General features: G+C 32.2%; 5 protein-coding genes and 1 pseudogene across 6 annotated transcripts; 2 read left to right on the forward strand and 4 right to left on the reverse strand.

Annotated features, from left to right (window-relative positions):
• The first annotated feature begins 8,396 nt into the window (after positions 1 to 8,396).
• LOC132743428 (uncharacterized) lies at positions 8,397 to 27,421 on the forward strand. Of its 2 annotated transcripts, none has more exons than XM_060731948.1 (2): positions 8,397 to 8,692; positions 22,816 to 27,421. In XM_060731948.1, the coding sequence occupies exon 2, from the start codon at positions 22,834 to 22,836 to the stop codon at positions 26,062 to 26,064; it is 3,231 nt and encodes a 1,076-aa protein (XP_060587931.1). In that variant the 5' UTR covers positions 8,397 to 8,692; positions 22,816 to 22,833; the 3' UTR covers positions 26,065 to 27,421. The 2 variants fall into 2 exon arrangements, with proteins under 2 accessions (XP_060587931.1, XP_060587932.1); XM_060731949.1 differs by having other exon boundaries at positions 22,826 to 27,421.
• A 7,586-nt stretch (positions 27,422 to 35,007) lies between these two features.
• On the forward strand, positions 35,008 to 38,507 carry LOC132743431 (uncharacterized). Its single transcript, XM_060731952.1, has 2 exons — positions 35,008 to 35,138; positions 37,303 to 38,507. Exon 2 carries the CDS (start codon positions 37,785 to 37,787, stop codon positions 38,505 to 38,507), a length of 723 nt encoding a protein of 240 aa, XP_060587935.1. The 5' UTR covers positions 35,008 to 35,138; positions 37,303 to 37,784.
• A 7,441-nt stretch (positions 38,508 to 45,948) lies between these two features.
• Positions 45,949 to 48,114, reverse strand: LOC132743429 (glutaminase kidney isoform, mitochondrial-like). The gene is made up of 4 exons (XM_060731950.1): positions 48,100 to 48,114; positions 47,541 to 47,695; positions 46,866 to 47,006; positions 45,949 to 46,434 (listed from the first exon to the last, which is right to left on the reverse strand). The coding sequence occupies exons 2-4, from the start codon at positions 47,546 to 47,548 to the stop codon at positions 46,278 to 46,280; spliced, it is 306 nt and encodes a 101-aa protein (XP_060587933.1). The 5' UTR covers positions 47,549 to 47,695; positions 48,100 to 48,114; the 3' UTR covers positions 45,949 to 46,277.
• A 26-nt stretch (positions 48,115 to 48,140) lies between these two features.
• LOC132743432 (glutaminase kidney isoform, mitochondrial-like) lies at positions 48,141 to 67,541 on the reverse strand. The gene is made up of 8 exons (XM_060731953.1): positions 67,072 to 67,541; positions 66,553 to 66,649; positions 59,283 to 59,419; positions 56,538 to 56,667; positions 56,042 to 56,121; positions 55,181 to 55,251; positions 54,900 to 54,997; positions 48,141 to 48,245 (listed from the first exon to the last, which is right to left on the reverse strand). Exons 1-8 carry the CDS (start codon positions 67,137 to 67,139, stop codon positions 48,141 to 48,143), a joined length of 786 nt encoding a protein of 261 aa, XP_060587936.1. The 5' UTR covers positions 67,140 to 67,541.
• A 6,198-nt stretch (positions 67,542 to 73,739) lies between these two features.
• On the reverse strand, positions 73,740 to 83,761 carry LOC132743433 (glutaminase kidney isoform, mitochondrial-like; annotated as a pseudogene).
• A 7,230-nt stretch (positions 83,762 to 90,991) lies between these two features.
• On the reverse strand, positions 90,992 to 102,243 carry LOC132743430 (glutaminase kidney isoform, mitochondrial-like). Its single transcript, XM_060731951.1, has 15 exons — positions 102,046 to 102,243; positions 99,729 to 99,825; positions 98,576 to 98,712; positions 98,030 to 98,159; positions 97,288 to 97,367; positions 96,551 to 96,714; positions 95,687 to 95,778; positions 94,443 to 94,501; positions 93,783 to 93,849; positions 93,471 to 93,521; positions 93,101 to 93,277; positions 92,645 to 92,776; positions 92,133 to 92,287; positions 91,774 to 91,914; positions 90,992 to 91,342 (listed from the first exon to the last, which is right to left on the reverse strand). The coding sequence occupies exons 1-15, from the start codon at positions 102,111 to 102,113 to the stop codon at positions 91,180 to 91,182; spliced, it is 1,713 nt and encodes a 570-aa protein (XP_060587934.1). The 5' UTR covers positions 102,114 to 102,243; the 3' UTR covers positions 90,992 to 91,179.
• Positions 102,244 to 117,887: the final 15,644 nt, after the last annotated feature.

Raw genomic sequence — 117,887 nt, forward strand, 5'->3', positions numbered from 1 at the left:
CGCCTTTTCGTCTGATTGCTAGTCGCGAAGCCGCGATGTCGTCTTGTTATCCTGTCTCTAGCGAAGCAAGCCAAACGGCGCATTGTCGTGCGGCGCGTTGTTGCGATGTCGCCCTGTCGCTTAGCTTATAAGCCAATCCTTCGATTTGAACCGAGCGAGAATGTGACTTCGCGATAACACGCCGCACGACAACGCGCCGTTTGGCGTATATCGTTAGCGGCAGGACGACAAGACGAAAGTCCGACGACGTTGTTCTGTTGTTGCTAGCGCCAACACGGCGCACAAAAGCGTTCCAAATCAGCCACCATAATAAACACAATCACTATCATTGAATAGATACTCAGAAGTTTATGTCCGCTCTAAAAGACAATTCAACGGTACAATGGTATTTTGTTGTACTTGGGATATGATTGGGTTTTCAAAATAAGATCTTGCGATGGAATGCGCAGACCGAAGAGACGGAGATTTAGTCTCGTATTTTAACTATGCTGCACAAAACACCAACCTTTTACGCTTAAAACACCTATCATATTTCTCAATAGATTTTTAAGTTAAACCTGTACAGAATATTCGAGCAGCAGTACAATGTCATCTATGAAATAGATTATCTGAGCATACTTACGCAACTATCTACCTCGTGGCAGCAAAATGTATGTGATACTTTAAAATTGAAAGTTTACGTACTTTCATTGTATCCCATTTTGTCATTTTTGTCTTTTTTGGTATATCACTCTTTTTAATAGTATCTGTGTCACATGTGCGCATTTAGATAGCTAAACATGTGTTTGAGTTATCCGAAACAAAGGAAACTGAGCGGAACGCTATCAATTTTTGGGGAAATTATTGTATAACAGGAAGTATAAGAACTCGACATATATATATAAACGGAATTTAGCCTTCCTTGATTACCTCACATCTGTGACGAAGTACTTATTTTCTTGACCCTTACCCTACATTATTACGTAATAAATTAATGACTTGCCTTTAATATTTTAAAAGAAATTTTACGGCATTTCCATCAAAGTCTTCATAACTTTTCCATAAGGAAATTGTTGAATAATCAAGCCAATGTTTAATTTTTTATCATTAATCATTACAGTCATGTGAATAAAAATTATTAAATGTCGAAGTAATAATAAAAAAAGCATACTTTAAGATATGCGTAGTTAGCCGATTTAAAAAGTAATATATGTGGAAAAAAAACCCACATAAAACACAATAAACCATACCAGCTGGTGTCGTTGTATTATATTTCATAAGGTCTGGATGCGCAACTAATTTCTTTATTTAAAGTACGCAAGTACTTATATAAGGAACAATAAAAAAATTCAAAAACTGTTAAATGTATTAAAGAGAAACCCGAAGAATTTCATTTGTGATAAGATGTATTAGTAAAAATTATAATCCTAAAATTAAGACAATTTATTTCGTGGGTCAATATATTTATATACTAATAAAGTCAAGGGCCGACCGAAGTTTCTTATTATCTTTAGTAAAGATTCTTTACCCATATGGTTATGTTTGAAGCCTTAAGGAGACATTTAAGATCATACAACGACTTTCTAGCTCTACTGGAAGTGTGCTCCTCTGTCCATTATTTCAGACAAGATTCTGCTTATCAATTAGTACCATTGAACTTCTGAAAACTAGCAAGATAGCTTCCTCACATGACAGAATTTATAGACCCTATCGGGTTTCAAACCCCGTGGCGGTACCGGTCATGTTACCTAAGGTCACTCTGTGCAGACTATCAGCATATGATACACACCTAGCTGCACCTGTTAACAAAAATCATGAATAACTAAGTATACGTGTTTAACTAGGCCAAGGTATTTATGTATAAAATATCTGGATACGGACCAGGAATTTAATGTCTTTAGTCTTTACCCAGAAGCATTAAAGAAAAAACAAGTCCGGCCAATTTTTTTCTCCGCTTTAAGGCACATTATGCCTCTGAAATCAATAATTTTATAATTCTTAAGAAAAGAGAAATATACGTTTAATAATGAATTTCGAGGGCTAAATGGGACTTTTAAATTTTCCAAGGTATTGCATGTCGATGTATTTAATTTTCATTGTATAAATGTACAAATTTGGCTATATTTTCTTAGCTTAAATGCTTATATCAGTACACTGTAATTAATAAACATTTCATGTAAGAATTTAAGCCAAGATCAAATATACATGTAATTCTGACTTCTTTAGCTTTCATAATTAAAACGTTTTCTTAAGAATTAAAGAGAAAGTCAAATTTGTACATTTAAACATGTTGTTTAAACATATGTGTGAGTTACGGCGCACAGGGATGATTGCCTTTGGAGGCAGTACACAGTTTCGACCGTTTAGTTTCGAATTGGCTATGGTCAAATTTACAGATAAGAGACAGTTTTGAAATTGAAGTGGCTATTTGAGGTTCTAAATATTTATAGTTACTATATTTCAAGTTTCATTGACTAGTATTGTGTTTAAGTTATTTATTAAAATGGAATTTAGTGGCGTTGACACTTGTATTTTGAGAGAGTACCTGTCGGATGCGAAAGGTCAGACACTCATATTGATATTCCCATAAACTTACAGTATAAGAAATGGTCCCTAATCCTACCTTAAAAATGAGTTTTCATGCTAAAGAGGTATTTTTTCTAGCAGAATAAAATGCCTGACACATACAAATGTTCCTGTTATATAGGGGTAGCCAACCAAATTATTTGCAAAATGACTTCAAAGAGGATTACCCCCATTTCATTTACAACTACCTAATTATTTAATACTGTTAATTCCTGGGTACCCCTTTTCAGATTTTTATCTTCAAATTTAGCAGGTGTCAAGTGCTGTGTGGCAGCTGTAAAACGTTTCCCCGTTCTTTCATCACGGAATTGCTTTATTCATTCATTCATTCATTTATTTATTTATTTATTTATTTATTTATTTATTTTTCTTTTTTTTCTATTTTTTTTTTTGTTTATCTATATATGTATTTATTTATTTATTTGTCTTTTGGATGGACAGTACACATGTATTTGATTTAAGAAGATCTATAAGAAAATATGATATTTTGAAGATTGAATTCTTTTCAAATTTGGTATATTTACCGCAAACTAGTGTATTTCGGTAGTCCGCCAAACACACCAATTCTTCCGGTCTCTCCCGTTCTATTGTTCGGGATTTACTAAAGACCGGCGAATAGTATCACACATTTATTGTCCGGTTTCTCCCGTTATTAGTCCCCTACCGGTTTACCGGAGGGGACTTAAGGTTTACCCTCCGTCCGTCTGTCTGTCCGTCCGTCAGTCCGTCCGTCCGTCCACAAAACTGGATCCCGCGATAACGCAAAAAGTACTGAAAATATTTTTATGAAACTTGATATATGGATAGATGGCAGTATGGAGATTATGCACGTCTTTTTCTTTTTCTTCCTATGTTGAAAATTCTGGTTGCTATGGCAACAAATAGACTGAAAATATGGCAAATTTTACACATAACCAAGATCCCGCGATAACGCAAAAAGTACAGAAATTTTTTTATGAAACTTGATATATGGATAGATGGCAGTATGGAGATTATGCACGTCTTTTTCTCTTTTTTCCTATGCTAAAAATTCTGGTTGCTATGGCAACAAATAGACTGAAAATATGGCAAATTTTACACATAACCTGGATCCAGTGATAACGCAAAAAGTACTGAAAATACTTTTATGAAACTTGACATATGGGTAGAGGGCAGTCTGGAAATTATGCACATCCTTTTGTTATCTTCCTTTGTTGAAAATTCTGGTTGCTATGGCAACAAATAGACTGAATTTCAAGATTTCTGATTTTAGTTTTTAAGTTTTTTTCACTATAAGTTCTTTATTTCGTAAGGTATTTTCTTCAAACTTTAAATATAAGTTGCTAGTCATCAACCACATCATATGTGACAAGGTTTACAACTCTAGCACAAAATGTATCAGAATTACCTCCCTTGAACTTAAAATTTTCATGAAAAAAAATATTTTTTTTTTAATAACTTCTTTTTTTCTGAATGTATCTACTTCTAACTTCATACATATGTTTCTTCTTATCACTCAACATTTGTGAGAAAGGTCAATACTCTAGCAAGAATTTTTCCAGAATTATGCCCCTTTTGAACTTTTTTTCGAGAAATTGGTAATTTTTACTCCAAATTCTTCAATCATTATAGGATTTTCTTCAGCTCCTTCAGTGTCCTTTAGTCCGTCTGTCTGTTTGTACATAAAAACTGTTTCCTGTGATCACTTTTTAAGAACTTTTTCAACAAATTTACTTAAAAAAGAAACATAAGTGAATGGCCAATGGCCCTTCAGAATGTTGCTGGGGTTCTAACCGGTAGGGGACTTATGGATTGCTTGCAATACTATGATAATTGCTTGTTTAAGTAGATATTGTATTTATTTGATATCGTAACAAATATTCTGTTTCCAAAAATGAATGTTTGCCACTTATTTTGGTTACAATAATTAATTATTATTATTATACATAAACATACAATTCTAAAAAAAAAAAAATAAAAACAAACAAACGAACAAAAAATTAACAGCATGTTTCATTTTATTTATATGAGATAAAAAGAATAAATATGTATAATAATTGAATAAACAGATACATTTTATGGTATTAATATGATATCAACTTTGATACATTTAATTTAATTCGTTATTCGTGTTAAGTAAAGATTCTGAGTAATTATTCTTAGTCACAAATTAGATTTTATGAATTATTCAATTGATTGATAATTTAAAAAATAATAAAGTAAAATACACATGTAAATGGTTTAAGAATAATCAATATATTATATTGAAAGATAATTTACTTTTTCCGGTTAATTTGTTACTTATAATCGTCAATATGACAATTGATTTTTTTTAAACTTACAATTTTAATTTAAAAAAGTAGCACACGTAATAACTCAGTATTAAAATAACACATAAAACACAAAAAAGAAAACATTATTCATAAAAGATGTAGAAAAAAAATTAACATACATGATTATTATTACAATTATTGTATAATAAAACAATTATGCTCAACATGATCAACATGATAATATAATCAGTGTCATATGAACAGATATTTTAAAAGGGGGTCTTCGCTAATAGCGATTATATAATAAGGGACAATACACAAGTGTGGTGTTGATCATGCGTTGCATAAATGGATTATAAATGATTGTATATATCCGTTGCAATTAATAATCTCGATATATTATATATTTTTGTATATTTTTAGAAAGCAGAAATGCTTTTTGTAAGGTGAAAAGGATAAGTAAATATAAATATAATAATTCAGAAAAATTTAGAATTAATGAAATGAGCAGAAAAAACCCAAGAAATTTTTGGAAGTTCATAAATAAATACAAGAAAAATAAATCATCAGAAAATAACTTATCTGCAGATAATTTTTTGCGTCATTTTTCAAACCTATCTTGTAATTCTGAAAGTGAGTCCGAGCATATCACTGATAATGGTTCAAGTATTAATATACATGAACTTGATAAACCCTTTGATGAAAATGAAATTCTGAAAACTATTTCAAGTTTGACAAGAAATAAGAGCAGTGGCATAGATAATGTGGTACCAGATTTTTTCATCGATGCTAAGCATTTTATTTCACCCTTTCTTGTTAAATTGTTTAATAAGATTTTTGAAAGTGGAATTTATCCTGAATCTTGGACTAAAGGCACCATAGTTCCAATATATAAGAAAGGAGATCCTACGAACCCCAGTAATTATAGGGGAATTACCTTGATAAACTCGATGGCTAAATTGTTTTCACTATGTTTGAGAAATAGACTGAATAAATGGTGTGAAAATGAAAATGTTTTTAAATGATATACAATTTGGTTTTAGAGATAAGCGTAGTACTGTAGATTGTGTTTTTTATTCTTCATAGTATTATTCAAAAGGTTTTTTGTAACAAAAATAAACTTTACTGTGCTTTTATAGATTACGAAGAAATGTTTTTGACACTATTACCCGTGATTCATTGTGGACGAAGTTAGTAGAAATTGGTGTAAGTTGTAAATTTGTAAATATTGTTAAATCACTATATGAGAGAGTCACGTCATGTGTTAAAATATCATCTACATCTAAATTGTCTGATTTTTTTGAAATGTCACTGGGTTTAAAGCAAGGGGAACCACTCTCACCGTTGCTTTTTATACTGTTTGTTAATGATGTTAGTGATGCACTAGATTTTAATAATTTGTCAGATAGTGACTTACAGCAACTTTCAGTATATCTTTTGCTTTTTGCCGATGATATAGCGGTTTTTACAACGGACAAACACAGTTTACAATCCCAGTTAGATAATATATACATGTATTCAGTCAGATGGAAATTAAAAATTAATGTGAGTAAGACAAAAATATGTGTATTTGAAAAAAGAAAACAAAGACATGATTTTGAATGGTTTATTAATAATGAAAAAATTGAAGAAGTTGACAGTTTTTGTTATTTAGGCATTAAACTTGTTAAAACAGGAAATCTTCGTTTTGCTGTTAAGGCCCTATGTGACCAGGCGCTTAAAGCCATGAATAGTTTATTATCTCTTTTTAAAAAGATTAGCATTGATTTAAAGACCAAACTAGTATTATTTGATAGACTTATTGTTCCCATTTTATTGTATGGTTCAGAACTTTGGGGAATATACAATTATAAAGAGATTGACAAGTTACATATTAGGTTTTTGTAAAATTATCCTGGGTGTTAGAAAACAAACTACAAATGCTGCTGTACTAGGAGAACTCGGGAGATTCCCGTTATCTATTATAAGTATTGAACGTTCCTTTAAATATTGGATTAAACTTAAGAACAATAATAATAATTCTGTTTTGTGTGACATTTTTTATACAACAATGTACACTATCACAATTAAATGTTAATAATTGGGTGTTTAGAATTAAAAAACTCTTGACAATCTAGGTCTTTCACATATATTTGATATATTTAATCCTAATTTGAATTATTTTTTTCTATTATACAAAGACGATTGCGTGACCAAGTATATTCAAGAATGGAGTTCAAGTTTAAAATACCTCGCGCAAATTAGAATATTATGCAAAATTTAAAAATGTGTTAGAATTTGAACCTTATCTTAATAATATTGTCAACGATATTTCTAGAATCCAGTTAACTAGATTCCGTTTGTCTTCGCATAATCTTGCAATTGAAACTGGGAGATTTAATAATATAGAGAGAAATGAAAGATTGTGTTTATTTTGTAATCAGAAACAGATTGAATCTGAATATCATTTTTTATTGATTTGTCCAAAATATAATAATATCAGAAAAGATTTACTTCCAAAATATTATACATCTTGGCCTTCGCTTAATAAATTTGTTGCATTAATGAATAATAATAATAAAACTATTCAAGTAAAATTAGCAACTTATATTAAAGAGGCGTTTAAAGTAAGAACATTGGCTATTGAGCTAAATGAATTTTTACAGACAAACAGTGCTTAATTGTAAATTTATTTTCATTGTATTGTAATGTTTATATGTTATGTGTTTGATTAATCATATGCATTTGAATTATTATTGTACATTTATATGTTATTTTGTCTTGGCCATATTCTATAATTATTTACTTGTAAATGGCCAAAGGCATATTTATGCCAATTGCTAAATAAAGATTGATTGATTGATTGATTGATTGACATTACATTTATGACCATAAAAATAACAATTATGATATAACATTAATATTATACATTGTTTTTATTATTTCCAAAATGTAAAAAAAAAAATCGCCACGTACGTATTGACATACAAATGGTAATTTATTATTCATATAACGGAATAGATAATTTCAAAACAATACAATGCATTACAACGACCCCCCCCCCCCCAAAAAAAAAAATAAATAAATAAATAAATTAATTACATGTAATTAATAAAAAATATCACAATACATACACATTTCAAATTATGTATTTACGCAGGGGCACCATTCTATTTGAGAGACCCTGATTTACATAAAAATGTTAAAAATCATAATAATTGAAAATGGTAGGGTGATTAAGCACTATTATTATAGAATACAATTTAATATCATGTAAGTTTTTTATTAAGTACTATTCATTTACATTTATATCTTTGATCTGGGACATATCTTATGTCCCAGCTTTGATTAGAATAATTAATTAAAAATAACCAAAAATTACGTAAAAACAATTAATTGGAAACAAAATACATTATATACGAAAAATTATTTATCTTATATTAACAGCCTTTTTCATTTAGAAAGATCGGCCCATTTTTACAAATTATTATTATACTATTCGCCGGTCCCTAGTAAATACCGGTCAACATAGACCGGGTGAGACTGGAAACCGGAAGCGACCGGACCGGAGAATAGTATATCCTTGATAATTGCCGAAGAGTTCCGATTGCTGGGTTTTTCCAACAGTCCAAAGTTTACAAAACGAGACATAATTTGTTTGTTTCTCGCGGTTTAAGACAGCATTGTATTATTTTCATAAATATTTGTATTTCATAAAACGTATAAATCGTTTCATCTACCAAACCGTTCATGAAAGATGTGACAGCGCCGTAAATAGAATGAGCCTACTGTATAGGCTGTAAGAAGGAACAGGGAAAGAAACAAACAGTCTAAAACACTGTAAAACTAAAAGAGACAAACACCATGGGCTTACTGGAAACGATTCGCGGGGAATAGTAAGTAACAGACTTGCTGTATATTATTTGAACGAAAGTCAAGTTGTATAATCTAGATTTTCTGTGTATTTTAAGTACGATGATTCGCCCTACTTATGATTCGTGTAATGAAAGATTCGCCCCCATTTATCACGATTTACCAAAATTTATAGTTAAATCTTTATTAATTATGTTATACTTTACAATAATGAATTATTTTATTTAAAACATTCATCTAATAGAAAGGAGGATTATTGTCTCATTTTATTTCAGTATATTTAGTATTTTCTCACTAACCAGATAAAAATCCTTAAATGTTACTAAAAAATAGCGGTGTTGGAAAATCTTATCTCACATGGGCTTATCTCACACTCGACGTGCAGCACTTCTAAATAATAAGCGATTCACTCCTATTTTAACAAAAATGAAACGTCAAAAGGTCAAAATGTATTAAAAATTTGTGAGCTAACCTATTAAATTGTCTACGGAATCAAAATAGATTGATATTAACTTTCACACTGCAATGAGTCCTACTCTACCTAGATCCGCCCTTCTCAATAACGATCTGTTACTAAAAATAGCACACTTTAAAATATCGAAACATTCTTCGTAAAATCGGATATTATGACACTTTGCCTGAAAACATTCATGTTTTTTGTTATGATAACGATGCTTCTAGATGACAAATGTCATTTTTTATATATTTTAATTGAATATTCGGCCAAAATAATCGAAAAAGTAGAAAAATCTTTGCAAACGGTAAACGCTTTTGTGTCAACCATTGGGGTATGGACTCAAATTCCTTATCTAAACACTTATACTATGGCACTTTCCGATTTTAATATTGATGTGTTTTATCATGATTACCTTGCTTTTTGATGAGGGATCTCATATGAATTTATTTTCATTAAATTTTTCACACATAAACATGGTCAGTAGAATTTTTTGCGGACGTACTTCATAGAAAGTCAGGCGCCTAAGCCCCGTCCCCTTTTCAAAACTAGGTACGCGCATAGCAAGTAGATTCACTGATGTTTGTGTGTCCAGGTGAGTGAGAAAAATAATCAACCATTGGGTTAGATAGAGGATAGGGAAATCCCAACCCTCAGGCAATCGGTTCCATCGGGAACTCGCCAAGGCTCGTTCCCGATGGAACCGATCACCCTCGGGTTGGGATTTCCCTATCCTCTATCAAACCCAATGATAGATTCTATTAATCTATAAACAATGAAAATTTTTACAACTGATTTACAAATATTTGATATAAAAAGTACTATTTGTAGTTATTTTGTACCTTTATTCTAACCCCCTTTGTGCTTATACATGATAAATATAACAATTAAAACTAACAATGAATTATGAGAATAGTCATTTGGTACAATAACTAAGATGTTCCAGAAGGTATGACCTTGTCCTTCCTATTGGTCATTATAAGGAACTTTAAATTGACAACAAATATCAGTTATACCTTAAAGGACACTTGTATGCAAAATTATTAAGATTGTTTACTAGGTATGGACACTTTTTTTTAGGAACCCAAACTTTTATAATATAAGTGAGGAAACTCTAAATAATGTGTTTACTTATATTATCCTTATGAAAACTGTTTTTTCTATTGATTATTGTTAAGAAACAAATAATACAGATTCAGCTATCAAATTACAAAAGCAAACTGATTGTTTCTGCTGAAATATTTAAAATTAACAAACAAGTCACACAAACACAAACATTCAGTAGTGATTTATTGCAGACATTTGCCTTCATCATTTTCAATCAAATATTTGATTTTGAAATATGTATACAAATGAAACCATACTTAAGCTATTTTAAACACTTGCTTGACAGTTTTCTTATTTTGAAAGCCATATTCAACCTATCCCTAAAATTTACCAAAATGAGGATGTGTTTTTTTAAAGAGTGACACAAGTTTTTTGAAGATTATATTGATAGATTCTGTCAAATATTGAATACTTGAACAGTTCAACTGTGTAGTTTTTAGCTCACCTGAGCACAGAGTGACTTTTATAGCAATAACTGACTGTCCAAAACAACAAGTGACTTCTACAGTAACCATTGACTTACCTAAGTAACCAATAACTTTCTAAGAAACCAGTTGCTTCCCATGACAACCAGTGGCTTCCGTAGTAACTATTTACTTTTCATATCAACCAGTTTTTTCCATAGCAACCATGACTTTTCATAGCATATTGTGACTTTATTTAGCAACCAGTGATATCCATACCATATATCCCCCCTCTCCATAGCCCCTTAGGAAAAGGAAAGGCATTTAACTTGCAGTTATTTAGCATTGTTTTTCTGACCAGTTTTAACCATTTATTAAGCAGTTTTCCTTGACAAATGTGATTATGTAGAAAGCATTTAAAATGCAGTTAAAATGCATTTAAAATGCAGTTATTTAGCATTGAAAAAGCATTGAAATCAGCCGAAATATGTAAATGAGATGACATCATAAAACTGCCTCCAAATATGGAGATAGCATTTCCAACCATTTATATGACCTCATAAATAACTGCCAAAAAATTGTGTTTGCATTTTCAACCATTTATATGACATCATTAAAAAACTTTCAAAAAACTACTGAAGCCTTTATATGACCTCATAAATAACTGCAAAAAAACTTTCAAAAAACTGTTGCATTTATTTGAGCTAATATAATACTGTTAACAACTGTTCACATCTGAAAATAAATGTACATGTACATGGAATTTCTATTACATTGACACATATGTATGTACATAGATTTCTTACAAATCACCAAATCCCCTAACTTTTCATGAACTCAAAAGCATTGCCCTTTTAGTTTCATTAGGCAACCAGTTTGATTTAGATTACTGTGTGGACTTAAAGTTTTGGACACTTTTTAATGTATTTAACATTAGAAATTGCTAAGACGAACAACAGACATATTGAACTGTCAAAAATCTCACAATAAGCCTCTGGATCTTTTGAACTTTGAGATTAAAGGCCATATATGCGTTTGTAATGAGCAAAAATGTTAAGTACAAAAATCTTATCCAATGACATTGTTATGAACAAAAACGAAAAAGAAATCATAGTATTTCTCTTCTAAAATGGTCAAAATGTTGAAAAACACCACATAATTCTTGTAACGCCTACAAGACGTTACACCAAATATAGTGCTTACATTTTAAAAGCATTAAAAGATTGGATAACACCCTTGCAGAAATTACTGGTAATTTACCAGGATTTTACTAGGATTTTAGTGGGAAATCCCAGGAATATTTACAGGGATAATTCCTAGGAAATGCAAGGAAATCTGAGGAATTTCCAGTTACTGGCTGGCGGTAATTGGAACGACTGAAAACTACTGGTAATAACTAGAAAAAAAATTTGAAACCAGGAATGCCTTAGATCGACTTGTACTGGAAAATCCTAATTACTGAGAATGACCTGCCCACGGTATTTGGAACATTTTTCTAGTCAATCCCAGGCATTTCAAGGCATTTCAAAGACCTATGATAATACCAGTAACTCCTGGTATTTTTACAATCTTAGGAATGACTGAGAATGACCTGCCCACGGTATTTGGAACATTTTTTCTAGTAATTCCTTGGCATTTCAAAGAACTTGGATATCCCAGACGTTCCTGGTATTTCCATGATCTAAGGAATGGCTGGAATAGCCTAGGATTGCATTGTACTGAAATTTCTAGCAACTGGGTATGACTGGACCACAGCTGAATTACTGTTACTAGGGCCCCCAAAGGATCATTACGATTAAAATCAAATAATCAGTTTTGTAGAAGATATCATTACAAGAAATTGCTGACAATACAAGATGCCATTGGACACAGGGCAATCACATTACTTCACATAAGCACATTGTACTGATGTGAACTAAAATGTGCACTTTTAAATCCAGTTAAATGACAAGCAGTTCAACATCAGTCATAAGCAAACTATTAAATTTAATAAAAAGCATGATTGCATATGAAACAAAGTATTTTCCTTACAGTTTAATTGTTTTTGTATTGTTAAGACACACTTCTTTAGATATATATCATTGTAGTTAATTACTGGAATGCAAATGAGCTTTGGCAATAACACTTGACTTAAGATTCCTTTTTTTAAAACAGTGTAACATGTGACACCTCTTTGAATTTAGCACTAAAAGTTAAAACATTATAATACTTGACTAGGTCACTCCTAGATTTTAATTTGCTTTCATCATTTTCTTAACTGATTGAATGAGGGACATCACTTAAACAGTCTAAGAAACGTCACTTAAACAGTACAAAACATGACGAAAGAAACCTCCAGTATTACATGCAACTCCTACATTTTCTATTGCTGTCTTCTGAAATGAGTAAATCCTTGCTGTAAGATCCAATTTTTGCCGGTTTAATAATTTTCTTGTCATCAAATCTTTCATACTGAGAATCGCAGTAATCCACTGAATTGATGATCTCTGGTAATCAAATGAAATGTTGATCTTTGGTAATCCAACGACTTCTTTGCATTTTCACAGATATATATATATATACAACAGATAGGAAGCTCTAAAAATAGATAATAGTCAGATTTAGACCCACAATCCTTTGCAGGCTTTGGTGATAATTGGGTTTTCTCGATAGTCTCCAATTTTCGCACTCTCGTTAAACTTGGACGATATCCATGAATTATTGTTTACATACCCCGACATAGATTTTCATCAGAGAAATATTTGTATAGAAAGTGTGTATAGTACCTTTTACAATAAATAACTATTGCTTTCTATTTAAGCAAAAAAATGTTTCATCTTCCTCCGGGAATCCAATATGACGGTGTTTTGGCTATTTTTACCCAGGATGCATCAAATCTCTGAAAATCCCGCAACATATGATAACTTATAAGAACACAATTCTGCCAATACTGAATTTAACTGTGTGACATCACAGTTTCTTCTCCATGTTTATTTAGCTCCATGGCATTTTGTACAACTTGCCCTCTTTCAATTACGGTAATACCTGAAGAATTTATGACAGTTTCTTTATCAAACGTTTTTGACCCGTTTTATAGATTTAAGCTCTCACTCTCCTCAGCTTTGAACATCATCCACAAATTAGTTGAACTCCTCCCTTTGTGGCCTTGTGGTACCAATTCTTATCTGAAATCAAACAAATACATTTCTCTACATATGGAAATATACCAAGATATTTGAAAACGAAATAAATACAAATCACTTGGCAGGAACGTGAAGTGGATGCACACTTGGTTCAAGCAAGTAAAATCATTGCAAACTTGACAAAATGGTTTCTGTGTCTTAAATATTTACAAAACTCTCACATATTTTTTCAGGTAAGTGGGTTTGTATGTTATTTGATTTCTTTTTAAATGGCCATTCATGAAGGACGTGTTTATGACACACTCTGTTCTGGGCCTCAGATTTGTAGCTTTTGGTTAAACAAAGCTATTGAAGTTATAAACTGGTCATGTACATATTTTGAAATTTGATAAGTGAAAATCCAGGGCGGTTTTTATGCTCATTTATTCACATAGGTAAGTTTTGAAGTTTCACCAAAAAAAGCAAACTAATGAAAATATACTGTGCATTTTTTTTATTATTATTTATTATCATTGTTATTCCTGTAATTTAGTGATGTTGATCATTATTTCTGTAAAGTTGGTTGATTCTAACTCAAGCACTGACAGGAACAAATAACATAACATAATGAAACGGTTTTTACGAAGTCAAGGGAAATAACTCTACAAATACGGGATAAATCCACAAGCGGAGCCCAAGTTGCACAACTACATATGCTGACCGACCTTCCCTTAAGGTTTAATGACTCTATGTCAAATCCTTTTTGATTTACATGCAACAAGTTGAAAATTGCAAAAATTTTCTAAGTCAAAGGTCAATAACTCTAAAAAAATAAAATAAATCCACACGAAAATATCCAGTGCACAACTTCACATGCTGATCAACATTCCTGCAAAGTTTCATGACTCTATGTCAAACCCATTTTGAGTTACATGCGACACAAGTTGAAAATTGCAAAATTTTACTAAGTCAAGGGCAATAACTCTAAAAATACTATATAAATCCAGACAAAAATACCAAGGTGCACATGCAACTACACATGCTGATCAACATTCCTGTAAAGTTTCATGACTCTAGGTCAAATACTTTTTGAGTTACATCCGACACAAAAGAGAACGGACGGACAAGGGTAAATCTAAATGCCCGCCACTAAAGTGGGGCCACAAAAATATCTTGTTCAAGCGTGTTCAACCACTTCATGTCCTGCCCCCTAATACAATAACAGATTACAGTCATCGAATTTAGCACTGGGGCCACATTTAAAAAAGTCTTTGTTTGCTGTCTCCCGACCCTACTTTTTAGAGTTGGGTAGGTAGGTAGGGATTTTTTTTTTTTTTTTTTTTTTTTTTTTGGAAATACATACATGTTTTTGGTTTGATTCTGTTTGTTGGAAAAACGGTTTAATAAAAATGCGAATAAAATTTTTTAAAATTGATATATCTTATTTCAGTTTGTATATCTTTCAATTAGTCAATAAAAGAAGTATAGTTCTTTTAATAAAAATACATGTAACAAAGGCAAAATTTCAAACATTCACCCAACATGTGAGAGGATGACTAAAACACACAAATATACTCAAATATATTATGCAAAATAACTACTGAACAACAAAAGGCATCATTATACATCAACAGTTTAAAGTCTGCTTACATTTTTTTTTTCACTGAAATGAATAGTTAGTGACACAACCAGAAAAACAATTTCAAACACTAAGCAACTTCAGACAAGTAAACAGTTAAGTCACAGTATACCAACAAAATTTAGGTTCACAGTATTCATTTTTTATAGGACATCTATGGGGAATGTCTTTCTTGTGGACATTGATGCATTGCTCATAAACTGGAAGTACAATCCTAAAGGCTAAACTTTGTTAACAATTCTGGATTTCTCTGTGCTTCTGGCTCATCACAATGGGCACAAATATCTGGTCGTCCAATGTTGGAGGCACAGTAAGGGAACTCCACGTGAGATTGGCATGACATCTGCAGTCATACAAACACTCTCCCTTGCAGAGCATCTCCTAAGAAAACAGACAGAAGGCTAGACTTTATGCAATACAGATTTTGCAAAAAATGCAATTATTTTAACTTTTTTAATTATACAAACATGGGAAATATGTAAGAAAGAATAAAATCAGGTTTCTACTTTCAGTTGATTATGTAAAAACATTTTGACATCACTATTTTAAGAAAATAAGCACAACAATGTGCAATACTAATACTAACCATCAACTGTAATGACTGAATCACAGTTGTAATCAAAATTCTCAAGGTTTGTGTTTTAGAGATCATGTTTCCCTGTCAATTTATTCTTGGAGTAAATACACCTTGGTTTATCCGCATTCAGTGCCTTGCATTTTAACCCACTAGAAGACTATTCTTAAGCCCTGCAATAATGAGAAAATGTGATAAACGAGTGCTGAAATGGTTCAAATACTAAGACAGGTGGTACTGAAAACAATAAGATAAGTGCATTTGCTGGTTGAAGAAAATGATTATTTAATAAATACTGGTACTTATAAATGAGTGAGTACATACAAGAAACTTTATTTATTTACAAAAACATTATTTTAAGTCGATTACATGAGCACTCAGTAAGTTTTTAACACAAACCAGTATTTAAGCATACCGTAAGAACGTCCGATTTTTTTCGGGTAAAAATCCTCGACGTCATTCAACAGATCGACCCATGCCCAGACAAATTCATTCTCGTGGAGGTTATTTTTCAACAAAGTTGAATAAACGTAATAATAAATGTTGACGAGATGATAAAATACTCGTCTTCTTGAAGATCTTCTAACTTTCGTTTTGCAAAATTGTAACGGATGTGTACACAATCGACTTTTACCCGGCGGTACTTGATAGTCGATACACGTGACGAATAATACGCGGGAACCAGAATACTACACACCGTTATTGAACGGATATCGGTAAAAATATGCGGCACCAAAAAAAAAAAAAAAAAAAAAAAAATGGTCGGCGAGAGCAAATAAAATTTTTCGGAGCGCAGCGTTTTTTTAGGGTCGGTCGGGAGACAGCAAACAAAGCTATTTTTAATTTAGGCCTGGCCCGGTGGCCCATGACCAGTGTAAATTTTAAGAGCTAAATATATAGTAGAATAAATTCAAAACTGGAATTCGGACGAGTATATTCAAAAATCTTAAATTCAATGACTGAGAGGCAATGTATTCAGGTTAGTGCTTAAAGTATGACACTGTTTGTGCTATTTTTGTTCTTTGCAAATCATCATGTGGGATTTATTTTAATGGACCAGTATTCAGATTCTCTAGTATAGGCTTAGACAGTGTCAAAGACAAACCATTTTAGCTAGGCTGTCACTTGGACCACTGAATGACCGATACATTTTGGTGGCCTAGACAACTTTTTTTAGTGGTCCAATAATTCCTATACATGCACAGAAATCTAGAGATTAAATCACACACACAAACACACACATAAATCAAAAACAAACAGAAAACATGATTTCTGTTTCAAATAAATTTTTGGAGGTATCTTATTGTGATTTAAAATTACAGTCTGTCAGTAATGTGTTATTTTAAAATACAGACATGATGTAGGCTTATTGAACATCATCTTTTCTTGTTGATCTTGTTCTAAATATATAACTAGATCTACATAAATTAATGGTCATATAAAAATATTGTTTCTTTATGAAAAACTTTTTTTTCTAATACAAGTTCAAAATTGCTAAGGTAGTGAACTGTCTGCATACTAGGGTATTGCACTGTCTGGGTGTAAAAAAAACTTTCTAGCCATGCATTTTTCAAAACAATATTTTAAATTTCAATATTTTTTAAAGGGCATAAGCAAATAATTTCCTGCAGGGAAGCACAGCCATATTTAACGATGCTTTGTTTTTTATTTATTATTATTATATCTTTCCTGTTCAACAAAGAAATAAATGAAAAACAGGTCGCGAAAATATGTGACAAATGTCCGTTTACGCATTTTTTCCAGTAAGGTTTAAGTATCTTAACTGTAACTAGGAATAAGCTGGAAATACAATTATTATTTCTATTGTTACAGTCGGCAAATTGTTACAAAATAATGCTTTTAGACGTGAAGAAAGGTCATTAAAATAATCTCTAGACTCTTCATTTTTTCTAGAGGTCATAAACACGCCGTCTCTGTTTGGGAAAAAAAACAGTGCATTTATGATAATACTCACAGTGAATTTCACCGATTGCAGCTTTGAAGGTCTTCTTCTGATAATTTGCTTGGGCTATTTCACCTTCCTCGTTGTATGTCTTTATTGGGGAGACGATATCAGTTCACTGTCGATATGAGACGAAGTGTCTGCCGTCTTTGAATATTGCACGCACAATAAACCTGTGTTCTACGTAATAAACCTGTGTACTACGTCAGTAACATGTGCTTGATTCGCAAAAGTTCGTGTAGTTCCGTTGTTTTTGCCGTCAATACAATGACTGAATAATTTCAATTATATCGTTGAATTTTATTTCACAAATCTATTATTTAGCCCAACAAGCGCTTGAATTTCATACAAAGCTACAGTAGTTTCCAAAACAATTGTGTTGCTACGTCATCAGTATACGTATTAAATACGTCATGAAATTATGCTCGTCTCGGTTAGCGTAAAAATATACGGAAATTGCTCGAGTATAATCGTAAAGGTTCGCTGGTTAAGTAAAGACTAAGTTATCATCGTTAATTTCCGTCAGCATTGCGGAGATTCGGGTTTTGACTCGTGAAAATTTGGAAATGCACAAATTTGACACGTGAAAAAATCTGCACAAGAGTCTATTTGCCACATGGGATTTTCAACTATGCAATAATAATCACCTTAAATCCACCCCTAATTAGATCTACATATGTTCAAATCACAATCAATAAAAATGTCAACAGGCAGTATATATATAAGCCGTGCATAAAGTGGTTTATACACACAGCCTGTGCACTGAAGCATGACATCAGTGGATGCAATTTGACAGCGCTAAAAATAGCTCTACACAACTGATAAAAATTACATACTTCAGATGTCAATTATTGATTATTTTCTTAAGGTTTATAATACGTCTTTGATTTACTTGGAGTGCCTGAACATTTGTTATTTCTTTTTGGGTTATATATTCCTATTTAATATCTATTAATTAAATGGCCAATGATAAAATTGTCATAATGCAGGTTGACCATTAAGGTCAATTGATTATTAAATTTCGATTAAATAATAATAATAAAAGTAATCCTAGAAAAATATTATTAAATAGATCTAGATCAGTATGTTGTTTTATTTAAAAAAAGAAAGAAAACATTTTTATTTTCAATTTTATTATAATTATTATTGACATAATCATTAATTATTATGGACATTATTATTTTTGAACAATTGCCATAAATAAGATATCTATTCTCAATCTGATCCTCCAAATATCAGAAATTTTATATTAATACATGCTGATGTCTAATGCTGACTAGATTTAACTATAGAGCAACAGATAAATTTTAGAGCTAGTGTCTTTACTCCCTATTGTTTTTTATGCCCCCGCCATGTAATGGCCGGGGCATATAGTGTTACCCTGTTCCGTCCTTCCGTCCTTCCGTCATTCCGTCCTTCCGTCATTCCGTCATTCCGTCATTCTGTCATTCCGTCATCATCAGTTTCCGTTCATTATCTTAGTAACGGTTGCACACATTCAACTCAAATTTGACATATGGATATGTCATGAGAAAATACAGGTCAAGTTCGAATTTGGTCATGGTTCGATGATTTTTGGCAGAGTTATGCCCCTTTTACTTTAAAATAATATGAAATTTTCAGTTTCCGTTCATTATCTCGCCAATGGTACAACACATTCAACTCAAACTTGACATATGGATATGTCATGAGAAAATACAGGTCAAGTTCGAATTTGGTCATGGTTCGATGATTTTTGGCAGAGTTATGCCCCTTTTACTTTGAAAATTATATGAAATTTTCAGTTTCCGTTCATTATCTCGCCAATGGTACAACACATTCAACTCAAACTTGACATATGGATATGTCATGAGAAAATACAGGTCAAGTTCGAATTTGGTCATGGTTTGATGATTTTTGGCAGAGTTATGCCCCTTTTACTTTGAAAATAATATGAAATTTTCAGTTTCCGTTCATTATCTCGCCAATGGTACAACACATTCAACTCAAACTTGACATATGCATATGTCATGAGAAAATACAGGTCAAGTTCGAATTTGGTCATGGTTCAATGATTTTTGTCAGAGTTATGCCCCTTTTACTTTGAAAATAATATGAAATTTCAGTTTCCGGTCATTATCTCCCCAATGGTACAACACTTTTAACTCAAACTTGATATATGGATAAGTCACAGGAATGCGCAGGTCAAGTTCAAAGTTGGTCATGGTTCAATGATTTTTGGCAGAGTTATGCCCCTTTCACTTTGAAAATAATATGAAATTTCAGTTTCCGGTCATTATCTCCCCAATGGTACAACACTTTTAACTCAAACTTGATATATGGATAAGTCACAGGAATGCGCAGGTCAAGTTCAAAGTTGGTCATGGTTCAATGATTTTTGGCAGAGTTATGCCCCTTTCACTTTGAAAATAATATGAAATTTTCAGTTTCTGTTTATTATCTCCCCAACGGTACAACACATTCAACTCAAATTTGACATATGGATATATTTTTGGAATGCCCAGGCCAAGTTGGAATTTGGTCATGGTTCAATGATTTTTGGCAGAGTAATGCCCCTTTTACTTTGAAAATAATATGAAATTTACAGTTTCTGTTCATTATCTACCCAACTACTCAAATTTGACATATGGATATGTCAAAGGAATGGGCAGGTCAAGTTTAAATTTGGTCATGGTTCGATGATTTTTGGCAGAGTTATGTCCCTTTCACTTTGAAAATAATATAGATACATCTTAGGAATAAGCAGTTTAAGTTTGAATTTGGTCGTGGTTCAATGATTTTGGACAAACTTTTCTTTCTTGAATGTTGGAAAAATTTTGAACTTTCAGTTTCAGCACTGAAATGAATGTAGCCATTATTTTGGCTACAAATATGAAATATGCAATTTTCAAAAGGTTTAGACTGAATAATTTCAGTGCCTTGAACATTGTATGAAAATGGTTTGTGTTAACATTGAAAAGTTTTAAGGGCTTTGAACTTAAAATGAAAAAAATAATTTGTGCAAACAAATTTGGAACTAAATATTATAACATCTGAAATTTTGGCTGCATGCGGGGGCATCCGTGGCATGATGACACATTTCTAGTTTGGAAAGAGTGAGTCACTCTCAAGACACAAAAAAAAAAAAAATTTTGTTTTACAATAATAATAATAATATGTAGGACTTCATAATGTCTTTTCATACCATTTAACTTGTCTGTCAAACATGCTTTCTTTCATTTATGTACAGTGAAAGTTCCTATTTTCGCGGTACTATATAAAACAGCTAACAGTAATTTTGAAATCAAAGTTATATACTATTGTATAGTATTTTGCAAAGCTTCCTTTTGAAAGAAAATTGAAGAAAAGAATGCTGTAGAAATTTTGTTTTGGTTTGAAATTACGTTACCGCAAGCAGTATAATTTATAAAATACAACAGCTAGTGTCTGAGTTTCAACTCTGTCGCAGGCATTGTAAACTACAACCTTCACATTGTACAGACAAACTATCTGGCTCATGAGTTTTAAAAAAAAAAAAAGAGAAGACACCAGGGTTTGTTCATGTGATTTCTTTTGCTGCCTCTGGACAGCATGACTCAGTTTGAAAGTAAATTTACACCCCACACCGGTGAGTTGTACACATACAATATTGCTATGATGCACTACAAGGTATTAAGTGAATATTAGTGTGCATGAATTATATTTTCCTAAAAGCATTTAAATAAAACTTGTAAAAACTGCAGCTTCTGTCACAATCTTTTAGCTTAAAAAAATGGTTCAAGAAAATAACTTGTAAAAAATGGTAATGTAAGTATTGTTTAACATCACCATTTATTTTTAAATGTTGAAAAACTGGTAAAAAATGCTGGACACAAGTTTTTTAACAACAAGTTTTTACCAGTTTTTTAAGAACTGCTGTTTAAATGGAATCCTACAAATTAAGATGAAGGGCAAAAAATTGTAAAAAAGGCATTTATTTGAAAAAACTGCTAAATAACTGCAATATAACTACAAGTTAAATGCCTTTCCTTTTCCTAAGGGGCAACCAGTTTTTCCATAACAACCATTGAGTTGGAAACTACACTTCACTACAAACATGTATAAATCATGCCCCATGGTCAAATTTAGTCCTCCCCCTAAGGTCCTTTAGTTTATATAGCCTAATGTAGGAAAACACATTTAAGTCTTTTTCTGTGAAATTACAATGACCCGTGCATAGATATTTGGCTTATATAGCATTGCCTTATTAACTTCTACAAAAGTAAAATATATTCAAAATGACGCCTAGATCACAGACTACCTGAGAATCAAAATCTTCTTCTAAACTAAAATGCTCAGAGATAATATATCCAGTATTAAGCATCATCTCCGTAGCCTCTACAAGGCTTACAGTCATGACTTGTGGGTCAATACTTACCTCATTCCAGGGTTCACATAGTTTTATATTTAATCAAAAACACCTTTAAATCATCTTCATGTGGAAGACTGTGATATCGCAAAGAATTTAGATATTTGGCATATAAAAGTTATAACAACCATTTCCCCCGAGAGTAAAAAAATGCCTCACCATTGGGGTCACTTAATATCAAAAGGATATTAAACTTAAATAAAACATTTTTCAGACAAATTTCATGGATTTGTCATTTCTCCAATTGAAAGATAATTATGCATGTTTTTGCGTGGCCTTTATTGTGCTCATGTTTTTGAATAATGTAATACATTTTGTGCTTCAATGTATCCTTATGGCATCCCTCTTTGAAGTTAAAGATCATTTAAAAAATGAAATCATTTGGATACGAAAATTACTTTGATGAAGTGAATTCTGCTTTTAGACATTAGATAGATTAATGGAGAAATCTTAACATTATTCAGTAAATGTATATAATATATATCACATTTTGGTTTTTTTTTCTTTAATATTTCAGAATTGCATAGATAACAAGATGGCTGATTCATTTGATGGCGGACTACAGTTAAGTGATGAAGAAAGACGTATTATTAACATTCTAAAAGAAGTAGGTGACGAGCTTGATAATGATCCACGAATAAAAAGCATAATAAGAGAGGTGGCAACTGGGTCAGTTGCATCGTTGCCATACAATGTGTTTACACAATTGATCAGAGAATTTGTTGCACTTGTAGTTAGTAGTACAAAAGTTTCTGCAGAAATGTTGGAGAAAATTGTAAGGATTTTCATAAAGATGTGGCGGGGTCCAGAATTAAGTAGTAAAGTCTTACAAGAAATGTATCCAGGAACATCAGTTGACGATCCTGACACCGTTGATGGAGTATACATTCCACAAGAGGTAACGCTGATGGATGATGAATTCATTGAAAAGTACAAGCATGTTTTAAAGTTTGGTCGGCAAAAGGTGAGAAGTATAAGGTTAATGGTAGTTGGGATGTTTGGTGTTGGTAAAACGTCCCTTGTTGAAAATCTTGTGCACAGAGAGGACAGCACTGAAAAAAAGCCGCCGAAAAGTACAGTAGGAATAGATGTTACACATTGCAATATAAGAGATGGAGAATGGATTGAAAACATCTTTGATGATAATACATGTGATAAGCTTTTGGAAGTAATGCAGAACCCTAGTTCTAGTTCATCTGATGCTCCTGTTGACGATGTTGATGCTGGTTATGAAAGATATCCCAACGAAGATGTACCCTTGCCAGATGAAGATGCCAATAATGAAGAAATCTTATATAAAAGAACAGCTAAAGTGCAAGAAGAAGACAAAAGTACGGATACTGAGTCACCATCAACTGAAGAGATTAATACAGATACTGAAGAACTAAAAATGAAATTAACTAAGGCTAAGGATGATGACCCTGGGCTGCATGCATTTGCAACTGATTTATTTAAATCAAATTTTAAGCCTTACAACCCCATTGATTCAACAATATCCATATGGGACTTTGCAGGTCAATATATTTACTACTCAACTCATCATTTCTTCCTGAATTCAAGATCTATTTACCTCCTAATGATGGATATAAGTACACCTCTAAATGATGTGGTAAAGGAAACCTCAGATTTCCCATTGTCGGGCTTCATTCCAAAAGATTTTACTTGTCTAGAGGCTTTCAAGTTTTGGTTAAACTCCATTCATATGTACAGCACTCAGTTTGAAGCAGAAATTAAACCATCGGTGATTTTAGTTGGAACAAAGAAAGACAAACTGAATGGAACAGAGGAGGAGAAAGAAGTACAGAAAGAAGAGTACTTTAATGAAGCGTTAAAGTCATTAATTGATTCCCCTGCACTCAAGCATGTTCATCCGAAAAAATTCCTAATTAATAATCTTGATACGCATGAAGATTTTCGAAAAATACGAGAAGAAGTGGTGATGCTGGCACAGAAACAGAGGTATTGGGGAGAATGGAGACCAGCAAGGTGGATTACACTAGAGAGATCATTTCTAGGACTTAAGTCAGAAGGCAAAGAAATCATCACCTTCGATGAGGTGAAGCATGTTGATAAAGAAAAAAGTGAAATTCCAATTCAAGATGAGACAGAGCTAAGATTTTTTCTTAAGTTTCAGCATCAATTGGGCAACATTTTGTATTACGAAACAGATATGCTAAAGAATTATGTAATTTTGTCTCCGCAGTGGATAATTGATGCTTTCAGGTGTTTCATAACGCATGTGAAGGATAAAGATCCAAGACACGTGAAGGTAAAGGATATTGATCCAAGACAGTTGAAAGATTGGGACAATTATGACAAAAAAGCTATTTTAACACAAGAATTGATAAATGAAATAATGGATCATACTGAGGAAAACAAGTACTTTCGGGATTACAAAAACCAAGTGATTGAGTACATGGAACATTTAGACATGATTGCCAAACCCATTGATGCAACCATATATCAAGGTCAGGAGAACAAGCCAGGAAATAAAGTTGGTTGGGAAATGGAGATGCCTGTGGACATACAAACATCTATATCTGATAAGAAAGTTGCTGCACCTGTCAATTTCTATATTGTTCCATCCTTGTTGAAATTGAGGCCAGAGCATACTGAGATATCCAACTTGGTCAGTCCAACAGATTGTAAGGAAAAAACTCCGATTTTGTGTTTTCATTTCACGAATAACTTCATGCCACCATCTGTTTTTCACAGACTGCTTGCAGTGTGTATTAGGCAATGGACTATAGTATCAAAATCGAATTGTGCACTATTATTTAATGGGTTTGCAGTCTTTCGTGTGTCACGTGCAGAAGTACTTAGCATCTGGTTTCACGATAACATTATATATGCAAGAGTTTCCTTTTATTCAAAGGCAGATAAGTCAATTCCACAAAGAATTAGAAAATTTCTAAGTCAGCATCTAACTGAGATCCTTAGAATTCTCCCGAAAGAAAGTAGGATCAGCGAAGTTCTGCCTTTTGAAGAATACATTCAATGCTTGTGTGTTCAGGAATTTGAAGCCAATACATGCTTATTAAGAATGAGAGAATTCTTTACCCATGATGAAGTATTTTGTGAATATAATTTACATACAGCAAAGAAAGATGAAGTTATTGGCATGTGGTGTTTCACTTCTATTCAAAACCAGCAAAATACAGAAATATCAAATGCAGCATTAGACAGGCAACCAACAGCAAAAGAATTGGCAAGAGTGTCACGGACGATTGGTAATAAATATTTTCAGCTGTGGAAAGAATTAGGTTTGGAACGAGCTGTATTAGATCAGATTGAAGATGATGACAGATTTCACCTTCCGACACGAATATATCATATGCTTTGTAAATGGCAAAGCCGGTCTTGTGGTCCAGTTAGACAGTTACGAAATGCCATACTTGCTGTAGACTGTGATATTTGTCAGTTTGACAACGTTTTTGTTGCTGATCAATTTGAAAGTGCATGCATTGATCAGAAAAAACTTGATGAAGTTCATTTTAAAAGAAAACCAAGCGATGAAGAAATTGCTTTGATCGCAAGTGGAATTGGGCATGAGTATTGGTTACTTGCAGTTGAGCTTGGATTAGATGAGGTACAATTGCAACAATGTAGAGAAGACTATCCTTACTTGGCAACAAGAGCTAAGTGTATCCTAGATGTATGGAATCAGGGTAATAGCGACATTGAATATCTGGGAAAAGCAATGTTTCTGGCCGATTCAAATATGGAGGCTTTCTATAAAGTTTTCTCAAAGTACTGCAAGAACTAATACTTTGTGAAAAGCATTTGCATGTCTAAGTAATGATGGATCAGTTACAATTTACGGACAATATTTTTAACTGTGATCAGAACTCAAGTGAATAAAAACAGCAGAAAATTCATTAAACAAGTGTCAATCTGTAAGAAAGTGCCTTTTCTCCATCACCAAAGTGCTCTGAATCAAAGTGCTCTGAATGGTTTATATCTTTTTATGCATGTGCTGATTATATATTAAAAAAATCTATGAAGAGACACTTTTTTTAACATATTTAAGTTTAAGTGTCTAAAAAGCATTGTTTAACAGCATTCTGCTGATTTGTGTCATAATTTAAATGACATTCTGCTTTATAGATTAATTATACTGTTAAATTTTAATTGTCTGTTGGCGACAAAATATGCCTAAATCTGTTGAAAAAAGCCAGAATCTGTGAAAAAATATGTGTCTATTGCAGAGTAAGATCTGTTGGTTCATACATGGTTCATGGTCTACACTGTTTGCTTTTTAGTTTAGTATTTATTTTGAAAATATTCCAAGAAATGGTTATGCCTTTTTGTGTAGATTTCAAAAAGAACAGGTCCATTAAGATATCAAGTGCTGGAAGTTAAAAAAATGGAGAGAAAAAACTGAGAGGCAGACACCTTAACCACTAGGCCACTGCTCCCCTTAATGACTAATAACGTAACCTAATAACTGATTTACAAACATTCAATTATTAAGTAGCATAGCCTATCATTTGTCATTAATGATTGATATTAAGTGATCTGAAAACATTTTTAAAAAAGCACATAAAATTGGGTTTGTATTATATTGCAAAGTTGGTTCTAGACCACTAAAAAGAAATAACATTATTTGATGACATAATTTTCTTAGCGTTCTAGACTTCTCAAAATATAACATTATTTCTGGATGACATAATTTTATTAGCTTAATACGATTATGGATAGAATTGCAGAATCCATTTTTGTATAGGAAAATCAAGGAAGTTAAAAAAATATGCATAGGTACATGTTATATCAAAGGGGAATAATGAGATATTAAGTATTTACCGTTTAGCTCGTAAGCCATCAAGCTTTCATCACTTGATAATAGATCTATTGTTGACAGGTTTTATATTGATATGTTTTTTCCTTTTTTTACTTTTGATAAACTATTTATACTGATAGATTATTTTAAGTTCCTAATAATCACTTAAAGCTGCACACCTCCATATTCATGTTCATTTTCATGAAAATTTTAGAAATATTTTTGAAAGTAAACTATTGTAAAGAGAACAAAAATAGTTGTTTACATATTGCAATCGGCACTTACAATCCAAGAATAATTCCTTTTAATGAAATAGAAATATGGCAATAAAATACTGCAATATTAATGTAATATATAATTTGAATCTTGAATATTTTTACCTTGCTTAAAATATTAGTACATTTTTATCAATATTAATTTTCTTGAAATATTTTGGCTCATCTGGAGACATGCAGCTTTAAGTAATTGTTAAAATGTCTTTGAAAAAAAAACTTTAAAAAACAAGCAATTTACCAGTGAAAATATTAAAAAAATATTATGTATTATTACTTTTGTATGTTTCTGTTTTTTGTTATTTTTTTTGTTTTTTTTTCTTGAATATAAATATAATCATGTAAATGTTTGATGTGCCATAGACAGACACGCATTACTGGTACTGTACTCATTTTTTCTAGTAATGCTTATTTTGTGGATAAATGTATGGTATTACAACTGTAAATCATATTGTCAATGTTATTATATGAGCCGCGTCACGACAAAACCAACATAATGTGTTTGAGACCAGCATGGATCCACGCATCCGCGCAGTCTGAACAGGATCCATGCTGTTCGCTATTAGTTTCTCTAATTGTTAAAGGGTTTGTAAGCGATCAGCATGGATCCTGATCAGACTGCGCGGATGCGCAGGCTGGTCTGGATCCATGCTGGTCGCAAACCCATTATGTTGGTTTTGTCGTGACGTGGCTCATATGTATTTTTCATTTAAAAGTGTGTCTATGCATATAATTGTGGACACATGAAACTATTACTACTGCTACTTAATTACATCCAAAATAAAGCTTCTGGTAATGCAGCACTAATCAAAATCAAGTACTGCCAGTGATATTGCAAAAATTGTGGCAAGTACTTGTGCTGAAGTACTAAACCCCTACTACTGATGCATACCAGGCCATAGATTGCTACATGATATGAAATTATAGGAGCAAGATTAATTAGATTCACAATACTTTATTAGATATTTTCTTTTTGGTGTAGGATATAGATATCATGATATAATGTTTGTCCTTACTGTCATGTAAATATTATCAAATATTTCATTTCTTCCATGTAAAATGTTAGCAAATGTCATTACTGCCATGTAAAATACCAACAAATGTTATTACTGCAATGTAAAATACAAACAAATGTCATTACTGCCATGTAAAATGTCAGCAAATGTTATTACTGCCATGTAATGTACCAACAAATGGCATTACTGCCATGTAAAATGTCAGCAAATGTCATTTCTGCCATGTAAATACCAACAAATGTCATTACTGCCTTGTAAAATGTCAGCAAATGTCAGTACTGTCATGTAAAAACAAATGTACAAACAAATGTCATTACTGCCATGTAAAATACCAAATGTCATTACTGACATGTAAAAGCATAAATGTTATTAATGCTATGTAAAAGAAATGAAGTCATAATAACCAGACAGCACTTGTGCTCAGTACTTTTTGATTTTAATTAACACTCAAATTAATGTTGAAAGAGTTAAGTCCCTTTTAAACCAAATTTTCTGTTAAACTGAACACGGTTCAGGTTTTATCAGCAAATCAATATATTTGTATAACAATATCACCAAACTTGATAGAATTGTTTTTGTTCAGTCAGAGTAAAGGTGAAAATTCAGATATCTTCTATTACATGTACCAATAAGTTATCTGTTACATAAAACAAACAATGATTGTAAATTTCACTTTGAAATAGAATGAAAAAGTCATCATCGGTGCCATTTACAACAATAAATTTGCTGTCTTCTTTTGGTCAGTGATAGATTATTGTAAGTTTGCCATTGGCCGTATATTGCCCCCATCTCAACGGGGCTCTTGTTCTGTAATTTGAATGGTTCCTAAATTGTTAACACACTTAATAAACCGATATGTTTATATGTGTATTCAATTTATTCAAAGGTAGGGTAGATGAATTAATATATAAATTGATTCTGTTATTTCTCGCAGATGTGGGTCTGAATTCTGCCAGGGACAAGGGGTATGCTAGCTAGCTTACATACTCCGGTCATTGTCCTATAAAGTATAAAGTGTTCATGAACAAAGTGGCACCTTAGGTTTTCCTCTACCATTTACACAGGAATTACTTCATGTGACCCGCATCCCCATCACAACTCTCAGACAAAATCACTATAAAAATACACTTTATAAATGATCTCAGTAGCAAGATTAGATTTATAATGAGAATTTATTCTCTTTGTTGCTCATCTATTATTACAGCATAATTATATAATGAGTCATTTTTAGACATCTCATGATGTAACACATTCAGTGTCAGTTTTAGTTTGTTATTAAGGTTTATTTTACTTTTTTAAAGGGATGTTAGGCTTTTTTACAAGAAAGTACTTGAAATATATTTTTTTCGTGATTTGTGTACCATTTAATGTAAATTTCCGATTTGTTTCTGAGTGTATTTCTGTAGTGCCTTTTATATATATTATGTACAATAATATTATTTTTGTTTGCTCTATCTTTTCCAACATTCAAGAGAGTATGTTTACGATATTTTCTTGCATATCAGACTGGCGTTTCCGTTAGTTTTACCCATGCCGGAAATTTCATCTGGCATGGGGGGTTCCAGATGAGTCGCGTGCTGTACAATGGCACGATAAAGATGACGTCATTTTACCGTTATGAATGATTTTGTAATTCATACGCTGTTGAATGAAAGTAGTTACGGTTGTAATGATATAAATTTTCATTGAAAATAAAGATAAAGAATTTAAAATATGGAATATGGTAGAATATGCAAGAAAAAATATCTGACATATGTTTGCGGTTCGGAGCGGAATATCCGTCCCTCGGTCACCCGCCCATGGGCGGTAACTCGGCAACCTCGTGAGCGCCCAATGGGCGGGTCACCTCGGGACGGATATTCCGATCCGAACCGCAAAATATGACAGATATTATTAATCTCGATTGTTTAAATGCCTAACATGCATATCATGGTTTGATTGTAACACGCATAATAAATACATGTTTATATATTTTATATTTGTTATTGATTTTTAGTTTTGTTTTATATAATCCCTTCTTGAAATGGCGGAGCGATATAATATTGCTAATGCGTGATTAAGCCTTTGTCTGTCTGTTAGACATGTCTATCTGTCTAGAGATACAAACGTTTGCAGAATATTCCGACGTATATTGTTTTGCATCTGGTCGTTCGTCTGTCTGTTAGCAATTTCGTATCCAATCTGTGTCTTTTGAACCGGTGGAAGAAAATTGAAACTACTAGGCAGACATTTTAACCATAATGAGACGATATGCAGAACACAGGTTTACCTGCCCTATGTCAAGGTCTCACTAAGTCATAATGTATGAATTTCAAAAGTTAGTGTCCTTCCTGTATATTTTGAACCGATAGAAAGAATTTAAAACATTTTGCCAGAAATATTACTTAATAATGAGACGATGTGCAGAACACAGGCTTTGGCATCCTGAGATCAAAATTGGCCCCGCCTTCGGAAATTCTTGATTTATATAGCTAGACTTGAATAGAAAAACGCATTTCATTGTCTTTGTAACTGCAATGTCGAGAGCTTAGATATTTAGCATGTAGCTTTGCCTTATTGACCTTAACAGAACTGATATGAATAATGCCCCTTGATTCAATATCAATGTGGCCATACCACGTGACTTTTCGGGTACGGAACACGCCGATTTTTCACCCGATTCAGGTATGTTTTTTATTCATAACTTATTTATTACTCAACCGATTTTGATCAGATAAGGCGCAGAGTACCCGTAATTATATCAGCTTTCCACGGTATATAAAAATTCTGAAAACCCCTGAATGGTTTTTGAGAACATTCGAGTACAGTTTTCTTCTCATAGCCGGGGCCGAGGGGAACGGTACACACTCATTTGTCATAACAAGCGATTTCTAGCAAGTCATATGTTTTTTGTCACTATTTCATAGAAAAATACATGTTAAATCTGATATATTTACTATGTCCAATGTATCGAGTGAATGCAGTGATGTTTTAGCATATTTTCATAAAGTTATGTTGAAATGGTACGGAACACACTGTTATTTAAAAAGATACGGTACACACACAATTTCTGTCTTTGAAATAATTCTAAAATAAAGTATATGAAAATTTAATTTGAATTATAATGTCAGTGATTTGTTTTCATAGTTATACATTTAATTAATTTAAACGAGGACCCTGGGATCTGTTTTGCAATGTATCATTATATATGCTTACAGTTTGATGTAAACAGGATTACTTAAAAAAAATAAAAGAACACTTTGAGAGTACGAAGCGCAAAATTCGATTTTAAATGTTAAACAATTAATATTTGGCTATAAAATGTTAATATTTTAGGGAGGGATACGGAAAACATTCAAAATTGTGTTTGTTTTGTTTTTCTGTGAAATAATTATGTATTTTTTTCGGATTATAAAACAAATTATGACATTCATGGACATCTGTTATGTGCGATTATTCTTCCATTTAATTTTTTGTTCGAATATATAAATGACTGTCTAAACCGAGTATGAATATAAAAAAACAAACAAGCAGTTAAATGTTGATCGAATCTGGAGAATTTTGAGAAAAAACGCTGGTTTTGATGAAAGTGGATTTTTTAAATCACGGAAAGTTTAAAGTATTTTTCTGCAACATGATATTTGGTATGATTCATCTGCCAGGGTCCCAAACTAACTGCATGTATTTAATTATCAAATTATCTACATATGGACAAAGATATTCCGCAGTTTTACGTGCAATCAAAATAAAAAGCCGGATAAATTGAAGAACCCATATGGGAACAAGGTCTGTTATATAACGTAACGTAGTTTACATAAGGTAACCTTGTTACATATGCATGTAAGAAATTTTGGTGAAATTATGCCTATCTTGGACTTTCATTTAAAGATGCTTGAAAAACATGATTTCATGGATATGTGTGCTTGCGTGTTTGTGTTAAAAATAAAATGATTAAACAATGTCTTACGAGGATAGTGCACTCCAAGTACACTTTTGATATTTTTAATAATACCCATTTTGTAAATTAAATGCTATGGAGGCTGCGTTCTGTTTTATATACTACATGAAGTAGGTACGAGACCACCTATGACTTCGATGTTTCGATTTTTTATGTGAGAAAGTTTTCTAACTACCGTAAAGAACGTCGGTCATTCTACTCAGGTGCCCGTTCGTACCTTTCTATATACCTAAAGGGGCACTTGTAAAACTGGAAAGTCGCCACATGATCATGTCAGTTTTGGTGAGCCGTGAAACCAAACCAAAAATGACCTATATTACCTGAATTTAAAGTTATTCTTAAAGCTTCATGCCTTTAAACATAAAAAATTTAAGCCATGACAACTACATTTTTATTTGTTTGGGTCGTCAGACCAAACAAATAATTGTAGCGAAATTTCAGACTCTGATATGCTTATTTGCAACATCAGAAAGTAGTCCGAACTCCTGGAAGCGGTTATTTACCTTTATAAGTACTCTAACGCCGAAAAAAATATAAGGGGAGATCACTGCGTAAAGATAGTCAAATGACAGGCGCATTAATTTTCAAGCCTTCTCAGGGAAAGAAAAGTACTTCCCGATTGGTCAAAGGTTTCAAATATTGTGTCATTCTTTACAGATATACATGCAATATTAAGCTCCATGATTATTTACACCAGTGTTAAACGAAATAAATAAGGGTTACAAACCCTAATTTAGAATGATATGGTTTCTTCAGGCTGTTATCGTGTAACTTCCCCGTGGTCGAGGGACAGTAGTGAATAACCTCCCCTGAGTACTCCCTATAAAAAGATAGGTCCTAAGCTATTGGATTACTCGGACTTTATCGCCTATTTCTTTGTAGCAAACTGAATTAATTAGGGCTAATTATGATCATTTGTAATATTCAGATTAGATATTGCGATAGGATGTAGAATCTGTTGACATAAATTAAACATTTTTTCCTTAAGGTTTACATATTTGTTGATGCATGTGTAAATAATTGATTAAGACATATCAACCTGTCTTATATAAAACTCAACGATAAAAGCAAAGGATTCCAAATATTTGGACCTACTTATACTTTGGTTAACCTCGGTTTTTATCAAGGGAAGATAATCCACTACTGTCCCCCAACACGCTCGTTTAGAAAGAGAGAGAGATGTCCTGAGCTCAAATCCCATTTAAGGCAACTCATGTTTTTATTTATTTTTGTTTTTGTTGTTGTTTTTTTCAAGCCAAATAAACATTGAATGGTATCAGTGTTGCAATAAGCATTGTAGCCAATTTACTACAGTTATAACACTGGAAACAGCATTGGTGGCACTATACAAAAACAAATTGGTTTGTAATCTCATAACCTTCACCTTTCTGACATTCTGAGACCCAAACAAATTCAGCGCCTTCTGTGTTTTGATTTAATTAAACATGACCATGATACTGCAAATCTGTACCTAGTGACTTACTTATTATTAACAAAATATAAATATATATAATGTTATCAAGTAATGATATTTTTCAGCGATTTAGGTCATGACATTGTTTTATTTTTTTCAGGAGGAAGTGTTTATCATACCCTAGGTGATTTTAAGTACTAGTAGGACAATTACTCCTGAAATATAATGCACAAATACATATTAACATTTGAAGTAAGCATAATGATACATTGCAAAACAGGTCCCAGGGTTCTTGTTTAAATTAATAAAATGTATAACTATGAAAAAAAAATCACTCATATTATTATAATTTAAATTAAATTTTCATATATTTTATTTTAGAATTATTTCAAAGACAGAAATTGTGTGTGTACCGTATCTTTTTAAATAACAGTGTGTTCCGTACCATTTCAACATAACTTTATGAAAATATGCTAAAACATCACTGCATTCACTCGATACATTGGACATAGTAAATATATCAGATTTAACATGTATTTTTCTATGAAATAGTGACAAAAAACATATGACTTGCTAGAAATCGCTTGCTATGACAAATGAGTGTGTACCGTTCCCCTCGGCCCCGGCTATGAGAAGAAAACTGTACTCGAATGTTCTCAAAAACCATTCAGGGGTTTTCAGAATTTTTATATACCGTGGAAAGCTGATATAATTACGGGTACTCTGCGCCTTATCTGATCAAAATCGGTTGAGTAATAAATAAGTAATGGATAAAAAACATACCTGAATCGGGTGAAAAATCGGCGTGTTCCGTACCCGAAAAGTCACGTGGTATGGCCACATTGAATATTGACTAACCTCATGGGTACCAGCGGGAACCGAGCAACGTACTTTGAATATCCGGATCAGGATTTGTATACATGTACAATGTCGGGAAATTTTAGTTAGTGCAAATAACTACTGAAAGTGCGTACCTACAGACGTTTTGGATTAACTTTGGACCGGTAAGCGATAGTATTATAGCTGCCTTTTCTGTTTCAACTGTTTGCATGCACTGACATTAGTTTGTTATTAAAAAAAGATCGATTTATGTTCAAAATCGTCTACTTTCGGCTCGGTCAAGCGATGGCCGATCTAGACAAAAAGTGCATTTTCGCTTTAAAATTCCATCTTTTGTCGAACCAACTGGTCTAATATTGTACATGTTTCGAAAGTGAAATCATTTCTGCGTAGATTGCACTTTATTTGGTGAAAATTGGTTGACAATTAACAAAGATCTGGGAGGTACAGTCTGTTCGCCAGTTCCGACGTTTCACCGGTTCCGAAGTATTCCGAATATAACTTCCGAGAAATTAGGTCATCCAATAGTGAAAGTAAACAGCATTGAACCTGTACATTTTCCAAAGTAATTGCTGGCATAGGTATATTAAAATCGTTTTTTAATTTAGTTAAATGTCCCATTAAAATGTGAAGGGGTCGTATCATCAGAAAAAACAAAATGGCCGAAAATGTCAAATTGAAAACTTGATTGCAAGTTACCAGATATGCGTGGAGAGAACGAGAATTCTTTTATGGTCCTGATTTTATATCAGATTTACACAAGACATTCTCAAAATATAAACATTTACACCCATTTTATTCAAAAGAAACTTTGATCAAAATTATATGACGTACATTTAGCCAGTTCCGATGGATTTGCCTGCAACTTTTTTCATGAGGTCCCATACGGGGACAACCTTTATTGGCGTCCGCGCCGAAGCGCGGCGCCCTTATTTTGTGAAAGGGCGACATCAACTTCTCGAGCCTTATAGTCGGTCATAATAAAATCCGATCATTCCGATCGGTATGAGGGTGCTTGATTAAAAAAAAATGTCTCGATATGTAAAATGAATAGCGAACTAGATAATTTCGCAATGCATGAAATAACCTTTTTCGTCTCTTCGGTTTTTTTATTTATCATTTTGTAGTACACAGTGGGTTATTATGGTATGTTAAAATAGAATGATGAGTTGATGACCTAAACATTCCGAAAATCTATTTATAGAGGGATTTACTCCTATCGGTAATTCTCGGTCTCTCTCGGTCTATTTTGACCGGGATTTACTAGTGACCGGCGAATAGTATCACACGTTTATTGTCCGGTCTCTCCCGGTTTTGGAGTAGATGTTTGATATCGTTACAGAACAGAACAGATATTTTACAGATAAATAAGCTTTTTTTTCAAAATGAATGTTTGTCACTTAGATTGGTTACAATAATTAATAAACATAGACCAACTCTCAAATTTATTGATTATTATTATACATAAACATACAATTCGAAAAAAAAACCAACAACAACAACAATAGCATGTTTCATTTTATCTATATGAGATAAAAACAATAAATATGTACAATAATTGAGAAAAAGGTACATTTTTATGGTATAAATATGACACTATCAACTTTGAAATATTTTATTTATTTTGTTATTCGTGTTTAGTAAAGATGCCCAGGAATTATTCAAAGTTACAAATTAGATTTTATGAATTATTCAATTGATTCAAATGATAAAGAAAAATACAAATGTACATGTACATGGTTTAAGAATACATGGAATAAGCAATATTATATATTGAAAGATAAAGCATAATTTACTGATTTCCAGTTCAGTTTTGACTTATAATCGTCGGTCAATATGACAATTAAATTCTTAAAATTTATTTTACAATTTTAATAAAAAAATGAGTAGTAAACGTGAAAACTCAGTATCAAAATAGCACATAAAACACGAAAATGAGAGGAAAACAATATTCATAAAAAAATCTGTATTTTTTATATTAAAATAGATATTACAATTTTTGTATAATGAACAATTATGCTCAACATGATCAACATGGTCATATAACTAGTGTCATATTTTTACTAAGTGTGAACAGATACCTTAAGAAGGGGTCTTCGCTAATAGCGATAACATAATAAGAGACAATTCCACAAGTGTGGTGTTGATCATGCGTTACACATATGGATTATAAATGATTGTATACATGTATATCCGTTGCTATTAATAATCACGACCATAAAGAAATAACAAGTAATATTCTAATCTCTAGCATGCCAATCAAAGTTCATAATGAACAATGTTTTTCGTCCGTTCATTCTGGTAAAAACCAATTAACCATTGAAAAGTTTATAAGAATACCTTGTCATCATATGTCTACTAGTTCATCTTCACTTTCTGTATTTCTTGCTTGGACGCCCTTTGATGCTTTGCATCAATGCTTTTCTTGTTAAATTATTTTATCAATTTGATTTGATTACATGGGTCATGCTTACATATTTCTCCATGCAATATGAAGTATATACAATGCCAATCACAACTTGTAAGCATGATTTGGCTGATGTAATGGTGGTGTGACATGAAATGATTATGTTCATTATATTACATGATGATGAAAATACATCTAGTCATTGTATTATGTTGTTCTTCAAGTTATATTGTGAAATAATAATAAAAAACACTGAACATTGATCTAAGATAATTACATTTTATGTTGCTTGCCTGAATGCAGAAATGTTTAAACTTAAATATGTGTCTTTCTAACAGGAGTAATGGCCAGAATTAAGAAGACCAGTGACTTGGGATCTTGTAGGACACCTTGCAAATCAGCCAGAAAAAATGCTAATATTGCCAGTCCAGTCCAGAGTAAAGCAAACAAAATAACTTTAAAATACAAGAAAGGTTTTAGGAAATCTCCAGGTAAAACAGAAAGAATAAAGTTTGCCATGAAAAAGGTTTTAAATGGGATGTCAGTTCTGAAAGCTGCCAAGAAAAACAACTTATCTGAAAAGTTTTTGAGGCGTAGGATTGCTGGTGATGTTTCGTAAGAGAGTAGAAATGGCCCAAGACCTGTTTTTAGTGCAAAAGAGGAAGAGGAAATGGCTAAGTGGTTGGCTGAGATGTCCAGAAGAGGGATGGGTTTAGGTGTGGCAGACTTTTTAGAATTTGTTTGTGGTATTTTAAAGAAAGACAAAAGGAAGAATAACTTTAAAAATGATCGCCCAAGTTATACATGATTTTACAGTTTTATGGCACGTAATGCTCATTTAGTTGAGATAAGAAAGGAGTCATCTTTGGAAAGTTCAAGGGCCAAAGTTACCTCTACAGAACTTGATAAGTGGTTCTCTAATTATTACAAGTTTGTATCTCAGCTTCATCTGCTGGACAAACCAAACAGAGTCTACAATGCAGATGAGTCAGGGTTTTCTATGGGGAGTAAGGCTGGATCTGTGATTGGGCCAACAAAGTCAGAATACCCTAGGAACTTGCCACATTTGAGTGGGAACAGTAAGAAGAGGTTGACTGCCATGTTTTGTGGTAATGCTGAGGGTGATATCATCCCACCATTTTTGGTATACCCTAGTCCTCAGCCTACAGCATATGATCCTTTGATTAACAGCAGGAAAGGTACAGTCATAGAGTATACTGACAAAGGATGGATGAATGCCAAGACATTTTTCAAGTTCCTCCAACATTTTGATAAGTATGCATGTCCAAACAGACCAGTAATTTTACTCATTGATAGTGTGAGCAGTCACATTGATTTGGATGTTTTTACCTTCGCCAGAGAGAAAGGGATAGAACTATACAGACTTGTACCAACTGCAACTCACTTCTTACAACCCTTAGATAATGGTCTATTTGGGCCTTTGAAAAATCGTGGTACCAAATTGTTAGAAATACAAAAGAAAACCCAGATAAGAGCATTGGGAAGAAAAATTTTGCAGCAAAACTTCAAGAGGCATTTTTAAATTTTTATAAACCACTTACTGTAGTTAATAGTTTTAAGTCAACATGTATTTTTCCAATTGACCGATCAAAAATCTCTGAAAGTCTCCTTAAGCCTGCAATGACTTTTCAGTCATTATCATCTGAGAAAGAGCATGCTCCATTTGATTGCAATAACAATTCATTAACTAGTCATGTGGTCAGTCCTATGTCTGCTGTAAATGTAACACCAGTTACTTCTTTAGCCAACCCTGTGTCCGTTTTACCAGGTACCAGCTGTATTAATGTTACACCCCATTCTATGTCAGCAGAAAATATGTCCCTTTTAACAGTTACTACTACTGGTCATGCCACCCCTGAGTCAGCTTTACCAGGTACTAGTTTTGTTAATGTAACACCCAACTCTTTGTCAGGAGATATATCTGGTACTAGTTTGTTAAATGCAACAGAACTACAGTCTCCATTATCTCTGCTTGCTGATGTTGCTTTTAATTTGTCTAACACTATATCTATACCTCACAGTGTGAGTACATGTAATGTAAATTCTGACAGTTCTGATTTAAGTACATGTAGTAATGTAAATTCTACCAGTTCTGATGTAAGTAGTAATGTAAATGCTGCCAGTTCTGGTGTAAGTACATGTATTACTAATACTAATACTACTCCTATAACACCACAGTGTGGCTCAGGAGTTCATGATACAGTTTCATCATCTGTTATGGAAGCACTAGTATTCCCATCATGTAGTAATGTAAAAAAAGAATATCAACTTCTGACACTTTGCCCGATTGCTTAACTTCAGCAGAGAGTATTAGAACATCTGCTTTAAAGCAACTAAATGCTACTAGACTATTTGCTAGAAAAGAACTGGCAGCTAAAAAAAGATACATGAAAGAAAAAGTTAAATCTCAGGTAAAAGAAAAAAAGTTGCTGAAGGTAAAAGTAAAGGTAAATCTGCTGCAGCTAAAGGTAAAGGTAAATCTGCAGCTCTTTCTTATAGTAAGAAATCTTGTGTTAGTAGGGTTAAAGCAAAGAAGGCTCTATCCTTTACTGCAGGTTCTAAATCAGATCACTGTTTGGTTTGTAAAAAACTTACAGAGGATCCAGATGGTTGGGTCCAATGTGATATTTGTGACAGCTGGATACATGTATCATGCATACCTAAAGATCATGATTTTGACCATGCTGCTTTGACATTAGAAACTGATGAATTTTTCTGCCATATTTGTGTTACATAATGAATGCAGGATTTTTGCAATTATAAAAGCCATGCCATTATTGGCACAACATAACTTCTGATTATCATGTATGACAGACACTTTGCTATAGTTTTAAAATTTATTAACATAAATAATGTGTTATTGTAAAACTTTGTAGTTTGTCTCTATATATATATGCATTTACTTGCCATAAACTGATAAAATTTAACAAATGACACACATAGATTCACTAGAACAATAAAATTGAAAAGTTGCTCTTTTGTATTTCAAAATAAAAAACATCCTTTGTGAGCATTTCTTAATTGTTATTTATCAAATTGATGTTCATTGCCTCCTTCTCAGGCATAAGATTTAGGGCATCTGTTAATAACTCAAAATATTTTTGTTCATTAGTATGAATTTTATAGTCACAAGGTATGACTGCACCCCCTCCAGTTGCATCTGGTGCTGGCCATGGAGGGAAGCTTGGGCAAGGCTCTCCAGTGGCTGTGGCAGTGATTGTCCCATCTGATTCTAATATTTTTCGAAATGCACATGCAAGTCCTCTTGGAACATGGCCAATAGGCAAGCCTGCAACATCAGACAACCTCAGATACCGTTTGCTGTCAGTGACAATTTCTCTCATTTCAAGTGGAAAGTTATCCAAAGGTGGAATCCATACTAAGGCTGCATTTTTAACCAGGTTTTCTGAAGGAAAAATCTGGTTATTAGATTGAGGTATGTCGGCGGGCGGGCGGTCGTAAACAATTTCTTCTGTGCGCAACTCCTCCTACATTTCTCAACGAATTTTGACCAAACTTTCACAGAAGCTTTGTCATCATGTGCCCTATTGCATATTGTCAGGGTTTTGTGATTGGATAACATTTGACCTAATTATGGCCCTTTGTTTTCCCCCCCTATATAGAATATATAGTGAACACTTTCTTCTGTGCGCAACTTCTCCTAAATTTCTCAAAGGATTTTGTTCAAACTTTCACAGAAGCTTTGTCATCAAGTGTCCTGATGCATACTGTTGGGGTTTTGTGATTGGATAATTTTTGACCTAATTATGACCCTTTGTTTTTTTTTCTTATACAGAATATATAGTGAACAATTTCTTCTGTGCGCAACTCCTCCTACATTTCTCAAAGGATTTTGTTCAAACTTTCACAGAAGCTTTGTCATCAAGTGTCCTGAGGCATACTGTTGGGGTTTTGTGATTGGATAATTTTTATGCCACCGCAGCATCTGCGATGCGATGGCATATAACGATTCACCTGTGTGTGTGTTTGTGTGTGTGTGTGTGTGTGTTATATAGATTATATAGTGAACTTAAAAAATCTTCTTGTGGAAAACCACTAGTCCAATTTCAACCAAACTTGGCAGGATTGTTCTCTGGGTGAAGGGCTTCCAAAGTTTTGTTCAAAGAATTTCATTCCATGCAGAAATCTGGTTGCCATGGCAACCAAAAGGAATTATAAGGATAAATTTAAAAAATCTTCTTGTAAAGACCCAAAAGGCCTAGAGCTTAGATATTTTGCATAAGGCATTGTCTGGTAGACCTCTAACAAGATTGTTCAAATTATAGCCCTGGGGTCAAAATTGGCCCCGCCCCGGGGGTCATTGATTTTCACTATGTACATATAGTAAAAACTTAAAATACCTTCTTGTAAAAACCCAAAAGGCCTAGAGCTTAGATATTTTGCATAAGGCATTGTCTGGTAGACTTCTACCCAGATTGTTAAAATTATAGCCCTGTGGTCAAAGTCGGCCCCGCCCCAGTGGTCATTGGTTTTCCTTATATGTATATAGTAAAAACTTAAAAAAATCTTCTAGCCATTGACAAATGCTAGAGGTTAGATATTTTGCATGAATCATTGTGTTGTAAACCTCTAGCAAGATTGTTCAAATTATAGCCCTGGGGTCAAAATTGCCCCCGCCATGGGGGTCATTGATTTCAATATATACATATAGTAAAAAATAAAAATATCTTATTGTCTGAAGGTACAAGGCTTAGAGCTTTAATATTTGTTAAATAATATCATCTAAAGGTACGTTACCAAAGTTGTTCAAATTTTGCCTCTTGCATGTGTCAAAATTAGCCCCGCCCCTGGGGGCCATAGGTTTATCTTATATGTATATAGTAAAAACTTAAAAAAGTCATCTTCTCTAAATTTACAAAGGATAGAGTTAAGATATTTTGCATGAAACATTGTGTAGTGAACCTCTAGCAAGATTGTTCAAATTATAGCCCTGGGGTCAAAATTGGTTCCGCCTCGGGGGTCATTGATTTTCATTATGTACATATAGTGAAAAAAAAATTTGTCTGAAGGTTCAAGGCATAGAGCTTTGATGTTGGATATATAATATCATCTATAGGTCCTCGGCCAAAGTTGTTCAAATGTCAAAAATTGGCCCTGCCCGGGGGCAGTGATTCTCATTATGTACACATAGTAAAAACAGAAAATAAAACAAATGTTTTCTGAATGGGAGAAAGCTATAGCTTAGATATTTGACTTGAAATGTTGTTTGTAAGACTTGTATCAAGATTGTTATTAAACCCTTGGGTCAACATTATGCCTTGCCCAAGGGGACAGTGACCTACTTTCTTGTCCTTTGATGTACAGCAATGACATTTTGACCATGTGCACAGTTTTAGTTGTAAAATTGAACTTTGACCTAGATTTTGATGATGTGACCTACTTTCTTGTCCTTTAATGTACAGCTATGAAATTTGAACCATGCGGTGGCATAGCATTTTTCTCAAATGCAATCTTGTTTACCTAATTATGGCCCTTTGTTTTTTTTCTTATACAGAATATATAGTGAACAATTTCTTCTGTGCCAACTCCTACATTTCTCAAGGGATTTTGTTCAAACTTTCACAGAAGCTTTGTCATCTAGTGCCCTGATGCATATTGTTGGGTTTTTGTGATTGGATCATTTTTACCTAATTATGGCCCTTTGTTTTTTTCCCTTATATAGAGTATATATATATATATAGTGAACAATTTCTTCTGTTGCCCAACTTCTTCTACATTTCTCAATGGATTTTGTTCAAATTTTCACAGATTAGCTTTATCTTCAAGTGCCCTGCTGTGTATTGTCAGGGTTTTATGATTGGATAAGTTTTACCTTTTACCTTATTATGGCCCTTTGTTTTTCCATAAAATTTAATTATTAGTGTAATATATCCTATTAATCACAACAAACTTTATTTAGTTATAAAACAGAAACTATCTAGGTTGTTGCATGCCTGCCAGCTCATCTGCCTGCTTTTGGGTCCTGTAGAGTCAAGGTCAAGGTCATTGTTGCTAAAAATAGAAAATCTGTTTCCAGTCAGGTCACTGTTACTAAAAATAGAAAATAGGTTTCCGGTCAATAACTTGTTTGGAATAAGATATTTTTATGAAATTTGTGGTAAAGCAAGTTTTTATGAAGACCTCATTTGGGATGGCTTTTTGGCCTCCTAGGGTCAAGGTTACAGTTACTAAAAATAGAAAATTCATTAATCATGATTTACATTGCACATAGTTACATTGTTTGTTGCTTGTATTTGTATTTCAACTACAACATATTTATCTACAATGGTGTTAATTGAAAACCTGGTTTCGTGGCATTGCCATGTTTCTTGTTATCATGTACATTTGTATATTCTAGATCTACTTTTAGGTCGTATTGCATTGGAGGACTTATCTTAAAATGGTGGTATCCTTTTATGACGCTGTTTTCAATTTTAATTTAAAACATGATGCAAAATATATGATCTTAATTACTTTATGTGGAGTGTGGCAGTATAACTGTGACACTAGAAGTTTCCCGTGAAGGGACTCTTTACGTATTCCTACGGAAGAGTAAAAAAACGATATCCGCCGTAACCGATGAAAGTGCTTCGGAACTGGTGAAATTCGACCAATGAAAAAAAGCTCGGCAGCAAATAAGTTAAATAAACTTTTACTTAATATTTAGCGACTTTCAAATTAAGACTAATATCATACTAAATCAACAATAATATTTTTCTTTATCTGGTCTATTTTGTAGTTTGACCGCATAATGTAAAAAGTTCGTCGAAACTGGCGAACAAACTGTAACATAAGGCCTGGTGGTAGGTCCGCTGGCGAACCTTTCTACCTTTACTATATAAATATATAAGTATATATGGATGAAATTTTTAAAAACAAATTTCCTTTGTTGATTTATTGAAAATAAGATATTTTAAAACATTTTGAATGAAAAAATATTTTATTAGTGAAAAAAAAATATTTATAAAAAATAAGTGGGCGTGGTCATGTACATGTATACTATCCAAGCCACGCACCGATTGCCTGTGAACCATTGTACTGTATCTAATTTATTAATAACTGCTGAATATTCAGCTAAACCCGCGGTATGAGTCACGAAAATAGTTCTTCTTTTATTAATGCGCGAGTTATTCTAGAGTCACGAAAAACTTTTGTTTTGTTAATAATAATGTTTTGTATAATGTAGAAATATTTATTTCCTACTAATAATTTCTTGGAACTCAGAGCTTACACCTTTATTATAGTATAATTTGCTGTCCTACTTTTACGACAGCGGTAAATCGTTTCGGCAGTAATTTGCATATTGTGCATTTATACTACGGGACTACAACGTTTTTATCAATCATATACGTTCATATTCTAACTTAATTTGAAATTGAAAAGGCTAAATATGGAAGATTTTAAGATATTCCGACAAAGTATGGGAGTTTTAAATGATCAAATTCATGTACTATTTCTTGGGCTGTTAATCGGTTGAGGACACTTTGCGCGATTGTAGCCGACGAAATCCCAATTGTAGATGACTTAGCTCTGAACGCGCCTGAGGGCGCGTCCGACGCAAAAACATTTAAGCCAGTGTAATGCCAAAAGCTAAGATAATTAGCTGTAGCATTTCTTTATGGATCTTCATAAACTGATATTAATTTTTACTCACTCTCCTAGGGTCAATATTGGCCTGCCTCTGGGTCACTTGATTTATGTAGACTTAAATAGGTTTTCAAACTCATAAATTTAAGTCTTATTGTCTGAAACTGCATAGACTAGAGATTTAGTACCAATTTGTAGATTTCTACAACAGTTCTATTAATCAAGACTCTCAAGTCAAACTTAGCCCTGTCCCGGGAGTCGCTTGCTTTATGTAGATTAAATGTCTATTTCCTTTATAAATAACCTCAAAGTTCACGACCCCAAAACAAGACCGATACACGATATTTTAGGACAATTATTCAAGATGAAATGGTGTTTTGCAACTTAACTTAAAATGAGCCATCTCTAAACGTCCCCGGGGTTTCATCGAGGGCCGAAATGAAAACGCTAAATTACCATGGGATACTTGGGCCATTTAAAGTTAAGTAATGTCTTCACCCAACAAAAAAACCCGTGCTTCGAGCCCTACGCCCCTTTTTTTACTTATATAAAAACTATTTTTTTACCTTTTTTATTAAAAGACAGGGGACAAAAGGGGAATTTTCAAAATAAGCTTCACACGGGAAAACCCACTATCAAAACCCCAGAAAAAAAAAAAAGTAAAAAAATTTAAACCCAAATTTTAATTTGAATGACACCAGTAATTTTTAAATATAAATAAAAAAAAAAATAATAACAAATTTTAAAGGGTTTTTAAAAATATGTCAGGATAAAAAATGTAATAAAAATATTTAAATATATTTTTAAAAAAAATTTGTAAAATAGTTTTTAAAAAAGTTTAACCCCGAAAAAATTGAAGGGCCAGCTACCGGTATAATAACCCCATATTCATGAGTATTACCACAAGGTTGATGTAATTAGACAACCAGATATACATGTATAACCTATCAACAATACAACCTGTCAACAATATAATCCATAAACAATATAATCATTAATCAGTTTATAATATTAGTAATTACTTATTGATTATGCTGCACTGATTCAAATAAAAAAACTGATTAAGCCATGTATATGGATGATAAAGATGTAGCAGTTGTCCAATGAAAAGCAATGTTACAAACGTACGCTAATATTATTAAAACCTAATACAAACGAATGGAGGAAAACATCCATGTCGTCTGCTCTTGCGCTGCACAGTTCGCTATTCAGTTTTAATATGAAAATTTCCCTATAAATGATAATGGTTTAGTCCAGATAGAACACATGGACAAGCCTATTTAAGACATTAAGGGTGAATATTCATATGCGTCGGTAAATATGCGTTTTATACAATGATGTGACAGTGATATTATTCTATGGCAAGGTTGTTAAACGAATCATTCTGTACAATTAAGTCGGTCGTCTGCAAACGATCTTTATGACAATAGTGTCCCATGTAACAGTTTTTAAACGGATGATTCGTATACATGTATTTACACATTTTATCACAATGTTTTGTTCAAGAAAATGATGGGCACAAAATACGAACGTTACATGTACATAATCTTGAAAACAGGTTGCTTGACTCATACAAAGAAAACTTTGGACATCCGCACAAACAAAGAAAAAGTATTGGCTTATTTGCCCAAGTCAGCCCCTCTCACGACAAAAAGAAATGGGTTATATTTAGGCATCTTTTGCGTCAAAAGTGTTTCTTATTTCATCAATCAATACAGTGAAGATTTTTCAACTTTTCGTTGATATCTTCTATTTTAAATTCTCCGTCTTTTGGTGGATGGTTCTTCATATATTCTAAAAGAATCTTTGCCACATCATCATGTTTGAATCTTTTTGCGTCATCGTAAGCTGTGAAGTTCCATCTGAAAAAAAAAACGGGATCGAATAATGAAACAGTAGATATTTCTACATTTTGGCAGACCTCGCCAATAATAATTAATGTAATGATTAAATTATAATCCGAAGTTTGATGTATAAAGCCGGAAAGTTGCGATGAAGATAGCATGTAATAGGCGATGGAGGTGTGAAGAAGGCAAAGTCCGTTTCAGGAGACTGTCCAGTAATACCACTTGTTGCCGTTGTCACTCCTTTATAACCCACTAGTCACTTGTAACCATGCCTCAGCCCTCCTCCGTTGAAGAATTTGAAATATTTTAATAAAAAACTGCATGTGAACACCTTAACAACTGGAAACATACATGTATATAGGGTGCATGGATTACTTGAGAGTAACCCTAACATTACTTATTTGGAAAAACGTAAACAGAAAATTAAGTAAAGGGAAGATTTGTACCTGTCTTTCAGATGGCTGTTAACATCACATTTCTCGAGTAAAAATCTTACAATGGACTCGTGGCCCTCAGCGGCGGCAAGATGCAGTGCTGTCCTTCCATCATAATCGGCTAATGACATGTCCATGCCAAGTAAAGCATATCTAGAACAGATTAAACAATTTGTAAAGTTTTTACTATTCACGTGATACACAGAGAAAAAGATAGCTATATACACATGTATTATCCTGCAACAGAAAATAACTTTTTTGAATATCTTTAATCAATGCTGATTCGTGATTGAATCGGTTTGAAATCTCACAGGCGCTAAAATAGATCATTTGGTGACTTTCCAGCTTAACAAAAGAATGTAGACCACCGACTACCCCTCCGTACTTTATCTACGGCAAGAGGGAACACTTAGGTAAAACCAGCATCATCCGAAAGAATCAGAAGTCTCCGATGGCAATCAAACCCACGGTGTGCAGGGCAAATGGTTCGAAGTTAAATGACCTCATCGGCTTATTCACTCGGTGACGAGGTTTTGTTTCAAGATTGGAATCTAAATATATGGAATACTAGTAGTATCATTCAATTTCTCATTTGATGAGTATTTTATTTTATCAGTGAGATAATTTCATTGTCACATGAAAGAGGGCAAAAAACAAATACACGAAACACAGTCGGTCATACTTTACCTTCTCATGGCAGTGACGTCACCATTGTACGCACTAAAGAGTAAATTGACAACATCCTGTGCCTTTGACTCTATGGCATGGCCCCGAGGATCATACTTCTTACTCGTATGTTTAAGATTGTCGTAGTTATGGAAGTTGAAATTAGCTACCAGTTCCTGAAATATGTGGCACTATAATAATATGTGTACACGATTTTACTGTTCATACTTCCGTATCATAAAAAACGTAACGCACAATATTGCGTCTAATAAGAGTGACGTCAAAATAAGTTAGTGAGTATATGTGATATAGCTTATACGGACGATTGGGCTTTTTCTGCTTAGAATTTGGTACTTTGCATTTGTAGAAAAATTGAAAACCATGCAGGCACGACTCTACTGTTGACAAACAAATTCTATGAGTTACAACTTCCTGACCTCAAAGAACTGAACCCCTACTTTTGTTTCAATACTGATCAAGGGACGGGATACGATTCCCATTACTTCCATCTGATGAGACTTAATATTTCTAAAACTTTATTTTGAAAATATCAAAGATTTTGTATTCAACCGTTCCTTACCTCGCAGAACTGTACCCCCCCCCCTCTTTCTTACTACTGTTTCACCCCCACTGATCTAGCGGCGGGGACCAGGTAAATATTCCCATGAGATTTGGTATAACTAACAAAACACCTCCAGCCACCCCAGATTTGGATGGAAGTCCGACCTAGAAAACAATATATTATGGTGTAATATAGTTTTGAAGTTTGGGGAAAACAAACGAAAGAATGTAAATGTCAAATACATGTAAATGAAAATATAAAATAAAATATATGTAATGTCGGACCATGTATCTCACACTTGCCAACAACATCCATGCATAATTCTTTCGTGGTTTGTTGTTATGCCTTATAATAAATACTATATATCAACGTTTTTTTGTTCTTGTATTACAGATCTTCCACTATAGACACAATACAACTTTAAAAAAATTTACCTAAATGAAAACTGGGGAAGTGGCGTAAAAACCCACACGAGGGCATCAGGGGACAATTTGTTTTCCTTACAGCCCCGATTTTAGCACCTTGTCACCCGGTTATTTGGCCCAGTTTTCCACCATTACCAATGTTGCCCCCTTTAACTAACCTTTTCCCTTTGTAACCCAAATAGAACAAAGCAAAAATCGAAAAATAAAAAAAAAGACATGCTTATCATTTAAAACAGCTAAAAAATTTTCCGGAAAAACCATCCGAACCCTTTTGGGCCCCCTTTCCGGGCCGTCTTGGGACAAAAAAAATAGAGTAACCTACTTTAAAAACTAAAAAACTTTGTTACAAAAGTAATTTAAATGCTGGGAGTTTTTTTATTTGGGTTTATTCAAGAAAGTTCCACCAAAAATTAAGAAAATTTTAAAAAAATTTTAAAATATACAGACATTATTTTATATAATTATCATTATGGTGGTAGCTCCCCCAATTTGACCAAAATGTCTACTCCGATCTACCATGACTTATTTGCGGAATTTGTTTAATAATTTGACATTTCCAAAGGTGGGGCCAAATTTTTAAAATTCATTGATTCTCAACAAATAATTTTGCAAACATGATTTTAGCAAATAAAGGACTAAAATTTCCCCAAATGATGTCTGTCAACCGTTATAGGTCGCATACGACTCTATATGTCGCACGTGCCGCTAAATGTCGCACTATTGCCGCTAAAAGTCGCCAGCGCCATTTAATGTTTCAAAATATGTTGCCGTTGAATGTCGCAATGATGCACCATTTTCCCTTGCCGTTAAATGTCACAACACTACCGTTTAATATCGCAATATCTAAATTCATGTTACAGATGGTATTGGGAAAATATTAATAAGGGACTAGCCGTCTATCAGATAGGAAAGGGTTTGCCGTGATGTATTAAGTTATTGGTTAAAATTGAAGGCATCTTATTCAGAATTATAAATTGACGACCACAATTTATGCCAAAGACCCCCTTGGGACCCTTTTTAATTTAGGAAAAAGTTTCAAAAGACTAAAAATAAAAAAAAAAACCTAATTTAAACCCTATGTATTTCAAATTTAACGTTTTTTTTAAAATAAAAAGGGAATTTTTCTTTCTCCTAATAATTTTTTAAAACCCTTTCCAACTTTTACTTAGGGCATGCAAATCCAAATTTAATTTTTTTAAAAACCTTTTTAAACCCGTCACCCCTAACACAGTTATTTCATATGGCGCCCTTTCCCAAAAACCCCTTTTGGTCCCCTTCCTGCAGGAAAGAAAAGGGTAAAACCCCCAAAATTTTCCCTTTTTACCTTAGCTTGATAGCTTCCTCACATGGAATAATTCTAAGTCCCTGGCTGGATTCTAACCCACTTTGATATGTTTTAATGAATTTGAATGTTTGGGTTTGTCTTTTACGTAGCAAAATTGTAAACTGTGCAATTTGAGCGCCTATGTTACCTCCCATTTTCCCATTTCTGTTAAAATTCTCTTGCAATTAGTGCATGAAAATTCTAGTTATTCAATTTTAAAAAGCGTCAGTTTTATCACACTATTTCCCTCTTTCATGTATTAAAATTTATTTTAATAGAAAAGGGGACAACTACAACAAGCATAGTGTACAAACTTCAACGAAATTCACTTAACTTGAAAATAAAACTCTAACGTTTCAATAAGGTCTGCCTCTGGTGGAAAACACTGAAAAATTTGAAAAAATATAATGTTTCATTTATAATCGCATTGATAAAAAACTTTTCATAAAATATTTTTTTTGGTGCATTTCGTTTTTTTACGCCCAGTTTGCTTTTTCATTACTGTATATAATTTGCTATATTTAGCATAATAAACCGTCACATTTTCTTGTTAGTAGTAACATTTAGTGTCGAACGCTAAAAAAAAGTGTTTTTTTTACTCAAAAATGTTAAAATGGTTTTTCCTTTTCGCTGAAAACATTGATTTTTTATTTTTCAAATTTAAAATTTTCTTCTACAAATTATTTACCAATTATGAAAATACCTTAATTTTCCCAACAAACCCAACATAATGGGTTTCGCGACCAGCATGGTCCAAGAATCAGGCCCTGCGCAATCCCCAGTTCTGACAATCCATGCTGCTTCGTATCGTTTCTTCTTACTTGTGTTAATAGGGTTTGTAAGCGAACAGCATGGGTCCTGGTCAGACTGCGCGGGATGCGCAGGCGGTCTGGATCCCCGCGGTCGCAAACGCCACCATGTTGGGTTTTGTCTTGACCGGCTAAAATATTCCCTTACATTTTTTCCCTCTCATGTAATAACCAAGGGCAAATTCCTTCTGCTGTTGGCTCTTTCCGACAAAATCTACTCTGAAATACAAGTACGAAAAAATAAAAATCAAAGCGATGACGGGAATAATATTTCCCAGGTTTTCAAATGTTAACATAATCAATAGAATAAGTTTATGTTCCTTCCGCGCTTAAAAATAGGCGGAAAAAATTACCTTTCGCACAAAATTAAAATAAATTATAAATGTAAAAAGGAAAGTAAAAAACCAAAAATCGCCCAAACACTTTTTTTATACAAAGTGCATCGCCTGTTCTACTAATATAATGATTGCAAAAATTGTCTCAAAAACTACAAAAAAAAGCGAAAATTTACAAAAAGAACAATAAATTTTCCGATTTTTTTGTTGTTGTTTTGTTTTTCTTCACAAATTACACAATAATCACGTTAAATAAAGTAAATGTAAAACAATTTTCTTTACAAATTGTAAATTAAATAAGCAAAGAATAGTGTGCAAGATTTTTAAAATGATATTTCAGAACGCCCATATGATTATACATCGGTAAAGATACGTATTTTGAACATACAGACTGTTTCAAATGCAAATTTGAATAAAATCAAATTTTGAAGACTCTGTTTACTATTTACATGTAAACGAGGTAAACACAAAATTGAACAGAGTGTCTTTGACCTTTTTGTCATTTGAAATTGCCCTATATTTTGTAATCCGATGAGGCGTTATATTTTGAAATCTGAGTAGGCCTTCAAACAGGGCTGTAGTCACTACACTATTAAAATAAGATAAAATATATAAAGCCCTGAATAAATAAAAAAAAAACCTGACTGTTTTTAAGGATAAGGATCTTTTTGTTAAATAATAATACCATTTATTTAATCGTTCGTGTCAGCTAAGGCACAATATGTTCATTCATACACTACAATCATTTGTCATACTACTCTAGCATTAATTATTTTCGTATTTTTCTAGGTCATAAAGAAACGGTTCATGTTTCAGTTAGTTGAATAAGGTTATAATACAGAAGACATTTCGATGTACTTCAATAACATATACGAACAGTTTTAAAAGCATCATATCTTAAAATGTATATTAAATACTTTAAAAGTTAGAAAATAGTTTTGCAGTTCATTATGCAAAAAACACGGATGCTCAACACTTTTAATACGTCTAATAGTATCATATATTTAGATATTGAAATTCCTTTAAAGTCGAATGGACTGTTCTAGAATTCAATATCAGGGCAAGTCCATTACACGCACTAAGCGTTTTAAGTACAAGGCCCGCCGGGAAACCGGAATTTACACCCTTGCTTACCCAAGAGTTGCATTCGGAAAACTTTGCCCTCGGCTATTATCTATTCCGAAGACTAACGGAAAGGGCCCGCATAGCCGAGTATTACAATTGCCAGAGTTGACAGGACTTGCCCTTGCTTTAATTTGGAAACAGTCCATTCAATCTAAAGGAAAAAACAATATATGAATTAAAACTATCAAAAAGTATTTGGAGCCTGTTCAGACAACGGACGTTCGTCTGGCCTGTTTTTTTTACTGGTGAAAAGGCTATAATCACTTTTGACCCCAGCTGGTTAAGATTAAGGACATCTTTAGTTCGAATAATATGTTGTTTGTACTAAGCAAGTAAGGGCTTTTTTGCATATTTTGGTCTCTTTTTGGTTTATGCATGGATTGTAAGTGCCGATTGCAATATGTAAATACCTTATTTGTCCACCTCACAATACTAAACTATCAAACACATAATCAAAATTTTCATGAAAATTAACATAAATCTGGAGGCATGCAGCTTTAATAACGTCAATGAAATCTCATAAAATAGTTAATCTGTATCTACTGTGTAGTAAACATAATATCTGTGACAGAGCAGTCCATGATCAGGACTTGAAGTGCTTTTATTACATTGTAACTTACACAGAGTTATTGAACGTGATGTGCTCTTGACCTGCCAGTCTTTTTAATTGGTCCATTGCCTGAATAAAATAAGTATAATACGTGTACTTAACAAGTTACATTCAGAAAAAAATGCATTTTGTAAAACCGCATTGCAACAATATATGCGAATTTCTGTTGCTTGTAGTTTCACTTTTCCGCTCCCAAAACAAAACAATATTTAGATGCAAAATACTTGGCTGACTGTGGGTGGCTATTTGGGACATTTCCCCGTTTCGTTGTCGATAGCACAACCAACCATACCTTTTCCCCTTTGGGGGGTTGTCAAAAGCAAAAACACACAAAAACGCCCAAAAGGCCTGTTTTTTTTGTCCTTTCTAAAAGGGGAAACACGCCAAACGGCCAAAGTTTGTTCCTGCGGCCCCCGTTTCGCAATTTCCCCCCCGCGATTTGGGTTATAACCAAACCCTTTGATTTAAAACCCCAACGACAATTACAAACGCAACAACACGCCCCACACAAGGGGGCCTTTGGGGTACATCGTTTTAGCGCCCGGGGAAAAAGACGAAAGTGCGACAATGCGCCGTTTGGCGCTTTGTCCTGTTGTCGCTAGCGCCAACACGACGCACAGAAGCCGTCCAGATCAGCCACCATAAATCAGCCAACATAGCTGACTCTTAAATATTTCTTCATTATACAGGAATACCTTTAAGTTTGCAACAGACGCTTTAAATGGAATAGGATTTGATTAATTTAAATTTTAGGGTTTTAAAAATTAAATACCGGTTTAAAACGGGTTTTTCAAACACTTATATTTACATTCATGCATTTTTTAAAAAAAGATTAAAAAGGAAAGGTGATTTTTAAACCCCTACGTAGTAGCTGGGCAAAGAGGGGTTTCTTTAATTTAAATTTTTAAGTTCCCTTTTAACCCCCATGTAAAACCAAAAAAAATTTCTCATACCCCGTTTACATATCCCCCATATTTAAGGGTTTGTCTCATTGGGAAGGGAAAAAATAAAACGTTTGTACCCATTTCCTTAGAAAAATTTTTAAAAAAATGTTGACGAAAAAAATGGGCAGTATTTTATTGGGAGAAAAGAAAATGGACGAGAAAATTTTGTGCAAAAAAAAATTCGTCTGAATTTTTTGGAAAATTTTATCATTTTTTTGGCCAACTTTGCGAAAACCCCTTATTTAACAAAAATTTTTTTTTAAAAAATATTTATTATTTACATACATAGGAGCGTCAATTGATAATGATTGGGGAAGCGTAACAACAATAATGAAATTCAACTGAAATATTTTCCCATTGAAGAAATGAAAATATTATGACTAGAGAGATACAAAGAAAAGTGGAGAATTACAAAATTATAATAATGCTTTCCGGTTCAAATGAAGAAACGAAAATATTATTTATAGGTCTAGTAACATATTATATAAAGATAATTGTACAGTGTGTCAATTATTTCATGTTGATACAAGCAACAAGGCGTGTGTGTTTATTAAAATTGCCGTAATCGTATGATGTTTTGTACAAGTATGAAGGAAACCGTGTGCATTAAACTTGAAAAAAGGCCCCGCAGACTAGTTTTGTAAATTGAGAAACAAAATTAAATTTTCAAACACAGTATAGGCTTTTAAGTCTTCCAAGCGTTGATAAAGCATTTTGATTTAAAATTTTAACAAAAAGAAACACATATATCTTTCATGGAACTAACAAGTGCTAGTTAGTAAGGAAACACAATCACACGATCTCTGGGTTGTGACAGACACCCCCACCCCCACCCCTTCCAATAATTTGGCCACCTTTCTTCGTAAATCTAGATTGTTTTAATACAAATTAAGCAACAAAATTTGCTCTTAATGGGGATAGATGTGTTAATGATTAGATTACTCTCCTCGCAAACCAGGGATAGTGGGTTCCTCACATGGCACCAGTACTGGCTAGGCTCCAGGAAGTGGACCCTGGGGGTTTCAAATGAGCAAAAAAAAGCTTTCTTACTATAATCAAGCTAAAATGATTACTGTTGTCATTGTTAAATAATCATTTTTAAACTTAACAAAATGTGACGCCTCTGTCTTCCGTAATCATTGTTAAATAATCATTGTTAAAGTGAACAAAATGTTATTAAAAATTAAAGTGCACAGTAATCAAAACAAACTGCCTACAAGATAAAAGTATTGTGAGAAATGCATACTTTAATATCAAATCTGTCGGGCGATAAAACCAAGCCTTTCTTTAAATGAGGAGGGTCCACTCGATGGCACCGAGTTAATTCATTTGGATTGGGGCTTTCTGAAACAAAAAAAAACCCACATTATTTTAACATATAAAATTCATGTATGCCTTTTTCTAAGGAAGTTAAACATTATTTGAATTTGAGGCGTAATGTGCCTTTAAAATTATCGCTTTAAATGATAAAAAAGCAAATAAATACAAAATAAATATCAGTAATATCAGTAATATCAGTAATCTTACTTTGATAGTCCAATGTGAGTTCGTTGAAAGATCTTCCACTAGGCTCCTTCCCAACAAACTTGTTTACGAATCTGGGGATAGAGCAATCTAAAGAGTTTAAGGAATACCAGGGGTTTTAAAATGACTTTAAACCAAAAAGGGAAATTTTCCCCCAAATCCCTACCTGGAAAAAAAATTTTCTGAAAAAAATTAGCCCCAAAATTTAAATATGGGAAAACGTTCTCTGCAAAAAAAGCCTGTTCCCGGACCAAAATTACAAAAAAAGTAAGCACAGAAGTCCTAGAACTAGAAATGTGTGAAATCTATTTAATAAATTTGATTAAACCAAATAAGCATGTCACCAGAAATTCAACACGAGAGTGGTCTGGGAAAATGTTGTTGTTTTCTTGAGCAAGGGAACTTTTACACTCATCTTACGGTTTGGTTTCAGAAACAGATTCAGTGGCTTTGGTTTACAGGTAATTTAGTATATCTTATGTCATTTTTTCCGTCTGAAATGTCCGACTCAATAATAAACGCCGTATTTTCTGTTTGCGTTAAGAGCCTCGGTTTCGATCCAAAATGGCCGACTCTTGATATTGGACAGGAAAAAGCAGGCGGACAACAGATCTGTACAACACTAGAAACATTCATCAGGAAACTGACGCAAAATCAATCAAAACAAAGCAAAGGAAACGAACACTTAAAATTTATCAATAATATGTCAAACATGCCGTATGCATGTTCCTTCAAAATACGTCATATGTTTGTTTCCATTTATCTTGGTTATGTCACATTATTGTCAAGTAACGTTTTGTATATTGAATGAAGTCAAATCAAATGATGTACACGTTTAAAGCTCAAAATTTCAAAACAGTCTACCTCTGTCCATCTACTGTACATATTGAAACACCCCAATGTTTTGGATTACCTCTGGCCAACTGCGGGATATATTGTGCAGGCTAAAAAAAGTAAAATTGCACGTTTTTGTTACTATATAAATCTCATTTATAAACAATTTAATCAAATTACATCATATCAATTTAAACATTCTCAAATAATGCTAAACAACGTTATTGAAATACTTGATATATGTTGATAATGTTATCGAATATGCTAAACAAGATTTTATAGAAAAAAATTGATATCAAATAAATGCATAATTTCATACAAAATTTTTAAAAAAACTTATATTTAATGAAAAATCTTGTAAAGGAATGATAACATTTTAAAACAAATATAGTAAACAAATATTGGTAACTGTTTCTATTGGGCCACAAGACTGCTAATTAAAGTCCGGTAAAATCTTAATCTAAGGACAATTTCAAAAACACAAAGACTGTTAGATAAATAAAAACATAAAATAAGTAATTCTTACGGTTCCTTTCTCGTTGCCTTCGCATTTCTTAAATATCTTATCTATTATATCAGTGAATGTCCGAAACTCTGGGATAACAAACTGGCTTGTGAGTGCCTTTGATATTACAACAATATTGTCCGATACACAGCTGAAAATAGGTTAATTATAATTTAGAGAAAAAGAACTGGACCAAATGGGAAAATAATCTTAAATGCTAGTATGTATTATTACCTTATAGAGTTTTACCTCTCTTCTGCTGTTTCTCCAATTGATCTAGCGGCGAGAACCAGATAAAGATCCCCATGGCATCCATATGAAGAGACTTTATATTCTTTGGAGCTATTCGGAACATATCAAATAGAACTGTACCACCACGCCCCCACTGATCGAGTGGCGGGGACCAGGTTAATATACCCATGAGATTTAGTTTTTAATAATCACACATGGTGGAATTAAAGTGTATGCCATTTTTATTTTTTTTGTTTTTTAAATTGGGGTTTTACATTCACCCCCACACAGTAAAGGCAATAATATTTGGCGACCTTTCGCCATTTAAAGTTGTGAAGACCTCAGGTTCCTTCCGTCATTTTTCAGCACGAAACGGGCATCTGATAAAACCACCACGTTCCATATCCAGCTTCCTCCCTGAAATAATCCAAAAAGGAGAAAGAAGCTTGTTGGTGTGGTTACTGGTTTTATGGGTATTAAAAATAATATAAATCCCGGTGACGTACACCTTTGTCTGACCGTCTGACATTTGATTGCCCACCTCATTAAAAAGAATGATAAATTTCGCATTAAATTGCTTGGTATAGTGTCATTTAAATCTACCTTTTACGTAACATAACCTCTTTTTTAAGTGTTCTTTCACAATAAAGATATCTTGTTATACAGCAGGACGGTTATTTACTTGAAATAGAAGACAAACTATGAAACATTAAAGTGTAACCTATGTGTGGTCTTTTCATGTTGATAATTTGAAAAATTCGTTTCTTTATAATAATATCAAATTGCTCGGGAAATGGTTTATAGGATATGTAGGTCGTCTTCCTTTTCAACACAAGGAGTTGTCCTTAAATGAACGTTATTTTAGATATCTTCAGTCATGGCTACCTTGATTTGTACGGAAGCGTAAAACACATTCTTTGCGAGACTTTTTATAATTCTTCAGTTCTTCCCTCAATGACTACTTTTCATTGATAGGTAGCTCGTATTCTTAATTAACAAAGTGAACACATAAATAAAACTTCTGGAAAACTTTATTTTATTTAGTACGTAGCAAGACTGCTAATTTTTTAAAACCGGGACCAAATGATTAAAATACATCGGAATGGTTCCCGTTTCATTGGTATGGGTAGCATGCGTATGTTAAATTATCAAGAACGGGAGCAAATGAATCAATAACTTCAAGATGGCTCACGTTTCTTATGTAGGCACCAATGCATATTATTAGGATGGCTCTCGTTTCATTACATACATATATACACTAATAATTAATCTCCTTGGTTTCATTAATTTATAGCATGACTGCTTAATTAACAAAAACCGGGAACAAATGAATACATAACATTGGGATGGCTCCCGTATCTTTCGTATGTAGCACATATAAGACAAATAGAACAGCTGAATAACAACATCAGGATGGTTCCGTGTCTTTTTCAGGTACATATAGCAGCTGGGAAGACAACTTATTGCTTGCATGCTTTTCAGACAAAAAGGTAACAAATAAACAAAATCATGTCTGCCACAAATATACCTTAATGCTTTACAAGTATATTTTATAATTCTACTTAATTATGCTCGAGTCTCTAACATAATTTAGCATTTAATAGGATAACGTCGGATTAATTATACCTTGTTTATAAATGTACCTAAGAGTTTAGATCGGCTTTTAGCAGAAAAAGGAATTATTTTTGAGAAACGATTAAAAAATACAGACAAAATATTTGCGCAGTTTGCGAGATAAATAGTTCTGCAAGACTTAAATTTACACACGGATTCAGATTTTTAAAAATGAAAATGATATCCAATTATAATATTGAAATCGAGGACATAATAATTATTTGTGTGTGGTTTAGAAGAGTAAACTGCAAATTTATTCAACGAAAAGATTTAATAGCCGAAATGAAATTGGAGAAAAAGATTGCATAAAATGTCGATGGGGTAGAATATCTTGTCCATGAAATACCTATAAACATATTATTACTTTACCCATTTAAATTGAATTTTTTAGCAATATCATAAATCTGAGGTACAGCTAGTTTTTGTCGATATGAGGTTATAAATGTATGGTGGCTGATTTGGAGCACTTTTGTGCGTCATGTTGTCAATAGCGACAGCACGACAAAGCGCTTTCGTCTTGTCCTCCTGTCGCTAACCTTGCACGCCAAACGGCGCGTTGTCGTGTGGCGTGTTGTCGCGATGTCACATTGTCGCTCGGCTAAAATCGAAGGATTGACTATTTGTATTTATATAAGCCAAGGGACAGGGCGACATGGCGGCAACTCGCCGCACGACAACGCGCCGTTTGGCGTGCTTTGTTAGCAACAGGAGGACAAAACGACAGTGCGACAACGCGCCATTTGATGCGTTTTGCTAGCGACAGGACGAAAAAGAGATAACGATATAGGTTGTGTTGTCGCTATCGACAACGCAACGCACATAATGTACCAAATCAGCCACCATATAAATGGCCAGCTGGGACAAAGATGTAACTCTCGGAAATACATGTATATAGGGATTGTTTATAGTTTTCCTACTTACTCTAAAAAGGTGTCCTTGTCCATCATCCCTCTTAGCTCGTGCTCATCGTGCAACTGCCTCTCTAGAACAGCACGGAATTTTTTCATTGTCTCATTCAACCGGAAGTCATTATCTCTTAAGCCGGTTTCCTCCAAAAGCTTTTTTAAAATGTAAGAAGTCATGTGTAATAAACTGGTTAGATAAATAGACAAAATTGCATACGAATTTACGAACTTTGTTTAATATTGAAAAAGATAAAAAGTTGTTTCAGACAATTAAGATTTTAATATTATCACATAAATTAATTGTAAAAGGAATCGAACCTAGTAAAGCACGTGCCCTAGTGATGTAGAAATTAAAAATGTTTAGCATTTTTCGTATGTAAAAAGCATTAATGAACTGAAGAGGGTACTGTATTGATCCCTACAGTCTAAATATCGTATTTCTAAGTATGTTGTATAATGTATGTACTCTCTTCGGGAAATACTTGAATTATTGTAAGTGTAAAGAAGTATGAGTTGAGAGAATGGAATTACGTTACTATGGCCTAAACGGAACGCCGTAATAATTTGTAATACAGTATATGGCTAGGATAGCAGCAATATGGACATTTAAACAATAAAAAGTCACGTGAGTATACAAAGACTTAAACATCTGTATGATTTATACGTATATATTACATGTTTTATAACTATTTTGCAATGCTGTCTAAACGTTCCACTGCTGTTTTAGCCGTTTGATTTATGACAGTTAAAGCTATCAAATGACAAAGTTAGCATAATATGTTAGCCATTAAAGACTTGAATGTTCCTGTGGCATGTTTGAAAACATTAACTTATCGTCGCCTAGATTCAATTTCTTAAAAAGCAAAGAAATGGGATATGTCATTTTACAGGTTGCAGTATTTATGTAACGAAATGCCTGAACAATGACAGCAATATAGGTCACGGTCTTGTTTCCTTGTAACTTTTTGTACTATGCTGTACTACATTCTGTGGTTATATACTATGTGGTACTTAAATCCGTGGTTTTGTACTACATTCTATGATACATATTATGTTGTACTACATATTCTTTCATTAAATACGATGTTGTATTTACTACATTCCCTGGTTATGTACTACAATCTTTGGTCACGAACTATATCCTGTGGTTATATACTATGTTGTACTACATTATGTGGCCTCGAACTATATCCTGTGGTTATATACTATGTTGTACTACATTCTGTGGCACGAACTATATTCTGTAGTTATATACTATGTTGTACTACATTCTGTGGCCACGAACTATATTCTTTGGTTATATACTATGTTGTTCTACATTCTGTGGCCACGAACTATATTCTGTGGTTATATACTGTGTTGTACTACATTCTTTGGCCACGAACTATATTCTGTGGTTATTTACTATGTTGTACTACATTCTGTGGCCACGAACTATATTCTTGGTTATATACTATGTTGTTCTACATTCTGTGGCCACGAACTATATTCTTTGGTTATATACTATGTTGTACTACATTCTGTGGCCACGAACTATATTCTTTGGTTATATACTGTGTTGTACTACATTCTTTGGTCACGAACTATATTCTTTGTTATATACTGTGTTGTTCTACATTCTGTGGTCACGAACTATATTCTGTGGTTATATACTGTGTTGTACTACATTCTGTGGCCACGAACTATATTCTGTGGTTATATACTGTGTTGTACTACATTCTTTGGCCACGAACTATATTCTTTGGTTATATACTATGTTGTTCTACATTCTGTGGTCATGAACTATATTCTTTGGTTATATACTATGTAGTACTACACTCTGTGGCCACGAACTATATTCTTTGGTTATATACTATGTGTACTACATTCTTTGGTCACGAACTATATCCTGTGGTTATATACTATGTTGTTCTACATTCTGTGGTCATGAACTATATTCTGTGGTTATATACTATGTTGTACTACATTCTGTGGCCACGAACTATATTCTTTGGTTATATACTATGTTGTTCTACATTCTGTGGCCACGAACTATATTCTTTGGTTATATACTATGTTGTTCTACATTCTGTGGTCATGAACTATATTCTTTGGTTATATACTATGTTATACTACATTCTTTGGTCACGAACTATATTCTTTGGTTATATACTGTGTTGTACTACATTCTGTGGCCACGAACTATATTCTTTGGTTATATACTATGTTGTACTACATTCTTTGGTCATGAACTATATTCTGTGGTTATATACTATGTTGTACTTCATTCTTTGGTCACGAACTATATTCTTTGGTTATATACTATGTTGTACTACATTCTTTGGTCATGAACTATATTCTGTGGTTATATACTATGTTGTACTACATTCTTTGGTCACGAACTATATTCTTTGGTTATATACTATGTTGTACTACATTCTTTGGTCACGAACTATATTCTGTGGTTATATACTATGTTGTACTACATTCTGTGACCACGAACTATATTCTTTGGTTATATACTATGTTGTACTACATTCTGTGGCCACGAACTATATTCTTTGGTTATATACTATGTTGTTCTACATTCTGTGACCACGAACTATATTCTTTGGTTATATACTATGTTGTTCTACATTCTGTGGTTTTATACTATATTCTGTGGTTATATACTATGTTGTACTACATTCTTTGGTCATGAACTATATTCTGTGGTTATATACTGTGTTGTACTACATTCTGTGGCCACGAACTATATTCTTTGGTTATATACTATGTTGTACTACATTCTTTGGTCATGAACTATATTCTGTGGTTATATACTATGTTGTACTACATTCTTTGGTCATGAACTATATTCTGTGGTTATATACTGTGTTGTACTACATTCTGTGGCCACGAACTATATTCTGTTGTTATAAAACTATGTTGTACTACATTCTTTGGTCATGAACTATATTCTGTGGTTATATACTGTGTTGTACTACATTCTGTGGCCACGAACTATATTCTTTGGTTATATACTATGTTGTACTACATTCTTTGGTCACGAACTATATTCTTTGGTTATATACTATGTTGTACTACATTCTTTGGTCATGAACTATATTCTGTGGTTGTATACTATGTTGTACTACATTCTTTGGTCACGAACTATATTCTTTGGTTATATACTATGTTGTACTACATTCTTTGGTCATGAACTATATTCTGTGGTTATATACTATGTAGTACTACACTCTGTGGCCACGAACTATATTCTGTGGTTATATACTATGTTGTTCTACATTCTTTGGTTTTATACTATATTCTGTGGTTATATACTATGTAGTACTACACTCTGTGGTCACGAACTATATTCTTTGGTTATATACTATGTTGTACTACATTCTTTGGTCATGAACTATATTCTTTGGTTATATACTATGTTGTACTACATTCTGTAGCCACGAACTATATTCTTTGGTTATATACTATGTAGTACTACACTCTGTGGCCACGAACTATATTCTGTGGTTATATACTATGTTGTACTACATTCTTTGGTTTTATACTATATTCTGTGGTTATGAAAATATTCCGATAGAACGCTGCAACGCTAAGATAAAATAGTACCTAATTTATAAAATATTCGCCTATTGTTTAGGCATACTCTCTACACTTTGGCGCCCTTTTACTTCAAGCACAAATTATTACCGCGATTCAGATTAAGATAATTATTTTCTACATGGTTTAATGGTTAAAATGCAAAAAAAAATGTTTCTTAATTGCTTAAAAAACTTTTAAAGAAATTCATGTTTGAAATTTGTCTTTTTTCTGTGAATTATTTCCAAATGATTTGAACATTTTTTATTTGATTACCTGAATATTAGTATAAATGTAGTATTCTACTAATTAGTGTATTAAATGTATTTTCAGATCATTGAAAAAAGCGTTCATACATAGATGAATTCATTATATTGGCAAGGAAGAAACTTTTATTGGCATACAGAACAGCTATATTATTTTTTATCTTGACACAGAATTTTTTCATAGTTATCCTTCACAATTCCCGTCAAATGATTTATTTGTCATATGTATATTTTCATTTTTTTCAACGAAAGGTCTTGTATATTTTCAATTTCATTTATAAATGTTAATAAAGAAGATAGATTTACATTGTATTTATATCTATCATCTTCAGAATCATTTTCTTATTACACATACAATGGACTGTAGTTAAAGACCGCGCACGTACAAAATATACATTCAAATTCTATTTGTTTTTAAAGATTGATTGTTGCAATCATCACATGTAACCTGGTAATGAAAGTTTGAAAATAAAGTTTTTCAATTATCACTTGTTACCTGGTAATTAACCCCCTTCAAAAGTAATTAATCTTCAAAGAAATTTAAGCGATGTGTAAAAAATAATCAACAGTTACTTTTATTTCGCATAATACTGACTCAAACTGTAAAGATTTTTATTGTTTTTCTAGTGTTACGTTAAAAAACATCAGAAATATCTTTCTACAGGCATTCAAAATAAAAAGAATAATTAAAATATACGAGTGACATTAAAAAGGTCGGAATCGAGACAGCCACACAAGAGTAGGGCCTACTTTACTGTTACGATGATTGTCTACTTCACTGCACCGACATTTGAAAACAGATTTACAAAAGATAATAATGATATAAATGATGAATGAAATTTAAATATTGTATGAATATGGCAATATTAAAATCTCGGCAATATTTTGTACTAAAAAAATGAATATTTCCTTCACGTGTTGAGCGAATTGTAAAGCCCGCAATATTCTGTAGTTATATACTATGTAGTACTTTATGTGGTCATGAACTATATTCTGTAGTTATATACTATGTAGTACTTTATGTGGTCATGAACTATATTCTGTAGTTATATACTATGTAGTACTTTATGTGGTCATGAACTATATTCTGTAGTTATATACTATGTAGTACTTTATGTGGTCATGAACTATATTCTGTAGTTATATACTATGCAGTACTTTATGCGGTCATGGTTAAATACTATGCTGTCTTACATTCCGTGATAAAGTACTATATTTTGAGGGCAAACAAACTGAAACGGGTTACGCCAAAAAATAAAATGACGTCAAAGATTGTTCAATTAGATAATCTATTATTTAAACAATTTCCTTGTTAGAAAATGTTGAGTATGTACGATGTATAAGGCTTTGTCAAATTATGTGTGGATGTGTGTCCCTTATGTTTCCACTTGACTTGTTCAAAACTTGCATTGTTTCTATAAGCTAGAGTGTATGCTTTCCAAACGAATCAACCTGTTTCATAACAAAATAAGACATGTAAGATATGGATTACTTTAACAAGATCTTTAAAAAATGTACCCGGAAATGAAAAATGCGGATTTTTTTATCCTTTTATTTACACCGGGCCTCGTTTTCGGGCTTTTATTTTCATCTATAAGCCGCTTAAGACGACCACCCAACAATGACCGCCACATTAACTAAAAGTGTCTACCCAACGTGAAAATACAGAACAAAGTGCTTTGTTTAAATAAAAAGGCCAATCAAATTCGCTCCTTTATGCTTTGTGATAATAAAACCCTGGGCTATCATTTGTTATTTCTACTGTGTCATAAGAACACCTTGGGCAGTTAGACAGTATTTTGTTACAAATGATTTAGATATGTAATATTTGATATTTACTTATAAGATTGAGTAATACTATAACACTATAAAATAACAAAGTGTTATATGACACTAAATATACTAGTATTAGTTCTGTGTCTATCTGTAAGGCATCTTATAAGGCTATTAAGTATAATATGTCACGATCTTTATCTTGAAAAAAGTGGGGGTGTTTTGAAATTTGACATGATAGTCCGATATGATTTTAAAGGGTCCGGTATAGATGGTTTTTTTTTTTTTTTTTTTAATTTTTAATTTGGCAACTTCAACAACATTTTCGCATGATAATATAATGGTCTCATTGGCCTCCCTTGCATCACTTAGTCATACATATTGTTTATCAAGTAGAAAAAAAAAACATTTAGTCGCATTCAGTGAATTACTGGAATCAAAATTAATAGGTCACTATTTGGCAATACTATTCAATACTATTTAGAATTGTATGGTGACATGTCCGGGGTCCATACTCTCAGTGCCTGAAAAGGCAGGTGGACCCTAAATAAACTTAGAAAAAACACACTCTTTGTTTTATTTTTTTCACTAATGTAACATGATGAAACTGTCTGGTCTAATATGGTCATTTTATATCCACATTTATTAACCTTCTTCTGTAATTTATTGTTTATAAATATAAAGATTAGAAAAGGCAAATAAAATAAGAATGCATAATACGTTTATTTACAATATTTGATACCAAACAAAGAAAATTAATAAAGATATAATTTTTAAGTGAAAATATATTCATTGTCAGAGTGAATCGTCATTTTGTAGGGCAATTAATTTTGGCTTTTATTTTCTTTGACAAAACAGGTTCTTGCATTATAAAGATATGATATTTTGGCGATTTATAGACAAGGCAATAAGCGAAATCTGAATGTCTTTTTTGCTGTATTAGAGTTTAGCTATACTTTCGCTACCAGTTGCCCATATGGGCGAGTCCTCCAGAAGAGTATTAGTAATTTTAGATTTTTGGAAGATAGTACAAGATACAGAGGGATGCCCCAATTCAAGAAGCTGCTTCTGGTTCCTTAGCGTGCCAAGTTTTCAAGAACTCATACACGGGACCTCGATTTGTAAGACTGATTAGTAATTTTAGTGGCCAGCTCGGGATTCGAATCCACAATGTTAAGACTACAAGTTTCGCTATTTAACCAATTAAACTATGCGGCCTGAATGTCTTCGCTTGTTTTCATGTAATTTATAATCTTATTACTATTGTTTAACACATGTCTTTTCATAAACGTTGTTAAATTACATCATTGCAAATAAATGCCAGTTCACAGTAAAGTAGTACATGTAATTAAGTTGCATTTTCGGTCAGAGTTTATTATTTAGATTTAAAATTGCGCTCGAATTAACAATTATGTTAAATACATATGATATTCCTTATATCAAAGCAAAAAACACAACATGCGTTCCCTGATCATTGTACATTCAACCATTTAAAAGAAATCAATCCAGATACGATATTTTTAACGTAATAACACATGGTGTATAATGAAAAAATAATCTTCAATTGCCCAATTAACTTGTTTAAGAGAAAACGAAACAGACTATAATATCTAGAAGTTAACTAAGCATGCCCCGTAGAGTTTATAACGAAGATACATCTTGTTTCAAAGAGATAATACTTACATTTTTAAATCTGTCCATCGATACAAGCTCATTTTGATCGCACAGGAATGTAAACAACTTCTCCTCAAAGTCCTCCATCCCGGAAGAAAGTAGTTCCCTAAATGCATAAAAAATGTGTTCTAATAATTGATAGATTTACTGATCACCATAAAAAAGTAGTACCCTTAATATAAAAGGCATGCTGTAATATAACAACGTTTTTCCAATCAACAGGCTCATTAATCGCCAGACAAGATGGCTTATCTGTTGTTTACATCGGAATTAATAATAACAAATCGTTCCAATTTACACTTGTATATTCTGATGATATTAATTATGATAAGCCTCGCGAGGGAAGACCTTGACCAAACAACAATTGTTTTAATTAGACTGCATTATCGGCAACGAAACCATTACAAGGAGTCGACACTAAATTTTCGATGGTGCATTTCTGAACATTCTATTATCGACAACGAAAGATTTTTTTAAAGCAGACGACATTAATAAAGTTCCCGGATGATAATTAATATGAAAACTTACTCCAGTCCTTCTTGCCACTGTTTAAGACTCGACATCCGTCTTTTAAGATTCCTTGGACTGTCAGACATTTTTGCAAGTTTTTGTTGGTTTCAAATTATTTTTATTTAATTATTTTTGCACAATTAAATATCAAACTTTTGTTTAGAGACTATAAACCTCGTTTTAAAAGTTAAGTGTAACAGACGAGTCCACATAGTGTTAATATATTTGTTTAATGACACAATTCCATAGACCGAACGTCAATCATTGCATAAACGTCTCAATTTGTTTACCGATTTATCTATCTATAAAGTTTTATTATCGGATCACATATCACAAATAATTATATATCTCCATTTTTTCTCATCTCACCGCAAGGAATCTTTGCAAAAAAAAAACGCCACAGCTATCCCTTTTTTAAAGCACCTCAGATATACATGTATACATGATGAATAGTTACACTTCAAATACACTAAACATTCGTTTGTTTACCGTCCCGCTTTCGTTTCTAAACAAAGCAAACGTTAATTTCAAAGGCCAAGGTTTTTCATTTTTGTAAATTCGGTCGTAGATCTATAGGAATCGACCTTCTCAAGTTACTAATTATGTAATTTATACTTGAAGACATGTACGAATTAGTTGTTTTTAAAATAGAATTTGATTACAAATGGCGTTCACAGTCCGTCTGCAAAATATAAATAATTTTCAAAACTTTAATGGTGTACGTGTTATTTCGTGGTATTATAAGTATAGGTCGTTACAAATTGATATCGATACAAAAGTATGAAAATTGATGATAAAAGTAATTATTATATATATATTATCACTATTTGTGGACGAGGAGTTTCATTAGTGTCTTGCCGGACTACTTTCTTCTAAATAGCCAATATACAAAATTTAAGCGGACGCTTTTCAATTTGTAATGATAAAAAAAAGAGAAAAATGCATATACATGTAATTATAAGAAAATTCAAGTTTTTTTTCTATGAATACAAGATTCAATTTCATCTTGTGGTATGAAGTGGCTACCACCACTCATGAAATATTTATCTGCATACCACTCGATGATTCATAGAAAAACACTTATCCAATAAACAAATTAAACAATAAATCAATCAATTAACAAATTAATTAATTGATTAAAAATCTTAAAAGTACAAAATATAATTATAACTTGTTATCAAAGTCAGTTTGGTGAATGACCTCTTGATCTAGTTTTACTGGGTAGTAGTTAATGAGGCAAAACATCCGAGGTAAAAGATGCCTATGTCAATCATGTCAAATAAAAATAACGCGAAATGAATGAAGTAAAATGTTAGATGATAGGTAATAATTTAAACCAAGTTAAATGGTTTTCTTTCATGTGGTATAAAAAGGTCAACTCATTTATGACTATAAAATGGGCACACGATTGCTTTTATGTATAGATTAGTGTTTGTTAGTTATCATAAATGAAATTAGACATATCTGGGTGACAGATTTAAATGAATTATTTAAAGGTCCATTATGCCTCAGAAATGCTATCAATTTTATTTCTTAAACACTTTCTGTATTTGATATATTGTTACCTTTTATATACAGACTCATTGCCATATAGATTAACTATCGTTGATTCTTTTGCTCTGTTGGTAATTTGTATAATTATAGTGAATCAGTATTTTGTATGGAAGTCAAAATACTTCTTCGTTTACCTTTTGCTACGTTTACGACACATAACTGCACATTCAACGCCACTTTTTAAGCAGTTAAACATCTAACATGCTCTGAATCAATTATTAAAACATTATTTAATACATGTTTGACATTTCTAAAGAATTTGATTGATATGTTTTTCTGAGGCATAATGTGCCTTTCACATACACTAACCAACATAGTAGTTGAAATTTTTTGTTGAAATTTTGTTTTGAAAATTTACACACAGCGAATATGATACACTAAGTTAGCGGGGTCATAAAAACTAAATAAACAGCAGAATTTGAAAAATGGGATGAACTCATTGGACAAAATATAATTTCAACCTTTAAATTTGCAACATTAGTTAATGAATTATGATACTATTTAATTATCAATTATTTTAAATGTTTTGATGATTATATTCATCAATGTTTCTAATTTTCTTATCCTAGAATCAAAGACGTTCTTCTCTATTGTGCTTCAACCAATGAATGGTTCAAAACAAGAATAATATTTATATCTAAATCAAAGCACTTAAGATAATGAAATTGTTTTCTCTTTTTCAAAGTAACAAATTTGATGAATATGGAATATATTTCGTGATATGTCACATCGTCCACTATTCGTAGTTTGACGAAAAAGAAAATGGTCGAAAACTTGTGATGGGTGTCATGAATGATTTCAACCAGTTAACTGCATGTGCTCTTGACAGTAACAATTACTGCAATATCTGCTCAAAACTTGAAAACCGCACAGAATTACCGAAAAAAATACTCATAACAAATATACTTATTGCGTTATCAACAGCAAACTAACTAAATAACGTATATACTGCATGTGTTGTTGACAGCAATATAACTTATTACGCATTACGCATACACTGCATGTATGCGCAGTTGACAGTTAAAAGTCGACAATACTTACAAGTTAGTTGACAGTAAAATAACTGCAATACCGCCTCATAACACACACACTCCATGCACATTTGACAGCAAAATAACTCCAATACTAACTCGTACTGTATACCCTTCATGAGAATTTGACAGGAAAATAATTGCATACCTACTCGCACTATATACACTTAATGAGAATTTGACATGAAAATAACGGCAATACCTTCTCTTTCTGCATACACTTCACGAGAAATTGACAGCAAAATTATTGCAATACCTACTCGTACTGTATACACTAAAATGAGAATTTACAGCAATATAACTGCAATACCTGCTTTTTATATATACACTCAATGAGTATTTGACAGCAATATAACTGCAATACCTACTCGTACTGCATACACTTCATGTGAATTTGACAACAAAATAACTGCAATACACATTCGTACTGTATACTCGTACTGTATACACATTATGAAAATTTGACAGCAAAATAACTGCAACACCTGCTCGTAATGTATACACTTAATGTAAATTTGACAGCAAAACAACTGCGATACCTGCTAGTATTGTATACATTTCATGAGAATTTGGCAGCTAAATAACTGGAATTCGTACATGGCGCATGTGTTCATACGTTATTAACAGAAAAAATAACAGCCCCCGTGTGTTGGATACAATATTGTCAATTATTATCTTTATTCATTATAGTCTAATATTCTAGTGTTATAATTATTATTGTTATTATTATACTGTTGTTGTTGTTCCTGTTGTTCTTGACCTTGTTTAAAGTATTTATACAGATTAAGCTGAATGTATTAGTCTCAAAACCAAGGTTGAAAAACTCTCACGCCTTTGTAGGGATTAAATTCAATGACATAGTATTAAAAACGATTATAAAAAATGTCAAAGTTCGCCAGCCGTTCAGCTTTTATGGTTATTTCTTTAGGTCAAAAAATATATATAATATTATCTTTACTGACATATGAATTCATTGCAACGAATCATTTGATTAAAACTTTTCAAACTAAAAAGCTCTCAGTTATTACAAGTCAAGAAAACCCCGTAACACTGCTTCAATTTTGTTGGGCTTTCAATGGTTAAGACGGCGGGTCTCTTAACAAATAAAACATTTGAATATCTCTCAGTCATAATGACACTTAATTCAACGTGTTCCATTAAATAACAGATAGAATTGACATTCTACAGAGCAAAAAGCAAATTGATTTCTAAGGGTCAATGCGCCTTTAATATTTTACAAATGTAGCATAAAATAATTTTGTGAACAGCGAATGTGTATCACACGTGTGGAAATATAGCTGTTGGCCCGTAACGGATATTGGCCTGTTTTCCCGTAACGGATATTGCACTCTGTGAAATATAATCATTTAAGTGAGATATTTTTTCATGCACCAGTTTTCACAGAAAAAAAACAAACTTACCCATTTTTGTCCAATTTATGCGTCATCAACGACATTTTATATATGTTTAAGTCTGTATTAATCCTTTTTTATTTATTTCACAAAATATTCATGAACTTTTTTTCAAAACTATTTTGTTTTGGGAGACAATATTTTACTGTATAACAATAGAAAAACAGAATAATTGATAACATCTCCGCCAAATCGCTATTAAATATGTAAAACAATAGAACTCGTAATCTGATCGGAAATAATTTAGAATAAAATATATCTTACATTTTGAAGGCTATCCTAAGAACGGCGTACGTATTCTCCGCGTGTTTGACTTTAGTCTTTGTTATCGATTTATAGTATTGAGTGCGTGCGGGTTTTTTGCCCACGAGAGTTTCAAATATTCTGAAGGTAGACGGACAAGCTGCCGTCTGCTACTGAAAAAATACAGCGTTCCTTTCGAGTGTTTTTTTTTCTTCTTCCTCTTCTTCTTCTTCTTCTTCTTCTTATTATTATTATTATTATTTTTATAATTATTATTATTATTATTATTATTATTATTATTATTGTTGTTATTCCTTCTTATTCTTCTTATTATTATTATTATTACTATTATTATTATTCTTATTATTATTTTCTTCTTCTTCTTCTTCTTCTTCTTCTTCTTCTTCTTCTTCTTCTTCTTCTTCTTCTTATTATTATTATTATTATTATTATTATTTATTATTATTATTATTATTATTATTATTGTTATTTCTTCTTCTTCTTCTTCTTTTTCTTCTTCTTCTTCTTATTGTTATTTCTTCTTCTTCTTCTTCTTCTTCTTCTTCTTATTATTATTATTATTATTATTATTATTATTATTATTATTATTATTATTATTATTATTATTATTATTATTATTATTATCATTTCTTCTTCTTTGATCAATATTTCTCTCATTTATAAACTTTAAGATGATAATTATTATGACGTCAATTCAAGATAGAGGAAAATGGTCATTCAAAAAAAATTTTTTTTTTTGGAAGATTATTTCTTTCATGATTGTTTCCTATAACATTGATTACAAAAACAGTTTTTTTTTCAATTACAACGGACGCGTACTATGTACATGTATTTTTATGAAAAATAAAAGATACAATAGACCAGCGTGTAAAGCAGTTTAAATGGTATAAGTTTCTTCTTTCACTGTCATATAGCTGTTCTTCAATGAAACGGAACAGTCGAAACAAATATTTGTATTAGTTATATAAATTTTAGCATGTTACATGTATATGGTTCTACATTAACGATTGTTTATATTTATAACACTAGCCGTAAAGCGATGGTTATATTGCAAATAACTGTTTATATACGACCATATAACACGTCAAGCAGATTTATAACGAATTTATATTACTTCCCTTTTTTGAGATAAAAATAATCACTTAATCAATCGAATGTTGTGGCGTATATAGATTATATCAACGTCACGTTTATCCAATGAAAAACGATGTTACAAACGCGCAGTTTTATAAATACAGCAATAATAATTACATATAAATAAGCGGTTTGGCGCAAGCCTAATTATAAGAATTTAAGTAATAGAAAGAGCATCGGAACACGAGGCTATCTGAATTGCACGAGGAGCATAAATCAGATTGTCGTGTGTTTTGATGTTCCTTTCTTTTGTATCGTGTAAAAACACGTTCCCTATTGTCATAATATGAAACCCAAGACAATAAGTGATCAATGAACGGGCATCAGAATATGATATTTCTATCGCTCGTCACAATAAGTAAACCCAAGAAAAAATGAGCCAATCAATGGCATGCTCTGGAATGCGACTGCACTCAAGTTTACGCATTGTGCGTGTATGGGGTTTCGATTTAACTACAGAAAGGTCTTTAAACTTTGAAACATTTACACTTAAACTTCCTTCTTTTTCTGCATTTAAACCACGTGCACTAAAATATGAAATATTATAACATCGTGCTAAAGGCTTAATTTATACTGTTTCGTTCTTACATGTCTTAGGTAAGATGTAATCTTTTTATAATTCTATTGTAAATAAACAGTGCAGTAGGACATATATTGTCATTTGATCACCTTTGTGGATATCATTTACATTGTGCGACCTAGATAGCATGAAAAAATGACTTACATAACATTTCCACGTGTCTTACCAAAATGCACTTAAATCGCAAGTTCGTCTTCCAGTTTATAATTTAACAACTCCAAATTATACTTATAAAATAAACGCCTGTAAAAGTATACCGAATCTGCGCAATCTGATAAAGCTCGAGAAGACATTATCTTTGGGTCTCATGTAAAGTACTTATTTTTATGCATTATACTATTGCCAAATGTAGCAACATGAGAAATGTATATCTGAAATCAAGCTGGTCAAATAGATAGGACCAAACTAAAACAAAGTAAGCAGTATCTTTATTTTTTTTATTTTGTATAAAAATATAATTTTCAAAAATCTGGGTATATACATTTTAAAAATATGTCAATTAGGTTAATCAGTTTGTTAGTAAGATATAATATGCATTCTTTAAAAACGAATATTTTTATATATACACTGTATGTCAAATCAGAATCGAAAAGCTTATTAACAAAAGAATATTAGTGCTATATGAAACAAAACAAAAAATCAGACCTGAGGTCATTTAATCAATTATTAAAATCATAAACAAATGTAATCGACACCAATTAAAAGGATTTATTTTAACGGTACGAACTTTCATTTTCAACTTTATGTTTATTACAAAGCTTACAAAAATGATATGTGAATGCGTACATGTTAAACAAAATATTGTCTTTCTTATTCATAGACTTGAAACGAATAGTTACACATTATGTTACAGTAAGTTATAACATACTTTTTATATGAGTTATATATGTTGTATCATATACAATGAAATACTGATCTAAAATGGTATATGTCGGTATAACAGATAATGTTGAATGTCATTAAAACATAAGAAGATTGTCAAAAGCGGAATGTTCCGTCACACCAAACAGAACCAATAGTTAAAATTCACTTTCAATTGGATCACAAGTTCCGCAATTACATCTTTTATTGTCTCTTTGCGTGCTTGAAACGAACATGATAATACTTTGCAACCAGTATAGAGCAAGGTCAGCCTGCACATCCGTGCAGTCTGACCAGGCTCTATACTGTTGGTAGCTTAGTTTATTTTATTTTTTTGAATTTTTGATATTCAGATCCCATAAACATTGCAAGGACTGTATCAAATTAAAAGCTAGGCAAATTTGTTACTCAACCTCGGCAAGTTATTGGTGACAGCTTTACATGTACTCGCATAGTTGTCCAGTACATAGATTAAAATAATAATACTACATGTTTCTCTTTGAGAGATTTCACTCTATGTAACAGCGACCGTTTATGTTGCTAATTTGGACATAAATCTGTTGACCTCTTCAATATCAGATTTTCCATCTGGATTTGGATTTGGATGGGTCTTCATGTAATCAGCAAGAAGTTTGGCAATGCCGTCATGCTTGAAGCGTTTGGCGTCGTCATAGGCAGTAAAATCCCACCTAAATATTCACAATAATAATTCATAAAAGCTTATTTATTTAAACCTCATACTTGTCCCTCTATAAATGAGCCGCGTCACGACAAAACCAACATAGTTGGTTTGCGACTAGTATGGATCAAGACCAGCTTGCGCTAATCAGGATCCATGCTGGTCGCTATCATTTTCTCTACTTGTAATAGGGTTGGTAATCGGAGAGCATGGATCCTGATCAGACTGCGCGGATGCGCAGGCTGGTTTGGATCCATGCTGGCCGCAAACGCACTATGTTGGTTTTGTCGTGAAGCGGCTCATTAATACAGTTGAAGCCTAAATTATAAGCTGTCCTGTTAAAATTTTAAAATTTCTGTTTATAAAATAGTTAATGAACAACCCACCTATATAAAGGTAATAATATAAAGAAACGACTCTTTTATGATCGTAGTGTGAAACAACATTGGTGTAACAATTTCAAATAATTATTCAGTACATAAAACATGGAGATCAGCAAAAGCAAAGGATATATGTAACCGAAACATGAAAGTTCTTCCAAAATCAAAGAATTTAGTCATACATATTTAGAAATAGAAGGACATATTTCCAAACAAGTCTATATTCAATCGCTATTGCTATCATAACAATAGCAAATGTATGTGGATCAAGATTTGTTCATAGACAAAAGTGCTACAAGAGACTAATAATGTAGTTGAAATAGAAAGATATACCTGTCTTTAAGGTGAGCGTTCACCTCGCATTTTTCAGTCAAGAATCGAACAATTGGTTCGTGACCTTCAGCGGCTCCAAGATGGAGAGCCGTCCTGCCGTCATAATCTGCCAAAGACATATCCATGCCAAGCAAAGCATACCTGGTAACAGCATATATGACAAAATTAAAACAAACCAATTACAAACATACAGAAGAAGACCAATCATAGGTGAGCATTATAATTTAATATATTTGTAACATGTATGGGACCAGGAAACATAAACCTTTTCTTTCAGCGCATGGACATATTTGAATTATCTTTATTCTACATAACTAGAAATAATTTCACGTTCGGGCAATTTCGAAAGTAATTTTATATAAAATTATCACCTTCTCATAGCAGTGACGTCACCATTGTAAGCGCTGAAGAGCAAATTCACAACATCTTGTGCCTTGGACTCCACGGCACGTCCTCGGGGATCATACTTCTTATTGGTGTGCTTCAGATTATCATAGTTATGGAAATTGAAGTTCTCCACAAGTTCCTGATAATAAAAGGACTCTTTTGTCAAAAAAAAGAACAACTAACCTTAATGATACAAAACTTTTAAATATTAGCTGCAAAGTAACTTTTTATTCATTGATTTATTATTTAGCATTTTCGCCTATATTTATAGAATTTTAATGATGTTTCTCACCAAAGACAAATGAAATAAACAAATAAAAGATCTTCATTTGATTGATGAAATGTTAATGACAATTTAACATTATATATAAATATTAAGTATAAGTAAGTAATTAAAGGATTATCGGGCACAATGACATATCAAAATGGTATATGATACTATTTCAGTCATGTCATTCAAGCATTTTTACCTCACAGAACTGTACACCTCTACTGCTGTTTCCCCACTGATCTAGCGGTGGGGACCAGGTGAATATCCCCATTACGTTTGGAATAACTAACAAAACACCACCAGCTACCCCAGACTTTGCAGGTAAACCTACCTATAATTTACAAACATGTGTATATTTTTAAGAAAGAACATATTAATATCTTTATGGTTAACTTTTAAGCGTGTTAACTTAAAGACCTAAAAAAATGTCTTTTGTCGATTAACATGTTTTTCACAAAATCAAAACTATAGAATATTACCGAATATGACATAAGCATGTCGTGAGCGGATTTGGAAACTTGAAGGAATTACTAACAATATCTTTGTGGAAATTACAAAAGTCATAGAATGCGTGAAAACAACCATTGATTGTTTCGTGGCATCAAATATTGCAAAAAAACCCCCAAAAAACAACAGCTCTTATGATTATCGTCATAATTATACATGAGAATAAACTTATCGGAATTTGAGATCCATCAAGAGCAAATGAAAACAAAAACAAAAGGTTGAAAATTGAGGATAGGTGTTATCAAGTCTGTTTATAAAGCATCTTTTATGCCCCCTGACACCGTTTTCTTAGATCAATTATAAGAGTCGTGTTTCTGTGTATACCTTAAATGCAAACTGTCCGGAATAATCGTACATGCCACAGGAATGCATCAGTGACAATGTGTTCTGTACAGCCTGTGAGTCGAGCACATTTTCTCCAGTGGTAGGACAAATCCCGCCGTTTGCCAAGGTGGGCTGCCATAACAGCACCGGATTGTGCGGTCACCTCTATTGAACACAGCTATTAAATGTAAACAAATACAAGTATTTAAATTAGAAAGGTAAAGCATATTTTTAAATAATATCTTTGTCATCCAAATCTAAGTACAAACTGGACAAAATCATACATATGTGACAATAGAGTAAGTTCTAAATTGCCTTAAGTTTCGGACCGCAAATGTAAATAAATTGACTAGTCTTGTGTTGTAATTAAGATATGACAAAAAGTAATATAAAGATTGCATAACACTCACTTGAAAGTAAAATTCAAGAGTTTCAACAAGATCTGCCTCTGGAGGAAAACACTGAAATTCGTAATTATAAGATATTATTATATGATAATATTATATAAGAAATATTTACAGAAGAAGTAAATAAAAATAATTTTTGTGGAATTATACTAGTCGTGAAAAGGTTTGTACTAGAAATAAGACGAAAGAAAGGAAAAGATCTAGCAAACACAATATGTGAATTCTAACTGCAACTGAGTAAAACATTGTTGTTGATCTTTTGACTGTTCTTTCAAATAGATCACAAATCAAATAAAAGATAGCTACTTAAAACAGTGAAATATAACATACATTATTTTCCCTCATGTAGTAGCCCAAAGCAAAATTTCGGTCTGCTGTAGCTCTTTCCGAAAGGTAACTGAAAGAGACAAAGATATAGGTTGATGAAGAACATATTGATGATTGGTGGACAAGATTCACATAGTAACCGAAAGTTATAAAAACAACAGAAACTCTTTTTTTTTTTAAATGGCGACCGGACTATTTGGAAAGTCAGTGAACAATATCAAGAAAAAAAAGCTGAAATACACTTTAATTGGTCTGCCTAGAATAGTAGAAAGTCTACTCTAGTAACCGGTCTAGCCTACAATTTTACTAACATTAAGAAGCTTAACGTTAAAACGCATAGCTGTGCAAAGCATTGCAACTGGGTCAGATGCTAATGCTGTTGAACAGTTATTAGCATCACTTGCACGTCAATACTACATAGTTTGCAAGACACTATATGAAACACATATTTAACGCATTTTACAAACAAAACAAAAACAAAACACAGTAGAAAACTCACACTGAATTATTAAAAGACACGTGTTCCTGGCCTGCCAACCGCCGTAACTCATCCATTGCCTGCGGATAAATACATGTTATATTTGTATGAACAATTTGGAGTTTTTCTTGCCCGTGAAAAATCTCTAATATGTTTATCACATTGGACATTGATCATTATGCTGCTATCAAATTTTCTTTTACAAATCCCAACCATTATTGCACATATGCATGTACAAGCATGTGTGTGATGTATGTATTAGAACGAAGGGCAAAACATGCGTTAGAACTTTAAAAGATAATTTCTCCCTTCCTGGACTCTTCGTTGCTTGAATTTTATATGGGATGAGATTCTCATATTAGGTCCTATAACTCAAAGCACTGCATAATATATAGCTAAATACTTTCATATCTGAAATAACCATTATTAAAATTTCATAATTTGCATCAATTTGTTACTGGCATCTTTTGAAACACCAATATGTTGATAAAGTATATTCTCGTTTTCCTCAAATTGTATATACTATTTGATCCTCTGTTTGATTCAGGTAAAGGTCATTCTGGTTGTTGACTAGTTAGAAGTTCTTGTAATACTTTACCTTTTCTACAAATCTCAAGTCAGGTTCATCATTTATTGGAGTCTACAAAGAAAAAGTTTCCCTATTCTCCGAAATGTCAGAATCAGAATGGACACCAATATCTTTATACGAGACGTTATGAATAATAAGGTAAATGAAATGTTCCCAAATGTTACATACTGATTCTTAAGTGGATAAACGCATTTTTCTGTACTCTCAAGTATTGAAACCTCAGTCTACATGCAAAATAAAGAAATCATTTCCCCATTTTTCAAAACGTGAATAAATTATTGCAGGAGGAAATGTTCTGTCCCGACCCAAAGGTACAAACTGTCTACAGGGTCAACATACGTGTTGAATTATTAGCTAATTGGTGCAAAGGCATTAGTGCGATCATCGTTTTTCTAAAATTTGTGAACATAAAACAACTGGCCAGTTTTATATCAATGCATGGATTAGCTCCTATTCATAAGTGGCACACCAAATACAAATTGTCGGATGAAGGGATATCACAAACTTACGTAATCAAATCTGTCAGCGATAACCAACCCTTTCTTCAGTAGTGAAGAAATAACAATAGCACCTGCATTAATCATTGGGTTGTGCGGCTTGTCTGAAAATATAAAACCACAAAACTTTCTAAAAATGTATAGATACAAAATGAATTAAAGCAAAAGTTTTATCTATAAAAAAAACAAATAGGCGTGCAACTGAAAAGGTTAAGGGTATTTTTCCCAATGGAGTTTTTAACAAGTTACAAGTCCTGAAGCAAATGATGAAACGAAACAAGGTTACTCACGTTGGTAGTCGAGTGTTAGCTCATTGAACGATCTCCCACTGGGTTCCTGACCCACGTATTTGTGGACCACTTCTGGGGATAGATCATTTAATGTCAAGGCGTAGTTCAAAGGTTTTACAACGGACTGAAGACAAAATGGTATTTTCGTATCTCCCAAGTCATATCTAAGATAGTAAATATGAAAGTACAGGATTTAATAATGAATTTTATATATTACAAGAAATATTTATAAATGAATTATTAAATCTCATTATCTGAAGAAGAAAGTAGCTTTCAAGTACAATTAAGAATGCATCTGGAACATTAGCGTTTTAGCATCCGAAGCTTTTGACAGAAACAACAGTTCTTTTATGATAGTTGATCGTGTGTAATAAAATTTAAAAATTGAACCAAATTAAAAATAACATATCCTTAAGATTTTCTGATGACTAAATCTACGGTGTATTGCAGTTTCATATGCTGGCGTGGGTTCGATCCCCGGGAGATGCTTTGGTAGTTTAGCGCGGAGGAAGGTGGTTTAGTACTGGTGTAACTCTCCAGAAACGATGGTTAGGAAACTATCCGCCTATATGACTGAAATACTGTTGGAAAAAGGCGTAAAATGAAACAAACAAACAAACAAAACAGTCTCATATGCAATTTAAAGTTTATACCTTTGACCATCTACTGTACATATTGAGACGCCCCAGTGTTTTGGATTTCCTCGTGCAAGTTGTGGGATATATTGAGCAGGCTAGTAATATAAAGAAAACAGTTCTGTTTATTAGATGTTGGCAAATTGTAAGATGAAATAATTTGGAAACATTCATTATATAGTTAGTCGTTCGCAATAAAAAAATGCATGGAGCCATTATAACCGACTTTTGAATAAGGCAGAAAAATCTTTTTTTTTTTGTAGGTTAGGTTTTCGTAAAAACAAAAGCACAGGTACTATTTTTTTCCGAGTATTAAATATGGCGATACCGATGCAAACATCATGTCATGTTCCTGAAATAACTGCAGTATCAAAAATAAAAAAAAGAATAAAAAAAAATTGGCAGATTAAAATAAAGTTAAAAACTTTCATTTTGAACTACTTGCTTAGTTCTGTTTTTCTTGTCAACATGCTATGTTTTAATTCCTATGGTTAAAACAAAAAATAAAAAAAGACTCACCTGGCCGTGAAAGTTTTCTTTACATGACTCGTAGATTGTGTCTATAATGTCTGTAAAAGGCTTGAACTCCGGTATCACAAACTGGCTGGTCAGGGCTTTTGATATTACCACAATATTGTCGGAAACGCAACTGGAACGTTAAAAACACCATCTCATTAGTCAAATTCTATGTATAAAAATGTGAAAATACAAACGCAACACATCATCTTAAGACAATTTTTTACGTTTCGGATTTTATTGTTTGAATTGCCACAAGTGCATAACATATTTAAAACTCTGAGGTACTCGTGTTTATTCGCCAGTTTACTTACTCTAGAAACGTGTTTTGGTCTACTGTTCCCCTAAGCTCATTCTCGTCATGAAGTTGCCTCTCTAAAACCGCCCTAAACTTTGTCATCGTCTCTTTTAAACGGTAATCTGTGTTCTTTAATCCAGTCTCTTCAAGAAGCTGAATAGTTCCAAAGAAATAATCATATCAATCAATTTTTTTTTTTTTTTTTGCTTCTGTTCTTTTTTTTTTAATATTTAGTAAGATACTTTTGTAATTTCTATTTAAAAAACATTTTATTTCTAGACGGTCAAAATCTACTTTCTGTTATCATTCTGGTTTTCATGGCACAGTTTTGTGAAAACGGTGATATCTGAGCATTATATAGAAAAAAACGGGATTGATCTTGTGTTTAAATTTCTCATTCATTTTAGTAGTTTTGTAATTAAAAATGCAGAAAAAAAAACTAGCCAATAGATTGCAAAATTGATGACAGTGGTGGGGTATAAAGCTATAAATCTATATATGCATTACTAGTAAATTTTTCTTATCATAAACTAATCTAACATTTAACGAACGGTTAAAACGCTATTTTAATACGAAACACATATTTTTCTTATATGATGTTTCCAAATGGAACTCCGAGATAGGGTCGATCATCTGAAACATTGACAATATGACCTCATTTTAAACGACATAAAGCATACGGATTATAAGATCATCGGATAACTAGGATGGGTTCAAATATCAGGCATCTTATTCAATATTTAAAAAACGAAGCTAATGTGTTTGTGTACAGCGTTCGTGCAGCTAAAATAGAACAAACCACATTGGCTTCATGACATATCAACTGTGAGAATACTATATATGAGCCGCGTCACGACAAAACCAACATAATGGGTTTGCGACCAGCATGGATCCAGACCAGCCTGCGCATCCGCGCAGTCTGATCAGGATCCATGCTGTTCGCTTATCAACCCTTTTACAAGTAGAGAAACTGATAGCGAACAGCATGGATCCTGATCAGACTGCGCGGAGGCACAGGCTGGTCTGGATCCATGCTGGTCGCAAACGCATTTTGTTGGTTTTGTCGTGACGCAGCTCAAATATATCTAGATCTGTTTGTATCAGAAGATAAATGAGATGTTACATAAGATATGATATGTGTTGCAATATTTTGTCACAAAAATGTCATTTCTCACGCATATTTCTATTTGTTTCATTAATATGATAAACAAAATGCATCTTCTAATTCATATGTCAACAATGCATGGAGAATAACAATTTAAACACCTTTTTTGCTTTATATTTAATAATATATTTAATGTAGCAAACAAACCAAAATATTTATATAATATATAAGCATTTGCATAAAATGAATATTATTAACAGAAAGACAACTTACGTTATTAAACCTGTCCATAGAGACAAGGCCATTGTGATCACACAAAAAGCTGAACAACTTCTCTTCAAAGTCTTCCATTCCAGAGGCCAGAAGTTCTCTGAAACAAGCAATGATCACGGCTTAATTATAGCATTGACATCATAATCGAAGCGCATGCCCAATTGCAATACAGATATAACTTGCTAGTTACTTAGAAAGTATCGATAGTTTCGAGCAAGTTTGTCTCAGCCATTCCGGAAATCAAGTCTGCAAATATTTGCTCATTTAATCATGCAAATTGTGCAGCTACAAATCGTATTTATGCATATTCAGTTAATCTTAGATAAGGATAAATATAATTATTGGAATATAACTATAAACTTTTGTACAAAGACTTTTATAAATATTGTCATTTTATATAAATATTTCATATAATATTACAGATTTTTTTAAAAGTAAAGTATTTGTATTCATTTTTTTTTTCAAAAGCATTCCATTTTGTTGAAGACTTCAATTACAAGAAAGTACCACAATGTTTTTTCACCATTTGATATATTATGTTCATAAATGGTATTGAAGTGTTCTTATTTAGCAACCTGATACCGAGTTATGAAACTTGAGATTTTTGGTTTTAAATAACGTTAGTACGTACATCCGCAGATTTTCTAAGATTTTTAACAAGTTTATTGTGTGCTTTTAGGAAACATATGCTGTTCTCCGTTCATGAACAATCTCCATAAAACCGAACCTCCAACATCTTCAATTCTGTCATATTGTATGTCTTTTAATGATATTTTATTTGTTTGAATGTTCAACAATAATACAAACAAATACTTAGCATTACTTCTGAATAAAATTCCACATAACATTTGAATGCACATTATGCCTCACAAATCCATATTTCTTTTTAATTCTTTAGAAATGTCAAACATGTGTTTAATAATGTTTTAATAATGGATTTAGAGTATGTTAGTTTAACAGCTGAAAAAAATAAAATAGCACTGAATATGCAGTAATGTGTCGTAATGGTAGCAAATTGTAAACAAAGTAGTATTTTGACATCCATACAAAATACTAATTCGGTTGCCAACAAAGCGAAACAAGCAAAGATAGTTCATTTATATGGTAAATGAGCATTTTTGGAAACTGAGAAAAGATACCAAAACTTTTAAGTTTTTTTTAAATAAAAATGATAGTATTTCTGAGGCTTTAAATTATAGTAAACAAGAAACAACAGAGCCTTTAAAATATAAGTAATACTTACTCTAGGCCATCTTGCCATTGTTTCAAGTTAGAATCTCGTCTCTTTAATGTTTTTACTTTATCCGACATTTTTAATAATCCTTTAAATTGTTTTTTGAAACAATTTTATTCTCGTCAGTGATAACAAACACAAAAAAATTATTGAATTTATGCTATTTATTATCTTGCAATGCAATATTATTTATTTCATTGTTAATAATATGATATCATATCAACTATTGACAAGGTAAAACTGTTATGGTATAGTTATTTTAACCAGGTCGTTTATTTGGAACACTCCAATAAGACACGGTGTAAAGGCTTAACTGCTGCCAAACCTTCCGTGGCTTTTTATTTTAAATAGCTTTTAAAAATTGTGACCATATCATATACAAACGTAGATCTGAAAATCACTCATGCAATTTTATGTAACGACTGCGGATCTTTGACCTCATCAGGGCTAGTAAATAAATCACTCAGCTAAACAACTTTATTACCCTGTATCCATTTCAGCATCGCAAATAGCCGAAATGAAAAAAATAGGTTAATATCTTAAAACGTTATTGAGCGGGAGATTTTGACATAGATAAATGGGTATGTAAGTCAATGAAATGTTATTGGTTAAACCAAAATGTATTATAGTTGCACTAAGCCAATCAGTCTCCCCTTTTCCAGTATTTCACCTACTCTTATTATTATTATCATTACTATAGAGGCATTTATAAATTCATTTAGACCTTTTCGGACGTAGAGAACAAAATTAAAGAAGCAATGTCATAAATTCTTCAACCGCTGACAGAATTGTACCGGGTACCTAATTAATTCCATTTAAATACTATTGGACTGGTATCACTTGAAAAATAATAAACAGGTAGAAATTTCTGAAAAAACAACATTTATTACTAAGATTTTAGACTTATAGATATCTTTTACAGTTTATCTGATAAATAGATCGGTTATTTGCAGGCTGTGGTTACATTTATTACAGTATAATGTTAACTTTGGGCGGTCATTGCCCGGGGCGTCAATATCTTCTGCGTTGAATAAATAAAGCGCTAGAAACAATAAAAACGAGGAATTAATATATATGAATAAAGGCCCTAAATATGCCGTAATGAATACATTAAGAGGTAAATGACTTTTTAAAATATGTATTTATGCCTGTGAAGTGGCGAAACAAACATGTTTGTCAAGCTTTCTTTCACGATGTAGTGATAAGCTCTCATATGGCGATTGCAGTGTTCTTAAACATAATGGAAAGTGACAGTTGACCTTTATCGGATCCATTTTTACGGTCCATTGGGAACCTTGCAGTCCCTGTTATAGATTATTAGCCTTTTTGTGGTACTTTTGCGAGGTACATGTTGGTGTTGTTGTTTTCTTTGGGGAGGAGGTGTTTTGTTGTTGTACTTTTTGTTGTTGTTTTTTGCTTTTGTTTCTTTTTTGTTGTTGTTATAGTTGATGGGGATTTTCGGGGAGGGGGGGTGTTGTTGGTGTTTGTTTTGTTGGTTTTTTTTGCCAAAGACCATCTAAAATCAGTTTGACTTTCAGTAAAATAACAAGATAGAACTGAATATAAGAGCAAATTTTATTTGTCATTTTAAACTACAAATTGAAATCTGGAATGATGTAAATGTTATGTAATCACTACTAACATAACTATAATAAACTTAGAAAACTTAGATATAACATATGCAAGTCAACTAGTTTTACCTCTATTGAGTATCTTTTTTAAAGGTATTTCTTGTTATCTGGTACAATAATGAGTGGGTCGTTTTCCTGAAAAGGAGTGTCTAGATAGATAACAATATCTCTGACCAACTTGATTTTTATTCCATTCTTATGCCATTCTTTCGATGAATTTTCAAATTTTGATTCATTATCCTACAATCATCAATATATTAAAAATTCGCATACCAAGTGATAAAAGTGACTGTATTTAAATGATTATTTTATGATTAAACCATTTCCTTACACAATTATGTGTGTACAAAAAAACGCCGTACCTCGCCAATCGGAATACTTAGGGTATTATTTATTATTCAATTTATGCGATTGGTATCTGTCCCCAACAAGAGGACATATTTTCCTACGGTTTGCTTTTCCTATTAAAAACATAACGTGTAAAGATGTGTAAATGACATTCTATCTCCTTGATACGAGTGCAAAAAGGTTTGTATTATACAAAAAGTAGTTCATGCATTTGTAATTATGACATATCAAAAGTTATATAACTTCTTTACTTGTGACATTTGATAATACAGTACAAAGTTCGTTCCTACAATAACTGCCAAAGCAGGTGTATATTTACACATTCTTTACTGATAAAATCACGCAAGTGCACACGCCGTTGTTGCATGTCTTTGATATTTCAATCACGCTCCGTGTAATCTCATAATATAACAATAAATTAATTATCAATTGACATTGCATTGGCACGGGAAAAACATGCTTGACGAATACGAATAAACAAATTCTCGAGCTTCTGCAGATGTTAATGCACGGACAAATGTGAACTAACATTTAAAATTTAATGTTGATTAAAATGCAACATCAGCATTACATCAATATTTATTCTTTAAGGCTAACAGACTTATTTTGTAATCGTAATATAAGCTAGAGACAAGGAAGGTGAATAAAATAAACGACTTTTTACACTATTAGATTTCAAGGACAAAGGTCAAAGAAAGAGTTCAATATGCGTATGCGATTACTCAAAATGGAATTGTCCATCGTTAAATCTAGGCAAAACTATTTCATCATTTTAGTGCACATTTCAAATATGTACTGGCAGTGCACATCATGATCAAATGGCACGGATGTGTTGGATGATCTTTGTATGCACTAGTTACATGGTTATCTATCAGCTGATTCAGGTGTTATTGTTTAACACAAAATGAGGAAAAGAATGGTACTTACGTTATGAGCTTATCGGCTCGGTTTAATGCCATGTTTCACGTTCTAAATTCCAACAGAATATATAGAAAAAATGTGTATGAATGTTATAACTCAGACAGATGTTTAAGTTTACCGTTCATGCATTGTTCACAACGAGATTAAATACAACAAATTGACTGACCATGAACTGGGTCAAAATAGTACGTGAATAGATGAACTAACGCGTGTAAAGAACATTGACTTGAAGCTCGTTAAGAAGCGGCATTGTAAAACTATGGAAAATTTTGGACTTTATGAACCATTAGCCCGCGAACTTGTCCAGCTCTGATGAACTGCAGCCATTTTCAATTTCGGGAAGTTCAAGATGAAAATTAAAAGTTACTCAGCCAACAGTAGAGAGCCAGTTCAGATAAATGTGCTGGACGACATGGATCTATATTTATGGCAAAAGGCTTATCGGTTTAACATGCATTCTTAAAGGTCATTTATATGCATCAAAAATAAATCATTTATATTTCTTTTATTGTTTTAAGAAGATGAAAACCAGTATTTTTATAATAGATTTAAAACATTTCAGTTAAGTAGCGCGAAATACGAACTATTTGCAAAGAAAAAGCTATGTGGTATTTTTACTCCGGGCCCTTACAATATTAAATCGCTATATATGTATGCAAAAATATTCAAAAGGAGCAACATATGATTCAACACCATGTACGTGGCCAATGAATACATTTTTAGATATTGTAACAGGGCATCAATTTTATTTATTTTTTTATTATTATTTTTATTTATTTATTTATTTATTTATTTTTTTTATGAGAAATGAAAAAATAGCATTTTTATGGCCTTAGATTTAGTTCTTTAATAATAAATATCAAATTGAATAAGAAATTACCCAACGATCTGTTCTTTATATACCAAAATATTTACTTAAATTTCGTTAATTATATCTAAATCTACAATTAATTGTTGACATTGTTACGCATAAGAATGACCCGTTTGTGTTTTAAAACCTCCATAAAAGTTGTTATTTACTTGATTGTGTTTGTACCCTACAAAGAGGACTGTTAATTACAAGGGGGTGAAGTTGAGTGGTGTAAATATCACATAATTTGAACAAACACAATTTACCACAGACTCGCCATTTTATAGCTATAAACTCTATTCTATTTTATAAGGAATATTCATAGTATAACATTTCGTTTATAGTTTGTAAAATTGGCAGTGTATCAACTTTGTTTAACCTTGAACTATATATTAGTATTCGCAAAACAACCGGGGTAGTTATATCTAGTATATCAAAATGAACTAAATCTTTAAACTTGGGGTGGTTCGAACAAAAGATTTTAAAGTTATAGTTAAAACGTCAACAAGACGCCGCATTCCTTTTATCTAAAATCGTTTTAAGAATAATAGTTAAACTTTACTCTTTCAAAAATTGCTTTAACCTTGCCAAACTGAATGTCTTATTAAATGGACAAGTCGACAAGTTTCCGAAATGTGTGCTGACTAATAACCGAAAATCAAACGGCATGAACATGTTGGCCGATTTCTGTTTGCACTTGGGTAACATGTGGAGCTTCAGCTGTCAGCAAGACACTCATGGTTAACTTAAAACTAAATTATATTGAATGTGTGAAATAACAATTTTTATTGCAAGCACTTTCAACACAAAAATTGCCTGTGCTGTCTTATATACAAGTGCACACCCTACCATACACCGTCTGACAAATGCATCAGGAAATCGATTTTTTTTATCGGTGGTCTACAGCGTTCCGTTCATTTGTTTGTAAGCCGATGATTGAGTTTGTTTGTTTGGATTTTACGGCACGTCAACACATAAATGGCCATATCGTGCCGAAGTGATTGAGATTTCGAATCAATTTCTGTGAAGGATTTTTGCTGACACATTTGTATCTTTATGATACAAATGTGAAATATTGGAAATAATTTCTCATATAAAAATTGTTGTTGTTGTTGTTGCTTTTGCGCCGGACCTTTCTCGCATTTGTGGAAGCAAACTCCTGTTCTAAAATTGAAATGTGGCAAAGGTCATCCATCCTTCTTTTATCACGTTTTTTGAAATTCGAATTTAGAAAAGCAGAATTCAAGCGGTTTTATTTGTTGTGTTTTCCCCCTGTCTTATTTTCGTTATAATGGAAACAACAGTTTTATAGATATAATTTCCAGTTTGAGAGAAAACCCACCATTATTGTTATTTACGATGTAATGTAGCTTGGAGCGTTGTTATTATTCGTGAATACTAGAACTAATTTATGGTAAATAACCATTAATTCAAGAGGTTCATGTGTTAATCTTCTGGCAATACTTTTTAACGCAACAATACTTTATCAACAGAACAGATTAATGTGGTACTAACAACTGAAATATGTGTTTTATTCTAAATCACCCGATATTTAAAACGTTAAGTTAAAATTTATATATAATAGAAAAAATAAACTACTTTATGTGATACCAAGTTCATATTGCTTTTAGTAAAACATTTATGACAATATTTTGTGTTATTTCTCTTGAAGTTGATCGGATCTATCTGTAACAATTCCTCCGTCTTCATATTTTACTAGTTTAAAAATGCTGAAAAAAATATGTATTTGAAATATGATGCACTGTTCATTTAATTTCTTTTACTTGAGCGTTATGTTATTTTAATTCCTTTATTTTTCAAGCGTTTAATTATTTCAATGTCTTTATTTTTCAAGCGTTATATTATTTCAACTTTATATCATTCGAGCGTTATATTATGTCACTTTTTATATACATCAAGGATTAAGAGTAGGTCAAAAATGGCGTAGACATTCCTGACCGGAAATTTATAAATGTCTTCTTTCCATCCCATAAATAAAAAAGTAAACTATATTGTCATTTTCATTATGATTTATGTCATAATTATGTTATGATCTAAAGTGACAAAGAAATTCTCAGTTTCCTATCATATAATTATATCTATCTTACCTTTTACGACGTGTTAGAAAAGACATCATGACAAAATAGTCAAGGTAATAAATCATGGAAACATATAAATAAAAGTATATAATATACATGAATAACAATGTGTTTATTAAATTATCCCGTCAGATATTACTTTGGTTTCATATATTGTTTATGTCCTATGCATATTATTTTGTCTCCTAATTTGATTTTTTCCGCTTAGCTCGATAGTGAGACCATCGGAATAGTAATCCAGGGAGGTGAAGTGGTCGTTGGTTCGATCTTCGGACGCGATATATTTTCACCCCGACAAAGGATCTCTTGCATTAAGACTATCTCTCACTTCTGTGTTAGAAATTATGTTGACTTAGTGGAGAAATTTGTTATTACCTATCCAGGTAAGCAAGTAAAATGGGTGGAATGGTCGTCAAGATATGACCAAAAAAAGTGTTTAAAATCGGGGTAAAAAGCAGAAAAATGAACAATTGATTTGCTCATTGAGTTCCACAACGGATTGAATTAGGAGTAGACAAAAAGAACAAAACTGTATAAAATTATATTGATTTTATTGCTTTTTATGAAAAATAGAATCTATATGTTTTATATATGAATACAAAATATATTTGAAAAAAACATGATTTATAGAACTTTGTACAAATTATATAATTTTATATATATATATATTGAATCAAAAACAGTTTCATTGGTATGGCATAAACGATTCTTCTATATGATACAAAATGTACAAATAGCTTACTAACTGGCAATTAAGTGACATGATGCCCATCCTAGAGTATGTAGTGATTGAACTATTGAAAGTCAAAAAAAGTTTTCATTTTACCTCAATTTTTCAACTTTCTCCGTAAAAATGATAAATAACTCACATGTCGCAAATAAAATATATGTAAATATGTTACGAAATTAAACTGTAACAGTCAATTTATAAAAAGAGTGGGGCAGTCTTTTGAAATTTTGATTAGATTTATATTTGAACCTGAACGTTTTCCATTAACAAACTATTGGTCAGTCATCATTATGACAGTCAAACTTTTGAAAAATAAAGTCAATTCTGATCAACTTGACTATGGAAAAATGAGCATAATGTCACTTTAAGCGTTGTAAAGTCTAAAATCCATAGTTATCATTTGTAAAATGCGTAATCCGAAATTATGAATAAACTCTTACTGCTTTGGAATGCAATTCGAATTTAATCTAATCCTCCTCCTTCAACTTACATGTCAAAGGAGGCTGGAATTATTTTCCCTCTTAACATATTCAACAAAACTGTCAATGTGCAGTTATTTAGCGATGTTAAAAAAGCAATGACCAAAAAAAGCACGATAATATGTACAAATGAGATGACCATCAACCTTTTAACAACCATATGAAACACATCATATATATGGATAGTACATAAAAGATAAAATATTAATGTATATTTTAGCCCTATGAATGGCACTGAAACATACCACAGTTTTTGGTATGTCAATCTCGTTAAAGCTCTTGCCCACTAGAAACAGTAACAGAATAAACATCCATTAAAATGTAAGGACAAATGCCCACAATAACATCTTTGAAAGTATCTTTGGTATGCAACTTTTTGTACAGATATAATTGTGCCACGTCAAGACAAAACCAACATAATGGCTTTGCGACTAGCATGGATCCAGACCAGCCTGCGCTTCCGCGCAGTCTGATCAGGATCCATGCTGTTCGCTTACAGACCCTATAACAAGTAAAGAAACTGATAGCGAACAGCATGGATCCTGATCAGACTGCGCGGATGCGGAGGCTGGTCTGGATCCATGCTGGTCGCAAAGCCATTATGTTGGTTTTGTCGCGACACGACTCAATTGTCGAACGCATACATCGTGTATAACATTGGCCCATTTTCCTCTTTCAGAGAGATAATATGCTTAACAAATTCTATGTGGTTAATTTGGACATGAATGTGTTGACTTCCTGAACAGAAGAAGAAAAAGATTTTCCATCTGCTGGTTTCGGATTTGTTTTCATATAATCTGCAAGAATTTCTGCGATGTTGTCATGCTTGAATCGTTTGGCGTCATCATAAGCCGTGAAATCCCATCTATAAAATATAAACGTTTCATACATATTAGCCAAGATATACTTATGTTTTATAATTCAAATTTAGAGTGGGGAAAAAAACCGTAGACCAACAACTTATCATAAATTGAAATTAACACATCGCTCTGTCAATGCATAAGGAAAAAACACTTCTTTATTTGTAGACAATTAGTTATAAATATAATTTATGAAAATGATTTTTAAAAATTGTTTGAAAAACAATCTTTAAAAATAAAGAGTTCCTCATATCACACAAAATAGATAATTCTACAAAGGACACTCTTCATATTGATCTTTACAGTGATAAAGAGAAACTGTCATCTAGATGTATAGTAGAAACAACATGTAAAGATATCATTATTGTGTTTACTTAGCCAAACTTACATATATACAAGACAATGTTAAGACATATGGTTAAAAAGAGAGATTTACCTGTCCTTCAGATGAGCATTCACTTTGCATTTTTCAACCAGGAATCGGACAATTGGTTCGTGACCTTCAGCTGCCCCAAGATGGAGAGCCGTTCTACCGTCATAGTCTGCCAAAGACATATCCATGCCGAGCAAAGCATACCTGGTAACAGAATATATGACACAATTAAAACAATAAATAATCTTTTTATAGAACAACTGCATTTTATAGAGTTTATGTCAGTGAATATGTAACGTATGATGCATTACATGGAATTGAATATTTAGCGAAATAGCATTTGTATTGAAGAAACACTTTATATCTGCTGCATTGTATATAATATGCTATTCGGACTTGATATATTTGAAAGAGATTATCACCTTCTCATGGCAGTGACGTCACCATTGTAAGCACTGAAGAGTAAATTGACAACATCTTGCGCCTTGGACTCCACTGCACGACCTCGGGGATCATACTTCTTATTGGTGTGTTTCAAATTGTCATAGTTGTGGAAATTGAAATTTTCTACTAGTTCCTGAAAAAATAATCAGATAAATGTTATTGCAAGAATACCATCATAAATATCCGAATTTCACCTTGAAAGAAAGCCATCAAAATATCCAACATTCACCTTCATGTTCATGCATGTAGTGTCTTTAAATACAGAATAGCGGACATCTTTTTGAAAAGCACAGCCAGTTGTATATAGAAATAAAATCTTTATGAATATTACACTTAAATGGATATGTGATATAAAACAAATAACAAGCAACGATGCAGTTGGTACCACATGCGTTTCCAAAAAAGCTATCGTCAAAATAAGAGAACTTTATATTATTTAGAGTTACTAGTATTCGAACATATCACACATTTTGTATTCAATCGTTCCTACCTCACAGAACTGTACCCCTCTACTGCTGTTTCCCCACTGATCTAGCGGTGGGGACCAGGTGAAGATCCCCATTACATTGGGAATCACCAACAATACACCTCCAGCTACCCCAGACTTTGCAGGTAGCCCAACCTAAAATATGAAGATTATTTTACATTTTGTACGTTGAAATCAACTTAGGATAAACTGTCAGAAATAAACTGTGCAGGTAAGGCATTGATCTGGATGGCTCAAAGTTGTTGTATAGCAACAAAGTAACTTGTGAAATGTACAGATAAAACGTAACTTGAAATATTCAACCAGACAATCGCAGACTATCTTTGTGATTGAAAAAGAAACACATGTATTCATTAAGTGGATTATTATACCGGTGCATCATTTTGTTCTGTGATTTTAAAAATTATACAATGGTACTTGACATTACGGTAGTCATTGCATGCAAAAATAATTGCTTACCTTAAATGCAAATTGTCCGGAATAATCATACATGCCACAGGAATGCATTAGTGACAATGTGTTCTGTACAGCCTGAGGATCGAGCACGTTGTCTCCAGTTGTAGGGCAAATCCCACCGTTAGCCAGAGTGGCGGCTATAACAGCACCGGATTGTGCTGTAACTTCTATGGAGCACAGCTAAAGACAAAAAATGAATTGATTTATTACTGTCAAACAATGAAATAAACAAGCAATGTATATAAAATGAAAAAATACAATAAATTTGTATCAAAAATTGATTATGCTGTCTTTTACATCATCATAGGTTTTGGTAATCGAAGTTTTAGAATGTCTGATACTTATTCCAATGAACAACGTACTAACAACTTACTTGAAAGTAGAATTCGAGAGTTTCAACAAGATCTGCTTCTGGAGGAAAACACTGAAAACATATCAAGTGAAAAATCGTTTAACAAATCATTGAAATACAAACCATGGTACGCATATAATAGAAAAGACGATGGATTAATCGTTATTACATCGGATGATTGCAAAGTATTTAAGGAAAAAACAACGAAGTTGTTAAAGACATGCAACTCAACTCTTGACAACTTTATCTCCACATTTGTTTCGATATGATATTAACTACTTTACTTGCAGAAAGAGACAAATAGAAAATAAAATTTACACTACAATATCATACATTGTTTTCTCTCATGTAATAACCCAAAGCAAAATTTCTGTCAGCTGTAGCTCTCTCAGATAGGTAACTGAAATCAAAGACGCCAGACAATAGGTAAATTTAATGTTAGAAGAACAGAGGAGATGCAATTTAATAATTACTAACATAACATTATTCGGTCTCTATTTCAATATATAAACTCAAAATCAATAACCGAGATATTTCGATAACCAGTGTCATTAAAATTCAAGAAAACTGAGAGTTGATTTGATCTGTTTACCTTAAAGCTATAAAATGTTACTTTTCAAGAGATCAAAGAGTTCAAGATAAAACTAAAGATAAAACTAGTGATCTGAGGTAAATAGCTGATAGGTTTTCATGTATGTGCAAGTCGGCCTTCAATACAATGTATGTGGGTTACAGATATGTGTGAAGTTCGCACTTTACAGTACCGTCCATGAACAGGCTCAATCAAACCAAGCCTGCATCATTTTCAATTTTGTCCTATTGGACTTTCGTTATTCTTATTTTCTCTATTTTACATAATTTGATTATCGTCGCTGTCGCTTCGGTGTTAATTCATTCTCAAGTAGTTTTCCAAGTCAAGTCAAGTCAAAAACCATTTTTTCCGTTATGCCTAGCATAAACTCAACAATAAAATAAGAACTAATAAAAACTCACACTGAATTATTGAAAGAAACGTGTTCCTGACCTGCTAACCGACGTAACTCATCCATTGCCTGCGGAAGAATACTTTTGATATTTATACACAAACAAAACAATTCTACTGGCCATAAAATCGCCTTTATTGCCATTACAGCTATCTGAACTGATTTCATATTTGGTCATTTATCAGTGAACTTCTCTTGTCATGCAAGGTTTCGTGCGGAGTCCAAGCTTTAATGACGTTCTTGCATGTCCAATCAAGACATATTTTGATTTTAATTTGATTTATCCAAAATTGTGGTCAGGTCATATGACTAAAAGATATTTGATATCAAGACTGCTATACTTTAGTTGTATGCTTCTAATTTCGGTCATATTTTGCATAAAGATAAAATCAAATATGTTTTGAATGCAATGTATACAACATTGTATTTATAATTTCATATGAAATTAATCACTTTCTCACTTCAATATTTGTCTAATGAAAACAAAACACTCAAGAAAAGAGATCAATATCTTTAAGACAATGCAATGATTTCATGGTATGTATCTATCTAAAAGTGATGATTTTATTGAGCCACTTTATCAATAATCATGACGTCATCAGCGTCGTTGACAATCTCCCAGCATACTTTACCTTCTCTACAAATCGCAAATCAGGCTCATCATTTTTTGGTGTCTACAAAGAAAAAGTTTCCCTATTCTCCGAAATGTATGGTAAAGCCTGGATCTACACAAGCATTTCTGATAAACTATAATGTTTATGATGTATATTCTATAGGTGAAAAAGTGTTTGTGATCCTCTTAACATTGGTGCCGCATTTACAATAAAGAAATACGTATTTCCTTTCCTCCAAAAATTTATCAAAAGAATCAGATTTCTTAAATGTTCAATGGTAAAGCTAAATATAAAGCCCAGAGCGTTTTCATAAATAGTTATAACTACTTTTTGCTTTTGCTACATTTGCTCGTAACAATGAAATGGAACAAATGCTTTTTCTTCAAAATAATTGCTATGTTAGTGTTTTCATACTACACGTACATGGCAGAAATATCACCATCATTAGAAATTAACAAGTGTTAAAAGACGACAAAATACATTTAACTACATTGTGTTGTAGATGTTACATTTGCAACAGTTTGATACGTTTACAAGTCTAAAGCGTGATGAATATGCAAAAAAGCAACTGCATTTTAGACTTTATATACATTTTGTACATGAATTCAAAAATTCAAATAATGAGATATCATAAACTCACGTAATCAAATCTATCAGCAATAACCAATCCCTTCTTTAGCAATGAAGAAATCACAATAGCGCCTGCATTAATCATTGGATTGTGGGGCTTATCTGAAAATAAAAAAAACATGAATACTCACTTTTAGCGAAAACTATTTTTCTTCTGACGTTAGGTAACGTAAGAAAATAATTACTCAGAAACATTATCATAATATTGAGTAAACCGATGAGCAGTATATATCAAAGAGGTCTAACGGCCTAAAATCATTACATTTGAAAATCTTCCTTAAATCAACTGTTGCAATTAAACGGTAACTAACAGAAACAGATAATGTATAAATACACCCGGTATCAAATTAGTAACCGATTTTGTATAAGCTAAGTCTTTCAGGCTGATTTTTTTTGTGAAAAGCGTTGCAACGATTTAACATTTGGGGTTAGTTTGCTTAAACAATTTATTATTCCAGGGAAATGAAGTGAGAAAATGATCTAAAATTTTGTACCCGAGTTATTGGTCCAGATCTGCATCCAGTTATATAAAAATCTTGAAAAAAATATATGTGGTCCATTCATGTCAAAACAGCTTAGTGGAGTCCGTTTTAAGGGTGATTATAATTATTATAGAGATATAAGATTTGACAGAGAATGTTTTGTAGCAACAATATATTTAGGCAACCTTTCAAAATGTGTAATAAAAAGGTATATGTTTTAACCTTTATCCTTTGTAAGACAAAAACTCAATAAGGATTGTTTTATTTCAATAACCAAATCATGAAGCTTTAATAATTCTACATAATAATCTATTGTAGATTGCGGTCACTGACATGTTGAATTGAAATTCATCCGGCTAATACCACGCCGGTAAAAATAAACATAAACATACGTTGATAATCGAGTGTTAGCTCGTTGAATGATCTCCCACTGGGTTCCTGACCCACGTATTTGTGGACCACGTCTGGGGATAGATCATTTAACGTCAAAGCGTAGTTCAATGGTTTTACAACAGACTGCAGACAAAATGGTATGTTCGTATCTCCTAAGTCATATCTGCAATAAAAATGAAAGTGCATGTACATATTTTAATTGTTTGTTTGTTTGATTGGGTTTTACGTCACACCGACACAGTATATGTCATATGGCGGCGTTCCAGCTTTACTGATGGAGGAAGACATCAGATGCCCTTCCGTGTATTATTTCAAGCACAGGCGGGCACCTGAGTAGAAGCACTGATGTTTCGTAAGCTAGCTCAAGAAAGAACACAGTCCATGTTGGGATTTAAACCCACAATAGTGAGGGGCAAGTTGATGTATATTTTAAACACTGTGTATCAACAGATACTTTAAATATTTTTAAGCTTAGGACCTGATTTTCAATATAAATATTACCTTTAAAACATTTATTAATTACAATTTATTTGATGCACGACCATTATAATCTTTATCGGAAAACAAAGTAATTGTAATATTGAAATTTACCAGTTTAATCGGATTTTTTCATATATATATTTTAAGTTAGGTAACATTTTACGTATTTTGTAAGAAAAAAAAACTTAATACACAACATATTCCTTTTTATACCATTTGTATTACATAACGAATATATGAAAAAAATTGTTTATACCTTTGGCCATCTACTGTACAAATTGAGACGCCCCAGTGTTTCGGATTTCCCCGTGCAAGTTGTGGTATATATTGAGCAGGCTAGTTAGAATAAATGACAACAACCCGGTAAGTTTTATCGAGTTTTTAATGAAATGTATATTAATTCGTTTATACAGATAATAATCCATTGCATCTATAAACCAGACACTTGGCACCTGTAGACAAGATTCTGAGTTAAAACATTTTATAATAAACACATGTAGCTAAAGATTATAAAAAATGATTGCCCCGTGCGTAGATTATTTCGTAATTTAACACGGCTTCTTGGTGAGCATTGTAGCTCCTCTGAAAATGTTATTAAATGAGCTGCGTCATGACAAAACCAACATAATGGGTTTGCAACCAGCATGGATCCGCGCAGTCTGATTAGGATCCATGCTGTTCGCTATCAGTTTCTCCACTTGTTATAGGGTCTGTTAGCAAACAGCATGGATCCTGATCAGACTGCGTGGATCCATGCTAGTTGCAAACATATTATGTTGGTTTTGTCGTGACGCGGCTCAAATGTTTTCTTTAAATTATTTTATGAAAAGGGATATAAACAAAAGTAGATGAATGTGCTAAAACTAACAGCTTATATATGTCTATATGTTGTACCATGCATATGACGATTTAAACCTTCTGTTCTATTCATATGGCAATCGGATTTTTTCTATTATAAGTATTGAATGATAGCAAATTCAAGAATAACAGATTCTCACCAGACCGAGGAGATTTTCTTTACACGACTCGAATATTTTATCTATAATGTCTGTAAAAGGCTTGAACTCCGGTATCACAAACTGGCTGGTCAGTGCTTTTGATATAACAACAATGTTGTCGGACACGCAGCTGAAAGATAATTTGTCACATTCATCCTCTGGTCTCAATTTATTCATGTATTTTGATTATAAAAATTTGTTTAAAAAACTGGCCAGGAATATTTTTTCCAATGATTTGGCTCATATCTAGAGAAATGTCACTGTTATTACCCTTTGCCAATTAGAAAGCATATTGACACTAATAATATACATGTATAACTAACTGCCTAGTTTTGTACGTTTATCGATGGTGTCGGCATTTATATTGGAACGTTTGTATGACCTTTAATCAGAAAACTCACAAACTTTCTGTCTATTACATCTAAGCAGCTTTATATATTTATACCTTTGAAAGGTTAGCATGAATAAGTCTTAATTTTTCTAATAAATAAAAAATCTTCTTTAGTTTTTTTAAAATTACATTTAAATTTACACTTTTTATCTTACTCGAGGAATATTTCTTTGTCCACCAATCCTCTCAGTTCATTTTCATTATGCAGTTGCCTCTCTAGAACCGCCCGGAACTTTGTCATCGTTTCTTTTAAACGAAAATCTGTCCCCCGTAAACCAGTCTCTTCGAGAAGCTGTAGGTGTTCAAGTAAATAATCAAGCTATGTTAAGGTGTTTAGGTGCATGTATTTAGATGAGATATATATATTTTGCATATTATGTGCATACTATTTCTGACTAAAATTCCAAACTTTTCAGTAAATTTTATTTGTCAAAACGATCTTGTCATGATTTTTTTTTATTAAGAAGCGAATTCTACTCTTTTGTGACGCTTATCGAGCTTAGAAAGGACGCGTTTAAGGCGTGCCTCACTCTGACTCCTGGATCGGTCTTGGTCCATCATCCCCAAGTCAAAACAAACAGACCCAAATTTTAAAGATATACTAACAAACAGTACACCGAACGGTTAAAAGTATCATCTAACAACTTGAATGTGATCGAATTTCTGGTCTCTAAAATCCTTTAGAAATTGTAAACATGTTTTTCAGTAAACATGTTTGTATGCGTCCTATATTGGACCTATAATTTACAACGACAGGTCAACTATTTAAACACTTTACCACAAAATTTGCGTATGAAAGATGAATGAGATGTTACGCCAAGTATGATTTATGACGTAATATTGTCAGAAAAGTGTAACTTTTACACGTATTTCGTCCGCCTCATTTTCTCTATCATAGAAACAAATACATTTTTGTACTTTTAACATGTGCCCGAAGAACAGAAAAATACTTGAAAGGTGCCGGGTTTTTTTGTTGTTTTTTTTTTGGGGGGGGATCGTACGATGGCAAAATGATATGCTGGTATCCGGCTATTGGATATTTCAATATACAATTGAAATTTATAACTTTAAAGGCGCAGTATGCCTCAGAAACGAGAAAAAAATGTGTTTTTATAAAAGGCAAATATGTCTAATACATGTATAATGTATGAATAATGATTTTTTAAGCATGTTATATAGGCCTACTAAACACCTGAAGAAAGTAGTGCTGAATGTGAAATTCTAACAGAACAACAAAAATAAGATAGTGTTTCAGAAAATAAAATCATTTCTTATGCATAATGGACCTTTAAGAGAAAAATAACTTACATTATTGAACCTGTCCATAGAAACAAGGCCATTGTGATCACACAAGAAGCTAAATAATTTCTCCTCAAAGTCTTCCATTCCAGATGCCAGAAGTTGTCTGAAATAAGTAACAAAATAGAGGTGAGTTAAGATAAAACTACCAGCTTCTTGTGAGCATTGTATTGTTGCATTGAATAAGTACAATACAAATTTACTTTAATGATTTATGAAGCATAACAAATATATAATATCAAAATGTATTTCAATAAGACGACGACGACATTCAGAATGATTCAAAATTCGAATACAAATGTATTACAAACCGAATATTCGAATATTGATTTCAGTAATCGTTGAAAATTGGCATATTAAAATTAATTGTAATATAAAGCCAATGTTGCATGAATTCTCACTTTACAGGGTTTAAGAGGTGCTTGAAAAAAACATGACCTAACATACCAGACATATAAGTTTATCACTGTAAACATCAATAATCTGATAATGAAGGTTTAAATTGTTGTTCTTCTAAATGGGATACACCTAAAGAGCCTGCGGGATAAGATTGAATAATCAAGCGTCAAATTGCAGAACAAGCTGTGATGTTTTTATACAATGACTATTACTATATGTCCTGCAGCAATTCCTTGCATCATAGCATTTATGTAACTAAGATGAAGTTTGTGGGACCTCTCCGAATCTCCGGATGGTAGGAAATCATGGCCAGGTGTGTAAGATCACTTGTTCCTACCGGCCGTGGATTCAAATTCCGTCAGGGAGTTCAACTAAGGTGCCCATTCGTGCCTGCAATAATGTACGAAGGGCCGAGGCACCTTCTTCGGTAAAACTTGAAACTTTAAAGGTCCATTTTTGCCTAAAAAAGCCATATTGTTTCACTTCTCAATTACTTTTTAATTATATCTTGTTACAGTTTTTATAAAAATACTCAAATACATTAGATATCTTTTGTTAATTTTGCTCTGTTGGCAATATGTATTTTTGGTGAATATATATATTTTTGTATGGAAGTCAAAATACTACTTTCTTTACATTTTGCTTTATCATTGCATGTTCAGCGCTACTTTTAAACGCATGTTTGACCGGCATTTCTAAAGAAATAAAAAACGGATTTCTTAGCCATTTCGAATTCGTGCAATGTCGTTACAACTTCAAATTCAGGAAACAGGCAAATATGACCCTTTCAGCATGACTTCATTTTTTTAAAGCATGGCTTCATTGTTATATGCTTGACGTACAATTAATAACACGCAACAACAATAGTGATGTCATAATATCCCTTCAGCGAGTGTCAAGTATGATTAAGCTTCAGTATACAAAGATCTAAAAAAGTATTTTAAATTTATCGCTTTATAACAAAATTTTTTAAAGTAAGAATAAATCGTAGTTTAATTTTGTATATTTGCCGCGTATTTGGGTATAACTGTGGTTTAACAAATTCCCAATTTTAAAAAAATTTAAAACTCAACAACACTTAAAAAATATTAATTAATTTTTCGGGTTTTAATGTAAGAGAAAAGTGCGGGAAAAGCACAAAATCAAAAAACGCCCCCCGTTTTTGCCTCAGGAAAAAGGGGTCTTACTCAAAATTAGTCTAAAACTTTAGAAAAAACCAAACCCTGATCTTTTTTTAAAAGATTCAAATTTGATCGAAAAACATTAAAGAGTCTGCAAAAACAACGGGAAACGAAAATGGTCTGAAAAAATAATGCGTTAATACTTCATCAAATATCACAGAAATGAAACTGAACTTATGAATTTATAAAGTTGCCAAAAAGTGTTAAATTCTATTTTTGGTTGTATTTTTATTATAATTATTATTTTATTTATCTAATTTGACTTTTTATATTATTATTACTATTATTTTTTATTAATTCTATTTTCTTTATTTTTTCTTAAATAGGTAAAAAAAGTTGTTAAGATTATAAGTATTTTTCGCAAAGACTCACAATGTTAAAGCATTAATATCAGCTTTTTTCATACAAAACAAATGCACCGAAAAGATGCAGTTTTAAAGAAATTTTCTACAAAAAAATGCATGTCAAACACAATGTAATGCGCCATTTAATGAATTATATTTTATAATATTTAATGACATATCTTTTATTGATGTCGAAAAGTGTGAGTTATTCATTTATTGAAATTGAGAAAATTTTATCTAAAATTCTATTTGTACTGCCTTCATAATAGAATCACAAAATATAAGCTTGTTTGCAGTGAAGTAATTCAACTATGATATATTAATTGATGATGAATATGTATACACAAAAATATGTTTAATAACAATAATTACAAGTAATAAATAAAACGAGTAAATACTTACTCAAGGCCATCTTGCCATTCTTTCAAGTTGGAATCTCGCCTCCTTAATTTTTTCACACTATCCGACATATTTCTTACTTTCACTTTAAAATCGTATGCAATAATCCCACAAATATAATAACCGCGTCAAGTCAATGTAATTCTTATACGGACTACTTTATGTTATTATATACAATACGGCCTAATTCCACTGAAGTATTTATACGATACAACTAAAATAGAAAACTGGGGTACAATATTAAATATATAGTATTGTAGCCTCTCTAATTGCTTAACATTATCCAATATAACCTAGAGTTATAGGTATCGACTTTAGTGGTTATACCAACTTGCCGTGTGTTTATATCTCTGTCTCTTTATACTTTAAAAATTTGACCATATTTTATCTGAAATATAAATCTGTAAGTCACTCATGCAATCCAATAAAACGGCTCTGCTTTTTTGACCTCATCAAGGTTATCAAATAAATCAACAACTTTTATTATCCCGTGTTCGGTTTAGCATTGCTTACTGACGGAAAATAAAAGAAGTAATTTAATGCAAGCAAAAAGGTTATTGACCGGTCTTTGACATAGAGCCATGCATCTAATGATATATAGAGGATATTGTATGAGTGCAGATTTAATACTATATATATTGAACGAGTTGAATATAATCATATTATGCGAGCCTATTATATATTTGTATAGACAACATGCAGATTATGATGTAAATATTTTGTTTCGTATTAATAGTATTTTTTAATATATTTGTTTTCTGTGTAATACTTGCATTATAAAAATGCATATAAAATACACTGTGATTTTAGAATGAACTGAATAAATATTTTTATTTTTATACTTTACATCTTCATTCATATTTTTAAATTAGCATTTGCATTGAATTTAATACATAAATTCAATTCATTGTACTGCATTACTATATACTTAACGGAAATAAGGGTAATTTAATGTTTTATGATAATAATAATTATATTGACCGTAATACTAAACAAAATATCAAAAGCAGTTCTTATATCTATATAGGTTCTAACTATAAAGTAATCATCTGGACTTTTTAGTTTTATCTACAAAAACAAAATGCCGATGGCTAACGACCCGTTACGAAACGTTACGTGAGCGACATCGTTCATTGCCGTTATTGGTCGATAATTAGGGGGAGATAACATCTTTGTAGCGATTGTTTTGATAATCAGGGGGCATAACACATTCGAATAGGTGACACGGATTTCTTTCTGTTTCATATTGTTTTGTTGTTTGTTTTTTTTTTTCAAATATTTGTTTACGATTGTTAAATAACTTTTGTCGTATATAAATAGCAATGTCGTGCACGCGCTGATGACGTATGAATATTCAACGAGTTTCTATTCTTTTGCACAAAAACAGCTGATCTTTACTGAAATGAACGATTAAAATATACATTTCATAGATTAATTTTAAGATTACCCGGGAACAAACATTGTGAGACCTTCAATATGACATTGTATTTCGCTAATTAGCGAGGACGTAGAATATAGTTCATTGAAATGACCTAAATCTTTCTAGCTTTTAAATTTAAGACATAGTACATTTCCGCTTGGCGTCATTCCATTCTCTTTATTTATTTACTTATGCAAAATCTTTGCCGTTAGTTTAGATTTTAGTTTAACATTGCGATCGCAGAAATTGCGGACACCGTTACTTGTAAAGAAACCAAATTTTATTCTAATAGATAGTTTTAAAAAATAACAATAATAACGTTTGTTTGTTTGTTCGTTTGTTAACAGACAGTTTTGACCCAGACACGTCACAAATCTTTATGTGTCAAAATTTTGGAATTTGAACAATAATATAATGCAATAATAAGGCCTATAGGCTAAGTTTTATTTTCTTATCATGTCATGTAAATGATAATTATTTTTGTACACGAGCGTTTTAACACGACATGAAAACGTATTAAGAGAGTGTGCAAGACTGAAAAAGTGTTAATAAAATAACTACATTCTTTCACCGTTTGATTAAAGACATGTAAATATCTCTCTTCGTGAGATAGATATAGTAGAATATTATTTCATTTTATGATGATTTATGTCACCATATAACAATGTTTATATATATGGAAACAAGTATTAACATTTCTAAAAATGTTAGGAATCGCCGTTCAGTCGTGTTTTCGGGGAAAAAATCGTGAAAAAGACTCCCGAACGATAGAGCTAATTTTTCTTCTTTTAATAAAATATATTGTTTACCCCGTAGGAGCTTTGAATCTGGTTTCCAACTACGTACATGAAAATAGTTTTTTTTCAATTCTATACCTGACAAAAACATGGCGGATGGCGTTGCCCCAAAAGCGCCCCTTTTTTGAGGTATTTTGTCGTCCATTTTGTTATCCATATGTTATTAAATTATGCGTTTTGATGGGCTTAAGGCAGGCGCTGTTTGGGCAAGATGGTTTACTCTTGTTAAATGTATATGTCGGCGTCAAGAAACGGCGACAATAAAAAACGTCTTCTCTGTTGGACTTTATCAAAAAGAATCTCTGTACGTAATATCATATCAAAATTCATGTCCAACGTTTAAATGAGCCGTGTCATGACAAAACCAACATAGTGTGTTGCGACCAGCATGAATCCAGACCAGCCTGCGCATCCGCGCAGTCTGATCAGGATCCATGCTGTTCGCTATCAGTTTCTATACTTAAAATAGGGTTGGTAAGCGAACAGCATGGATCCTGATCAGACTGCGCGGATGCGCAGGCTGGTCTGGATCCATGCTGTTCGCTATCAGTTTCTCTACTTAAAATAGGGTTGGTAAGCGAACAGCATGGATCCTGATCAGACTGCGCGGATGCGCAGGCTGGTCTGGATCCATGCTGGTCGCAAACCCATTATGTTGGTTTTGTCATGACACGGCTCAAATGTAATATGATGAAGTATTATGACACAATGATAATTGTAATAAAGCACTGACCCGGTATGAATGTAAGGTACAATGACATATGTACAGGTATAATAAACGTATAACTTAAACGTTTACACACTCATTTTCTTGAAAACATGAACAAGCAAGTTATGTATTCATATATGACAAAACAAACATATTTTAGTAACACTAGAATATGTTGTTTAAAGCAGCAATTCTGCAGATTTATGTTTATTTTCATAAAACATTTTGAAAATTTTTGAAAAGTAAATTATTATCAAGTGAACAAAAAAAAATTTACACAATGCAAGCGGCACTTACAATCCACGTATATTATCAAAAACAGGTCGAAACATGAAAAATAGCCCTCAATACATTAGTCTTGCAATAAAAATATGGTGATAAATAATGCAGTCAATAATCGCACATAACACTATATCATTTCTTGAATCTTTTTACTTTTCTTAAAACCTTAGTACATATTTCTCAAGTTTGATTTTCTTGAAATGTTTTGGCTGATCTGAAAGCATGTAGCTTTAACTAACAGACCTTGTTTATATATAATTGTTAATATAATCTTTTCTATTTTATACTTTGCTTTTGAATGGATAGGACAGGGACGTACAAAAGAATTAAGACAAGAATAAATGCTTTTTACATGTTATTTGTGGTGATATATGATACATTAGTGTACTTTGCATGTATATGAAACCTTTATAAAAGATAAATAGATAAAACATTATAAAAATAATATAATAAGTGTGTAAGGTATAATATCATTTTACGGGACAAAAGATGTGAAAAAATCGTTCAAAGCATATCATTACGCATTTTCTTAGACTGTGTATAAGGTATAATACCTTTTTACGGGACAAATAGTTTGAAAAATCGTTTATGTATTGAAATAGTGCATTGCCATTTCCTTAGATTGTTTCTTTTGCATAAAAGTTTAAATACAAAAAGAAAACAATCACAATCTTCCTCTTTCTGTGGAAACTACTTCCTTTTCATTAACTAAGTTGCTAAATTGCACGTGCTTGATTGAAGTCTACTTTTGTCTTTACTCTATCTGGATTGTCATATGAAAACTTTAAATGAATATTTGTACAAAAAGCATGCAATATGAAAATAATCACATTTTCTCTCCTGAGGAAACAATTTTTTTATCTAACTATGTTTTTTTTGTTTGTTTTTTTTTTTTTTTTTTTTTGTTGTTGCTGCTTTTTTTTCGCGTGATTTAGTTTTAACTTTCAAACTGTGTATTTTCCCAACGGATTGGAATATGTTTACATGTATTTTTGAGCAGTTTTGCATTCTTCATGCTTGAAAACTTTTGGCGTCATCATAAGGCAGTAAATCCCCCAAAAATCTGATAACATAACAAAGAAATCATTTAAAAAGTGTATATTTCTAACACTTAGATTAATTTTAATGTTATGTTTGTGTTTCCTCTATACAGTTATTTGCCTGCTATGTGACTGGACTTGAAAACTATATTCAATACAATTTTTTAACTTAATAATTGTGTTAATAAGAATGGTGTAAAATATCTTAAGATTTTTTTTCTTCCGAAGCATAATGAAACAAATTAAAGTTGGGAAAATGCAAAAATCCCTTTTACGAAAATATTTCCAATAAATACATTGCGGCATGTAACTTTATAGGGGAAATAAACTTATTTTGAAACAAAATATTTAAAAAATGTTTTTTCAAAAAAAAGGAAACCCTTGTCTTTAAGATGGCGTTCACTCCCCCTTTTTCAAAAAAGGGGGAATCTTCAAGGTTTCTTAAACTTCAGGGGGGGCCCCGGGTAAGGGGCCCCCTGCCTCTTTAGTTCCCAAAAGAACATGTCCATCCGGAAAAGTTTTTCCCCCTTTGGGAAATAATTTTTGGGGATTTTTCTACAATTAATTTTTTAAATTTTAAAAAAAATTAATGAAAATCTTAACCAAAATTTGCCCCTTTAACGGATTTTTTTCAAATTTAAAATTATGAATTTTTTAAAATAACCCAAGGTTTTTTTATTATAAAATTTAAAAAAATTTAATTTAAAAATTAAAATTTAAAAATCCTTTTAAAAATTTTTGTTATTTTGGAAACATTTTTATTTAAAAAAGGGTTTTAAACACCTTTCTTCATAGCCATTTTCTCCCGTTGAAAAGCCCCCTTAAAAAAGAAAAACCCTGCAACGCTTTTTCCCTTTTGGATTCCCCCGCCACCCAAAAACCCCCGGGGTTTTTTCCCTTTTTTGGGTTTTTTTGTTTTAAAATTGTCGAAATTTTGTGAAAATTGGGAAATTTTTCTCCCTGGGGTTTTTTTTACCCAAAAAGAAAAAAAGGAAAAAACCCCGTTTTCAATTTTTGGTTACCCTAATTGCTGACATTTTCTAAAAAATATACTCTAAATTTCCCTTTTTTTTAGAAACAAAAAGAAAACAAAACCCCAAAATTTCTTTTTCCAGCAAGCGTTCTTACCTCACAGAATGTTACCCTCTGCGCTGTTCCCCACTGATCAAGCGGTGGGGACCAAGTAAAGATCCCCATTACGTTGGGAAATTACAAGCCATGACACCTCCACTACCCCTGACTTTTCCGCGGTAACCCAACCTTAAATAAACGAACAATTCTTTCAATAATTAGCATCCAAACAAGCTATATTAAATTCAATTATGAATCAGTAAGTATTTGGTCTTGTAACCGAATATACTTGAAAAAGTATAAAAAATTTTGTCGGGTTTCCTTGTTTTTAAAAAAAAGGGTTTTGGCCGTAAAAAAAATAATGTATTTTATTTTTATTTCAATATACAAAAATTTAAAATATTTGTAAAAAGAAGAGATGAGCCCCTTACTTTAAGTTTTTTTAATTTTCAAAAATAACATTTTTTTTGTAAAAAAATTTTCCCTTTGAAACCCAAAACTGCCCTTTGAATAATCTAATGCCAAGGAATGCATCAGTGACAGTGTGTTTTGTACGGCCTGAGGATCGAGCACATTGTCCCCAGTTGTAGGACAGATGCCACCGTTAGCCAGGGTGGCTGCTATAACAGCACCGGACTGTGCTGTCACCTCTATAGAACAAAGCTAAAACAAAAGCAAAACGATGAGATATTAATATAAATAAGGGAATTAGATATGATGTTAGAATATATAAGCTTATTGCGGTATTTAAAAAATGTATTGTTTACAAATAAGTGTTACATAATCATACCTTACATTATACGTGTAACTGTTTAAGGATGTCTGCCACTTAGTCTTATAAAATGTGCCAAGAGTTTCTGATCAAACACTATATAATGCACTTACTTGAAAGTAGAATTCAAGAGTTTCAACAAGATCTGCCTCTGAAGGAAAACACTGAAATAATATAATCAAATGATAAGTGAAATGTAAAATTTAGTATGCAACACAATACCGCAGACAACTCGAAATCAAGTAAATTTTTGCGACATAACCAAAACCCGATTTAAAAAAGAAACAATTTTAAACAACCCTTTTACTCTAAGTGTCCATTTAAAATCTGATCAATTTGATATATAAAAAAATTTTATCCCAATTAAGGTTAACCCAAAATTTAAAAAATAAAAAACCCTAATACATATTTCATTATTTTCCCTATGAATTTAACCCCCAAAGCAAAATTTCCTTTTTCAGCGTACTCCTCCGATAGGTAACTGAAAAATAGAAAGATCTGGAAAAATGGTTTGTGTATAAATTTTTGGTTTTTTAAAAAAGCTTTAAAGGGAAAATTTAAAGGGTTTTAATGGAAATTGGCCAAGGGTAATTTTACTTTTTTAAAATTTGAAAAAGGATTTTTTTTTATAATATTTCTTTTTAAAAATGTGGAAAAAGGGAAAGAGCTAAAATTTTGGGTGCTGGGGTTTAAAGGGTTTGCGTTTGCTTTTTTGGGTTGTCAAGTTTTCTTTTTTTTCCCAAAAAAAGAAAGGTTTTTTACCCAAAAAACAAAAAGGGAATTTGAAAGTTTTTTGTTTGTTTTTTATTTTCTTAAAGCACCACAGGGTAGGTTTTGGGGCTTAAAAGGAAAATAATGGGGGTTTTGGGAAAACCCCCATTTTCAAACTTTTTAAAAGCGCAAACCGGATCAAAACCCCCCCTTTCGGTTTCGCTTAAGAGTCATTACTCCCGTTTTTTTCAAACCCAAATTTTTCCCCCTTTTTCCCATGTAAAGGGTAAACCCCGGTTTTCCCGCAATTCTTATGCCCTAAAAAAATTAAAATCCCAAAAACCCCCAAACCCCAGTTAAGTCTCCCCCTTTTTTTTAATTTGCGAATTTATGTTTTTGGGGCATAACCCCTTTTCTATCTAAAAAGGGCTAAATGCTTTGTACTTTGGGGGGACAAAAAACTTCCTTTAAATGTAATGACAGCAAGGAAAAAAAACCTTTACACCCCAATTAAATTTAAAGAGACGGCTCCTGACCTGCAAACCGTCGTAATTATCCATTTGCCTTTTCGGGGGATAAAAAACATTTTATATTAATTTTTAAACAAATGGGGGGGTTTAATTTTTTAAAATTAAAAGGGGTTTTCTTTAATTTTCACAAGTAAAGGGGGCCCCTAAATAAATTGTTTTTTTTTATATACCTTCGACCCCAATTTTTTTGGCTAATAAATCCTATAAAATTTTTCAAAAAATTAATGATTTTAACACCGTCCTATGTTTTTTTTATTATCTTGTTGCCATTTTAAAAGTACATATTGTTACTTGTCTCCGCCCTTACCCCTATGAATAATTGGGGGTTTTTACCGTACAATTTTAAACCCCAAAAAATTACCAAAATTTTTACGGACAACCCCTTCACAAAATTTTTAAACCAAAGAATTTTTTTTATCTTACCCTTTTCCTTTAAAAATTCTTTTAAAAATTTTTAGGTTCATTTTTTTTTCGGGGTCTTAAAAGGGAAAAAATTTCCTGGGCTCCCTTTATATTTTTTTAATCAAAATCTCCGGTTTCTTATAAGGGGCCCTGTTTTTTAAAAACCCCTTTTCCTTTCCCCATTTTAAACCCTTATCTGGAACAAAATGTCAAAACCCTTTCTCTTTTAAAAATTTTAAGTTTATTAGGACCTTTCAAATTTTTCATTTTATAATTTTAAATTGGGAATTTTGGTTTTTCTTTAAAACAAAGTTCCCTTTTTAAATTTTCTTTAAAAATGTTGGGTTTTCAAAGGGGACGTTTGTGGAAACAAAAAAGGTTAATTTTAAAAAAATTTTTTGGGCTACTTTTTCCCGTTCGAAAGGTTGGTCCATTTCCGGAAACACCCTAATTTTGGTTTTATTCAAATTTAAAGGTTTTGGGGGCGTGGTTTAAACATTAAATTAAAACTCAAATTTGTAAACCCCCGGCTTTCCCAAACAAGGAAAAAAAAATTTTTGGGAAAAACCTCGTCAAAAAGAGAAAATTAAAAATTACGTAAAACAAAATTCCCGTCTGCAAACCAACCTTTTTTTTTAGGCCCCAAAAAGAAAACCAATGCACCAGCCCTTTTCATTGGTTGTGGGGTTTGGTTTAAAGATATAACCCAAAATTTTCCAAAGGGAATTTAAATTTTCCCCTATTTTATTGTATGTTTTTTTGAGTTCCCTGATGGTTATGCACCAAATGCATTAGTTTTTATTTCCCAAAAAACAGAGAGTTTCTAAGACAATGATGGCCCTTCCCTTTATTTTTTTTCGAAAGGGTCCCGAAGAAAAGCCGAAAAGAGGATTTTAGTTTTCTGGGTTTAAAAATGTTTTTATCAAATCAGGAAAAAAAAAATTTTTCCCCAAGTTTTATGGGTTAACCAAGTTTTTCAGCTTTACGACCCCAAATTTCCTTATTTCACCAAAAACAGACGCTTTTGGGACAAAGCAAAATTCTTTCCCTTTATAGTCGGGTTTAAACTTTTTTTGGAATTTACCCCCACTCCCGGTTTTCCTGGCCCCGTTTTTTGTGGTCCAAACCCCTGGGGATTTTGATCAAAATTTAAATGTTTAAAGGCCGGGGAATTTTTAAACCCCGGGTTTTACCCAAGGGCGAAAAAAAATGGGTGTTTGTATCTTCCAATTTATATCTAAAATCGGGAAAAAAAAGGTTTTGAAAAGCATCATTTTTTTTTAAAAAAATTTGGGTTTTTTAAACCCAAAAAAAATTAATTTTGTTTTAATTTTTAAACTTTCCCCTTGGAGGGCGGGGGTTTATTTTTTTTTAAGCTTTTTTTTTTTAAAGGAAATTACCTTTAGGTGTTCTTTTCCAAAAGCAATTCCGGTTTAATATTTTTTGGGGATTTTGATACAAAAAATTAGTTTTTAAAAATTTGAGATTTGTAATTTTTTAAATTTAAATTTGGGAACCCCCCTTAATAAATGCCTTCCCTTATTATTTTAAAATTGTTTTCTTTTTAAAATTTTTAATTTTTCTTTTTAATTTAATGGGCATTTTTATTTTTTTTTTATTTATTTAATTTTCTTTTTTCTTAAAAATTCTTTTTTCATTTTTTTATTTTTAAAAAAAAAAAATTTTTAAAATTAAAAACCTTTTTTACTCTTTTCCCCGTACAAAACCCGAGACTCCCCAGTTTTCTTTGGGGTTTCACCCCCCCTTGCCCAAGTTGTGGGGGAATATTTGGTTCCTTGGCCCCCCCCCCAGTTTTTAAAAAAAAACTTTAAATTTTTTTTCTGGTTATTTTGGTTAAAAAATGAAAACGCACTAGGGGAACCCCGTTTCCCTTTGAAAACGAAATAGGGGGAATTTTTTCTTTTGACAAACCCCTTTTTACCACCAATTAATTAAATTTTTTTTAAAAACTAACCTTGAAAAATTTTTAATCCCCCCCCGGGTTTTGACTAAAAAACATTAAATTTTTTTTTTATTTTCATTGTTTGGGACGTTTTTTATTTTTAAAAAACCCCCTGTGCCCCACTTTAAAGTTTTTTCAATGGAACCTTTTGGATTTTTACCATACTTAAAATGTTAAAAAGGGTTTTGTACTTTTAAAATTTACTATAAAAACATCTTTTTATTATTTAAACTTACTACATTTAAATCCTTTTTTATAAAAATTGATAAGCAGAATCCCCCGGACCCCCGGTCATTTTCCTTTTCATGACCGTAAATTTTTTTTGTCAATAAATGTCGTAAATGGGTTTAACTCCGGTATCACAAACTTGGGGGTGGTCAAGGGGCTTTTGAATTATAAAAACCAATATTTTTCGGAAACGGGAGCTGGAAAAAGAAAAGTTTTACCATTCGGCTTTTTTCTTAACGCTTGTACTTTTTATTTTTTATTTTTCTTTAAAAAACTAAGTTATCTAAATTTTTTTAAATTTTAAAAATTTTAAATATTTAAAGCTCTCTGGGTAATATTTTTGGGTTTTTTTCCTTTTCCTTCTATCATATTTTTTTTTTCCCCCCCTTTGGTTGTATTTTTTTCACTTTTTTATATTTATTTTGGGGTTTTCCCGAAAAAAAAGGAAAATTTTTAATAAATTAAATTTCCCAAATTTTCCGTTTAATTTTCAAAAATTTTTCATAAAACCTTAAAACAAAATAATTATAATTTTTTAAAATTTTGTTTATTTTTATCGGAAAAAATTTTCTTTGTCCCCAATTCCCTCTGTTTTTTTCCCTTATAGTTGTCTTTTCCAGGAAAACCCCCCAATTTTTTCATCGCTTCTTTTTAAAGGAAAATTTTTGTTTCTCGTAAACCGTTTGTCAAGGGGGAAACTGTTTCCAAAAAAATGATTTTAAAATGTTCAAAATATTTTTTGCTGGAATTTGATAAAGATTTTTTATTAAAATTTAATTTATTTTTTGTCTTAAAACCTTTTTAAGTATGAAATTAAAGCCCAAAGGATGTTTTTTTGTTGGTTTTTTTTTTTTTTTTTTGTTTTTTTTTTTTTTTGGGGGGGGGTGGGTTTTTAAATTTGCCACCAGTATAGGGTTTTATTTTGTACTTTTCCCGTTTACTTTTAGGGGAAAAAGTCACGTTCCCCCTTTCTTTTATTTTTAGACTACAAAACCCCACCTTAATTTTTGAAACCAACGGGGGTTCCCTAATTTTAAACTGGATAGCTTTCTATGTAAAAGTTTGCTCCTTTTTAAAATTTTTTCTATCTTTTTTTACCTTCCCTTTTAAAATTCCCAAAAAGGGTTTTAAAGGGATTTCTGGTCTTTGTATGTTTTATTATATACTTTTATGGTAAACCCCAGGGACTGCCTTAAAACTTTTCAAAAACTTCCCGGGTTTAACTTTTAAAAAAGGAAACATTTTTGGGCTGAAGGGAAGATTCAAAAATAAAATTTCCCGTGGGGGGACTGGTTTTAGTCGTTTTCCCGGGAATTTTAAAAAAACATGGCCCTTTTTTAAGATTTTAGATGTTTTTCGAAAATTAGAATGGGTCAAAAACTTACTTCTCAAAAATTTTTGTTTTCATGGGCATTTTGTATAGCAATAAAAATTTTTATTGGGCAGGGCCCGCCTTTTTGTGAACTATTTTCACTTATGTTATTTTTGTGGGTGGGCAAATGGGATGTTAATCTCAAATTTATAACCATGGCAATTTCTTTCATAAAAAAAGTTTAATTTTTCTGACACAGATTTTTTTGGCTTTATTTAAACACTTCATAATTTTTACTACGAACAAAAAAACCCCAGCAAAACTTAAAAGTTTGCCCCCTTCTGTTTTTGTCTTTCTGTTTTTAAACAACATTGAAATGTTTTTCCCCCGCCCGGGAACATTTAAAAATTTTTTGAAATTTTATTTTGCAAAGTACCCGAAATAAATTATATTTTAAAGGGATGGGGAAATAATTTTAAAAAAGCATTTGAGTTTTTGGTTTTTTCAATATTTCATTAATGGTTTTTAAAGATTTTTTCCCTTAGAAAAGATGAGGAAATGTTTTTTTAAACCCTCTTCAAAAAAAACCATAAAAATATGGAAAACAACAGTTTTGAAAAATCTTCATATCTATATTTACAAAATTTATTATAATTTAATTTTTTCCCAAAAATATCTTTAAAAATTTTTTAAAAAGTTAAGACTTTTCTTTTCTTTAAAAATGATAAATAAAGAGATAATTATTTTTAAAAATTTTAAAAAACCTTGGGAAAATATCTTTTAAAATTTTAAAAAATTTATTAAACAAAACGAGTTACATTTGGGCCGGCAGTTGGGAAATTTTCAAACTTTAAAGGGCCCCCCAAACCCCTAGCACCGACTTGGGTAGATTTTCAATATTTTAGGAAAGAAAATTTGGGGGTAATTCAATTTAAGGAATATTTCCCAAATGGGATTGTTTACAGTTATCATGGGAAAATTCATTTTTATTTTTTTCCCGTCATTCCATCAAAAGCGTTGCCCAAAAAACTAAAATAAAAAAATATATTTTTAAAAGAAAATAGAAAATAATCCGGGGGTCCCAAATAAATTGAGAGAGGTCCAAGGGAAATTTTGGAAGGCTGAGGGTTATCTTTGGGGGATAAAATATAAAATTTTATTTTTACTTTCTGAAAATCACCAAAAACACAAGAGCGTCCCTGTATCAATGTTTTCGCCCTATGGGGGCCTATTTTTATGTTGGGCAAGGGTTTTTTGGAAGTTTTTTCAGACAGCGGACAGTGGGACAACAAAAAATTTTTTTTGATTCCGTTTTTGGATTAAAATTTCACCGTAGTTTATGAGGGGTAGTCCGGGCGTTTTTTGTGTATCTGGCAACACACAGAAAAAAAAAACTTGTTTTTCCCAAAGGGGCCATAATTTGGCCAAAAAAATTCAAACCGAAAAACCCCAAAAATGGCAAGGAATTTTTGGCCCAAAAAGATCAAAACCCGTTTTAAAATTTTTATTTAAAATTTCATTGTTTGGGATAAAAAAAATTGTCCCCTTTTAAAAAAAAAAATTATTAAAGGGGCCTAACTTTTTACAAAATATTTTAAACCCGGGAAAAAAAACTGACAAAATACACAAAATAGACTTTTGTTCGTCATTCCCGTAAAAGTTTGGGGGAAAATTTCACCGGAGTTTTTTGGGGGAGAGTCCGGGGCAAAAATTTTGTTTACGGGCGACGGACAGGAAAAACAGGACGGACAGCCCGACGCCCGGAGAAGGTGGGGTCCCTTATTTTCGCCCCTACTCCGTAGAGGGGCCAAAAAATGGAAATCGAAAGGACTTTAAAAATATTCAAATTTAAACAAAAAGATCAAAAAAATAAAACTAAAGAACTCCCAAAACCCACAAAAAATTTAAATTGTCGCCCGGCTCGGGAGGATTGAAACCTGTTTTATGGCCCGTTTCTTTGGGAAAATGGGAAGGGTTTCCGTTTCCCTTTTTTCCCCTAGCACCGGTTTAAGGGAGAAAAATTGGGGAAATTTTAAACTGAAAAATTTGGGGAATTTTGAATTTTAATCTCTAAAGATGTGGCGTTAAAATTTTTGAAAATTTTCGAAATTTCAGAAGTTTAAATTTTTGGGCGAAGTCGGGGGGTGCATAAATTACGGCTGTATAAATGTAAAAACAAAGCGAATATAAAATTTTAAAAAAAAAAAGGGGGAAAATGGGGAAAAGGCTTAAAAACGTTATTTTCCCTTTATTAAAAAAAGAATTTTTTGGCGAGAAACTTTTCGGTTTTTTTAAAAATTGTTGGGACCCTTTTCCAAAGGAAACTAAACTTGCCCCCTCAAATTTTATTTTCCCGACGCTTAAAAAGGGTCCCTAGAAAAAAGACTTTTAAAAACCCGTTAGATATAACGTTTAGGATTATGTAATTTTAAAAATTTGGGTGGGTGGAATTTCCTTAAAAATTGGGTTTTGATCAAATATAAATTTTTTCATTTATCCGGGGGGTTACGGGCATTTGATAAACCCGCCCAAATGGGTGGAGTTTCCCTATTGATTAACAAAAGGAAAATTTTTCTTTGAAGGAATTAGGGGGTAAAAAAAATCGAAATTTTTTTCTTATTTTTAACAGATTATTTTTTAAAAATGATACCCTTTTTTACAGGGCCCCCAAAAAGGCGTTTCGGAAAAATTTAGGAAAAATTAAATTTTTTTAACTTTAACGGGGAAAGTGAACAAAAAATTAGGTTTTTTCGGGCTTTTTTATTCGAAAAATGATCAAAGAAATTTGGGGCGTTTTTCAAAATTTTGACGAGAGAAAAGGTTGTGTTTTAGAATTTAAAAACCCCTTAAAAGGAAAAAAATTTGGCTTTGTTCAATTGTCAAAATTTAACGAATATTTTTTTTTCAACTTAAATATTTGTTTAATTTTGGGGGTTCGGAATTTTTTTTATAGACAAAACAAAAAGGGTTTTTAAACAAGTTAAAATGTTATTAAATAAAAGTGTTTAAAAATTTTTTTAGGCAAGGAAAACAAGAAAATTGAAATCCGGGGTTTGTTTTTGGTTTCATTTTTTGTAAAAGTTTAAGGGATTTTTTTAAAATTTTTCCCCCTGATGGGGGAAAAAACTTAAAAAAATTTTCACTTTTAAAAACTTTTTTTTGGTTATGTTTACTTGGATTTTTCTCTAAAAAGGTTTTTTCAATTTTGTATAGGGTTTTTCGTGGTTTTAAAAGAAATTTTAAATTTCAAAAAATTTCAAATTTTTTCTCCAAATTTCCCGGGAAGATATTTCCCCTTAAAAACCCTTTCCCCAAGGGAAACAAAAACGGATTTCAAGTATTTTGAATAATTTAAAAAATAATCCTGCAAAGGTTGAAATTTTTCATTGTTTTGGTTTTTTAAAAGATTATTAAAACAAATCCCCCCCCCCCCAAATTTTTTTAAAAATTTAAAAAAAAAACAATTTTTCCAGGGGTTTCGTTTGACCCAAAGGATTTTAATTCTTTCATAACCTTTATTTGGAACAAAAAAAAAAGTAGAAACTGGTACCTAAACAATTTCATTAAAATTTCATTGTATACATACTTAAAAAAAATGAATGACTTTTAAAAAAGCCAAAGTGACTAAAATTTTTACCAAAATTTAAACCCCTTTAAAAATGGACCAGGGCCCTTTCAGGGAAAGTTTCCAAAAATTTTTGCCGTGAACCTGAAAATAAAAAGAAAAATAAAACAAAAGTTTTAAAGAAAAAAGACTAAAAATGTCCCCCGGGCTCTTTTTTATATAAAAATCATTTTTCTTTATTTTTGTTTTTGCCCAAATTATACATTTGTACTTTTACTGTAAAATTGTTATATTCCCTTTTTTTCTCACTTTTTCCTTTTTGGGGCGCTGCGCTTTTCGCAAAGCGAGGGCCCAAAATTAAAGCAATTCAGGCTTTCTGCGAACCCCAAATTTTGGTGAAAAATGGGATACATGCACATAAATAGTTCCAAATTTTTCGGAACAAAATTAGAAAAACCGTACCCTTTTTCATTACAGGAAAGGGGTTTCAAAAACATTTTGATATTTTATTATGATAACAAATTAAAAGTAAATTTTTGGGTTTTGTACAGAAAAAATAAAAACAAGGCCGATTGAATCACGTTTACAGGTCACGGGGGTCAGCCATGCCCTTTTTTTCCACAGCTTTATTCCCACTTTCCCTTATTTTTACAGAATCCCCGGATATTTTGAAGAAATTGTAAGTTTTTGAGTTTAAATTTGGGCAGTTTACCTCGATTTTTAAAAAAGAAAAACTTTTTTGAAACTGAACCACCCTGAGATTAATTTTTTTAAGATTTAATTTGGTTTTTAAAAAAAAATTGTGGTTTAAAGGTAACGGGGTTCGCCACCCGGACGAAATTTTGGGCGAATTTGTTTCCCATTCGCCCCACCTAAAATTAAAAAAAATTTTAAAATACATTTTAACTGAAAAATATTTTTGTTTTGGGGATTTTTTTGAATTTTTTTGGTTTTAAACCCTTTTTTTTTATTTTTAAAAATTTCCCGAAAAGGGGTTTAAAAAAACTAACAGTATAAATAAATTATTAAAATTTAAACTGGAT

Source organism: Ruditapes philippinarum, unplaced genomic scaffold (assembly GCF_026571515.1).
Source record: "Ruditapes philippinarum isolate M1 unplaced genomic scaffold, ASM2657151v2 ctg6684_1_1_1_1, whole genome shotgun sequence".
NCBI classification, from domain to species: domain Eukaryota; kingdom Metazoa; phylum Mollusca; class Bivalvia; order Venerida; family Veneridae; genus Ruditapes; species Ruditapes philippinarum.

What these genes read in the sequence shown, in the direction of transcription:
- LOC132743428 (XM_060731948.1), top strand. Translation starts at nt 22,834, where the DNA reads ATGGCTGATTCATTTGATGGCGGACTACAGTTAAGTGATGAAGAAAGA.
- LOC132743431 (XM_060731952.1), top strand. Translation starts at nt 37,785, where the DNA reads ATGGCACGTAATGCTCATTTAGTTGAGATAAGAAAGGAGTCATCTTTG.
- LOC132743429 (XM_060731950.1), bottom strand. An exon ending in AACAGCCATCTGAAAGACAG is followed by an intron (nt 46,435 to 46,865) that starts GTACAAATCTTC and finishes TTTTTTTTTCAG; the next exon opens with ATGGAACTTCACAGCTTACG.
- LOC132743432 (XM_060731953.1), bottom strand. Translation starts at nt 67,139, where the DNA reads ATGTCTGACAGTCCAAGGAATCTTAAAAGACGGATGTCGAGTCTTAAA. An exon ending in CGATGGACAGATTTAAAAAT is followed by an intron (nt 59,420 to 66,552) that starts GTAAGTATTATC and finishes ATTTTAAAAAAG; the next exon opens with CTTTTGGAGGAAACCGGCTT. An exon ending in ACTCACATTGGACTATCAAA is followed by an intron (nt 54,998 to 55,180) that starts GTAAGATTACTG and finishes TTTTTGTTTCAG; the next exon opens with AAAGCCCCAATCCAAATGAA.
- LOC132743430 (XM_060731951.1), bottom strand. Translation starts at nt 102,113, where the DNA reads ATGTCGGATAGTGTGAAAAAATTAAGGAGGCGAGATTCCAACTTGAAA. An exon ending in GAATGGCAAGATGGCCTTGA is followed by an intron (nt 99,826 to 102,045) that starts GTAAGTATTTAC and finishes TACTTATTTCAG; the next exon opens with ACAACTTCTGGCATCTGGAA. An exon ending in CTCTCGAATTCTACTTTCAA is followed by an intron (nt 93,278 to 93,470) that starts GTAAGTTGTTAG and finishes TTTTGTCTTTAG; the next exon opens with CTGTGCTCCATAGAAGTTAC.